The following is a 144,179-nucleotide window of genomic DNA, read 5'->3' as shown; positions in this document are numbered from 1 at the left end:
CTCAACATCAAATTAAAACTTATGTTAGAAAGCAATTTAAAAATACAAAAATACACATAATAGAATTTGTTCTTTTAACTCACTTCACAGAGATAACAGCTTTGGAATCACAATATAGTGTTTATACCACAAAAGAAGTGTAAAATTATAATCAATAGATTTTAAATAATGGAATATCATTTATTCCACACAAATACTTATTAAATTGAGATGATATTATGAATACAGATTTATATATTTTCTGGACTTATCATTATCTTGAAACCCATTTATGATTAAAATAAAATGAAAATTGAATTGCTCAATAAAAATGGTGGGAATAGGTTGAAAACACATAGGAGCCAAGCTGAAAGATCTTCCAACAGCAAAATCTGGAACAATTTGAAAACAAAATAATATGTGTGTTGGACTGTAATCCATGAAATAGTGTAAATATCCATGAGTTCATAAATAGTTGGATAAATAAAGGGAGAGAAAAGAGACAACTCATCCTTAGAGAATAAATCCAGTAATAAATGCAGAAGCATTGAAGGACCTAGAAAATGTCATTAGAATATGACATGAATAATTAAGTCTGAATTTAAAACACTGAATAGAAAAATCACCACTATAGAACTGAAGTTGTTATATTGCATATAAACAAGTGACTCAGATTGCAAATTAGAATGGCAAATGTTTAAACCATTTTGATACAACAGCTTTTCAAATATAATACTTTAATCATTTATCTGCCTATATTTTAGACCTCTATATTTTTGTGTATATTTGTGAAATCATCTTAAATCCTGTATATGTATATTTAATATTTTGTTGTTACAAAACCGTTCATGTTTTTGTTTTTGCTTCTCAAAAGAAATTAATGAATTTAGAAGACTCTGGGTCACAAACAGAAATACAAAATTTTCTATATATTTTTTTCAATTTGGTCTTGTAAGAGTGTTTTGAAAGGTCAGTGACAATTTGATCAAACTAAACTCATGGGAGAGAGGTCTTAAACCAAACTTGCCATTAGGCCAGAGGTTCAGGGCTGATGGAGCTCCAGCATATATGTGTGTGGGTGTGGGTGTATGTCTGTGTGCCTGTATGCATATGTGTGTGTGAGTGTACGTGCATGTATGTACACACATAGTTCTCCAAAGAGCTTGCAGGAATAGGGTAAGAGGGGTAGGGATGAGAAAAATCAGAGTCAGCTCTTGGATCAGAAAAAGTCTAGAGCAACTTGGCCCTGGGCAGGAATTCTTGGTGGGCCAACTCCTTAACTTGATATACAAGTTATAGATTAATTTATATGGCATGTGGGCTTACAACTGTATTCTTGTCGTAGCCCCAGCAGATGTTAGAGGAGAGTATAATCTGAATCACAATTTTTGCAACTTTAGTCAGATCTTTTTTCACACTAACTTTTGTTATTATGTAGTCTTTTTCTTATCTATCGCATTATGTCATGCCTTGATCTACTATGAACCTATAAACTATGTGCAGTAGCAGAGTAAGAGAATAATAATGTCCAACAGTAATTATATCAATGTAGATAAAGGTATCAACTTGGCATAGATCACCAGAGTTCACAGAAAAGAGTTAAAAAATTAAGAATATAAATAGAATATCTGTAAAGACACATGAAAACTATGTTTGCATTATACATGTATATAAAGGATCTTAACATTTAGTGTGAAAGGATTAGACGTAAACAACTCTATGTATTGATACTGTTGTGCATAGATGTTTTCAGTTAATATCCATCACATATTCCCATGTGTAATTCATTAGCAACTATTCATATCTCTTTAGTCATTAGACATTTGAAATTATTTTTCTCCTGCCCACTGTAGACAAATCAGGTAAACAGTTTCTCTTATTTAATGATACTTCATAAATTTATAACAACCCGCATTCTTCAATTTACAGTGAGGGAATTAGAAAGAAAAAGAGATGATTTTGCAAATGCTATTTAAACCACTTTTTCAGAGCTATGCTCACCAGTGTCATATCCTGGGATCTCATGGTTCCTGCATATATATCAACTAATCAACACTAGAAAGTTTCTTTAAGATAAAAAAGGTCTCTTGGTACCAGGGACAATGCCCAGGACTTCAGTTTTCCTCTTAAACTCCAAACTCCCAGATAAACTCAAATATTCAATGTAGATTCTAGCAACATATATGTAAATATATCTAATAAAGGTGATTATAAAACTGCAAAAGACATAAAAGGCAGACTACAGAATAGGAAAAGATATTTGCAAATGAAATATCTGATGAAGGGTTAGTATCCAAAATATATAAAGAACTTATGAAACAACACCCCAAAAACAAATAATCCAATTTAAAAAATGGGCAGGAGACATGAATAGACATTTTTCCAAAGAAGATGTAGAGATAGCCAACAGATGTATGAAACGTTGCTCAATATCACTCATCATCAGGGAAATACAAATGAAAACTACAATGAGATATCACCTTACACCAGTCAGAATGGCTAAAATCAACACAAGAAACAATAGGTGTTGGTGAGTATGTAGTAAAAGGGGAGCCACACTGTTGGTGGGAATGCAAACTGGTGCAGTCATTCTGTGAAACAGGATGGAGGTTCCTCAAAAAAGTTAAAAATACAACTACCCAGCAATTGCACTAGGTATTTACCCAAAGGATACAAAAACACTAATTCAGAGGGATACATGCACCCTGATGTTTATAGCAGCGTTATCTACGATAGCCAAATTGTGGAAACAGCCCAAGTGTCCATCGACTGATGAATGAGTAAAGAAGAAGTAGTATATATGCAAAATGGAATATTAGTGATGACAAATAATGAAATCTTGCAATTTGCAATGACATGGATGGAACTAGAAAGTATTAAGCTGAGTGAGTCAGAGGAGAAATACCATATGATTTGTCTCATTTGGAATTTAAGAAACAAATGAACGAAAGGGAAAAAAGGAAGAATGAGAAAGGCAAACCAGGAAACAGGCTTTTAACTCTAGAGAACAAACTAATGGTTACCAACAGGGAGATGGGTGGGAGAATGAGTGAAATAGGTGATGGGGATTAAAGTGCCCTTGTTGTGATGAGCACCAGGTGTGGTACGAAAGTGTTGAATGACTATATTGTACACCTGAAACTAATATTACACTATGTTAACCAACTGAAATTTAAAAACTTAAAACTGAAAAGACAAATGTAATGAGAATACTACAAAAAATGCAGAATTTACCTAGGGATAAAATTACTTCCCAGAGAAAGTGAAGATGCATTACAGATTAAAGTAAGATTGAATTATCTACTGATTAATGATGTCTCTTAACATAAACCAAAATTGTGAGTGAAAAAAAATTAGATCTGTCTAATACTATTATTGGTTTACAAAATATCTTATCCAAATAGATCTATATGGTGGCTGTTATTTTCCTTATTTTTTTCCCTTGAGTTTAGGCCTTCTTTTTCAAATTACTAGAATCTTGACGCACATCTGTCTAGGTCCTGTGAGACAAAACTCCCAATAATTTCTTATAAAGCTATCTAGGCTTCTATTGGAAATCTGTATATTTCTATTTATAAAGCTTTCTTTTGGTAAAAATATCTATTTCTGGGTTATAAAAAGTTTCTTTGGTGTCAAGCACAACTATGTGTTCATTTAAATATATTTAATATATCTATGTATTGAGAAGTTATTAGAGATTTTTTTGTCATGTGCTCAGTTTACTGCCTGCCATGGTTTGTGCATTTCTGAAGGTGTCTGTGGATTTGAAGGCAGACCTTTACTTAACTATTGAAGTAACGTCTGAATTTCCACATCAAATATGAACATGTAAATATGGGGGGATTATCAGTGAGTTGAAACTGAAGTATTCTTCTGTTTCATATAATGACTGATGCAAAACAAGCTTCACAGCTTTTTATAGATTTGTGAATCATCAGTAGCTCTATCTTTAAAATATGAAGATACCTCAGATCCATTTAGAAACTACCTGACATTGGTCTACAGGGACTATGGTAATTTAACAAGTGGCCTCTCTGTGACCCTCAAGAATTTCCTTTCTTTAAGCTGATGTCACCCATTCAGGAAGCATCAGGAGTGGTCTGCCTCTTACCTGCTGCCTGGAAGAAAATAAATGATTAAAAATATTTTTTGAATAAATTAATAATTAGAAATCAAATAAACTATTGAATAAGAGATCAAGTAAATAAGTGCCACAGTCTTTACCATTGTCTTTCTTGGAAACACAACTTAGAATTTGAAAGAGGCAGTTGGTTTGGGCTTATCACCCCCTTGTCCAAATGTCTGCAAAGTTAAGTGTCAAAGTAGTCTCATAAAACATATGTGTATTAATAAAGTTAGATCGAGTGTTTTCAGGCCTGATGAATTTTGACATATTGAAGAAATCAAGTTATTGCCATAGAAAAAGTGATTTCCAAAATACTGATTAACTTGTTATCGGTATATAAAAGATCTAACCATTCTTATTCTCAAAATTTTATCAGTAAATGTAGACAAAATTATTGATAAACTTTAAGAACTTTTCTTGTTGAAGTATAGTTGAAATACGATGATGCATAGTGATCCAACAATTTCATACTATCTCTAAGAACCTTAGATGTTTAAACCAGTGATTTAGTGTGCTCCATTAAACTCGACAATTAACATACATCTACTCTCCTCCATTTAATGCTGGTTATCAGTATGCATCTTTCTATGTGGGAATATTTCTTTAGCACATGTTGGAATCAACTTGAGAACCTATTAAATACTAATTGTTAGGACCCAACTCCAGAGTTTCTGATTTAATGATTCTCTAATAGGCTTGTGAATTTGCATTTCTGACAAGTTCCCAGGTGGATATAATGCTTCTTTCTGGTCAGGGGACCATGTTGAAAACTCTTGTTTTATGCTATGACTTGATCAATTTGTAAATGATTATTTAATTTTGTTATAGGGGATTGTTAGAGTGAGTCATTATTACCATATGTAAACATCTATTAGTAATGACATCACATTGTCTTTTTTGGGGAAAAATGAAAATATCTTTCTTTTCCTGTATTAAAATAAAAATCTACATATAAAATGTATTCATCATTTGGGGATACTTTTCATAAGGAATAATCTAGGAAAAAAATATAGATAAGAATTCTTAGTTCATCTTTTAATACATTTTATACTATATTTCATGTTTCTGTTAAAACCAAGAGAATGCAAATGCTATTGGATAAATAGTTTGTCATCAATGACATTTATCCATAAATCATTTTTGGCTTGGAAAATTACCTAAACTACATAGTTAGAAGATTGCTTTCCTTCCTTTGTGCTTAGCTGCAAATTTATTAGCTTAAGAATCTTCTTCCTCTGACAAGTGTATTTTTTGGGGGGGTTACCTAAGTGACAGTAATTAAATGGTTAGTGAAAGGGATGTTTAAACATGCAAGATATAACGTGCAAATTTTGGTTTTGCTGCTATGCCAAGTACAGAAAAACTTATACAAGTGACAACCATAGAACAAAATACATTGCCTTGAAAACAACTGATTTTGATCACAAAATCTTCTTTTTAAACTATTCCATTTCACTTTGATGTTAAAGTACATCTATTTTATTTGCTTGGGGATATTCTCCAAATGCAGGCATCTGTCAAACCCAAGCATCTTTTGTATTGTGAATGTCAAAACACAGTATTTCTTAACATGGGATTCTAGAGAAACCGCTTTGGCTAAATCAGTTGTTACAGGATTACAGATATGCAGCTTTTCAGTCATACAACAGGTATTTATTAATTTTCTATGGCATATCAGGAGTTGTATTATTTATGATATGCAAATGCATGATTTTGTTTCCCTAAATATATTAAAATAGAGAAATATGGGAGCAAATAATTTCAAACAAATTTAAGAAGTGTTATAAAAGTAAAAGTGAACAATTATCAAAGATTTACTTTACATTTTGTTATAATTCAATTAACAGAACAGGTTCCATTGTTATTATTATCCTGATTCCTAAGGGTAACATTTGATTAAATTGCAGATTGAGGGGTTGTACCTAGGTAATATGGCTCTGGAATCAGTTCTTTTAACCACTATGCATATAAATCATAATTTTTCTATTTGCAGAAGCAAGTCTGAGAGATTATGTAATCACAGAGAACCATTCCTGCCCAGAGAATTCAGAGAGTAATGTGTTATAGAAAGTTAATATTTAATCTGCTTGTCAAGGGAGAAGAAGTATATGAGCGTCTATAAAGCCATAGAGGTCTAAACAAAGCAAGGAGCAAAAGAAAGCAGTTGTATGTGGAACAACTGGAAGAAAAGGTGTTGAATGATTAAGTTGGGATTTAGATAGGGGTAAATTTGGCATAATGTCTGTGCAAAGAAAAATTAAGGTGATGGTAGAGGAGGGAGCAAATGCACAGTTTAGAAACATAAAACAAAATAGTGATCTTTGTGAAAAATGTGAATAATATGTTGCCATGGAATTCAAGGAGTTATATACAGTTTCCCACCTATTTAGTGTCTCTGTCACCCTGCATGAGAAATAGACAAAGCACTAATCTTGGTTTCAGTGTTCCCATGTGTAAAAGAAAAGTAAGGAACTTGATGTTCTTTTCAGTTCCATTTCTACTGAATCAACACTATTCTTAAAGCAAAAATTCATGGATGGAAGTGCTTTTCCTTTTAGATCATTAAGTGTGTGAATAAGTAAATAACTGTAACTTGAGCAGTGAATGGGTTAAATCCCTTATAATCTATCAATGTTATTAATAACTTTAAATGACATTTTCTGCTTCAATTGATATTGTTAGTGATGAATAAATTATGGAAACCAATGTAACATAAAGATAGCAGGAGAAATTTCTTTTTTTTTTTAATATTTTTTAATGTTTACTTTTGAGAGGGAGAGAGAGAGACAAAGACAGAGAGTGAGGAAAGGAGAGAGAAAGAGGGAGACACAGAATCTGAAGCAGGCTCCAGGCTCTGTGCTGTCAACACAGAGCCCGACACGGGGCTCAAACTCACAAACTGTGAGATCATGACCTGAGCTGAAGTCAGATGCTTAACTGACTGAGCCACCCAGGCACCCCAGCAGGAGAGATTTCGTATGGAATCCTCCAATAACTGAGAGTCATGGGAAGATTTAAAAAAAAATTAATGCTTATTTATTTTTGAGAGAGAAAGAGTGTGAGCAGGGGAGGGTCAGAGAGAGAGGGAGACACAGAATCTGAAGCAGTCTCCAGGCTTCGAATTGTCAGCAACAGAGCCCGATGTGGGGCTCAAACTCATGAACCATGAGATCATGACCTGTACTGAAGTCAGATGCTTAACTGACTGAGCCACCCAGGCACCCTGTGTCATGGGGAAATTTTAAGCGGTGTGATCATTTGATTTATAAAAGTTCATTCTTGCTAGAGTCCAGTGTAGGGCTTTCAAAACTACTCTGCCTTGAGGATATTCTGTGAGGAGAATAGAGGGAGTGACCATTTAAAAGCTTTCTACTCATCTGAGTGTATTTAGGTTCAGTATTAGACTTCTTTAATATTTGGCACTGTAAAGTTAATATTTTTGTAATTTGGAAACGTGATTTACAGGGTTATGGTATGGATTAAACTGAGGTTATGCAGGACAAGACACAAACTACAAACAATAGCATAATAGTATATAAGGATAATAGTTTCCCTTCCCACTTCTTGTCTAATGTTCTTCAAAATGCCCAAGACACAATAATAGGGAGTGGTAGCTTCATGCGAGTAAAGGCTGAGTAAAGTAAAATAAAAGAAGCCCATTAATTTGAGCATAAATTTTGGCATAATATTACCTTACAAACAATGTAAGTATCTTTTTAAGTCTTCATCTATCCAATAAGCACTGAGAACTACTTCTTGGGGATTAACCTTGAATAAGAAGCTGACTATAGAATGCTGGTCAAGTAAATGAACATTCATGTTGAATAGGAATTTTCCTGTAGTCATTTTTAAAAAGTTACCTATAAAAATATAATATGGTATTAAAATTAGTATATTAAAGCTGTAATAAAAAGGAATGGTGTTATTCTTATAAAAGGTAAACATGCTCATTTGGAATAGTCAAAATAAAAAAAATAGTCAAAATAGTCTAAAACTGGAATAGTCAAAATAAAAAAAACTACATTTTTCAAGAGTTAAATTTTAAGAGTTGTCTTCTGCCCATTTCTTCACTGGATTATTTGTTTTTTGGGTGTTGATTTTGGTAAGTTCTTTATAGATCTTGGATACTAACCTTGTATCAACTCCAGAGACAACAGATGTTGGCTAGGATGCAAAGAAAGGGGAACCCTTTCACTGCGTTGGTAGGAATGCAAACTGGTGCAGCCACTTGGGAAAACAGTGTGGAGGTTCCTTGAAAAGTTAAAAGTAGAATTACCCTACCACCCAGCAATTGCACTCCTAGTATTTATCCAAAGGATACAAAAATGCTGATTCGAAGGGGTACATGCACCCCAGTGTTCATAGCAGAGCTATCAACAATAGCCAAATTATGGAAAGAGCCCAAGTGTCCATCGACTGATGAATGGATTAAGAAGATGTGGTGTATATATACAATGGAATACTACTTGGCGATGAATTAAATCTTGCCATTGGCAACAATGTGGATGGAACTAGATGGTATTAGGCTAAGTGAAATACTTCAGTCAGAGAAAGACAAATATATGATTTCACTCTTATGTGGAATTTGAGAAACTCAACAGATGAACATAAGGGAAGGGAAGGAAACATAAGATGAAAACAGAGAAGGAGGCAAACCAGAAGAGACTCTTAAAAACAGAGAACAAACTAAGAATTGCTGGAGGGGAGTTGTTGGGGGCATGGGTTAAATGGGTGATGGGCATTAAGAAAGGCACTTTGCAGAATGAGCACTGGGTGTCATATGTAAGAGATGAATCACTGAGTTCTACTCCTGAAGCCAAGACTAAACTGCATGTTAACTAACTTGAATTTAAATTTAAAAAAAAAATTAAAAATAAAAATGTGTATTATACTTTGCAAAAAAATAAAATAAAACTAAAAAATTGATCCTTTGTAACAACAACAAAATTTAAGTTTCCCTGCACTCAAAGAATACCTGAGGTTTTCTCAAACATTTTGCTCATTTTCAAAGATGCCAAAACAAATTTACAGCAATTATGAAAGAAGAACAATAAAAGTTCAACCAATTAAAAATGACCTAAAAGATATGTTTTTTGCCTTCTGGAAGATGATAGTCTATACACGAAAATAAACATATAAATATATTTGTAATTAAAGTGTAAGACATAGTCAGGTGCCTAGGTAACTCAGTCGGTTAAGCATCAGACTCTTGATCTCGGCTCAGGTTGTGATCTCATCGTTCTTGGGACTGAGTCCCACATTGGGCTCTGCGCACAGAGCTTTCTGGGGATTGCCTCCTCCTTCCCCACTCATGCTCACTCTCAATAAATAAATAAACTTAGAAAGTGTAAGAAATAGTATTACACAGAAGAGAAGGGTTGATATGGATAAAGTGTTGGTATGCATATGTGTTTAGCATATCTTTATTCAAAGATGAAAAAGTAGTTTGAATATAGGTAAATGATAGTTGTTTATTTTTATAAAATATCAGTGATTCACTTACATTGTTCTCAAGTGGAAACGTTAGCATCCGTTATGCTAAAACTGTAATAGAATTCAGTAAAATGCTAAAATAATTACACATGATGAATTATGTTATATCCAATATGTAAAATTTTGCAGTTAACTTTTTAAAAGGAATGTAATGAGAAAACAGATAGTGCAACAGATGTTTTATTGTTCTAAAGTTGTTTTTTCTAGTTCATATTTGTAAAATTAATTTATTTTTGCAGAAATACTAGATTTTTCATTCTGTACATAAAATATTAAAATACTGTGTGAAGAGAATAGACATGACAAATTTATGTAGCATGAGAATATTTTCTGGAAGTTGAGAACTAATTTTTAATTTTTTCCTTACTGACTAGAGCATATATAAATTATTTTAATCCTCCATAAGACTTCTCAAACATTCTGTTAATATACAGACCTGCAGACAAAAAACATACTCATTACAATTAGGATTATTTAAATTTTTCAATAATACCATCAAAATGCTCTTACACCCTGAGGGAAGATTCGAATGTTATGTGTAAAATAAAAATGGTAGTTTTAGTGTATCAAACATTTTTCATCATTTTCTTACCTTTGTGTTAGGTGTTTGCAAACAGGCTCCAAGCTATGTTTTCCTGTATTTCTTATTAACATTACCAAACTAATTTAAAATTCTCTGGTTCATAGTACTGTTTCCATAATTCCATAAATCCATACTAATGTTTCCATTTTACTATAATCTGTATGCCTGCCTTGTCAGCATTCAACTACAATATCATCTTACACACAACTTTTCTCCATAGGTCCCACTAGAACACAAGATCCAGAGGGGAATTTTCATTTCTTTTTTTCATTGTTGTATCACTAGTTACTAATTCTTATGTTATTACTGTATACTGTATGCCTAATATATAGGTATTTAAATAATAACGGTTATTAGTCTCTCAACATTGGCCCCGAATTTATAACCTTCTCAGTACACATCTCCTGATCTATTATTTCTTCAACTCAGCTACATTTTTATCACCACTCAAATTAAGTCATCTTAAGCCCATTTCAGCTGAAATTCATGGTTTTTCCTTATTTTCATTATAATTAATAGATTTTATCTGACACCTGTCTCCTACTTAGGCCATTTAATAACTTCAAAAATACCATTAGTAGAATATTTAAAGCTAGAAAAGCAATTAGGACACATATATTCTGTTGTGATTTGACCTACATTTCTGTGTTCAACAAGGGATTAATCCATGGAGGACCTCTGGCAAATCATAATTAATTGGTATGGAAATATATATGCATAAATTTCATCTGATTCTGAAAGGAATCTTTGTCTTCACAAAACCAGTGATTTGGAAAATTTTGGCCATGACCCACAACAATATACTTTTTGTTTATTTTGACCAGTGTACTCAAATATATACGAATACAAAAATAACTGTGTATTATAAAAAATTATCCTCATTATACATGAACCATACTTTCATTTTCTTTTCTATTATTTTAGTACATTCTAAGCTTATCACTTAAAATACTGGTCAGAGATTATTAAACAAACTCTGTAACCTAGAGGCAAGTCATATATTGCAGTCTTAAAAACACTGACCCTCTGGGGTCCCTGGGTGGCTCAGTTGGTAAGTGTCTGACTCTTGATTTCAGCTCCGGTCATAATCTCACAGTCATGAATTGAGCCCCACATCAGGTTCCACGCTGACCATGGAGCCTGCTTGGGATTCTCTCTCTCTCTCTCTCTCTCTCTCTCTCTCCCTCTCCCTCTCTCTCTCTCTCTGCTCCTCCCTCGCTCATGCTCACTTTTTCTCTCTCTCAAAAAAAAAAAAAAATATATATATAATATATATATAATATATATATATATATATATATATATTATATATATATTTGTTAAAAAAAACACTGATCCACCATAACATCTTCATCTTAAATATAAGGAAATACACACAATTGAATTTGATTCATTAATAGTGATGGCTCTCAAATTCCTAAGCTAAAACTGATCTTAAATTTCGTTGTAAGGGAAAGATACTCAGCCTCACAAAATGGTTATTATAACACAGGTAACTGGATATAGATTTACTCTGTAATGGCTTTATGAAAAATCATTATATCTTAATTCCCATAACAATGTCAAGTACCATTCACACCTTCTTGCAAGATTTTGAATGATAGAAATAAGCTGTTCAATTTCTAAATATATATGTAAATAAGTATTTGCATACTTTTATTTCTTCCAAAAACATGGTCATAAAGCCTTTGTCATTAATTTGTCATGTAATTGCCTACAAAATGGATGGATGTGCTTCTTTTATAAAACTTCAGCAATACAAAATGAGTAATTTATAAATGAAATGCAGGCTTTTATAGAGATAGAGTACATATGGATATAGATTTCTATAGCTGCTATTCTGAGTGTTTCTTAATTCTTGAGGGAATAAAATTCATACTTATGATGTACCCAATTGCTGATGTTTACAGTAGATCTACATTTTTTTCTACATATGTGTGAAAGTATATGAAGCCAGAAATATGTTTATAACAAGTTTCATAGTGGGAATGTATCTATATGAGTTATTTTTGCATAGCTATAGAATTTAAAACGTTATTACACCTGTGATCTTAACTTTAAATAGTTGTTAATTATAACTACTGCTTATGGTTGTTGTGAGAATTAAATACAATTTTATATAAAGAGTGTCCCTAGCTAGTGTTTGGTATATAACAAATGCTCAAGGGTTATTTTGTTGGGCAGTTTGGAAGTAAAGTGTTAAACATGGTAAATAAGAATTGTTTTTTCCCCAATGGGTATAAAGGTTCTATTATGCTAAATGAATAAGTTCTAGAGATCTGCTGTACAACACAGTACCTGTAATTGACAATACCTATTGTGAACTTAAAATATGTTAAGAGGGTAGGTCTGATGTTGAATCACAAACAAACAACAACAGCAACAATAAGAAAAAGACACACTCATACAAAAGAACACAAGGGGAAAAAAAATCCAAAGATCACCTTGTCCAAAGAAGATCACCTGAGAAAATACTAAAAATGTTCATCTATATGTTAACTTCTTAGGTTTAAACACAGAGTGAACCATTCCTAGAATGACTGGACAGATTCTTGACAGAAACTTAATTATGATAAGAAAAGGAGAACAGGAAAATAAATTTATCACACCAATATAGATATATTACGCTATTATTTAATGACCACAGTTTGGGTATTAGTGTCTTGCCGATGTCTGCAGATACAAGAGAGGATGAAATGTTATCCCTGTCCTCCATAGCTTAGTCTGGTGGTGTTGGGAGTGATGTATAAGAGAATGGACAATGACAATAGATTTTCAGTCCTTTTTAAAAAAAAGTTTATTGAGGGGCGCCTGGGTGGCTCAGCCGGTTGAGCCATAATATGTTCATCTCTGCTTGCTTTTTGTAAGACTTGAATTTCTCATGGTTCAGTGGATTTGTTGATTAGAACTCCCTCAGTTTGTATATAAGCAAAGTTAGCTTTGTGTAAGAAACATTTCTGAGGTTAGACTTGTTCTAAATGGAATCCATATCTTCAAAACAGATGAGTTCCTATTACTGCATAAACATGAAACAGAAATTGCTGGAAAATCTGAACAAATCTTTGCTGCAAGTCCTGAGTCACCTGCAAAAGGAGATGGGTTTTTTTTTTTAATTTTTTTTTTTTAATGTTTATTTATTTTTGAGACAGAGAGAGACAGAGCATGAACGGGGGAGGGTCAGAGAGACACAGAAGCTGAAACAGGCTCCAGGCTCTGAGCTATCAGCACAGAGCCCGACGCGGGGCTCGAACTCACGGACCGCAAGATCATGACCTGAGCCGAAGTCGGCCGCTTAACCGACTGAGCCACCCAGGCGCCCCAGGAGATGGTTTTAAGAGTCATAGTACACAAGTCCTATGCCATGCAGTTTCCCCAGAGATCATGTATAAGTTACAAAAGAGAAGGATGGAAAGCATGAGGTGTCTGCCTGGTATTCTTTTAATGTATTAACTTTTGTCTTGAGAAATACTGTATTTGTATTACTTTGTTATATACACATATATGTATATAGAGTTTGTATGCACACATTGTAATACACACTCCATCTATCTATGAGAGTTGGAGAGAGAAAAAAGAGAACCTCAACAATTTACTTACTCTAAGAAGAAAGCTGTAATTTTCAATGTCAGTCATTCTACTGTAAGCAAGATAATTGAATCACCTTGGTCCTTAGAAGCAAAGGACAGGTATGTCTTCAGAGCTTCACAATGGATGAGCCTCTCTTTATCAGTCATTCCTAAGTCAGAGGCAAAAAAAGAAAAAGAAAAAAAAAAACACTTCAGTGACTAATGGTTAAGAAAAAGTGATGTGAGTTTCTATTACTTAGATAAATAAAACTTAATAACTTAAAATAACCCCTTTCAATGGATGACAGTCTCTTAAAGATCTAAATGTTATACTCACATAAAGGCTGAAAGAGCTAATAACCATAGGTGTGCAAGGAAATGGTTATCTTTTGATAACTTTGTTTACCAATTCCTAAAATAGAAGCGTGAAGAATAAAATATAATGGTAAATCTAACAGTGCTTTAGAATGAAGCATATCTAAATTTTTTAAAAAAGGAAAATACAAATCTATCGAAAGGAGAACAAATAGAACTAGGATAGTAAGAAAACTAATATTTGGTGTTACATCAGCTGGTTGCAGTGTATTATAATGGGAAAGAAATGTTTCCTTTCCATGTCATAACATAGAGTGATATTAAGAGCCAGAAATATGGGCCTAACAATGATACAGAAGAAAAAATTAACTCAAATTGGATTGAAGACCTAATTATATTATCTGAAAGTATAAAATTCCAAAGAGAAAATATAGGGGAAAAGTTTTGTGACATTGGATTTAGCAATGATTTCTTGAGTATGACACCAAAATCACAGGCAACAAAAGCAAAAATAAACACATGGGCCTATATAAAAATAAAATTTCTGCATAGCAAAGGAAACAATAAACAGTAAAAATGCTACCTATGGAAAGGGAGAAGATATTTGAAAACCATATGTAAGGGGTAAATATCTAAAATTTTAAAATTCCTACAACCCCAAAACAACAACGACAACAACAACAACAAACTAAATGTCTGATTTAAAAGAAAATTGGCCCCAGGATTTGAGTAGACATTTTTCCAACAAATATATAAAAATGACCAAAAAATATATGAAAAGATATTCCACATCATTAATCAGGGAAATACAAATCAAAACCACAGTGAGATTTCTCTTCACAACTTTTACCACAGTCACTATCAAAACAAACAAACAAACAAACAAACAAAAAACTTAAAATAACAAATGTTGGAGAGGATGCTGAGAAATTGGAAGCCTTATACACTGTTGATGGGAATATAAAATGCAGCCTTTATGAAAAATTTTAAAAGAAGTTCCTAAAAAATTAATAATATAATTACCATATAATCCAGCAACCCCACTACTGGGGTTTGTTTCAAAGGAAACAAAATCACTATTCCGAAGAGATTTTTGTTCTCTCATGTTCATTGCAGCATTATTCACAATAGCCAGGAGGTGGAAGTAACCTTAAATGGAAGAATGGGTGAATGGATAAATAAAATGTGGTATATACTTAGAATGGAATATTATTCTGCTTTTTAAAACTTTTTGTAATTAAAAAAAGTTTTGTTTAAAAAATATCTGAAAGTTTATTAACAAATTCTGAAGTACACATACAATAATATCTTTTTGACTTCCCATATTTTTCTAACTTGACCTTACCTATTTCATGTGCCCATTTTTTTTTTTAAATCCAAGGTAGTTAACATAGAGTGTAATATGATTTCAGGAGTAGAATTTAGTGATATATCACTTATATGCAACACCCAATGCTCTTCACAGGTGACCTCCCTAATGCCCATCATCCATTTAGCCTATCCCCCCACCCAACACTCCACCAGCAGCCCTCTATTTGTTCTCTGTATTCTCTGTCTCTTATTGTTTCCCTCCCTCTCTGTTTTTATCTTATTTTTGCTTCCCTTCCCCATGTTCATCTGTTTTGTTTCTTAAATTCCACATGAGTGAAATCATATAATTGTCTTTCTCTGAGTTATTTTGCTTAGCATAATACATTCTAGTTCCATGCATGTTGTTGCAAATGTTAAGATTTCATTATTTTTCATTGTCGAGTAGTATTCCATTGTGTGCGTGTGTGCGTGCATGTGTTTTCCATTTGTTAGTTGATGGACATTTGGGCTCTTTCCATAATTTGGCTATTGTCGATAGTGCTGCTGTAAACATTGGGGTGCATGTGCCTCTTCGAATCAGCATTTTTGTATCCTTTTGATTAATACTAGTTGTGCAATTGCTGGGTGATAGGGTAGTTCTGTTTTTAATTTTTTTAGGAACCTCCATACTGTTTTCCAGAGTGGCTGCACCAGTTTGCATTCCCACCAACAGTGCAGGAGGGTTCCCCTTTCTCCACATCTGCAGCAACACCTGTTGTTTCTTGTATTGTTAATTTCAGCTATTCTGACAGGTGTGAGGTGGTATCTCACGGTTTTGATTTGTAGCTCCCTGATGATGAGTGATGAGCATCTTGGTTTTGATTTGTAGCTCCCTGATGATGAGTGATGAGCATCTTTTCATGTGTCTGGTAGCCATCTGGATATCTTCTTTGGAAAAGTATCTATTCATGTCTTCTGCCCATTTCTTCACTGGATTATTTGTGTTTTGGGTGTTGAGTTTGAGACGTTCTTTATAGATTTTAGATACTAACCTTTTATTTGATATGTCATTTGCAAATATCCTCTCCCATTACGTCAGTTGCCTTTTAGTTTTTGTAGGTTGTGTCCTTCTCTGTGCAGAAGCTTTTTATCTTGATGAGGTCCCAAAAGTTCATTTTTGTTTTTGTCTCCCTTGCCTCCAGAGACATGTCAAGTAAGAAGTTGCTGCAGCTGAGGTCAAAGAGGCTATTGTCTGTTTTCTCCTCTAGGATTTTGATGGTTTCATGTTTTACATTTAGGTCTTTCATCCATTTTGAGTTTATTTTTGTGTATGGTGGAAGAAAGTGGTCTAGGTTTACTCTTCTGGATGTTGCTGTGCAGCTTTCCCAACACCATTTCCTGAATAGACTATATTTTTTTATTGGATATTCTCTCCTACTTTGACAAAGATTGGTTGGCCATATGGCTTTGGGTCTATTTCTGGATTTTTCTATTCTGTTCCATTGATCTGTGTGTCTGTTTTGTGCCAGAACCATTCTGTCTTGATGATTACAACTTTGTAATACATCTTGAAGTCCAGAATTGTGATGCTTCAAGCTTTGGTTTTCTTCTTCAACATTACTTTGTCTATTCAGATACTTTTATGGTTCCATACATATTTTAGAATTGTTCGTTCTAGGTCTGTAAAGAATGCTGATGTTATTTTGCATTCTTTTTTTTTAACATGTTTTATTTTTTATTTTTTAAAAAATTTATATCCAAATTAGTTAGCATATAGTGCAACAATGATTTCAGGAGTAGATTCCTTAGTGCCCCTTACCCATTTAGCCCACTCCCCCTCCCACAACCTCTCCAGTAACCCTCAGTTTGTTCTTCATATTTATGAGTCTCTTCTGTTTTGTCTCCCTCCCTGTTTTTATATTATTTTTGTTTCCCTTCCCTTATGTTCATCTGTTTTGTCTCTTAAAGTCCTTATATGAGTGAAGTCATATGATATTTGTCTTTCTCTGACTGAGCGATTTCACTTAGCATAATACCCTCCAGTTCCATCCACGTAGTTGCAAATGGCAAGATTTCATTCTTTTTGATGGCCAAATAATGCTCCATTGTGTGTGTGTGTGTGTGTGTGTGTGTGTGTGTGTGTGTATACACATACATATACATATACATATACATATACATATACATATACATACATACCACATCTTCTTTATCCATTCATCAATTGATGGATATTTTGGCTCTTTCCATACTTTGCATTCTGATAGGGATTGCATTGAATGTGTAGATTGCTTTGGGTAGTATCAGCATTTTAACAGTGTTCTGCCAATCTATGAGCATGAGATGTTTTCCCATTTCTTTGTGTCCTCTCATAAACTTTCTATACTTTTCAGAATATAGATATTTTACCTCTTTGGTTAGATTTACTCCTAGGTATTTTATGGTTTCCGGGGCAGTTGTAAATGGGATCCTTCCTTGATTTCTCTTTCTGTTGCTTAATTATTGATGCATAGAAATGCAACCAATTTCCATATGTTGATTTTATAACCTGTGACTTTGCTGAATTCATGTATCAATTCTAGCAGTTTTTTGGTGGAGTCTTTTGTTTTTTACATGTGGACTATCCTCTACGAACAGTGAAAGTTTGACTTCCTGCTTGCCAATCTGTATGCCTTTTTTTCTTTTTGTTGTCACATTTCTGAGGGCAGGACTTCCAACACTGTGTTGAACAACAGTGTTGAGAGTAGACATTCCTGTCATGTTCCTGACCTTAGGGGGAATGCTCTCAGTTTTTCCCCATTGGGGAGGATATTAGTTATATTTCTTTTGTATATGGCCTCTATGCTGTTGAGATGTGTTCCTTCTATCCCTACTTTCTTGAGGGTTTTTTATCAAGAAATGATGCTGTATTTTGTCAAATGCTTTTTCTGCCTCTATTTAGAAGATCATATGGTTCTTTTCCTTTGTTTTATTAATATCATATTGATTTATTTGCAGATATTGAACCAGCCCTGCATCCCAGGTATAAATACCACTTGATAGTGGTGAATAATTCTTTATGTATTGTTGGATCCTGTTTGCTAGTATCTTGTTGAGAATTTTTGTATCCATGTTCATCAGGGAAATTGATCTCTTGTTCTTTTTAGTAGGGTCTTGTCTGGTTTTGGAATCCAGGTAATGCTGCCCTCATAAAAGGAGTTTGGAAGTTTTCCTTCTGTTTCTCTTTTTTAGAAGAGTTTGAGAAGAATTGGTATTAGTCTTCCTTAAATGTTAGCCTCTGGATAACCATCAACTCTGGACGCTTTTTGTGGGGAGATTTTTTATTACTGCTTCAGTTTTGTCACTGGTTATGGGTCTGTTCAAATTTTCTATTCCTGTTTAAGTTTTGATAGTTTATATGTTTCTAGGAATTTGTCCATTTCTTCCAGATTGTTCAATTTGTTGGCATATAATTGCTCATAATATTCTCTTATTGGTTATATTTCTGCAGTGTTCGTTGTGATTGTTCTACTTTAACTCATGATTTTATTTATTTGGGTCCTTTTTCTTTTTGATTAGTCAGGCTAGAGACTTATTAATTTTGTTAATTCTTTCAAAGAACCAAGTCCTGGTTGTGTTGATTTATTCTAGTTTTTTTTTAATTTCAATATCATTGATTTCTGCTCTCATCTTTATCATCTCCCTTCTTCTGTTGGCTTTGAGCTTTATTTGTTGTTCTTTCTCCAGCTTCTCTAGGTGTAAGGTTAACTTGTGTATTTGAGACCTTTCTTCCTTCATTAGGAAGGCCTGGATTGGTATAAATTCCCTCTTGTAACCATCTTTTCTGTGCCCTAGAAGTGTTGAACTGTCGTGTTTTCATTTTCTTTAGCTTCTATGTATTTTTTAATTTACTCTTTAATTTTGTGATTAACTCATTCGTGTGTTAGTAGGATTTGTTTAAATTTTTAAGTGCTTATTTGGGGGGGGGAGAGGGAGAGAGAGACAGAGGATGAGTGGGGGAGGGGCAGAGAGAGAAGGAGACACAGAATCCGAAGCAGGCTCCAGGCTCTGAGCTGTCAGCACAGAGCCTGATGCGGGGTCTGAGCCCAAGAATCATGAGATCATGACCTGAGCCAAAGTCCAGTGCTTAACTGACTAAGCCACCCAGGTGCCTGGATGTTTTTAAATCTCCAATTATTTATGATCTTCCAAATTTTTTTCTTTCTTGTGGTTGATTTCAAGTTTCATATCATTGTGATCTGAAAGTATGCATGGTATGATATCAGTCTTTTTGTACTTGTTGAGGGCTGATTTGTGACCCAGTATGTGATCTTTTCTGGAGAATGCTCCATGTACACTTGACAAGAATGTGTATTCTGCTGCCTCCAGATGAAATGTTCTGAATACATATGTTAAGTCCATCTGGTCCAGTGTGTCATTCAGAGCCATTGTTTCCTTATTGATTTTCTGCTTATGTGATCTGTCCATTGTAGTAAGTGGGGTGTTGAAGTCCCCTACCAGTATGGTATTATCATCAGTGAGTTTCTTTTGTTTGTGATTAATTGATTTATACATTTGGACTCTTTCAAGTTGGGGGCATTAATATTTACAATTGTAGATCTTCTTGATGTTTAGCACCCTTTAATTATCATATAACACCCTTCTTTATCTCTTGTTATAGTCTTTGGTTTAAAATCTAGTTTGTCTAAGTATGGCTACTCTGGCTTTCTTTTGATGTCCATTAGCATGATAGGTGGTTTTACATATCCCTGCTTTCAATCTGTAGGTGCATTTAGGTCTAAAATGAGTCTCTTGTAGGTAGAATATAGATGGGTCTTGTTTTCTTTAAAATTTTTTTAAAATTTATTTATTTTTGAGACAGAGACAGAGCATAAACAGGGGAGGGTCAGAGAGAGAGGGAGACACAGAATCTGAAGCAGGCTCCAGGCTCTGAGCTGTCAGCACAGAGCCCGACGCGGGGCTCAAACTCACGGACCACAAGATCATGACTTGAGCCGATGTTGGATGCTTAACTGACTGAGCCACCCAGGCACCCCAGATGGGGCTTGTTCTTATCCATTCTGATACCATGTCTTTTGACTGGGGTGCTTAGTCCATTTACATTTAGAGTGATTATTGAAAGAGATTAATTTCGTGCCATTGTGTTGTCTGTAGAGTTGGTGTTTCTGATGACATTCACTATTCCTTTCTAGTCTTTCTTGCTTTGGTCTTTGTTTTGTTTTGTTTTGTCTTTTTTCCACTCAGAGATCCCCTTTAAAATTTCTTACAGGGCTGGTTTAGTGGTCATGAACTCCTTTAGTTTTGGGGTTTTTTTTTGGGGGGGGTGGATTCTTTAAATCTCCTTCTATTCTGAGTGATAGCCTTGTTGGATAAAGAATTCTTGGCTGCATATTTTTCCCATTCTGTACGTTGAATATACCCTATCACTCCTTTCTGGCCTGCTAAGTTTCTGTGGACTGATCTGCTGTGAACCTGATCTGTCTTCCTTTGTTGGTTAAGGGCTTTTTTCCCTTGTTGCTTTCATAATTCTTTCCTTGTCTGGGCATTTTGTGAATTTGATTGATATGCCATGGTGATGGTCAGTTTTTGTTTATTCTAATAGGACTTCTCTCCGCTTCTTGGATTTTGATGTCTGTGTCCTTCCCCAGATAGGAAAGGAAAGTTTTCTGCTAAAATTTGCTCACATAAATCTTCTACCCCCTTTTCTTTTTCTTCATCTTCTGGGACTCTTATTGTACAAATGTTATTCTTCCTTAGTAAGTCACTGAGTTTTCTAAGTCCTGTATTGTGATTTTTTGCCTTTCTTTCCCTTTTTTTCTGCTTCATTATTCTCCATAATTTTATCTTCTATATCACCAATTTGCTGTTTTCCCTCTCCATCCTTGCTGTTATGACATCCATTCAAGATGCATCTCGGTTATAGCATTTTTAATTTTGGCCTGACTAGATTTTAGTCTTTTTTATATATGGAGAAAGGGATTCTCTGATGTCTTCTATGCATTTTTCAATCCCAGCAAATATGATTATCATAGCATTAAATTCTAGTTCTGACATCTTACTATGTTGATTAAATCCCTGGACATCATGTCTTCCTGTTCTTTCTTTTGGGGGTGAATTTCTTAGTCTTGTCCTTTTGGAGGAAGAAAACAATTAATAAAATAAAAATTTAAAACAAAACAAAAAAAATCAAAAGAAGCTTGATCCTAGGTGTGTTTTGATCTGCTTATTGAAAGAAGCTTTGTACAATAGAGAAAAAAGGAAAGGAAGGGATAAAAATAAAATAAAAGTTTAAAAATACAAAAAATACAAATAAATAAAATAAAATTAAGAATAGAATAAAAATTTAAAAAAAATTAAAAAAGTATTTTCTCTTTCTGTAGACAAGAAAGAAAAATAAAAAAAAAAAAAGAAAAAAGAAAACAATTTAAGCAAAAACAGAAGCAAAGAAAATGAATAAAGAACCAGCAAACAGAATGAAACTTGAATGAGGTTACATCCACTTCCCCTAGAGCTGAAACCTTGAAGCACTCTTCAGTCCACTTACTAAACAGGTGGAGGGATTTGTGCTGTTCTTCTAGGGAATGTGCCTGGAGGGCACAACTGGGCAGGGCCTGGTGTAAGGACTCTGTTCTCCACTAGGTGGCATTGCTGAGCATACTGTGGTGGATACGTATGTGAGTGCGTGTGCCTGTGAATGATAGATGTGAAAATGCCTTCAACCATCTCCCTAGTCTCTGCTACAGGAACTTCCATGATCACCTACCTGTGATCAAGCATCCCTCCTTTATCTCAGGGCTCTGTCGACTTCTATCCTTGTCCAAGCTGTTTGCCTTCCAGGTAGCACTTCCCTCTAAAGTTTTACCTCAGATGGGGTTGTTTTTCAAAACCCCACACTTCAGGGGCACCTGAGTGGCTCAGTGAGCATCCAACTTTGGCTCAAGGCATGATCTCACAGTTCATAAGTTCAAGCCCCACATCAGGCTCTGATGACAACTCAGAGCTTGGAGCCTGCATCCCTCTCTCTCTGCCCCTCCCCCACTCGTACTCTGTCTCTCTCTCTCTCAAAATAAATAAAAACATGCAAAAAATTAATAAAAAAATAAAACCTCACACTTCAGAGACCAGCCCCCTCAGGTTGGACCCACCCTGACTCTCTAGGGGAGTGGCTTACTGCATAATGGCTGGGTGCCAGTTTGCCCCAGAAAACATTTGCACCATCATGCAATAGCAGAGGTTCAGAGATTATGGCAAATTACAACACACAGCTGGCTCCAGGTTACACCACACTCTGGCATCTTTGTCCCAATACCAGCAAACCTGGCTTCTCTCTGGGGTCCACTGGGACCTTTGCCCACAGGGAGGCCATATGGCCTCTAGCAAATGCAGTTCAATCAGAGGAACAGCTTTACCCTGTGTGGTACTTGGACCTCTCAGACTGCGCTGCCTGCTCTTGGGGATTCACCATACTTCCTCACCATTGCACCACCAGGCACTGAGCTCTGAAACCTTCGGACTCTGCGCTCCCCCATTCATAGAAACTGGCAGTATTGGAACCCTCTCCTTTCTCCCCATCAGTGGTTGTGGGGAACAGATTTCTTGTTCAGTCCCCTGTGAGCATTCTGTCTCTCTCTCTCTCTCTCTCTCTCTCTCTCTCTCTCTCTTTCTCTCTCTCTCTCTTTCTCTCTCTCTCTCTTTCTCTCTCTCTCTCTCTCTCTCTCTCTCTCTCTCTTTCCAGCTACTTTCGGGGGGAGTCCTTTTCTTGTGCAGTCCTGATGTGCTGTGCTCTCCCCCTTTCTTTTTCTATTTCCTCTCCACAAAAATTGCTCCCTACCCTCTGTAGCTCTGCAGTTTATTTCTACCCCAATTCACCTCTCCGCACCACATACCTGGGAAGTTCTGTGGCTCAAGTTATGTAGATTGTTGTGTTAATCCTCAGATCAATTTCCTAGGTGTTCAAAATGGTTTGGTGCTAGTCTAGCTGTGTTTCAGGGACGGGACAAGCTCAGGGTCCCCATACTCGTCTGCCATCTTAACTCCTTCCTCAAGTTCTTTCAAATTTTTATTATTTTTTGAGAGATTATTCAGCTTTAAAAAAGGAGGTCATCCTATTGTATGCTACAACATGAATGAATCTGGAGGCCATTATGATAAGTGAAATAAGACAGTAAAAAATAAAATAAAAAACACAAATACTGCATGATTTCATTTCTGTGAGATATTGCAAGTTGTCAAACTCTTAGAAACAGAAAGTAGAATGATGGTTGCCAAGGGCTGGAGGCAGGGGTAAAAGGCATGTTACTGTTCAATGGGTAGAGAATTTCCATTTTGCAAGATGAAAAACGTTACAGATCTCTTGCACAGTAATATGCATATAGTTAATACTAGTGTACTGTGCTTTTAAAAAGGATTAAAGTGGTAAATTTTGTTATGTTTTTTAGCACAATAAAAAAGAATGCATAGTGCCCTTCCCTTTTATATAATATCTGTAAGAATTATAAATCAAAATGTGAAAATTCAAAAGATTTTAAAGTGTATAGAATATATCTATAGAATATGCCATAATGACTTGAAAGAAATAATTACATTGTGAGAGTATAAAAACTATACTATAATTGTAAATTGGAGATTGTCCTTTTGATATATAGCTAGCTGGGTACTTGCTGAGTTCTCCACTTCAAATCTAATGTATTTTTGTCCTCAAGCCTTGACTCCTAGGATGCTTCATATGTCACTGGTCTCTCTCCTTTACCATATACAAGTCCAATTATTCAATAATACAAACTACATTATCAAGAAGGGTTTCTTAAATTTATTATCCCTTCAACTGCATTTACCAAGTAGCTACATATAAAGTTGTCAAAGTCATTGCAAGGTAGAATAGAATAATGTATTCTACTTTTGTTGAATTGTATTTAGAGAGGATGGCAAAATGAACTCATATCATGCAGAGTTTTATGGTTTGTACTCATAGCTCCTCTCCCATTTCTTTTTTATTTTTTTATTTTTTTGCTCCTCTCCCATTTCTAAGGCTAATATGTGAGTTGCAAGAATTAAGCCAGAAGAAAATTATACTAATCATTTATCTCTTATCAGTCTTTCAGATTATGATTAATTTAGCTTACTATCAAGCTCTAAATACCTATTTGACAACATCAACTCTAAATAAATGAAATACAGTAAAATTCGACAAATATTCACTGATTATATTAACCTGGTATATTGTGCTATGGAGTTAAAAACATGGAGTAAATTTGGCCTCAAGGAAATTGGTGTAAATGGGAGATAATTCATCTATGTGGATATAAGAAGAGGAAGAGGGAGAAGGAGAGAGAGGGAGAGAAAATGTATTAGCACTGAGGAAAGATTCAAACAAAAAATTATTAGTTTACCCAGGACAACATGATATATGAAATATTACATAAATATTATACCAGAGAATTATGTAGTATGTTGTATAAGGACAGTATCAGACTCACATTGTGAGGTCATTCACTTACATAAATTTAAAATAAATAAAGTCAAATTGCTATTAGATATTTTTGACTGATTTATTTAATTAATAACATGTGTGCTCTTCTGTCATTTCACTTTTATTAAAATATGTCCATCATGGTATTGAAATTGCTACATCTCAAAAGATCTTTTTCAATACACTGTAAGTAAAAAATATCTATAATTGCAGGAAATGGTGGAGTTAAGTCACAATTTTAAAAGAGGACCTTTTAAAATATTACTGTTATAACTTCATAAAGTGTTTCAGTTCACAAGATGTCATATGGTCACTCATATAAGGAACTGGCATAAAACTATAGGCTGAGTCAAAAAGTAAGGCAGAAGTTGCATTAGTAAAAAGAATGCTGGGGCGCCTGGGTGGCTCAGTCGGTTGAGCAACCGACTCAGCTCAGGTCATGATCTCACAGTTTGTGAGTTCAAGCCCTGTGTTGGGCTCTGTGCTGACAGCTCAGAGCCTGGAGCCGGCTTCGGATTCTGTGTTCCCTCTCTGTCTGCCCCTCCCCGACTCATGCTCTGCCTCTGTCTCAGAAATAAATAAACATTAAACAACAACAAAAAAAAAAATTAAAAAAGAAAAAAGAATGAAAAACATAGCAAAAAAAAAAATGGTTTCTCAGAGTCTCTGGCTGCCACTGAATTGCTAAGTGATGTTTGGGCTTTCTGCAAACTGATCCTAAATGAATCTATAAGCAACTGTGTGTTTATATATATATACAATATATTGTATAGCATGCCATACATATAATCATTTTAAAATATGTTCTTTGCCTTGAGAAAGTGTTTACTCAAAACAGGAAAGGAGAGATTTTCTGGAGTAAGTTGTTTAGAATCATTGGAAAATACGTGATACAAGCTTGATACTTTGTCAAGTAGCCATGTGTTTTGGACATTTTTATGGGTTAGTGATGAATTTAATTCACCATTGTACTTTTAAGCATTCATATATTTTGAATGTTAAAAGTTTGGGAAAGAGTGTAAAACACAATTTTTAAATTGCCCAAAATTATCTTCAAGGAGTCTACACCACTTAATGGTTTAATAAAGAGTTTGAGTTATTTGCACATGCGCACACACATACACACAATTTAAGTACAGAAATTAAAAAAAAATCAAAACTGGAGGAAAGCTTTGTGCTTTCTCCATTTATTCAAAGTTCTTTTAGGTACTTTGTTAAAAATTTGAAGTTTCATCCTAAATGCGCAGTAGGTTTGTTACATTTATTTTGAATTATTTAAAAATTTTTGTCTTGTCTGTGAACTTTTTTCCTTCATATTTCTTTTAAGTTTTTATTTAAATTCTAGTTAGTTAACATATAGTGTAACATTGGTTTACATGTAACACCCAGTTCTTATCACAAGGGTCCTCCTTTTCCCCCTCCCCCAAAGGTTTTATTTATATTCAAGTTAGTTACCATATAATGTAGTAGTGGTTTCAGGAGTAGAATTTAGTGATTCATCACTTACATATAACACCCAGTGCTCATCACAACAAGTGCCCTCCTTAATGTCCCTCAGCCCATCCCCCAACCCACCTCCCCTCCGGCAACCCTCAGTTTGTTCTCCATAGTTAAGAGTTTCTTATGGTTTGCCTCCCTCTGCCCCCCAACTTCCCCTACATTTATCTGTTTTGTTTCTTAATTTCCACATAAGAATGAAATCATGTAGTATCTGTCTTTCTCTGATCGACTTACTTCTGTCATGTCCCCGATTTCGAATCCAAGAGACCACCAAGGAGCCGATACCAATGCAAACGCATGAGGGTTTGTTTGCAAGCTCCAGCTTGGACCCAAGTATACCCGACACAGCGGAGCAGGGACTTGGACCCCTAGGTTAAAAGGGGTAGCAGTTTTATAGGGGCCAGTGGCCAATGAGATTATAACACACACAGAAAGTTGCATAGTCATGTCAGTCCACACGCAGGTGGCCAGTTGAATTACTGTTACCCTATAGTAACTGTTTGAACTAGCCTATCACTCTGGTCAGAATTGGTGCACAAGTTTGGCGGGCAAAAGGAGGGTTTTAAGAATTGGTGTGCAAGTTTGGCGGGCAAAAGGCGGGGTTTACATTCTTTGGCAGTTAGGGGTTCCGCATTCCTATATGAGCCGGTTTCCAGTAAGGGTGTGCTCAGCGGCTTGACTAGGGTGGGGGAGTGTCTTAAGCAATAAGTAGGTCATGTGAGGGTTATACATGAGATGGTGGGTGTAGCTCAAAATGGAGTTAGTCTTGCTCTGCTCTTCCAGGGGTAGGGGATTTTTGTTAAATTCCTTGGGTCCCACACTTCACTTCGCATAACTGTAGCTCCATCTACATCATTGCAAATGGCAAGATTTCATTCTTTTTGATGGCTCATATTCCATTGTATGTATATGTGTATGTGTGTACGTGTGTGCGTGTGTATACACATGCGCATGCACACACACACACTACATCTTTATTTAGTCATCAGTCAATGGACATTTGGGCTCTTTCCATAATTTGGCTATTGTTGATAATGCTGTTGTAAACATCAGTGTGATGTGCCCCTTCAAATCAGCAGTTTTGTATCCTTTGGGTAAATACCTAGTAGTGCAATTGTTGGATTGGAGGGTAGTTCTATTTTTAACTTTTTGATGATCTTCCGTATTTTTTTTTCACAGTGGCTGTACCAGTTTGCATTCCCACCAGCAGTGTAAGAGGATTTCCCTTTCTCTGCACCCTCGCCAACATTTGTTGTTTCCTGTAACAATTTTAGCCATTCTGATAGGTGTGAGGGAGTGTCCCATCATGGTTTTGATTTGTATTTCCCTGATGATGAGTGACGTTGAACATCTTTTCATGAGTCTGTCAGTCATATACATGTCTTCTTTTTTTCCTTTACACTTCTATGATTTGCTTAGAGAACAGTCTAAGTTTCTCAATATGTAATTTTTAACGAATCACATTACTAAACTATTTCATTAGTTTTACTACAGATGGCTCCTTTTTTTAATGTGAAAATCATATGGCAAGTATTACTGGTCTTCATCTGTAGAATACATTTTATTTATTTTCTTGATTTCTTTTAACTGTTTTTTAACATAACTTTCAGAACAATTACAATATGATTTTTATTAGCAACCATCCTCATGTTGATCTTTTCACTATTAGTATTAGGGCTAGTAAACATCCCATTATTTTAAAGTCATTGATTTAAAAAAAAATTAGGATTGAAGATGATTTATCCAGCACATTTAAAGCATTTATAAATGTGTTAGTCTGCTCAGGCTACCATAAGTAGTCTTCATGGTTCTGGGAGGCAAGAATTCATGATGCAGAAGCCACCAAATTTGAATTCTGGTGGGAGCTATCTTTCCAGCTTGTAGATGGATGCCTTCTATCTCTGTACTCATATGGCCCTTTTTCTACTTAGTTTTTAAAAACACAAGAACTATTAAAGGAATTAATATTTCATTTATCCTGTAGTATGAAACTGTTTCTCATATTTTTATTAATTTTAATGATTTTTTGGCATAAAGAGTTCTTAAATTCATTTCTATTCCTTTAAATATAAAAGGCTGCAAGTGGAATTACAAAGACATAATTATTACTGAATTCAATAACCATTTACTCTTTTTTGGTTTAAAATAGAGATCCCTCGATAGATAGATGATAGATAGATGATAAATAGATAGATAGTATATATACAAAAACCACCATACAAGTATACTTATTTAAATTAATGATAAACCATATGAGTGTACTTATTTAAGTTAACTGAAATGACTGCTTTATATAAAACAAGTGTTCATGTGTTTTATAGTCCCATGTTTCCTCATTTTTCTAATTTGTGAGACATATCTATTTAGTTATATCTATCCTTTGAAAATGAAATTTTTGTATCATAAATTAGTTTTAAGAGACATCATTAATTCAGGTATATGAAATGTGAAAAAATGAGTAGAATTAAGGAAAATGCATTTTGAAATACATTTGAAATAGATATGCATGTAGGAATCTAAATGCAGGAGTATCATGAAAAAAAAAAATGAGCAGAACAGGTTAGAGTGGAGTAGGATTGATGCTGAAATGAGTATTATTTGGTACTTTAAGGTAGGTAGTGTTTTAAGCCTAATTAAAAACTTGGCATATAGGAATTGAAAGAGTGGAACTCATTTCTAATGAGCAAAATGCAAATTAGCTCTTCAATAGGATATCATTTTATCATTTACCACTCATGATACAACTTTTTCAATCAGGGTTCAGGAGAGTGTTAAGATAGAATCCCTTAAGGCCTTGAACATTTGTAATGAATTAACTTCTCTCCAGTTCATTTAAAACGGCACTAGTTATATTCCATCCTTGGGAGAATTGAGAAGATTGTCACTCACTGCATTTTGTGTTCTGTGATTCAGATAAGAAACCCCAACTGAGAAAGGCTGTGAGAAGAATAATTTTAATAAATTGCTAATATACATTGAGGAAGATGTTATATGAGGTAAATTGGTAAAATGTTTTTATGAGAATTTGGCAATATTCAGTATAAATGAAGATGCACACATTCTTTGGGGTAGCAATTTACTCCCTAGGCATACACTTTTGGTAACATTTTCATGTATGTAGATGAAGTTAGGGACAACAGTGTTTGTACTGGAAGAGGGGAGGGAAAGGGAGAATAAATGAACTACAGTTGCATATTTTTACTTATTAAATTGTTATTTTTTAAATTTAAATCCAAGTTAACATATTGTGTAATAATGTTTTCAGGAATAGAAGTTAGTGATTCATCACTTAACATATAACAGCCAGTGCTCATCCCAACCAGTGTCCTCCTTGATCTCCTCACCCATTTAGCCCATCCCCCCCCAACACCCTGCCAACAAACCTCAGTTTGTTCTCTGTACTTAAGAGTCTCTTATGGTTTGCCTCCCTCTCTGTTTTTATCTTATTTTTGCTTCCCTTCCCCTATGTTCATCTGTTTTGTTTCTTAAATTCCACATATGAGTGAAATAATGTTTTTCTCTTATTGACTTATTTTGCTTAGTGTAATACACTCTAGTTCCATCCATGTTGTTGCAAATGGCAAGATTTGATTCTTTTTGATCACCAAGTAATATTCCAGTGTGTGTGTGTGTGTGTGTGTGTGTGTGTGTACACGCACGTGTGTGTATGCATGCCACATTGTCTTTATCCATTCATCAGTTGATGGACATTTGGTCTCTTCCCATACTTTGGCTGTTGTCAATAGTGTTACAAACATTGGGGTGCATGTGCCCCTTGGAATCAGCACTCTTGTATCCTTTGGATAAATATCTAGTAGTGTTCTTTTATTTACGTTTCCCCTTTCAGAAAGTGTGAATAGGATTATGGCTTATATATCTTTTTTTTCTCATGCTTAATAATTGAACAATACTACCCATTCTTTCATTTCAAAAAAATAAGGAAACACCCTAAATATTTTGCACAACAAAGATGGAAAATGCTACAGTAAATTCTATATTTACTCTGATATATTTACTGTTTTATATATTACATCATTTGATACTTAACACATTTGATCCTGTATCTGCTTGTCTCCTTAATTCATGCTCTCTCCACTTCTGAATTCACCAGTTTTTTTGAAAAAAAAAATAAGAGGAATTAGATTTATTTCAATGTAACTTTCATATTTATTCCAATGAATTATGACTTGGTTTACTATTATTATTAAAAATATATTGAAATTTAATTTTTCCTTTTCCATGATACAATTATACATATTTTCACAAATTTATGAATTACATCTTACCTTCTGTTTACGTAGAACAGACTTAGGATAATAGATAAAATTACATTCTAAAACATTGAGTACAGTTAACAAAAACAATGTTTATAATATTTATTAACTTTCTCTGATTTTAGTACCATTTTATTAATTTATTAAATAAGAGCCGTAGTTTTCTCAGGACCTACTATATGAGAACTTTATTTTTAATATTCCTCAACATACACTTTCCCTGCTGCTTGCTTAAGATGACTCCAACATAGCATATATCAATATTAAATCTGTTGTATATTTTAAGGGCAACCTCTTTCTTTAGAATTCCAAGGAAATTATTCTAGTTGAATGAAGTCTGCTCTTCATTATGTGCAATTAAAAACCAATTTTAACTTACATATGGAACATTGATATTTTCTTTGATTTCTCCATTGTTACTGGGACCTCTCACTCAACCCATCCTACTAAAAATCATCCTCGTGCAAGTATCTTTATCACTAATTCATATTTCACTGGTTTCTAATCATGATGCAAATTCTCTGGGTTAGAAAAATGCTCTGTCTGGTGTTGCGGTCTTGGAAGTTCTCTACCATTAACCTGTGCATCTTTCCTCAAGTTGCATTTACTTTTTTAGCTGAACGATCTTGTATCAGTTTTCATTGCAACTGTAACTGTAAGAAAATCAGCTTTTATTCATTTTTTTCCTGTCCACTGGCAGGTCTCCTCATGAGGTTTTATTGAATTTCAAGAAAGTATTTTCCACTTTCATTTTTTTCCTTTTCTGTCCGGGATGGCCTTTTCCTTTTGTCTTTCATGTGCTGTAACTTTTTTAAAAGTTCATTTGTTCCAATGTTGATGCCATCTGAAGTAAGGAAGGTACATGCTGCAAAATGTAAATTAAATCATGCACAGTATCAAAGGTAAGCCCTCTTTCTGTTCTAGTTCTTTTACTTTAGTCATGATCACGGTTTCAAAAATAATATGTATAAAAGCGTTCATGCACTCTATATTACAGGTATCTCTTTGGAGGAAGCAGTGATGACGAATGGAACTGTGTCCATGTTGCACCAGTGCCCTTCGGCATTTATTTTAACATGAAGTATTAAATTGTTCAGACCCAGCTTCAACTATGAGCTTTGCAAAAAGAGAAATGCACAGCCCTTGGGTTTTAAGCCTTCAAAGGAGGTTCTACCATAGAATCCTTGGTAGGTAGAATCTAGGTAGAATGCCTCTAGAGAGAGGCATTGTTATCCATATTTTACAGAAGAGGCTTGTCTGCACTACCCTCCAGTAAGAGTTAGAGGTAGAAATCATACCAAATTTAACTCTAAATCCTGCACAACTAAATACAATGCCATGTTACTTTCCATGTGACTGTCAATAAGGTCTCCCCTCTAGATGCCTTCACTCCTCATTAACCCCAAATTAAGCTAATAAAGCTTGAAAGACAGGTCAGGCATAGTGGTGTCACTGCTATCTGATCTCACCCTCAAGTCACCTGGCACAATGCACTAAGGCCCTTGTATTTTACTACACTTGTAATAACAACGATCTTTACTGCCTTGATGTGAGTTTAGCATGTATGAGTTTCTTTTACCATGAGGCACTGGAATTTCAGTTGCAGGTTGCAATTTGTTTATGCATTACACATATTCATGCCAGGTAACTACTTTTTCCTCAGTCTCTAAGAAAATAATGATTAAAAGTTGACCATGGAATTTAAATGTCAGTGGCTGCTAGATACTGATGAATCCACTACTCATATAGTTTTCTTTATGGCCACCAGAAATTTTACTTTAGGACTTTTCTAGACGAGAGAGATCATGATGGATGAATGTCCCATAAGCTTCTACATGTTCAGTACCATCTTTTAGTTATCTCGTCCTTTGCAATAGGAAACAAATTTTGCCAGTTTTGAGAGTGCCTCCAGCTACCATCACTGTATCATAATGTTGCATTTATACAATTTTTAATATAATTTCTCTTGGAAAGCTTTCTAAGTACTCAAAATCCATCTCTTGTGAAAAAAAAACATCAAAACTAGTAGAGTTTAATCTATCGTAAAAATTGTCATAATAGCAGAATCACCTTCTAGGAGATTAAATTAGTGACAACTGCTTCAGACACATTTTATAATTCTCTTTTGCTATGAGTATCTGCCTTCAGTCCTTCCTTGTAAAACTTCAGTTAACACCAGAACCATGTAAAAAGACCCTATTTTCTATAGTACTTTTATAAGGCCTCTTTACACTTTCTAGTTACATGGAACCCCTTTTGTGATGGTTAATTTAATGTGTCAACTTGACTAGGCTCAGGGATACTCACATAGCTGATAAAACATTATTTATGGATGTTTCTGTTAGGGTGTTTCTAGAAGAGACTGGTATTTAAATTCACAAAGATTGCCTCACCAATATGATAGTCATCATTCAGTCCATGAAGGCCCTGAATAGAACATAAGAAGGGCAAATTTTCTTTCTGCTTGAACTGGAACATCTATCTATGCCTGCCTTCAAACATTAGCATTTCTGGTGCTCAGGCCACCAGACTGGGACTGGGACTTACACCATGGGCTCCCCTGGTTCTCAGGCTTTGGGTCTGGATTGGAACTACACCTCTGGTTTTCCTGGGCCTCCTGGTCACAGAAAGCAGATTGTGGGACTGCTCTACCTCCATAATTGCCTGAGACAATTCCTCATAAGAAATCCTTTCTAAATCTCTATATATATCCAATTAGCTCTGTTTCTTTAGAGAACCCTAATATACCTATCATCTATTAAATAAAGCAGTATTCTTGCAAATCAGGAATAGAAGACTCTTATCCACCTGCCTCCTGTCCAGTTGAGCACAGCCCTTCTGTGAAGAGACTCTATAGAAATGTTTAAGGATGTGGGGTTTGTTTCAAGAATATCTGGGTTCAGAGTCTGGCTCTATTACTAGTCATAAAACCTTGGTTAAGTTATGCAACTACTCTCAGTTTCTTCATCTATAAGGTAGGAGTATGTGATAATAGTACCTACATTTTAGGATTGGTGTGAGACTTAAGTGTTTTAATTTGTATAGAACTCTTAGAACAGTGTTAAACCTATAAAAAGCTCTTATTTATTGGTTATTATTTTATGATTGCACACTTGGTTTCATAGGAATGTATTAATGGAAATTTGCATTCTATTTTCAAGTATTCACTACAAAAAATATTTTAAACAGTTTATATAAACTATCTTTCAATTCCAGAAACATTGTATACACCTTTCTATTTCTCATTCAGTACTTGTATCAAAGTTTTCCAGAAAAACAGAATAGGATGTGTATATTTATGAGTAACATATATGTGTTATATATATTTATATATGTGTGTGTGTGTGTGTGTGTATATATATATATATATATATATAGTAATCTTTAAATACATGTATATACTCTCTAAATATATCTGTTATATATAATCTCTAAAACATAATTATTATATAATAGATTGAAACCTATTTATGGATTCTCTTCTTCTATGGAGTCTTCTAATAGAACACTATCATACTTATCCTCATACTTTAGGTAAGACCAGCATCTTTAAAGAATTGTCTTACTACTAGACCTCATTTCTTGTTCCATTTTATATCCTCAATGTATGTCAGTCGATATGTTTCACACTCTGCAAATTGCTCTTGCTGGAGGCATCAGAAAGTTCTTTGTTACCTTATCATTCATCTTAATTTATACTTTAAGTATTTTGAGGGTGTTTGTTTGTTTGTTTTACATTTTGATACTTTAGTCTTCTTTCTTAGAAATGAGTCATGAGGGGTGCCTGGGTGGCTCAGTTGCTTGCATGTCCGACTTCTGCTCAGGTCATGATCTCATGGTTCGTGAGTTCGAGCCCCACGTCGGACTCAGTGCTGCTGGCTCAGAGCCTGGAGCCTGCTTTAGATTCTGTGTCTCCCTCTCTCTCTGCCCCTCGCACTCTGACTCTCTCTCTCTCTCTCAAAAATAAACATTAAAAAAAATGAGTCATGCAAAAATTCCTACAAGTTAGAAATGCCTTATGCAAAATAACTCAGTGTGAAATTTATAGTAGATAGAACAGTAAGTAGTCTTTAAAAACTCATGCCCATCCAGAAACTCAGAATGTGACCTTACTTGAAAATAGTGTCTTTGCAGATGTGATTAAGGTAAAGTTCAACATGACATCATAATAGATTAGAATGGGCCCTAAATCCAATGAGAGTGTTCTGATATGAGATGGAATAGGACATACAGAGACACAGGGAAATAAATGGTATAAAGATGTCAGCAGAGACCACATGTATCTACCACTGAAGTGATGTTTCTACATGGAAAGCCAGCAAATGCTGGGAAGCCAATAGAGCCAGGTGAAAAGCATAGAGTTGATTCTCCCTCAGAGCCTCCATAAGGAACCAACCCTGTGACATCTTGATTTCAGACTTCTGGTTGTCAGAATTGGTATAGAATACATTTTTGTCATTGCAAGCCACCAAATTTATGGTAATTTATTTTGGAAGCCCTAGAAACTAATACAGAATTCATTACATAAACATTTACAAAGTAATTGTTACCTGCCAGGGATTGATGTGTACACCAGGCATGTGACATTCTGTAAAACACAGCCCTAGCCATCAATTCGCAAGTTTAATTAGAGTAAACTTGGGGAATGACAGTAATATAGATAGATACAATTTGCTAACTAAGCAACTGAGTTTAAGCAATGGAGTAGAAAAAAAAAACCTTTTTTTTTTTTCCTTTTTACACTTCACTACATTTTGCTACGTTACGTTTACATTTGTTGGCCTTTTGATGACACTTCAGAGCTTGAAAATATGATCAGCTTCGTCTACATATCATTAACACCCTTCTCTTTTTATTGAAGAATGAAGGTAATATCTGGTGGGAATATATCTGTAGCTTTAAATGACATAAATTGATATTCTCTCTTTCATCAGAGAAGATAATGATATTCAAAGTTATAACTAAAATAAAGCAAATAAAGTAATCTGAGTTGGAAGGCAAATATATTTTTCCCCTTATTTCAGTATCAGCCAAGAAGAGGAAATATTATATAAACAGACAAGTTACTGGAACTCAAAGGTTTAATAATGCTTCACAGCCTTGTGAGCTCAAGTGACATGAAAAATCAAACAAGATATTAAGGTCTGGGGATGCTGGAATCAGATCTGAAATTCCTCAACCACACACACACACACACACACACACACACACACACACACATAAATATAAATAATATGTATGGTTCAACGTTTTCAAGAATTAAAAGAAAAACTTGTGTGAAGAATCAGTGCACAATTTCTTTGCTTTCATACTTTCAGGCTAAAATCCAAATTTATTTAACACAATCTATTTGGATGTTCGATATTTGGAATTCAAGTTTAGATTTATTTTTATCCCGTTGTGCTCTGAGCAAGAAATCAATAAATCAGTATATTTCTCAACAGTGTCCTCTCACTATTTCTTTTTTTCTCCATTATCTATAAAACATACAATAAACTTTGAATATAAGCAGACTAGAGTAGTTCCTTATTATTGGAATACAAAAAGTGGGATTGAGAAGAAATGTGCTTAACTGATAAAGTTAAGGGTTTAGATTTTAGAGTTACTGCTAAAGCAATAAGACAAATTTTGAAGTATATTGCTTTCTCTAAAGAGAGATAGTGGACATTTTAAAAAGAGGTTTGCATTTACAAGAATTTCTTACAGTTTGCATGTTCAGTGGCAAGAGAGACTGGACTCAGAGTGAATAGGACATGGAAGCAAAAAACATAGGAGAGAGGTACTATGCACAGTGGGGACGGATCAGATAGAACCCTTTCAAAAGGAAAGACACATGGAAAAACCTAACTGGGTGCAAAATCAGCAACAAATAATAAAATGGGAAAAGCCTCCTTTGTTATTCTTTTCTTACTTAGAATTGGGCCCTTATGGAAGAGCATTTGTTTTGATAAAAGTGACCTCAGGAGAGTCATAGGAGTAACATCAGTGAGTTTTGCTAAATGTTTAGGCAATGAGAAAAGGAAATTCAGTCATCACTGAATTATTTAGGGGCTGATTATCGAGGTGATAGACTCTTTCAGAATTTTTTTTCCTGTTTTCCATCTGTTGCTCACAATTGGTCATTTCACTGCTCATTAGCCTCCTTACCAGAGGGATGGAAATTATTTTGAAACTCCTGCATCTTTAAATGCTGTATCTCGTTTGCATCTCAATCAAGATTTTGGTGTTTTTGTTTTTAACTCTGTGGATTTCAGTAATCCATTTCCTAGCATCCAGGAGTATTTTAGAGCAGGAATAACTCTTGAAAAATCATTTACTCCAATGCTACCAGAAATGTTAAATGATTTGTCCCAAGTCACATAGTTGGAAGGAAGGAAAAAGAATTGGCTCAAACTGCAGATGTCCTTAAAATTAATGTGCCATTTCTTCAGCTGAGGTCACTACCTGTCTTTACTACCTTATGATGAAATTGAAAATTAGCTTTAAAAAAATAAGCGCATTGGGAATTCTGTAGGTTTATCTACTTACTGCTCAGGTCCATATCACCTTCTCACACAAGCTGTTCCTATCTTTATTTTATAATACCAGCTTAGGCTGCCTCCCATCAGACTTCATGCCTTAAGGTTCTTTTCCTTTTAAGCCTGGCTGTAGCATGGGAAGCAAACTTCTAAGCCTCTTTGGTCCCATCAAAACAAGCATACATGTTCACTTTTTATGTTAGTTTGTAATGCTTTTTAGATCATTACTGCAAGAAAATAAGAATCGAGAAAAAGAGCAGCTTGTTTAGAGATAAATCATTTCTTGAATGGTAGGTAACTGGAGATTTCCAAACTGGAAATTTCATTGAACTTGTACTCTCTTGTTTTGTCTGAATTTGGGACTCTCATATGCTCCCCTGCTTTCTAACCACAATCCTCTTAATTACTCCAGGAATCAGTTGGGGAAAATAATAGGTGTCCTTCGCTTCTAGCATGACTGTCACACTTGAAGGCATATACTTATTTGGGCTAAAGATTTAAATTTTAAAAAGTGGCAGAAAAGGACAAGAAGATAATAGTAGCAGTGTGATAAGTATTTTTTTTCTTTAAAGGACATTGCTACATGGTGTGTGCCTGTGTGTACATGTGTGTGTGTGTATTAGTGTGTGTTTTTATTACCCAGTTTCTGTTTTGCATTTGAAATTAAATCAACCACTCGGGGAAATAGAGTGACCTATGTAGCATTTTATAGACTTTTTTTAATGGCATGTAACTGATTTTCAATAATTCACCTACCTTATTACAATAACTTTAAAGTATTTTACAAGTAATAGCAACCTGCTGCATTCTCATTAATAATAGACACAAAACTAGGATGAAAATATGTATGTCAGAAGTCATTCAACATCAGTTTAAGCAAACATTTATTTCAATGCTACTATGCTCCATTAATTATTATATTGCAATAATTTGATATTTTATCATACTTTTCCATTAACCCTTTCCACATCCCTTTTCACAAAACTAGACGCCTTTATTTATTACTTCAGCATTCCACAAACATGTTCAGATTGAGAAGACTGGCCTGTATTTTGAAAACCCTTGCCTCTGCATTCATTCGCCTATTTCTATAAAACTATATTATCTTAAAATTTTGTTTCTGCATTTGTATTAACATCTCCTTCCTTAGAATCATTGTTCCATGCTTCTAGGTAGGTTCAAAGGAGAGAAGGGAACCAAGATTAGTCAAAGGCCAACCAAGTGCCAGACATTTGCCATCTAATTTAATCCTAACTGAAAAAATAAGTACGATAACCTTCGTTTTTACAGACAAGAAAGCAAAGCCTCAGAAAAGGCTTATCCAGTATCATGGCACAAGCAATTGTAAAAGCTGTTACTTTACCTATGATAAACTGACCTCAGATTAGGTCTTTCCCACACTGAAGCTCTTCGCTACACTTTACTATCTATATCTATATCTACATCTATATCTATATCTATATCTATATATCTATATAGATATCAACAACATTGCATTTTTAGCTATCTGAGGGGAGGAACAATAATATAAAACTTTACCTCCAAGTAATAGAATATTTTGCCATATGTGGAAAAAAAAGTGTTTACTGAATCAAATAAATAGCTACTCAATATTACAAATAAAAGAAGTGAATTATACAAAAAGATACACTTAAAATCCTATTATAATTAGGCAATAATAATTTTGAATCATTAAGAGAGGTGAATGTGATTAAGCATATAATAGGCACCTCCAAATGAGGATGGGGAAGAGGTTCATTAAAAAGCTAATTCTCAACTTAAGTGTTTAAATAGTTTACTGAGAAATGCTGTACTGCCTGGCAGTATTTCTTGGGGAACAAAGGCTGACTTTGGTTTAAAAGTACTTCTGTAATGGCTAGTAGACTCACTTTAGTTAATCAACCTGGAAAGTTTTGCAATCAGAGCTGGAGCAAGATACATGGAAAACACTAGGGTAGTTTCTAATAAGGGTAAATAGGATCCCTTCAAATCAAACACTGTGTTAGCCACATAAGAAGGAGCTGGATCTTTTAACACTTGCACATGTTATTGTTGCAGGTGACTTATTTTGTTTGAATCATTGATTTGTAGCACCTAAGGTAGATTGGTTCAATTGGGTTCAAATTGATTGATTATGCTTGGCAGTTTTCTAATATGTGAAGGTTAGTGGATTGCATCCCATAAGGAGAAGAATCTTACATTGCTTGGTAAAGAGTGTATATGTAGGCTGGGTGTTTAACCCATAATAGAAATTAATGGATCATGAGTTTCATCTGGTATTACCCTATCATTCTCTGCTCCGAGGCTACAGACTAAAGCTATAATCCACATTAGCCCTCAGTAGATGTACGCCACAGGCCTCAAAGGGATTGAGTCAATAAACACTGCTGCATTAGTAAAATCTCATACTCATTACTCAAAAACCATCCCTAAACATATGCATAATTAAGGATTTATTGGTGCTGTGATCACTTCACAAGCAAGACAACACCTTCCTACAAGGATTTCATAGAAAATACACAAATGGCCAGTTTCTATGTTCTCAATTAGGTGTCTGCCAACTTTCTGTAAAGGATTAAATAATAAATATTTTAGATTCTCTAGGCCATAAGGTGTCTGTGGCAACTATGCAACTTTGTCATTCTAGCATGAAAGTAGCTAAAGACAATACATAAACAAATGGCATGAAAGTGTTCCAATAAAAATTTACTTACAGAATTTATTTATAGAAATAGAGGGAAAGATATGACCTACAGGCCAGATATGAGCTTAGTAAATTGAAAAAATTATTTGAGTGAGAGCTTGCGCATGCGTGCACAAGTGGGGGGGAGGGCAGAGAGAAGGAGAGACAGAATCCCAAGTAGGCTCCACACCATTAGTGCAGATTACAATTGCGGGGCTCAGACTTACAGACCATGAGATCATGACCTGAGCCGACATCAAGAGTTGGGCACTTACCCGACTGTACCACCCAGGCACCCCTGAGCTTAAAAGCCTAGGCTTTAATTTACTGACTCCAACTCTAGATATCATATGGGAATTATTTCATTTAATTATTACAACATATATGAATTTTATTATTATTTCTCCTTTAAAAATGAGTATATTGAGAAACATAATGCTTAAGCCTATTGTCATTTATTCAAAAGTTGAGCTATGATTTGAAACCATATTTTTTGACCTGTTTACCATCACACTTATTCTTATATGTATTCTTTTGGTCAAGTGTTTGTATTAGTTAAGACCAATTTCAGCTCTGAATGACAAAAAAAATACAAAATAGTAACAGCTTAAGATAAAAGTTGATCTTTAATTTAAAGTCAGACCAGTGGTCCAGGATTGATATGAAACAAGTAATATCCAGAAATCCCATTTTTTTTCATCTTGTTATCCTGTGATTTTCAACAAGAACCTTATAACTTATGATTTGACATACCTGCTCTAGCTCCAGCTAACATACCCAAACTTAAAACAGCATATAAAAGTAAAGAGTGATACAGAAGAGCAGTGCCATTTGCTTGAATGAAACTGCCCATCTGTTACATAGAACACTTCTATTTTTTTCTCAAGACATTCAGGAAAGCTTGGAAATAGCCTACTATAGGCAACTACATGCTCAGATAAAATCACAGTTTCTATTTACTCTAGAAGAAAGAGGAATTGAAATGGGGAAATTGGTAGATTCTCACAAGAGTTATACTTTCTCTGCTTAATGCAAGGCAAGTAGAAGTGTGAGGTAGTAGCTAAAATTGACTGATCTACAAATACTGTGTGTGGGCTTTACATGGGCTCTGTCACCTAGTCATCATAGTCCATTGAGAAAGAGCCGTAGGTAGATTAAATAACTCCCCCAAGTCCACACAGATAGTAAATAGCAGGTCAGGAAACACATCAAACTACATATAATCTCTTAAGTCCATACATTTTCACTAGAGGAGTAATTTTGAACAAGTTAGGGGTTTTAAAACCAACTTGAGAATGTGACAAAGCCGAAGTCCATGGAAAAACATTTATATTACTAAAATTTGTCTTAAAAATCTGCTTACATATGAAGAACTTGGACCCCTTGTGCACTATTGGGAATGAAAAATGGTGCAGCCACTGTGGAAAACAGTATGGTGGTTCCTCAAAAAATTAGAAATTAAAAACAAAATTAACATATGGTCTAATAGTTTCATGTCTGGGTGTAAACCGTAAAGAATTGAAAGCAGGGTCTGGAAGAGATATTTGTACACCTGTGTTCATAGCAGCATTATTATAAAATTTTTTTAACGTTTATTTTTGAGACAGAGAGAGACAGAGCATGAACAGGGGAGGGTCAGAGAGAGGGAGACACAGAATCTGAAACAGGCTCCAGGCTCTGAGCTGTCAGCCCAGAGCCCGACGTGGGGCTTGAACTCACTGACCGCGAGATCATGACCTGAGTCGAAGTCAGCCGCTTAACCGACTGAGCCACCAAGGTGCCCCGATAGCAGCATTATTATAATAGCCCAAAATGGAAGCAACCTGAGTGTCCGTCACCATTGAGGGGTGAATTGGATGAAGAAACTGTAGTGTGTAAATGTAACATAACATAATTGTATCACTATATTATTATATGTAATGCAAACATATACATATATAATATACACACATATACATCAATGTATATATGGATCCGTCAATGGATCAGTGAGTGTTGGCACCATTGTATGTTGTACAGTGAAGTGTATCTCTCACAGTGCAAGATAAAAAGAACTTAGCACAATGAGAGGAATGGTGTGGAAACAGAAAAACCTCTTAAAAATGCCTAATATTTGTAAGATGCTTTCTGAAACAGTTATAGATATGGGAATTAGCTTTATTTGCACTGATATTCTGGTATCAGACTTTTACTTCAGTCATCTTTCCTATTGGAAGTTCTATAATTAACAGGACAAGGAATTCCAAAGTTTTATATATAAGTTTATTGGAATCTAGTGTATTAATTATGTAGTCTATTTCATATCAGTAACACACTGGAAATAATAGCAGTCTTCCTCCCAGGAAAGTGACACTTTTGCAAATATGTAGTTTATAAATAAAAACCGTTTTCATTCACATCCTGACATTACATATCTTGCTGATGTCCCAGAGTCATCACTGAATCATATGATATTTGATTTTATTACAGTTCCCGTGTTGGAAGATTATATGGAATAGAATAGCTTTAAATAAATGAACGTTTGGGGCACTTTAAATATCACCTCTTTGTATCTCTAAAATTCATAGCTGAATGTCTAATTCTTTATATTGCAACCAGCAAACATGTGACACCTAGAGACTTACTCTAATGGGCCAGGATGTGGACTTGAGTTCAAGAGCAGAACTCCCATATTTTTCAGATAAATTAAAATAATGCTGAACTGAGTCTAGTTGATGGATTTGCTTCATAAGGCACTATTACCAAAAATTTAGAATGAAGACCTAGACAAAAGAATGAGGTAAGAAACCTCATTTCCAGAACAACAATAACATGATGGGAGAATGGGAAGACAGAAGAAAGAGATGCTCCAAATCAGATTACATCACAGGAGCACAGCACTTGGGCATTGAACTGATTCAATTTAACTGTGAAGATAAAACAGCTATCCATTTTGGAAGGGAAATGAGATGGTTGGATCTGTTTAAGTATGGCTCATTTCATACTTAGTTTGAATTCTAGAAATGGAAGAACTAGTGAATGAGGAGTTTAGCTGAGGGTTAAGTTTGCTGTGAAAGAAAAACACAGGAAAATGAGGCAGGATTGACAAATATCTGACTGCTGACTCCTGCTTGCATTCTCTTGAATTATGCAATCATACAAGCTCTGCTTTATGAATGTCTTAATTTTTCCACTGGGTAAAAACATATTAAGTCATCAGGAATAGTAAATGATATGGTGGTATCTATTTAGCAGGAAATAGAGATGCACCGTCTTAGTGCAGAAAATTATACAATCCTGTTATTTAATTACATTTATTAACATGACATTTGTATATGGTAAGGAAAGCATACCCAGAGTTGGCACAGTGTGTCCTAGAAGATTCCCAGATATTAGATGCCAATAGGGAGGCCAGAGGAAAGAGCGTGTGACAGCAAGAGCAGGCCAAGATTTGGCTGCAAAAAAAGAGCCAGAAAAAGATGGTAGTCCAAATGGCTGAGAGGGGGGGTATGTGTGCCCCAAAGTAGGTCAGTGGGCAGAAAATATGGTGGGATGCCAGAATCAAAGGAAAAGATACCTGCCCAGACCAATGAATACCTAAGACCCTTAAGACAGGACTCTGCCAGTCTTGCCATGGAACGCACGGATTCTTTCAAAAAGGAAAATGGGAAACACACACACACACACACACACACACACACACACACACACACACACCACGGAGCTGCTTTCAGTGTCTTCAGCCCCCATAAAAAAGCAAGGAGCAGGAAGGCCCATTATACATAGCCATTTCAGTAACAGACACTGTCCTAATCCCAAACCCTGAAGAAAGTAGAGCTGCCATAATGGGCTCCAAAAGCTCAGGGGCACATGCACCACTGGGGCCTGATCCTGGAAATACTCCTTCACCTTTTATAGTGGGTAAAATTCAAATAGTTCATATTTTGCAAAATTTGAAAATGAATTTTGGGGGGTGATTAGATCCTGCATTCATAGTGAAGGAAAAGCTGCCAGTGGTCCCTGTGATCTCTTTGTCCTTGCTGGAGGCTACAGAGATCTGAACTGTTTCCCATCTCTCAGCACAGCCTAAATAAAATTCTGTAGGGTTCCTGTAGATTCCCCTTCCTCTACATCCATATGTGGAGAACAAAATACATCCCAGTTCATTGTGTGTAGTCATAGAATAGGGAGGCTACTGTGGCTACTTCTCACCCACCTGGATTAACAGAAGCATGTGAAATATAAAATAGTACAATGAACAAGTGAAAAATTTGAAGGTCATCTGTAAGATGTGATACAGACAGTATCAGAACAACAGATTCCATGGCTAGTGTGTTCCTTCCTTTAGTATTTTTTTAGTTCCCATTTCATGTTTAAAGCAACATTACACAAGGCAGAAGCCTTCAGATCATATTCTCATTTCACAGCAGGGCTAGGACCTCTTGTAAATGTGAAGCACAAGAGTTGCGGCTATTAGAAAGTTAAGACCCACTTATGAAAATAGCTTTCTGCCACTATTCTTCTCAGCATAAACTTGGAAACCTCCTTGTGTTCTCTAAGGCAGGGGCACATGTGAAGCAAGCTGCTAAAGGAGGTCGTACTGCTAAGAGAAGATAATACGAAAGATTTGATTCCCTGTAGCAGACAAAATAAGTCTACTGGAGAATCTAGCCAGGCATATATATGCCTGAGAAATGTGATCATCTTTTCCCTTCATCATCATTGATTACACTAATATCCTCTCCTAAAAGAGAACACTATGACTTAAGGACAGATTTAGGCTGTATTCAATACTTATTTATATGATCTCTCTATTCCTGACATTCAGACACTCAGTCAAGTATTTTGATTAGTTCGGACAAGGCAGGGGGCAAAGCATTTGAAAATAATGGTAACTGAAACATGCTCTTTTTCTACCCTGGATTCAAAGTCTGTTAAATATATGTAACTGAGATAACTCCTGTGTACAAAGATAAATCACACTATTATCATTACAGAAAGCAAATGTATAGATTACATATTAAGAATGTTCTATCAGGGGAATCTGGGTGGCTCAGTCAATTAAGCATCCAACTTTGGCTCTGGTCATGATCTCATGGTTTGGGTTCGTGGGTTCAAGCCCAGCGTCGGTCTCTGTACTGACAGCTTAGAGCCTGGAGCCTGCTTCAGATTCCGTGTCTCCCTCTCTCTCTGCCCCTCCCCCACTTGTGCGTGCATGTGTGCTCTCTCTCTTTCTCTCTTTCTCAAAAATAAACATTAAAAACAAAAAAAAATCTATCAGATGTGTTAATTAACTAGATGGGAGGCATCCTTTCACAATGTACACGTATATCACATCACCATCATGTACGTTTTAAATATCTGTGTTGTATACAGTTTGTTAATCATGCCTTAATAAAACAAAATTTTTAAAGAGCATGTTCAGGGCCCCTGGATGGTTTAGTCGGTTAAGTGTCTGACTCTTGATTTCAGCTCAGGTCATGACCTCAGAGTTCATGAGTTTGAGCCCCACAGAAGATTCTGTGCTGATCCTCAGGAGTCTGCTTGGGATGCTCTGTCTCCTCTCTCTGCCCCTCCTCTGCTCATGTACATTCTCCCTCTCTCAAAAATAAATTTTTTAAAAAAAGAGAACGTTTTACCAGGAAAAAAAAGACACATTTGTTTTTTGCTGAATGCCTACAACTACTGTATGTAATAATTATTATTAATAATCCTATTGAAAACATGAAATAACTGAGCTAAGTGTGTTTAACTTTGTATTCTAATAAATCTTTGCAGTAATATTTATTATATACCATTACTGAGCTGACCCTAAAATACAAGACATAGCTATAGAATTAGGCAGTTGCTGGAAAATGTAGGAATTCCTGAGATTTCTGTTTATTGTCTAATGGGGAATAGTAGACCATTAAAAAGTTCTAACCATAGAAGATGCAGATTTCTATTAACATTTCAAAAGGAGCCCATAGAATCTTTTGAGAAGCTTTGAAGATAATGGATTATAAATTGGTAAGAATGGATTCATGGAGACAGGTTAGAGGGCAATTTTCAGGAAAATTGAATGTGATTTGAAAATTGAATTCATGGGCTTGGTAGTAAGAAAGAGGTATTAAAATGACACCAGGTCTCTAAGTGAGCAAAGGAATGGATATCTTTAATGGATTACAAAAGCCTGGCAAAGAAGGCTCAGTGTGTGTGTGTGTGTGTGTGTGTGTGTGTGTGTGTTGCTTTGTATTTATTTTTCAAGAGGAGTGGATCCCCTTTTTGAGGCATATGACCTGTGTGTAATAGGGATTAATGAGGGTTTACCATGTTTATAATTTTATTTCCAAAATCTATGTATTAGGAAGGATTCTAAGGTTCCAAATAGTGGTCTTCTCAAACTAGAAGTCTACTATCTTCTTTCCAGCAAAGTTTTGTTCACTATGGGCATTTAAGAAATGTTTTTTTGTTTTTTCTTGACTAGCCAGGGTAGTAATGTGACTCTTGTTGGGATATATCAATGGCTTTGATATTAGAGCTATGCTCTTGAATTTTTCTTTTTCTTCAGTGGTAGCATCATTTTCTGATCCACTGAACAAAATAATTTGAGAAAGGAAATTCAAGTTATGTTGAGTAAGGTTATTTTCATGGACTTACCTCTTTAACTAAGCCTTTACCATCTGTTGTCTTTACATGTTTAAGATGTACATAATTAACTGAGCAATCATGTCATGAAAGAAAGGGTATGTGTGATTTCAGCACACCCTGATATTCTTTTATATAGCACATCTGTTAGGAAAAGATTTTCTTCTAAACACATGACTCAGGTACAAATCATAGGAAATAATTTTCTTCTTTGATCAGCTTTTTCTAAAATGAACAGAAAACAGAAACAAATTTATGAATTCTGTTTCCATTGAAAATACTTGGTAAGTTATGGGCAAGTTATATTCAGTGCTTATATTATCCCCAGCACAAACCATACAAAAGAATATATTGTATCTCCATTTTTATTTGTCTGTCATAACTCAGTAAACTCTACTAAACTTATTCTTTAACTTAACATGCTTTTTCTATCACTAGCACTTGTAATATGCTGTTTATTCTTCTTGAAACATCCTCATAGATTTGGAAATTGTTTCTCTGTATAGCACATCTCTCCAATCATGTTATGCTCACCTTATATTTACCAGAGCATAACATATACACCCTTTCATTGCAGTTACTTACTCATCTATTCCCAGCCATAGAACATAAATTCTGTTAAACTGCAGATGTTACCTTTCTGGTGTAACTAAGTATCCTAAGAATGTAACTAATAGTGTAAGCTCAAAAATATTTGGTAAACTAATTTAGTTAATAAATGGTATCATTTTTACTACCAATTTTAAGCAAAGGTATAAGTGACTAAAAATGCAAAGAATCCACTGACCTATAATATCTGAAGATGAGTCCAAGAAGGTATATATTTGTAGAGAAGCTATGTCTGTGAATAAAATAAGAGGTATCATTTCAAATGTAAATTTCAGTTTCACAATGGAAATAGAAATATATGAGAGATATTTCTAGTTAAGAACTTTCTTAAAAAATGTATAACATGTGTGTGTGTATCAAAAAAAATAAAATCTGCAGTTACATGATAGAAAAATTTACAGAAAATTGTACTTTGTCAGTTTTGAAAGTATCAGCATCGTGGGAGAGGAACACTGAACTTAATAATAGAAAAATAATAAATCGGAGTGTAGAGCCATTGCTTCTTTATAAATTTTAGAGGAAAATAAGGCCTAGATATTTAAAAACAAAATCATTAAGTTTGCCCTAAAATTCAGTCCGTTGTAAGCATAAATTTAGCACTTCCATGAAAAAGAAAACAAAAAGGATGCAAGAAAAATAGACCACCAAATCCTATTCTTTCATATCCCTTTAGACACAGTCATTTCCAATTAACTTCTGTTTACACTATATGTATTCCTTTCTTCTACTTCTTTGGTAACCACCCAAGGGCCTACATATCCCCAAATCATGTTATTGTGGATTAATTTCCCATGAATCTAAAAGGTCCTCAAATGAATTACTTTGTTCTCCTATCTCTCACCATAATTCTCAGAACTCAGAATCACCACTGAGTTCAAACAGTGAAATATCTTGACTTCTTTTCCCAGTGCTCTAGTGAAATGACTATTGCAAATATATATGTCTTGGTTCAAATGTGTTTTACATTCAGTCTACTGAAATTTGCCATAGTATTCAGCCCTGTTATAGATTGTTTGACTAATTTATTTCTGTTTAATTTATTTTGGCATCTTATGTTATCTCCAGTGAAAATTACAGTGATGATCCTATTTTCACTAGTAGGGTGGACTAAATAATTAAAACCAAAATACAAATAGAACTATAAACAAAGAATATTCTGAATAGGTATCTTTAAAAATATCTGGCACAAAGCTAAGTCATCGTCAAAACCTAAAAGTGTGGTGAAAGTATAATCTTTGGGAAATAAGAGAACTCCAAAGCTTGATTACAATCTCAGACTTTCTATCAAATTCTGGAGACCTGAAGGTTCTGTTTTAAAGTTTTAAGAGATATGAAAAATAGAATTTGAACACTAGAACTCACCAAAAATGATAATCTGAGGATATACCTCTACATAAGACACCTAAAACTGTTTACTTTTAAGAGTGAATGGAGGAAAAATTCAATATACTAAAGAGAATAGGAAGAAAATCCCTGCTGAATTTTGATCATCTCTTCAGTGGAAATAAAGTCACAAGTGATAATTGATAACCACATGTCAAATCTTGCATGGTTTTTCAGTCATTTACCAAAATTCAAACTATGTGTGTAAACTGAAAAAAACCTGAAAATTTAATTTAGTGTGATTTTTGCTTGAATGCACTAAGAGGCAGAAGTAAATAAATACAAAAATGTTACAAGGGACACAAAGAATATGAGTTTTTACTCCACATTCATAGCAAAAATAAGAAAATAAACACCATGAACAATATCCAGCAGGCAAAAAGAAATTTTAGGTGCTTAGTATTTTTTTAATTAAGAGCTTTTTAAACATTTTTTTAATTTTTTTAACGTTTATTTATTATTGAGAGACAGAGCATGAGCATGGGAGAGGCAGAGAGGGAGACACAGAATCCGAAGCAGGCTCCAGGCTCTGAGCTGTCAGCACAGAGCCCGACGTGGGGCTTGAACTCACAAATGGCAAGATCATGACCTGAGCCGAAGTCAGACACTTAACCAACTGAGCCACCCAGGGGTCCTTTAAACATTTCTTAATAACAGTATATATTTGGGAATGTGAGATTGTATATAGTCTAACCCATACAGGGCATACTGTTTATGCTACATAATAACTCCCAACAAGCAATTTTACTGTGGTATGACAAATTCTGGAGGGTCATAACATTTGAAATACTATATCTGATTCAATGTATACAATATGTTTGACTCTCAGCAAGTTGTTCCTCCAATCCAGACTCAATTCATCCGTCAAAGGAAGGAGTTTGCACTAGAGGATGCATAAAAGCCTTTCCAAGTCTTTCTGTTCTTTGTGATTCTTTAAAAGTCAATATTTTGCTTATTCATTTCAGTCTGTTCACACATGTGAAAGCTTGGTGTTGGCAAAGCAGAGACAAGCAGCAGGAAGATATGACTTACAGAAAAATAAAATCAATAACTCCAAACTGGATGCTTCAAAGATTATGTGTGTCCTTTGTCTCTCCTCTGGGAGAAAATGTTTGCAAGGATAGAAAAGATGTCAGAAGAACAAATGAGAGCTCCTAGGGAGCAGCCAGAAAAAAAGATGGAGGAGCTGGTTGGTAAGGTAGTAGAGAGAATATCACAGTTTTGTTGAAGGGGTTTGAAAAATTGTGAGTTTTGTCGAGCTTTTAAATATGAAATTTCACGAATGCTGCAAGATGTTTCTTATGTGCCGTTGGTATTTATGTAGTTAATAGGTAAAGTTACCCTTTTTGCCCATCTCCTAAGTCCCCCTGCATATTCCCAGAAACACAATCATGACCTTCCTATTTCTATATAAGGAAAAGTTTCTGTTTAAATAAGTAAATGCTTAGAGATAATACAAACATAGCTCAAGGTCACATATTTCTGTTTCTATCCTTTGTCCCTGTTGTCTATTATTTTTGTTACTAAGTTACTTATATTTTGTTATTTAATTATTTTGTACAATTTTGTCTACATGTCCATTTCTGTCTAGTTCCAGAAAAAGTCTTATTTTTTTTCTTGTCCACTCCTCTCCATTTATGATTACCCCTCTCTAATAATACTCAAGGCAGAAAAATAGAGCCAAAGCATTAACATTGAGTAGAACTCAGAGAATACTCAAGGCAGAAAAATAGAGCCAAAGCATTAGCAATGAGTAGAACTCGAGATCTTGCTCCAAGTAATAACATTTTACAGATGAAGAATAAGACAGAGGTAGAAGGTAACTCACTGAACCTCATTTAACCAGTAACAGTGTAACTTGAACAAGTGATTCAGTCTGGGATACAATAAGGCCGTATATTATTAGATAAAATGGCAAAGAAACAATTGTGTACTGTGGTTTTAACCTCATTGAATATTTTGTTAAATTGAATTATTTGAGTTAAAAGAACTTACTTGTTTTTACTTAAAACATTTTTATGTTTGGTGGATTTCAAGTAAGGTAATAAAGGTAAAATTATCTTTCCGCTAGTGCTTTTAGCTAGAAGTCCATTGAATGGTAGGTCAGTAATATGATCAATTTTGTACTTCAGGAAAAGACATCCTATAATTCCAAGGAGGATAAACTCAAAGGTAGGGCCAAGAAAAATGGAATAAACCCATCACAGAAGGACAAACACCTCATGATCCTGCCCGCTTACATGAGAAATTTAAAATAGGCAAACCCATAAAAACAGATAGCAACATGGTGGTTTCCAGGGGTTGGGAGGAAAGGAGAGTGGGGAGTTGTTGCTCAGTAGGTACAGACTTTCAGTTTGCAAGATGAACAAGTTCTGGAGATCTGCTATACAACATAGTGCCTTTGGTTAGCAATTCGTATTGTACACTTAAAACTTTGTTGAGAGAAGAGCTCACGTTAAGTGTTCTTACTTCAAACAAGGAGAGTAGAAGGAAATTTTGGAGGTGATGTATTTATTACCTTGATTGTGGTATAGATTTCACAGATACATGCATATCTTCAAACTCATCACATTTTATACATCAGATACATTGGAGAAAGCTGAGGCCATCAGGCTGCTGGCAGGTCCTGAAAAGTACCACTTGAGATTCACCCAAAAAGAGTAGACTGAGAAACCCACCAGAGGCCCATCAAGCACACTGCTATATGCATCATCCATGGGTGCTGCCAGATTAGGGATCAGGTACAATGACAAAGCCAATATCTACCTGAAGTTTATAGAGTGGGTTTTCTTTTCATACATAAAGGACTTTTCTTCTTCAGTCATTAACTTTGCAAGCAAAGAGAATTAGCTCAACTGTTATCAGGGTTTAAAGTTAAAACCATAAGGATAAAAAACTAGGTTCAACTGTGGAGAAGAAGCCAACTGGAAGAGAATGAAGTGGAGTAACTTGGAATATGGGTTTGACTGTGTCAGACCAACAGGATTAGATACAAATTGATAGTTACCTATTCTCTTTATAGTTAGTTGATACCTCAAATTTTCTAGCTGTGTTATAAACCTCATTTTGTTCATTCAAAAAAGAAATGCCAGTCTATTATTGGTTTATTATACTCCAATAAAGAGGTTTCTTAAGAAAAGGTATAAATGAGAGATTACTTAAAACTACTTAATTACTTAAAACTACTTACAATAATTTGAGTGAAACAGAGACCAAACTATTGTTGCAGGTGAAGGGAAAGATGATTACTTCCAATCCTTTTGTATTAGATGTAAAATGCTTTTGCAACATTCAGGATCTAGCTTAGGTAAGGATAAGCATGGATTCCACTTGATGGTTAAGATTTATAATGTTGCCACAGACTGTGGACTGTTAAAGTATGGCAAAGGTAAAGGTCAGAATGAATTATTTTTCTGAGTGTATTTTCCACATGGACATTAAATTCATACTAGGTAATATAAGGAAATAAAGGTGAAATAATAAAGAAGCAGAATATGTGATTTAAAAAAAAAAAGCAAAGTGAAAGAGCAGATGCAACCAGATACCTGCATGGCTCACTTGGCTAAGGGTCCAACTCCTGGTTTCGGCTTGGGTCACAATCTCACAGTTGGTGAGTTCGAGCCCCACAGTGGGCTGTGCGCTGACAGTGCGGAGCCTGCTTGGGATTCTCTCTCTCTCTCTCTCTCTCTCTCTCTCTCTCTCTCTCTCTCCCCCCTCTCTCTCCCTCTCTCTCCCTCTCTCTCCCTCTCTCTCCCTCTCTCTCCCTCTCTCTCTCCCTCTCCCCCTCTCCCTCTCCCTCTCCCTCTCCCTCTCCCTCTCCCTCTCTCCCCCTCTCCCCTTCAGAATAAATAAGCTTAAAAAAAACAGATTCTTGGGGCACCTGGGTGGCTCAGTCGGTTAAGCAGTCAACTTCGGCTCAGGTCATGATCTCGCAGTTCGTGAGTTTGAGCCCCGCATCGGGCTCTGTGCTGACAGCTCAGAGCCTGGAGCCTGTTTTGGATCCTGTGTCCCCCCCCCCCTCTCTGCCCCTCCCCTGCTTGTGCTTTGTCTCTCTCTGTCTTTCAAAAATGAATAAACATTAAATTTTTTTTTAAAAAAAAGCAGATTCAAGAAACTACTAAGGAAACAGTACCCTCAGAGTCAAGTTATGTATTGAAAGGAGGGAGAGAGAATTGGGTCATATTTCACGTACACAATGGATGATGTATAAAGTATTTTTCATGAAGGAAGTATTCCCAAATTGCAATAAAAGTGAGGGTTAGTAATAGAAAATTTTAGGAGTAGTTAGTTTAAAAACAAACAAACAAAAAAGGTAGAGATGAAAGTATAAAACAAAAAATAAGTTTAGAAATGTCATTATCATAAATGGAAACACTAAAATGCATTTTCTGATTTTGATCATTATTTAGCCTAAATTCAATATGATAACTCTTCTGCCTTGCAAATCTAATTTTGCAGACATTGATTTTCACTCTCAGCAGACATTCTGCAATAGCCTAACATTACAACAGTTTGATGTCTTATCAGAAGGGTATCTCTGAGTTTCTGTTCTTATGCTTTTTGTGATAAGTTTTGCTGAGCTTTTTAAAATTTTTATTAAAAATTTTTTAATGTTTATTTATTATTGAGAGAGAAAGACAGAGCATGAGCATGGGAGGGGCAGAGAGAGGAGGAGACACAGAATCTGAAGCAGGCTCCAGGTTCTCAGCTGTCAGCACAGAGCCCAATGTGGGGCTCGAACTCTTGAACAACACAATCATGACCTGAGCGGAAGGTGGATGCCTAAAGGACTAAGCCACCCAGATGCTCCTGCTGAGCTTTTAAATGACAGATATTTCATGGTTTTATTTTATATGCATACCTAGCTTTCTGCATAGCACACAGATTTGCATAAAAATGAGCTCGGGGCACAGGGTGGCTCAGTTGGTTGAGCTTGTGACTCTTGATTTTGGCTCAGGCCATAATCTCAAGGATCCTGTGAGAGATTGAGCTCTGCCTGGAACTCTGCTCTCTCCTTGGAATTCTTTCTCTCCCTTTCTCTGAACCCATCCCCCACTCTTGCTCTCTCATTCTTGCTCTCTCAAAATTAACATTTTTAAAAATTTTCTTAAGAAATGAGCATTAGCACAGTCCTTGAAAAGGATTAAGTTCTTAATAAGTGTCTCCTGAGTTAAATTGTTTTGCACATATATTTGAATCGATATGGAACAGGTGTGAATATTGCAGAAATTTTGTGATATATATGTATCACAGATACACAAATGATATAAAATACAAATTCCATTTCATTAAGGAAAGGATATTCTCTATTTTATTCACTTCTGATTCCTCATCTACAATGTGCCAGGCACAAAGTAAAACTTTATTAGTACTTACTAAATGAATAAATCAGTGAAAAAAATGAAAGAAAATGTCATGTTTGGAAACACAAAAAAATGTTCCAAAATATTCAGAATATCAGAAAATACAGAAAATAATGAATCAATAATTCAGTGGTTTTATTTAACAAATGTTAAATGTTATTTAAACAGATATTAGATGTTAAACCAGCCCCAACAAGAAAAGTATCAGGAAACTTTCAAGGTAATTAACTTTTAGGATAGTTAAATGGAAGGATTCAATTTAAAACTCATTTATAAATTTTGATTTAGCTATTTTAGACATGTGCTCATATAAAATGCATGTGGAACATGTATTGTTGTTTTCTGATTTATATTTGATTCTTTAAAAATCAGTATGTGCCTGGCACTGAACTAATGAATTTACAGATATTCACTTATTTTATCCTTATAGGAACATTATGGGTAAAATCAGACCCAAAATTTACAAAAAGTAGACTCTTATGAAGTACAGCGTATCATATATATGCTGTACTAAAAATGAATGGTAAAAATATATTTAGACCGTTTAAATAAAATATATCAAAAAGGCCATTGGATTAATACTGTATAAAGTTAAACTGGAGTACCGTAACATTTCAAATAGAATCCGAATTCTGACTAAAAACACATCACTTTTTTATGAAGAAATTAACATTTGGCTCCTAACCCTTCCTTTTCATCTTCCACCAGCATGTGTCAATTCGGCTTTCTCAATACTTCACAATTCATTCCCTCCCCTCCATCCCACTCCTTGAACTTAATTTTGTCCCATATCATCATGCATTTTGATTACTGTAAGGGCCACCTGGCAGATCCTAGTACTTTCTTCTCAGTAAAATGTATTCCATAGTTATCTCTTCAAAATGCAAACCTGATTAGAACATGTTCTAACATCTTTTTTCCAGTGGATTCTAATTGCCTTCAACATTAAATCAAAAGTCTTTAGCATGACACACAAATTTATTATTAGTTGGCCCTCTGTTTAACTTTACAATCTGTACTCTCCTTTTTTTTTTTTTTTCTCATTCTTTCTCCATACTCAGTTAACCTGAACTATATTCAGTGTACAAAATGCACGCAGTTCCTTCATTTTCTAGGCATTTTCACAGGACACTCTCTCTACATAGAATGGCCTCTCTCTCCAGTTCCCCATCTTTATCAAATGCCTTCTCATCTCAGTAGCTTCTTTGACTCATCACTCCTAAGCCCCCAAACCCAGCCCCCCCCAAATAGCCATGATATATACCTCTGTAGTAAGAAATATCAAACACTGATCTTACTGCCTGTTGCTGTTTTTAGCATGAAAACATGGGCTCCTTTGGGCATGGAATGTTTAAATCTTTATTCCCAGTTACTCGTATGTGCCAGGCACAGGGTAAGTACTTGATAATTGAGGGAAGAATAAATGAAGACAGGATAGCATGGGCACAAATGGCTTTCCAGTCATCTTAAATTATCTTTTTTATCAGTACATTTCCTGTGGTCCTTCGTAGTATTATGCAAATTAGTTTCTGAGTGTGCAATTACAAGCACAATAGCTATCCCAAAAAGAGTTACTTTTTATTGGAACATTAAAGATTACTGCTTTGCAGAATAGAATTTTGGGTAATTTGGCAGTCTATAGAGATTGCCGGTTGTGGATGATTCTAGTTCCTGCTGAAATAGGCACTCCTTTGATAACCTCACTTTCTGAAGTTATTACTAGGCTCATCAGGTTTCATATACAGCACCTAAACTGATATAATAGTACCATGAAAATCTGCCATGTGTGGGTTCTTAAGCTGATTGTCATTTGTATTATCTTACAGAAGAGGCAAATAAACCACTCAAATACATAAAGCATTGTTCATATATAGCATTCTTTTATAATAGTGCAGAATTGCAAGATGTCCAATTAGGTTTTATGGCACTAAGATTGTGATTTATATCATCTGTAGGAAAGAAAAGAAAAAAAATTTAAATGGGGCAATGAAAATGGGACAGTACCCTATCAAATAAATCTTAGCAATACACATTCAAAGTGTCATATGCAGAAACAGATATAAATACATGAAAGACGGTATCACTGCTGAAGTAATGGCTCATTGAGATGCATGTTTGCTGAGAAAAGAAACTATCATGTTTTGCTTACAGGGTCAAACTAGCTATGGAATAATGCTAACACCTTTTAATACAAACTGGATATTTCTTTTTTAAATGAAGAACAAACTAATCAGAAAGGTTTTCAGATTCACTGTGGTGCTGCACAGTTCTTCAGATGCTTCTTATTGTTTTGAAAGGGCAAGTTCATTGAGATTGACAGTTCAGCAGCAATGGTCTGTCTAGTATCTTCTCTGTGGCTTGAACGGTACACATTCTACATGTTGCAGTACTTTAAGAGTCATGCTAAAAATTCACATTTGCTCTGGGTTTGCTTGTTGGTAACTGCCTTAGAGTAAAAACACTTCTTTTGAGGGATGGTTATGGGTACAATAAACTATGCAGTACACCTCTTCATCTGATTTTGGAAACTCTTACAATCAAAATGTCAAGTCATAGAGCTATTTTTGTATCATTTTAGGGTGGCAGAACTCTGCATGTGCCAGGGTCTGAGAAAATACAAAGACCAGTTAGGAAGGACCTAGGCTCTTTCAGCCTTGTGCCATATGTATATTCATAAACTATATCTCTTCTGCAGCTGGAGTATAAACATCTTTTCTCACACTTACGCTTATCCTCCTTCTGAACCTATTCATCTGTTTACCTGTCTGGCTATCTATCTATCTATCTATTTATCTATCATCAGTAGACTTCATGCCCAACAAAAAGCCCAACACAGGGCTTGAATTCATGACCCTGATATCAATACCTGCACTGAGATCAAAAGCCAAACACTTAACCAACTGAGCCACCCAGGTGCTCTGTTTATTTCTTATATGGGACATACCACCCTCTGTATTGTGTAGTAATGACTGTCTATATATTTACAGAAAATACAGTTAGCAGTAGAGCACAAGACCTGTCAGTCTCTCTCTCTTCTCCATATTTCTGTTTTTATTTCTTTCCCACCCCAGAATGATAACACATTTTTCTCCATGTTTTCTCTCCTCTCATCACACTCGTTTGTTGGCTCTTTACGTCCCTAATATGATATTCTAGAATCCACGTGAATTTAAATTCCGTTAAAGTTAATAATTTGACAATACTTTTCACTGCTGTATCACTGATAGGGAAATAATTTGATGTTGTAATAGTTGAATTGTTAAATAATAAATTAATAATCAAGGTAGATCCTAGACTTTTTCTTCTGTGGAGCTCTCCCTGCCTATCGTATCCAGTAACTTTAGGTACCATCTGTATGCTAGTGACTCTTTTCCACTCTTATGGACTTATTTTCTTACATATCTTAGCTATTGCAATATAACTTAAAAAAAACGAAGAATAACCTAGTTTCATACTATGGATATCTTTTCCATAGCCTGTATATTCCCAAATTGTTTGCTCTTGTTTAATTTTTGGAATATGGACTTCTCGTTTTGTATCCCAAATTTGTTGCAAATTTTTGCTCCTCTTCCTCATTTTTAGCAAAAATTCAGACTTCACTTCAGGTTCTGAAACTAAGCATCTCTTCAAAAGTTTCTCTTATTCTTTGGGTTTCAGTATCACATATTAACTTGGATAAGAATCTCAAATTATGTTCCATGGAACATTATCTATTGTCAATTCAGCCTCTCATTTTCCTTGCCCCAATGACTTACCCAACCCCATATTTAAAAAGAAAATTATATATATATATATATATATATATATATATATATATATATATATATATAAAATACAGTGGCCTACAATAAAATTCAATTTCTCTGTAACAGACCTTATTATTTTCCCCTCATACCTGCTCCTCTGTCATCTGCTTTCTTAAATGTTTCCACTATAATGCTGCAGAACTGTATAATGTACAGTACAATTTTTATTTTATCATCTTGAATAAAAACACAGAATAAGGTAGGACACCAGACATGAGCCAACATCTCGTGAACATCAGCAATGCAATTCAGTCACCCATATTCTGAAATATATGTCCAAATCATATACCTTTGAATCATATTTGAGGTCTGATTTTTATTCCCTACTTATCAGACAACTGCCAAGCCGAAAAAAATTTTCCTGTGGATCAGGCAAGAGTATAGGACGTTATATGTATTAAAAAATAATGATAAAAAAATTACCAATAATGATAAAGGAAAAATATTTTTAAATATATGAAGGACTAAAAATCATTGACCCTACACACACACACACACACACACACACACACACACGCACACACACACACACACACATAAATATCATATATGCTATTCCTAAATAAAAGCCTTGTTTTGGGGCGCCTGGGTGGCGCAGTCGGTTAAGCGTCCGACTTCAGCCAGGTCACGATCTCGCGGTCCGTGAGTTCGATCCCCGCGTCAGGCTCTGGGCTGATGGCTCGGAGCCTGGAGCCTGTTTCCGATTCTGTGTCTCCCTCTCTCTCTGCCCCTCCCCCGTTCATGCTCTGTCTCTCTCTGTCCCAAAAATAAAAAATGTTGAAAAAAAAAAATAAATAAAAATAAAAGCCTTGTTTTAAGATACATTCTTGTTTTTTTTTAATTAACAAATTGATCATCTATCTGTATTTTTTCATAGGATTGCATATTATGGGTATAGCAAAATTAACTCATCTTGGTTAGTCATATTTATGGGTTTCTTTCATAGTTTTGGATGTGTAGCAACACAATTACCTTATTTTAGTTTCTGAAAGCATACCTTTGCACATGTAGTTTCCTTTGTCTGGAAAATTCTCTTCCCTGCTTTCTTTTTCCCTTTTCATATCTCAGATGAAATGTCATTTCCTTAGGGAATATTTCTTTGATCTCATGGGTGAGGTTCCATTTTTAGGAGCCCCTCTCAGTCTTAACTCTTGCCATGCTCCTATTATCTTTGAAATGTTAGGCTAAATATAACTAACTCTTAATACTAATACTCTTAATACCAATTAGTGATTGATACTAAATCACTTCAGTATACTTTAGTGTAAATACTCTGCCACCATGTTCTTATAGCATCCTGTGTTTATTTTCATAATACTTTCACAGTTTATATCTAACCATCTGTATGAATAGTTGATTTTTTCTTACTAATCTGTAATCTTTATGAAGGCATATATTGGATCTATTTTGTTTATCATTTTATTCCCAGTGTGTAGTATAGGTCCTGATATAGATGCTCAATAATAGAATGAATGAGTGAATAAATTATTCAAAGAATATCATTGAAAATCTACTTCTGATTCCATTTGAAAGATTACTGAAAAAATATATTCCTAGACAAAACTGTTTCCTCAAGGGGTCTGTGTATTTACATTTTGATAGAACCTGCCAAACTTCCTGAAGAGTTATGTGTTTTACACGGTTGCTATGCCTGTTGCTAGTTAGCAGGGAATGATATTCTATCCAGGAGACATTAAGCTCAGAGCAAACATTATTCGAGATAATTGATTCAAAAGAGTTAAGAGATCATTGAAGCCTAGGTAGGGAGGCATAAGGCATAAAGGCCAAGTAAGACAGTAAATTGGAATGCTATCTGGGTGAACTCTCCTGGCCTAGTGAGGATGGCCCTTCCCAATCAGTGCATTCTAGGTTGTCTTCACTATGAACTGACACGAACTGACTGCTAATATATATTAATATATATAAATATATAATGTATATTATGTATGTAATATTATATATGTATATTATACATATTATGTATATGTATATAATATGTATACATATTATGTATATGTATATTATAATATACATATTATATATATATATGCCTCTATCTCATTAGCATCATAAAATACCCCAAACTTCTCCCCCTACATACCTTTATTTAACCATTTTTCCATTCCAGAAACTTGGAAGTTATCTTAGACAATTTATGCATCATTTTTCTCCTCATTCAGTCTGTTGAAATTCTGTTTTAAACTTCAGAATACATCTTAAATCCAACAAGTGCTTTGATATGCATTTACATTACCATCAATGTTGCTGTTTTATTTTCCTCCAGTAGCCTAGATGTTCAACATTATATACAAATATGTAATATGTGAGAGAGGCCCCACAAAGGAAAGTAAAAGCACACCAAGTGTTAGGCTTGAATTGTGTTGTAATGACAACCCTCAAAATGAATTTGAAACGGAGTTTAACTCTTCCATAATAACTGAAAAAAAATAGTTGTTTTAAAATACCGAATACTGACATAATCAATAATCAAAATTGGATAACTTTAGTTAACTGTTAGCTGTTACTCATTCAACAAATATATACTAATAATCTATGAATCATTTAGTTTTGAAAAAAAAATTTAATGTTTATTTTTGAGAGAGACAGAGACAGAGCGTGAGTGGGGGAGGGGCAGAGAGAAAGGGAGACACAGAATCCGAAGCAGGCTCCAGGCTCTGAGCTTGAGCTTGTCAGCCCTACGTGGGGCTGGAACTCACGAACTGTGAGATCATGACCTGAGCCAAAGTCGAACACTCAACCGGCTGAGCCCCTCATGAAGTTACTTTTTTAATGGGAAGCGACAGATTATAAAATCATGAACAAGATAATTATTATATATAATATATAATATGGCAATAATAAAGCAAAGTATGTGAGTATGTGATCATGGAGTATATAATAAATAGGCAATATTCTTTTTTAATACATAGTCAATTTGTGGTTGTATGTACTACATACATAAAACATTAAATCTTGGCATTACACTAGCCAAATTTCATGTGCTCAATATCACATGAGGTTAGTGGATATTGGACATCCTGTATTGGATAGTACAGCTCTATATTATACTCAGATGGTTATGCAAGAATGTACATGATAGAAAAAGAGGATAACATTCCTTTAATATCATGGTTTTCAGCCTTGGGTGCACAGTGGAATCACATTTGGGAGCTTTTAAAAAATCTCAATGTCCAGACTGCAATTCAGATCGATTAAATCTCTATCTCTCAGAAAGGGATATAAGCATTAATATTTCTCCCTGAGTTATTCTACTCTACGGCCAGCCAAGGGTAAGGACCCGTATTATAATACATGACAATTTCAGAGGAAAACTATTAGAACAGGATATGCCATAGGTTCAAAAGCAAGCAGGTCTCCTTTTAGAAAAAAAAAAAAGTATGATACCATTATCTTTTCAAAATAAACTAATGTTAATCAGTGTCTCATTCTTAGTGTACATTCTAAGCCCATTCACATCTTTGTTCACATATAACTTTCCAAAATCCAATGTAGTGCCCCCTATACTTTAGCTGGAGATTAACCAAACTCAGTTTAAGAAGTTGACATGATTAGATCTATGTTTCAGACAAAGTATTAGACATCAGTATGTACGATGAATTGCCAATGACGAGAGAAAAGTTGTAGGAAGATCAACTATAAGAGTGAGGGGATAAAATCAAGGGATTTAGGCTTATAAATGTTGCAGCAGAAAAAAAGAAGTATGAATTTACAAATGTTAGTCTTTTTTTTTTTTTAACAATTCATGCACTTTTTTTAAAAAAAGCGACAACTCTTAACATGAAAGTTATTACCTACTGTTTCATTGTATATGTTTATGAAGGCTGGGGATTGATTCATTTGTGTCCCCTGTGTTATGTTGAAGAGGGAGAGAATATGAGGAAATTGGACAAGTCAGAGATGTTTTGAAGATTATTTTGTTTTGTTTTTGTTTTGGGTTTTTTTTTTTTGAGTATAGATGACACAAAACATTATATTGGTTTCAGGTGTACAACTTAGTGATTTGACAAGTTTATACATTATGTTATGTTCACCACAAGGATGGCTATCAGCTGGCCCATTACATCGCTATTATATCACTGACCATATTCCTTATACTGTGCTTAAAAATTATCATTATTATTATTTTCATTTATTTTAGAGAGAGATAGCATGAACAGGGGAGATGGGCAGAGACAGAGAGTAAGAGAGAGTCCTAAGCAGGCCTGATGCAGGGCTAGATACCATGACCCTGGGATAATGACCTGAGCCAAAATCAAGAGTTGGACGCTTAATCCACTGAGCCGCCCAGGTGCCCCAATACTGTGTTTTTTATTCCCGTAACTTACTCATTACATAAATGGAGGCCTATACCTCCCTCTCCCCTTCACCCATTTTTGCTCAATCCCCCTTGCCCCTTCTGGCAACCATGAGTTTGTTCTCTGTGTTTATAGTTCTGATTCTGCTTTTTGTTTGTTTATTCATTTTTTAGATTCCATTTGTGAATGGAACCATATGGCATTTGTCTTTCTCAGTCTGACTTGTTTCATTTAGTGTAATACTCTCTAGGTCTGTCCCTTTTGTCTCAGATGACACAATCTCATCCTTTTTATGGCCATGTAGTATTCCATTGTGTATATATACCACAGTTTCTTTAACCATTCATCTATTGATGGAACTAAATTGTTTCTATGTCTTTGACTATTGTAAATAACACTGCAATAAACATAGGAGTGCATATATCTTTTAAGTTAAGATTTTTTAAGTTTGTTTGTTTGTTTGTTTGTTTGAGAGGAAGAGCATGTGAGTAGGGAAGGGGCAGAGAGAGAGGAAAGAGAGAGAGGAAAGAGAGAGAACTCCAAGCAGGCTCTGCACTGTCAGTGCAGAGCTGGATGCAGGGCTCAAACTCACAAACCCCAAGATCATAACCTGGACCAAAACCAGAGTCCCATGCTCAACTGACTGATCCACCCAGGCACCCCTGAATTAAGATTCTTAATTTCATTGGTAGAGAGGAGCATAATACCATGAACAAGAAATGAAATTCAAGAGGTTGTCGAGGGAAACATAATTGATCTTATTTTTTTTTTTAGTTTATTAGTTTACCTGCAAGGCATCCAGAATAAAATGTATGAGGTTGATTTGAGCTAGAAATATAGATTAGTCTATACTATATTGTTTGCCAAAGATATCTTCTCATTTTTAAGGCTTTGTAATTTTTGCTTATGAGCTTGATATCTAGCATGAAGCTTGGCATGCAGACTATTGTGGAACTTAACCAGCATGAATTACAAGGGAATTGTACATATTAACATGACTTGGAAAGGGAGTCAATGAAGAGCCCTTGATTCTCATCATTTGTACTAAGGTTTAAGGCAACTCAATAACTGTATCCATTAAAACATTTTGTATGGTAATTGATAATTTTGAGATATAATATTCATAAGAAAACCACATCATGAGCAAAGAGTGATGCTAAAGAAGGGAGAGAACATGAAAACAAACAAACTATTGTATAAATTCTACTTCAGAGTCAGGATTGGTCAGTGTATTGGTTTGCTAGAGCTACCATAACAAAGTACATAGGCTGGGAAGCTTAGACAGTAGAAATTGATTTTATCACAGTTGTGGAGGCTGGAAGTCTAAGATCAAGGTTTGGACAGATTGGTTCCTGGTGATACCTCTCTTCTTTGCTTGCAGATGGCCTCTTTCTGCCATCCTCATTACCTTATTTTAACTGAATTACCTTTTTAAAAGATCATCCATAAAAATAGCCATATTCTGAAGTTACCAAGTGTTGGAGTTCCAATATATGAATTGTGGACAATGGGCATAATTTGGACTGTAAGAGTCCAGGAATTGGTTTATAACTTACATTGTTAATATGGGTCAAGAGTGGCAAATGACAGAGATAAGATAAATGAGATGGGGTAGCCTTGTTGCAGAAAGTGGCTTAGTTCATGGAAGTGGAAAAAATTTCTCCTTGGATGCCTGGGAATATTCGTAAGATATAAATAGAGAAATCAATCAGCTATATAAAGCCTAAAACTGCACTAAGACTTTTAGAAATGTATATACTTTTTGGCATTCCTAGAAACTTAAATTAAAAATAACCAGAGTACAAGACAATTTAGTAAAAAAAAAATAAAATAAAATAAATTGACTCTGTAAACTCATTATCTTCATAATAGTAGCATAATAAAATAATAAAGGTTTTTTTTTCAACATGAACACCTAGAAAACAATCTAAGCTATAACTTTGTAGAGAAGAAGTTCCAATTTTAATTAATTCCAAAAGTACACATAAATGTGAAAGGTGACAAATTTGGTTATATAAAACCCAAACACCTCATGTTTTTCTCTTATTTACACAATTAAAGGCTGAAATATTTTCTGTATATTTAAAATAAAGATTCTTGACAATGGATTTTCCCCAGTTCTCTTCCAAGCAGAGACAGAGTTTGACATGTGAAACTCATTTGTCTACGTTATCTGTAAGCTGGAAGAATAGAGACTGAATTCAAACAAATAATATGTTGAACTTGCCAAAAGATATATTTTGAGAGATAGTGTATGCTTTATGGATTTAGAATTAAAGTAAGTGTCTTTATAATAAAGTAAGGCCTTCCTGAGGAACTCTGAGAGAACAAAACCAGTTCTCTGATTATTCTTTCACTTCCCTCTTACCTGGAGTTTGGTAATTCATCCCTTCATTAGGTGTATGAAAAAATTTGTTTTTTGTTTGTGTGTGTGTGTGTGTCTGTGTGATCTGCTTATGTGACACTAATAGGCATATCGTTTTATGTAGGTATACATATATACTTATTAATGCACTTTTATAACTAATTTAGTTGTAATTTAGTTATATTTTGTAAAATATTTTATTGGGCCAAATATTGTAAGTTTATAAAAATGAAAATAACTCAGCAAATATAAGAGCAGAAGGCAAGCTAACTGAAAATAAATATGGAGAATTTGTGTTCAAAATTATCATAAGTTTTACTTTATGGACCTAAAGTAGTGTTGGACTTTGTTAGGGAAGTATAGAAAATTTTGTGTAGTTTAGTATGAACCTGTGCATAATGCATAAAGCCCCCAGTTAGACTTATGGTGCCTGAAATTGCAGTATGGTGGGTCTAGGTGTTCTGGAAGCAGTAAGAATTTATTTCTGTCTTTACATTTTCTATGCCATGACAATTCCAAAGAAGTGGAAAACAAAAAGGACTAGTAATGGATCAGGATGTATAGAAATAGGACAAGGGGACAAAGAAAGGAGAATAAAAGGAAGGACTAGGGGAGGACACATAGAATACATGAGAGGAAGTAAAAAAAAATGGACAAGGGAAAATAGAAGGAACAAGGAAGAAAGATGATAAAAGAAGATCATCATTTTATTGGGAGGGAGAGGAGGTATTATTGGGAGAAGAACAGATGAAAAGAAAGAAAACAGTAGGAAAAGGAGAGAAAAGAAAAAGAAAAGGAGAAATACATAGAAAAGAAACAGAAGTCTGAAGATGGAAAACAGTCATGATGATTTACAAATATTTTCTATTTTTATTCAAATAATATTCAAAATATTATATATTTTTAGTTTAATGAAACCTTACAAGGTATCTATAAAATATAATTTAATAACCAAATTGTATAAATAAAGTAAAAAAAATTAAGAAAGACATTAATATATGCCAAGGCCAGTTTTCTGATATAATGTAACATAGTCCTTGATTTATTTAGGATGGCAGTTTTGTTTTGTTTTTTGTACACTACAACCTAATAATTAATAGCCGAAAATACTTCTGTATAGCTTCTTAGGTTTATAAACTTGTAACAATGCCTATTTTGCAAAAACTCTAATAATTGTTAAAGGAGAAACTAAAAATAATACTCTATTAAAATTTTACTGAGAGATTACAAAATTTTCTCAATAGAAATAAAAATAGTTTAGGATGAACAAAAACAGTGTCTTTAAAAAATTGGGCATATAAAAAGTATGGAATTTCTTTGGTATAAGAACTTATAAAGGACACTAGGGAATTTGAGGTCTTTGGAAACTCTCAGGTGAGTCACACAAAGGAGGAATATATATGTTTTATGTCGTTAGTAAGTAAGAAATACACATTTTTCAGTTGTGGAAAGTATCTATGGTTCCCATACAATTTGAACTCTCTGAGAATAAAATAAAGAAGGATTTGTTATGTTTTATTTGTTCTCCTTGTTGACTGTGTTTGTGACTGCTTCTAAAATGATCGAATGGTCACCTAGCAAGTGTCTCTTCAGGCAGCACTTAGACAACCCACCTGGATGCCAACATACAGCCCAGATATTTTAAAAATAAAAATAAAAATAAACACATTAAATAATACCATGTGTCAGATAGAAGGAAGAAGAGCATTTTGGCTAGTTTATGATTAGAAATTCAACTAGCAGCTGGATATTTGGGTCATATTGTTGTGATCAAATAATTAACTGCAGAATGTACACATTTTCTTTCCAAAAGATTTTGTGTTTCTATGAAGGAGATGAACTGATAACAGTTAACAAATTTTTTGGCTACTTGTACCTGATAAATAAGTTATTTACTTCAATATTTTATAAACATGAATGATTCAAATTTAAATGGCTGCACTTTTAGTGTTTTCAAAAAATTTCACCTGATTTAAAGTTTCCCAACACTCCATTGAATCATAGACCTGCATTCTATATCTGATTTATCAGTGGCAATCTAAAGGACCAGAAATGTGCAATTATACTCAAGTTTACCCTATCTTTTTTTGAGTATAGTTTACACACGATGTTATATTAGCTTCAGGTGTACAACATACTGATTCAACACATCTCTGTATACTACTCTATACTCACAACAAGTGCAGCTACCATCTGTCACCATACAATGATATTACAGTATCATTGACTATATTTCCCATGCTGTACCTTTTATTCCCATGACTTATTCATTCCATGACTGAGAGCCTCTATCTCCCACTCCCCTCTACCCATTTTGTCCATCCCTCCACCTCACTTCCCTCTGGCAACCATCAGTTTGTTCCCTGTATTTGTAAGTATGATTCTGCCTTTTGTTTGTTTATTCATTTATTTTATATTTTAGATTTCACAGTTGAGTGAAATCTTTACTTTTGAGTTATTGTGTGACTTGACTTTGTCTTTAATTATCATCAAAAATTTTGTTCATTTGCTTTCATAAGAACATACTTTCTTCTGTGGTACAGATATAAATCTTGAAAAATACATCAGCATTTTACATAATTATCTTGGAAAGATATTAAATGCTTATTAGTATTGCATTAGTACTGGCATTATTTTCTTTAGTTCAGCTTTTTATTGAACAGGTTCCAGAAGAGGTTTAGTCAAAAAGATCAAAGTACGTGTCATCAACAGACTCCTCTGATTCTTCTTTCTTTGCTTCCACTTCCTTCTTCTCAGCTGGGGCAGCAGTGGTGGAGGGAGCGGAATCTCCTGCTGGTGCAGCACCAGCTTCTGGGGCAGGTCCACCAGCGCCTACATTGCAGATGAGGCTCCGATGTTGACATTGGCTAGGGTCTTTGCCAACAAGCCTGGCCAGAAAGGTTCAACATTTACCCACGCTGCTTTAATGAGAACGTTGATCTTACCCTCCATAACTGTCACCTCATCTGACATGGAGGATGAAGGCCGAATAGATGCATTGAGCTCCAAGATGGAGACCATGACACCAGCAAGTGCTGAGTGGGCACTGCCAGGCACAGTGCTAACCACAGTGGGATGAAGTGTGGGTCTCAACCCAATGCGGCCTTATATTCCTTGGAAGGACCAAGCACCTTAGCAGCAGCTGAAGAAAGCTGCCATTAGCATTATTTTAAGAGCTAAACTGTAAAGAAAAATAATTTTTACATAAAATAAAAGAGCAATATTTTACGTGAAAAGCTTTTAAAGACTGTATGTCATCTAGGATAGTATAGACATTAAATTGATGACTGTTGCACTCGGTAACATAGTAGTAAATGTTAACTGGCTCTCAAAAATTAAAAAAAAAAAAAAGTAGACTTGACTTTAAACCAGTGTCCATAAATGTTCTTACCCTAGCAGATTTCCTGAAAATGGAGTTGGGGAAGAGAGGTGCATAATTGTTTCCAGTGAGCTGATACGAGCTAGCTTCAGTGGATCATTGCTTATATTGAAGTAATGTTTGGAAGACACAACATAAACTGTATATAATAGAGGATAATATTCATTAAATCAAGCAAAATATACTGGTTTCAAAATTACACTATTTTATTACAACTATAGATTTCAAAACTGATCATCAGTTAAGTAAATAGTAATACTTCCTTCAATATATTCACTTTATATTTTATCGATAGACTCAATACTTGCCACTCTCCCTGGGTGTATCTGAGTGAACTATCAGTTCTGTAATTTATTTACCTGTCTCAACTGTATGTCAATCTTCCTATATAGTCTGAACAGATTTTTCTTGGCTGTTTTCCTTTAATTGTCCATGTTTATATATATTTCTAAGGTATAAACAATGTGTTTCTAATGTGTACTTAATACACATATAGCTAATTTATATCCACTGTACACATATCTCTATTTATCCATACTCATACTAATATCTATGCTTATTCCATCTCCTCTGGTTTATCGATATCTAACCATTTGTTATAATAATGTAAATCTTTGTTTATAATTCACAATTTGAGCTAAATGAGTTAAAAAATAATTGGACACATTTAATGTATAAATATGAATTGATTTCTACCAAAATACAAATATTAGCATTAGATTTATTTTTCTTGTTTTCATAAAGGGAAAAAGTTAAATACCATGAAGACTCTAGGCCCTTAACGTGGTTGGTCAGAGAATGCTAATGAAGTTAAAAGGAAAGTCAAGTTTCTGATGCAGAAGATTAATTGCCAAATCCACAGTTTAGTTTTTTGATGGTTACTTACATGGAGTTAAAGGTCTAGCTGAAGATAAAAATCCAAATATTTCTATCTTCTACCAATTGTATTCTTCGTAATTCCTTAATAATTTTAGATAAGTTTTAATAAAATATGAAAATAAAACAGGACAATATATATGAGGGCAAAAATAGAAGTCTACATTTCAGGCCAAGTAAAAAAGAAGAGGTAAAATAAAGGTTAAGACAGAAGAGTAACTATGATTAACCACTTTTGTTAAGACAAAAAAAAGGTTATATGTGTTTCTTTTAAAGGAAATTACCATTACATTTCCCAATTCAAAAATATAACTTCATGGTCTTAATTAGGGTAGATTTCCTTAGAAAACTTGTATTCAAGTATTTCCTTCGAATTAAATATTACCACATAATTATTTGTTTATATAAGTTTGTACTTAATAGTTTCAATTATATGTCATGGCAATGTTTTTCATACAATATTTATTATCTTAGTCCTAAAACTTGATAAACACCAACAAAACCATACTACTTTTCCTCGGTAAGAAAGTGAGAAATGACATTTGCAGAGATGAAAATAATTTCCTATATCTCTAAAAAAGTTACTTTTCATTGTGATCAGAAATATTTCTAGTAAGCACCTTTGAGAAATATAAAAATGTTTTTTCCAGGTTATTCTCTTGCCCTTTGATGCCATGTATTTGGTATATAGCAATGAGAAGCTTATGGGACCTGTGAAAAATGCTAAGTTCAGTAATGTGTGCCTAATAATAAAATTGGAAGGCCTTTAGAAACACGTGAGGTTAAGACAGAATTGACTCCAAAGAACACTATGAAATACAGTGATAAATTTTCATCTTCCACTTTTATTTCTTCATGCTCCTTTGATTCTCTCTTCTCCATATAACTCTCTCTTTCTCTTATAGACTGCTGAAACATTACATGGGAATTCTGTTCTTCAATCAGATAATTCTTTCTGATTTTAGTATTGGCCATGGAGGGATTAGAACATGGTAGAAAGAGCCCTGAGCCTAGAAGTCATCCTGTACATCATGTGCACATTTAGAGGGACATTAAAAGTGATACAATACATAGGACAAATTTAGGACTGAAAGAAAAAATGGACACAAAATTGAGCAAACTCTGCAATTCTGGGTATGAGAGAAGAAAGCATACCCATTTTGTGGGGCAGTTGCTTAGTGCATAGCAACGTCATAAACCATTAACTACAACACCATACCATGAAGGATGGCCTCATGTAACAAGTGAAGCTCAACTGGCAGTAAACATCAGAGGATTCAATGAAATAATTTTGTGTCTTAAAAGGCCTTAGAATATGGTCACACAGAATCCAGGAACAGATGGTACTGTGTAGTGCAGGTTGGCAGAAAGTCCTTTCAAGGAATTGTATCAGTATATATCATGCCTCAAGTCAACTCAGTGGGTTTAAAGAAAAAATTTTGATTACTTGGAAGGATAGTAAGAAAATTGGCAAGGCTGTAGTTCAAAAACAACCAAAAATGCCTGGGAGGTTCTCTAGGTATGGATGAAGATCACTAAGTAATTTAAAAATAAACTCTAGGGAAGAATAACCAGTTGGAATCAGCAAGAACAACTATTTAGTTCTGATCTTAGAGAATGGAATAAAAACTATTTAACCTACAGTTGTAAGACAAAATATATGACCCTAGGTAAAATTTGAGTATCTGTTAATATTGAATAATTGCAATATTTGGGTAATATTTTTACTTAAAATTTTATTGTTTGATTCAAAATTAACTGTGTCTTTTTGTGCCTATGTGTGGAAAATCTAGTGATCTTAATTTAATGACAGCTGCATGTGAGAGCTAGCCTTGTGCATCGCACCAGGCCTGAATCTGCAAGAGAAGACAACTTTAGAGAGAAGAATGTAGGTAGAGGTTGGGAGACAAACAGTCCCAGGTATCTGTATGGCATAAGTCTATATCTGAAACCAATTTCCTTAAACTGTTAATTTTTAATAATGACATGAGACAGACTAATCCCTTGATTTGTGTAGAGCATTGCCATATATGTAGCCCACCACGAATTATAATTTCTAGTCTGTGGCATTCAGTGAAGGGTAACCTGCCATAATATTTGAAGTTTATACATCTGAAAGACAAGCAGACATTTTTATTTTTATGTCTATTTTTTATTATCTTTTTAAGTTTTTATTTATTTTGAGAGAGTGCAAGCAGGGGTAGGGGCAAAGATAGAGGGGGACAGAGGATCTGAAGCAGGCTCCACACTGACAGCAGAGAGCCCAATGCGGGGCTCAAATTCACGAACCGTGAGATCAGGACCTGAGCCAAAGTCAGGCTCTTAATTGACTGAGCCACCCAGGTCCCCCAAGGAGACTTTTTTTTTTTTTTTTAAATAAATTCCAGTTTGAACTGTAATTTGACTTTACGATAGCACTCATTTCATTTTCATTATTAACTTTTAAGTTCTGGAAGAGTTAAGCCTTCTTTATTTGTCTAAGAAATGAATTATGTCACTCCAAATGATTGTGTCCCATGATGGATGAATGGATAAAGAAAATGTAACACACACACACACACACACACACACACACACACTGGAATAGTATTCAGCCATATAAAAGAAGGAAATCCTGTCATTTGTGACAACATGTATGATCCTTAGGATATTATGCTAAGTGAAATGTCAGGCAGAGAAAGACAAATGCTATATGATCTCATTTATATGTAGATTCCCAAAAAGCCAAACTCATAGAAATAGAGAGTAGGGACACCTCAATGGGTGATCTCAATGATCATGACATGGAGCCCCATGTCAGGCTCCACACTGAGCATGAAGCCTGCTTAAGATTCTCTCTCTCCCTCTCTCCCTCTCCCTCTGCCCTTCCCCAACTCGTGCTCTCTTGCTCTCTCTCAAAAAATAGATAAAATATAATTAATCACATACCATACCATACCATACCATAAATATGGAGAGTAGAATGGTGGTTGCCAGAGCTGGAAGGTAGGAAAAACGGGGAAATGTTGCTCAAATTGTATGAACTTCCATTTATAAGGCAAAAAAAGTTCTGGAGTACCTAAATACACAGAATCATGACTGTCATTAACATGCTGTGTTATGTATTCTGTACTTGCTAAGACTGTATCCTAAATGTTCTTACTGCAAAAAAATAAAGTAGTTATATTAGGTAATAGATGTGTTAACTTTTTGTGGTAATCATTTCACAATGTATGTGTGTATCAAATTATCATGTACATCTCAAATTTATACAGTGTTGTATGTAAATTATATCTCAGTAACACTAGAGTGAAGAAAAGAATGAATACTAAAAACAAATATCTGAACTGTAACCTAGATCTTGGTAGCACATTCTGAATTCTTCATGTCCCCATTCAGGAAGCATAGTGTATAATTCCTTTTTCAGAAGGGTTGGCTAGAAGAGGGGAATTGGGACATAAACTTATATTTATTGCCTGAGATTTTTACTTTATCAGTCTCTAATAGTAGCCATTACTCTGCTAATAACATAGTTGTACAGTTGAGGCTGAAATTTTATTTCCTGGGAATTTATGGTTTGTAGTGTTAATATCCAAGCTTATGAAACCTATATACTATGCCCTGAAGCTCATGAGTTTGGGGTATAAGGCAGTGCTTTGTCCTGGTCATATCTTAAATGGGGATGGAGTTGACAGTGGCTATACCTAGTAATGTGCAGTTTTCTGGTGAAATTACTTTTTATTTAATTACTCGTCCCTGCCTCTTTACTACATTTTAATACCAAGAACAAAATGAGGTCCCAAGGCCAATTCCCAAAGGGTAATATTTTTATTAATATAGAAAACAATCCTGGTAATTGTCAGAGTTATGGGGTCTAGGAGAGAAGTTTTGACTGCTTGCTTTTCCTTGTATGTATTTCAGGAGGTGTTAAATCAGAAGATTCTATATTTCCTTTTAAAAATCATATGTAATTGGTAGGAAAACATTAAGTGACAGCTTAAGAGAAAAGTCCGTTCTCTTTAGAGCATGGGTGAATGAGAGCTCATTGAGATAGAAGGTGTCTTAAATGTCACTTCAGGGAGTGACCTGCTTCAGGTCATAGAGGACATATGACCCTTGCTGGCCGCTAGTACCAGAACACTAAGAAAGAAGACATAAATTATAGAATGAGACCATGAAGGCAGATTCTTTGTTCACATCTCCTTGGAAGCATTTCTAGTTCTTTTTAATAGAATATAGATTCTTATGATAATATAAAGATTTATTGTTTCTAAACAAGAAAGATCTATAGCAAAGTCTGCGTTGAACAAGAGCTTTCATTATGAAACTTTTATAAAACTATACCCTGGCACAAGGGTTTAGGGGTCTCACTTTGTCTGATCCTGATCATTGTTTGTTATAAGAGGAAAAAGCATGTTTTTTTAGAGTCTTTAAGCCAGATTCAGTGGGCTATAATTCTCTGATAAACCACGATGAAGATAGGGATAGAGAGGAAGGGAAAAGTCTAATAATATAGTTTAAAATCTTGAAACATATACCCAAATAACAATAGCCTGAAATTTTTATAATTCATGGTAAGAAATGTAAAGCATGATGGTTAAAAGTATTGAAGCCAGAAGGCAACTACACCTTCCTAGCTCTTTGAACTTTACCTGGTTACTTATCTCCCTTTTCCTCAATAAGTGCATTTGTGCAATGAGAATAAGAATGATAATAAATACTAATTCTAATGATAACATTTATTTTATTGCATTACAAAAATAATCAAATTAATACATAATGTCATAGACTCTGGGTCTAAAGTTCTCTCTTGTTTCGAAAGAGAGTGGACGCAGGATGAAAAGTGAGAGAAGGCTAATGTCTGGGAAAAGACAAGAGCCCCGAATAAGGGTTCTGGTCCCATTTTTATTAGGATCAGAAGGCTTACAAACATGGTGATGGATGTGCACAAAGAGACAATGAATCTGTGATCATTAACTTGTGGATGTGAAGGAAAGGGGATCTTGAAGATATTCGGGGTTAGGGGGTTGGGTTAATACAAAACAAAATCCTGAAGGTGTTTTCAGTGGACATGAGGCACCACCTCTGTTTATCTTAGCTAGCCTAGGGGATGAGACAGGTAGGACATGTGACTTCAGGGTTGACAAGACACCTTTCTTTTGTTAATCATCTCCCCTCTGGGCAACTTCGCTCTATAGCACACAGCTGCAGTCTGTAGCCCAATTTACCTGTTTACCTAACTTGGTCCTTCCTTCCTGTGAAAGCAGCTTTCTGCTATAGTACTAAATTGGGGGACACTTCCACCCTGAATACCTAATCTTGTTTATTTCCTATACCTATGTTCTATATTGGGGCCTTTGCCCCTCCATCTCTATACTGGGGCTTCTGCCCTGCCTTCCTATACTTATTTACCTAATCTTGTTTACCCAAACTTGGGTGTGAGCATCCTATGGCTTTGTACTTCTTTATACCTTGTTAACTCATTGGTGTAAGCCCAGGGGATTCCTAAGCTTATTTCCCCCATGTGTATAGAACAGTACACATAATAAACACTCATTAAACATTAGCTGATATTCAATGTATCCTCTGTTCCGGGCATTGTGATAGGTATGTTTCTATTTATTGTAGCTGATTTAGTTTTAAAGTAACCCTGAAAATGACACTTAGTATCCATACATTTTTCACATATGGAAAACTGTTGTTTACAAATTGCAAGTTAATGTATACTCATTATACCAGGTCAGGGTTTGTATGCAAAATATCTAAACAAGTAGTAAAACTCAAAAGATCTGAGTGGGCCTCCTGGATGGCTCCCTTGGTTAAGCGCCGACCTCGGCTCAGGTCATGAATGATCTCACAGTTTGTGAGTTTGAGCCCCGCATTGGGCTCTGTGCTGACAGCTCAGAGCCTGTAGTCAGCTTCGCATTCTGTATCTCCCTCTCTCTCTGCTTGTCCCCTGCTCATGCTCTGTCTCTCTCTGTTTCTCAAAAATAAATAAACATTAAAAAATTTAAAAAAATAACTCAAAAGATCTGAGCAAACATCTCACTAAAGATAATATATAAGTGGAAAATAAACATATGAAAAAATACTAAACATCATTTTTAGGTAAATGCAAAGTAACACAGCAGTTATCTATTAGGATGGCTAAAATTCAAAACTCTTAGGGGCGCCTGGGTGGCTCAGTCAGTTGAGCATCTGACTTTGGCTCAGGTCATGATCTCGCAGTCTGTGAGTTCAAACCCCATGTCGGGCTCTGTGCTGACAACTCAGAGCCTGGAGCCTGCTCCCGATTCTGTCTCCCCCTCTCTCTCTGCCCCTCCCCTGTGCGCGCTCTCTCTCTCTCTGTCAAAAATAAATATTAAAAATTTTTTTTAAATAAAAAAAATTCAAAACTCTTAAAATACCAGCTGATGTCACAAATATGGAGCAGCAGGAACCCACCTTAATATCTGGTGGGAATGTGAATGGTACAGCCACTTTGGAAGATCTCTGACAGTATTTTATAAAGCTAGCCATATTCTTACTATATGATCCAAAAATCAAGCTCCTAGATATATACTTAACTGATTTGAAAACATATCCAGGGGCACCTGGGTGACTCAGTTGATTAAGCATCTCACTTTGGCTCAGGTCATGATCTCACGGTTCATGTGTTGGTACCCCATGTTGGGATCTGTGCTGACAGCTCAGAGCTGTTATGCCCAGAATTCGTGATCCCCAAAGACCACCAGGGAGCCGAGTGTGATACAAAAGCAAAAGAGCCTTTATTCGAGCTAGCTTGAGCTCAATCCTCTACCTGCACTGACGCAGCAGTGAGATACCGGGGAGAGAGAGCGAGTTTCAAAAGGACAAAGGTTTTATTGGGGCCTAGGGGCAGTTGGTGAGGTAATGGCTGTGGGCTCAGCCGATTGGCTGGGGAAGGGTCGGAGTCCTGTCAGGCAGGTGAGCGGGAGGTTACTCAAGGAGAGGAGGCGTGGTCAAGGTGAAGGACACAGAACAAAATGGAGTCGGTCGGCGTAGGCCCACCCTTTCAAGAGCCTCGAGCCTGATTCAGATTCTGTGTCTTCATCTCTCTCTGCTCTTTCTGCCTCTCCCTCTCTCTCACAATTTCAAAAATAAATAAAGATTAATTTTTAATTGTAAAAAAGAAAATTTATGTCCATACAAATACCTGTACATGAATGTTTGTAGCATTTCCATTCATGATCTCCAAAAGCTGGAAGGTATCACTATATTCTTTAATCTGTAAATGAAAGAAAATATCTGTGGTGCATCTATAAAATTAAATACAGCATACCTCATTTTATTTTTTTTTTCCTTTATTGTGCCTCACAGGTTTTGTTTTGTTTTGTTTTGTTTTTTTCAAGTTGAAGGCAACCCTGTGTCAAGCAAGTCTGCTGGCATCATTTTCCAACAGCATTTGCTCACTTTATGTCTCTATGTCATATTTTGGTAATTCTCAAATATTTCAGACTTTTTCATTATATTTGTTAGGGTGATCTATGATCAATTATTACAACTCCCTGAAAGCTCAGATGATCGGTAGCATTTTAAAGCAATCTTTTTTAAATTAAGGTTTATACATTGATTTTTAGACATAATGTGACTGCACACTTACTAGACTACGGGATAGTATAAACATAACTTTTATATCCATTGGGAAATCAAAAATTTCATTTGATTCAGTTTATTATGGTATTTGCTTTATTGTGGTGGTGTGGAGTGAACTTGGAGTACCTGCAAGGTATGCCTGTACTGTTCAGTGATAAATAGGAATGAGCCATGAAAAGATATGAACAAATCATAAATCATAAATTCATATTGCTAAATTAAGCTCATCTGAAAGGGCTAATACTGTATGTTTACATTAATATGACATTCTGGAAGTGGCGCAAGTATGAAGAATGTTTGCTATAGACTTGAGGGGGTAGTTAAATAAGTGAAGCACAGGGTCTTTTGGTTTTTGGTTTTTTTTAGGCCAGTGAAACTTTTTGAGTATAACACTACAATGGTAGATATATAACACTATGCATTTGTCAAAACCAATAGAACTTTATGATGTAAAGAATAGTGTGTGCACACTTTAGGTAAATAATAAAATTCTTTGATAGGCTGTTGGATCCTAAGGGGGAATGGTGCCCGTGACAAAAGAATCTAACAGTATTTCATATGTATAAAATAACTTCGTGAATGTGAATGTGATGGGGGAAGATGTGCTTATGTAGGTGACTTTGGAAATGAGTGGACACTAATGATAAAGGAAAACTGGGGGGAACCTGGGTAGCTCAGTCAGTCAAGCATCCAACTTCGGCTCAGCTCATGATCTCACAGTCTGTGAGTTCTAGCCCCCCATCAGGCTCTGTGCTGACAGCTCAGAGCCTGGAGCCTGCTTCCAATTCTGTGTCTCCCTCTCTCTCTGCCCCTCCCCAACTCGTGCTATCTGTCTCTCTAAAATTAAATAAATAAACTTAAAAATTTAAAAAAAAACTTTTTTAAGGAACCATACATACATAGCACATTACTCTTGTTGGTAAAATATGGGGAACTGGTTAATAATTTTGAAGCCATTTTATGTAAATATTGAAATAACCAATTAAATAGAAGGATGGCAGGTGATAGGATCCATGTTTTTCATGATTGGAGTGATGGATTAGATAGAAACAAGAGTAGGAGATTAAAATTACCCATGTGTTAATAGAGTTAGATACATCCATATGAATTCATGAGGATTTAAATACAGAAACAGATGGTTAAATATAGAAATATTTAAAGATGAGTATAGATGCAGGTTCATATACACACATATATTACCTTGTGCTGTCAGTTTAAAGAAGCTAGAAGCAACAAAATCTCAGTAGCAACAAACATACCTAGCTCCCGCAGTTCCTACTACCACCTCTTTGAAGAAATGGTTGATTCTAGAAACAGAACAGAAATAATAGAATGAGTCTGGAGCATCTTATGGTACCAAATAATTGATCCAGAGAAAAGGGGGGAAAAAAGGAAAAAAAACCATGACAGGGTCTGTCAAAAGACCCTCAAAAGACGCCTGTTGAAAGAGCTCCCAGTGGCCAAAGCTGGCATAATTCGAAACGAAAGCAAGGAAGGAAGGAAGGAAGGGTGAGGGAGGGAAGGAAGGACAGATGAAGGAGAGAGGGAAAAGAAGGGAAGGAGGGAGGCAGGCAAAGAAAGTTTGATTATTATAATAACCCAGGTTGTAAATATCCATGACTCAATACTACTATAAATATGTTATTGAATAAATAAATAAGGGAGAATAGGTAGATCTCCAGTGCAAGAGAATTCCAAATTATTTTTGTAGATGTCTTGCCCTCAAGGAGGTGGAGCAGAACTCTTCACTTTTTAAGTATGGGCTGTGCATTGTAACTTCCTTCCAAAGAGTACAGCAGGAATGATTGAGATATAGAGTAACTTTGCACTGGAGCAGCTTACCTAACTACCTCAACTGGGTGATCAAGGTCGAGATCAACAGTGATAAGTCATGTTGATAAGTACCCTTGATCTGACATGATGAAACTGCCACTTCACCTCTGCAAAACCAACAATCATTCTAATCATGAGAAAAGCATAAAATAAATATCAACTGGGGCATACAGAACACCTGTTCTGCACTCCTCAAAACTTTAAAGGTCATCAAAAACAGGAAAATCTGAGAAACTTTAACAGTCAAGAGGAACCTAAGGACACATGATGACTCAGTGTAATGTGGATGTGATTGTGCAACAGAAAAAATAACTCTATGTAAAATTAAGGCAATCTGAATAAAGTATGGATTTTAGTTAATAATGATATATACTATCTCACTGAATGTGCCAAACAAATGTAAGATTTAAATAATAAATGAAGCCAAGGGTGGGATTTATGTAAACTTTCTGTGCTATCCACAATTTATATGTAAATCTAAAATTTCCTAAAATAAATCACATATTAATAACCATCTATATGTAAGTACACAGACACACACACACACACACAGAACCAATATAGAATATAGATTTGAATACTTTAGAGCATAACATAAATGACATTATTCAGCACATGTGCTCATTCTTCATTTTTTGACAAATAATTTCGGCAAAAAAGAATTGTTTTGATTCCACATGGATATGTGCAGCTCTCTTTCATTCATTTTAAAGGAATGTGATTGTAATGATCACATTTTAGTTTATTTTTCCATTCTTCTTTTGATGCATGCTGGGATTGATTTTAATGTTTTGGCTATAGCTAATGGTGGTACTGTGAACAGTATGCTTACTTATTGAATGTAGGAAATTGTGTCTAAAGTGCATAACTACAAATGGCATTACTGGGTAATGGAGAATTCACATCTGCAACCAAAATAGGAATGACTCAATTGCATTTTTAATTTTTTTTTCAAGTTTACTTATTTATTTTGAGAGAGACAGAGTCAGCGTAAGAAAGGGAGGGGCAGAGAGAGAGGGAGACAGAATCCCAAGCAGGCTCTTCACCTTCAGTGCACAGCCCAATGTGGGGCTTGAACTCACGAAATCATGAGATCATGACCTGAGCTGAAACTGAGAGACGCTTAACCGACTGAACCACCCAGGTGCCCCATCAATTGCATTTTCTATGTACACTCCCACTGGAAGTGTATGAGTGTTCTTATATCTTTAAATAAGAACAAATATTTAAATTTAGAATAAATAATTGTCATCTTTTTAAAATGTCATTTTAATGCATGTGACATGGTATCTCACTTTGATTTTAAATCATGGTCCTTTATTATTAGTGAGATGGATTTCTTGTCCATATGTATTATGTATTTCTTTTTTGTCATATTTATATTAACAGCTGTACATTCTGTATTATAATATCTGTCAGTCATATATATGTATACATATACATCATGTATACATATATGTATACATATATATGACTGACAGATATTATAATATATATTATATAATATTATATATATATATACAGTAAATATGCACCTTTTGCTTATTTTTTTTCATGTTGTTTATGCTGTCTCTGTGGTTTTGCTTTTGTATTAAGAAAATTTTTGCTAGAATGATATCCTGAAGTTTGAGGAATTCAACCCACCTGAATTTTATCTGGTATGAGTTAGCAAATAATCCCTCTCCCAATTAATATAAGCCAGTGTTTGAGTACCTTTACATTTTTGTATGTACCATTGTATCTCTTCCTCACTGACTTGCAATTCAACTATGTCATAAATGAATCTGTTATATGTGTTTCTCTCTCTGGATTTTCTACGATGTTTTATTGTGAACATACTTGTTTATTTCTGAAGCCATTAGAGATATTATACTTGGAATACTGGCTCTGTCACTGGACATTTTATATAATCATGGAAACTTTCATTATTTGTCAAATGATCAAAATAGTAACGTTTATATTATGTTTATATAATATAATATTTATATTCTACTTGTTAACAATTTAATATATAGAAAAATCTAACGACGCCTATACAACAATAGCTATTCAGTAAGTGACATTTCCTCTTAATTTATTGGTCTGTGTACTCATGTTATATTTGGCTGTCTTTTATTTCCTTCTCTTTGATGTACATATTTGGATCTGTAGATCATGGATGTGCAAAGACCATGAATAACCAAAACTTGTATAACACAAAGATGAACAAATTTCTGTATTTATTTGGATTCAGGAATTTATATTTTCTCATACTTCTCAGATAACTATTTTTTTTACAAGAGAAAAAATCTACACTTTACATTTCAGTAAGTTTAAATCCCTGAGGGGTATAGCGATTTTATGGCTAATAGCTTTAGCAGGAAGGTTGCTTCAGAATTTGTCATAAACCGTGCCCCTGTTTCCATGAGCACGAGTTATCTTTCCCCAGATTACTCTGCTTTTGTTCAGTTTGCCATCAGGAGTCACTGTGTTGTTCTTTGCTTTGTACACATAAGCACATCTCTTGCCTGTTTAGAATTCAGTTTCATCTAAAGCATAAGCACCTTAAATTTTAAGAAGAGCTGTGTGTTCCCTCTGGTTCCAGACACCCCACTTATACCCAGCAAAAAAGGCCTTGGACCACATCTTCCAGACATTGTTGTCATTTTAGGAGTCCTGTTCCCAGTAGGCCTCCAGAGGCTCCAAGATGGTGGAAAGGAAAGGCTTCAGTTAATTCTAATATGCAGAAGTCCGAAAACAGTTGCTATAGGAACTATAAGAGATAGGAAGACTAAACAAGAAGACTATTAGCTGACAACTGACCCACAGATATAAAGGTTAAATTAATAAACATGCTAAATGTTGTTCAAAAAGGCAGCATGGCACTGGGGCATGGATAAAGGGAAAACATATAAGAACTTGGAACTTTTAATTTTTCTTTGTAATGTTCTTTTTTTCTTATATAACATGAAACCGTATTTTAATAGGAAATTAGCTGTAGTAATTTTATCTTTCTCATAAGTTAAATATTTTAATGGTATATATGACCTTCTTTAACCCTACATTTAATCCTAAAGTCTTGGGGGTTTTTCCTTTAAAACCTGTATTATCTGATATTTGTATACTAACGCCAGCTTAAACAATTCCAATGATGCTGATGGTACTAGAGAAGAACAATGCCCCCCTCCCAGCCCCATCACCCCACACATATCATGAGTCATTAGCAGTTTTCCGATATATTAGAAATGTTCCTATATTCTTTATGTCTGCATTTGTAGAGAATTACTGTTTTTTGATAATTACTCATTATAACTTCAGAAGCCAAGATGCCCCTGACAACTAGGAAATAGTTTTTGTCAGTTCAGCTACCCATTTACACAGGCAGCTATTAATTTTCCCTGGTGGCTTGCACTCTAGTGCAGCAGTACCCTTGTTTTATGTTTGAAATTGTTACATAATAATGTTGAAATGGCTGAAGGGAATCATTTGTAGCAGTTTTATTCCCTCACATGGGAGAAAATAGCAAAATAAATCAACAAAGCAAATGTGTACTAAAGCAAGTGCAAACAGCACTGATGAATGATGAAAATAATGACATTGGATTTAAAGCTACTTATCTTTATAATGACTTTTCTTATAGGAATTCTAACACCTGCCCCATTAAGTTTGAATAAAACAAAGTCATCTTTGAACAAACTTTTTTACATTAGCATTTGTACCTATGATTTAGTAAAAATCCTAGGTTATGGTGTGTATTTTTACATGTTAAATTTTATATAAGTTTTATATAAATATAAATACAAATAATATAAATATAAATACAAATAATATATTTATTATATATATAACATCCTCAAATATCTTCATGGCTCTCTTCCTCACTTATATATCACCTTAGGATTCACTACCTAAAGCTTCATGGACATTCCCGTCCTTGCTTCAGTTAATATACCATTTGTTCAACATTTCTTATTTTACTAACAAGGACATCGTTTTGTTATACATTAACTGTATGTTCTATAATATGTAAGATGGAATGAATTTGGGGAAGTTAAGATGATATTTTCATCTCTCAGTCCTGTTCTGTGAAAAATAGTATTAATATATTTTACAATGCTTAGTAATTCCCCATATTTGAACTAATTTTTGTACCTTTTCATTTGTTTTTTTAAAATTTTTAAATGTTTATTATTTTTGAGAGAGAGTCAGGGAGAACGTAAGGGAAGGGAAGAGAGAGAGGGTGACACAGAATCTGAAGAAGGCTCCAGGCTGTAAGCTATCTTCACAGAAGCTAGACACAGGGCTCGAACTCATGAACTGTGAGATCATGACTTGAGCTGAAGTCGTACACTTAACCAACTGAGCCACCCAGGCACCTCTTGTACCTTCTCATTTAACTGTTCATGTTCTTCTCCAGGACATTAGTCCAGGGTAATTGGGGATAGTGAGAGGAGGCAGTGAAAATCATACTGTATTCCAAGTAAGTTTAATTTAGTACAGATTCCCTAAGTATCTGCCATGCAACCGATAGCTGTTAACTAGCAACCTGTCCATATATGCTATAGAAATAATTGTTTTGGAAATTTCTAATGTTAAGAAAGTAAGTCTCCACATAGGATGTTCTATCTTCCTCACAGATATAGAAGCTAGCTGTGATACATTTGGTATTTCCTATATTTATGCATATGTTGAATAAAATTTATGTCCCTAGAACTCAGATTTCTCTTTAAAATAGTCTTTGTCAACAAAATGATGTTTTACTTCATTATTTCATTTGTCAGTCCATGACATCAATCCATTCTTTTTCTTAGCAATTCTTTCAATAAACCCATATCTAGTGTAAAATGTGTGCATAAAACTTTAATGTATATGTTACAGAAAAATATTAGTATTTCTGTTTAATATTTATATGACTAAAGGAATGAAAATTATACAACTAATGACAATATGAAAGTAAAATTTTTAAAAAGTGCCCTCATTCTTTATGTAAGAACATTGATGTTTTGGAGGTAATTATTATATAAAATAAGGAGGTTTATGAAACATAGTTGAAATATATAGAAATAATATATAAATGCATATTATAAACCCATGAAAATAAGTATAAATATTAAATTATATATCCATACATATTTATGCATGAGAACTGCTTATGTGCACTGAATAATTATGTCCTGACTCAAGAGTCTCATGACTTAGGCCATCTTCAAAGAAACTGTGGTCCAGCAACTTACTAGCTTGTAAGTAGGATAAAATCTAAAACCCTTCGGAGTTCTTGATAGATTATTTGACTTTATTCTTTGTGAATGACCAAACAAATGTAAGCTCAGATTAGAGGTTTACTAACTACACCTATAAGTGCCACGTATTAGGTTCTAGCAAACTTTCCATATTCATATGTCCTTTTCATTGTATAGCATGATTATGGTAACTGTTTACATGTTTTAATGTCTAATACACTTTATAAGTCTATTCTATTTATTGGCACATTTAAACTGCAGAGTAGCTAACTCTATGGATTGAGCATTATTCCTTGCTGAAGGGGTGGTGGGTGGGGGTTGGGTTAAAGAGGTGATAGTTATTAAGGTTATTAAGGCAGGAACTTGTGATAAGCCCTGGGCATTGTATGTAAGTGATGAATCGCTAAACTCTCCTGAAACCAATATTACACTATATATTAACTAACTGGAATTTAATTAAAATTTGAAACTACCAAAACAAATAAATACAATAAAAAGAATTATTCCTGTTTTACAGATGGAAAACAAACAAACAAACAAACAAACAAAAACCTGAGAAATCAAATGAGTGCTCCAGGGTCACGTAGCTAGTCATGTCAGATCAAGGATTTGAATCCAGGTATTTGAATAGTACTTCATCTGCAAAATCGACAATGACCTACTTCTTTGGTATTTTTTTCTCAGAGTGGTTTCCTTTAATAGGTCGATCTTTCAGGACTTGCCCTTGTCTCTACGCCATAGTAATGAATTGAATTGGGAAATTTGAATACCCAGAAAAGTAGTCAACTAGGACATAATATTAGGTAATTCATATCTAACTTGTAAAATCTTGGAAGAGAGAGACAAAGTTTTATTCCTTAAATTAGTAACCACAGTAACAGCAACAACCTGACATATATTTGCTTTTTAAATTAAGGACTAAGTATGAAAGGAAGAATAATAAAGAAAGAATGGAAGGAAAGAAAGTAGAGACAGGGAACAAGGAAAGTCAGTATTACTCACAGGTAACAGTTGTGAGAAAGGTGCAGAATAAAGCCTAAGTGTAAAATAATACTGTTCTTTTTGGAAGTGTTCATAGCTTTTCAAAAGAATTGGAAATAGTTGTTTATCTGCTTTGCTGTAGAAGTTTATACATTTAATACTTAGGAATGCAAGTAAAAATAATAAAAACCCAACTGCTGAATAATGCATACTTATGAAGGATAGCAACTTTCCTCTTTCAAAATGATTTTTATAGAACTGATACATAACCATTAATATTATCAAACACTGTGCAGTGAAGTTTAAAAGAGGTAACAAATTAAAGGACTGCCCATAACAATTTTGCCAGTCTTCCATTGTCATACCTGGCAGACCTTCGTGCTTCAATGATATATTTGGGAAAAGGGATTGTCAGTCAAAATAGATATAGTATATAATTTTACTATAACTGAACAGAACTTTAATATTAGACATTCTTTTTCTGAGTAGTGGCATATAATGTTAAAACTTCATTTTAGAAGTCAGTAAATTTAGGGAACTTATCAATAATTTACCACTTAGAAACAATGAATTTCCAAACTATGCTGAGTTAAAAGAGAATGGTGATAGTGAATATTTAGGTCATCTAGAACAAGATCTCAGGATAGAAAGACTGTACTAAGTCACCTGAATGTACCCACCTCACATCCACACTTTCTAACTTATTTTTTTTTCCTAAATCAAACAGATGCTAGAAGTTCTAGGAGAATTTTCTCCTTTTGTTAAGCAACTATTTCTTACCAATATAGCATTGGGATAAAAACCAATTATTGTCATAGTAATGTGTAAATGTTGTAATTTTATTTTTTGTTAACATGTAATTACATGTAAACTCTGTAGTGTGAAGAAATGCAGATTCCCTTGCGATTATGAAGTTTTAGAACATAGTTGATCAATATGTGAGGGCCTCCAGCTTCAGCTGTTGACAGAGGTATAGTGAAGAGTATGTGATTCACAATATCACAGTGAATTGTGGAAACTCAAATTGGAGGCAGACCTGAACTGAAAAGAGTATTTGAGGCCAAAGGATACTAATAGAAATGTAGGTTGAAAAATGGTGTTGAAGAATAAGTGACCTCTGAATCCTGTCAAATTTTCTGAGGAGTTGACAGGAAGAGATTCTGAGAAAATAAGGGCCTATGTTTCACTAACAGAATGGGGATTTTATTCTTAAAAATATTAGCAAACCAGCCTAATATGGAACACATTATAAATATTGGACATCCTACTTAAGAATGGTCTCTATTAGGTATTGTAACTTAATGTTATTTATTTGGGAATATTTTTGTAAATACATTTTAAAAATTTTATTAGTGGACGAAATTTGTTCTTTATGACAATTACTCTGTGATAAAACAAATACCACAAAATATAAGCTACACAAACATATGACTTATTTAAAAAAATAAACTATTTGAGGATTGAAATGAAAGGATTCTAAAATTAGAAATTTGTATAAAAAGCTGCAGAGAGAATGCCATTTACCAAAGCATTGCATATGCAAATAACGAAGCATAAGTTTGGAAGTGTAAAATCAGTAAAATAAAGGCACAATATGTAAAACTGGGTTTTAGTGATGATAGGTTAAAAATATTGAAATAATTTTTGCAAGGGGCATCTGGGTGGTTCAGTTAAGTGTCTGACTTTGGCTCGGGTCATGATCTCACAGTTCAGGAGTTCAAGCCCCATATGGGGCTCTCTGCTGTCAGCACAGAACCCACTTCAGATCTTCTGTCCCCGCCCCCCCCCCTTGCCCCTCCCCAGCTTGTGCTCTTGCCCTCTCAAAAATAAATTTAAAAAGAAAAGAAAAGGAAGGAAGAAGTTGCATTTAAGTAATGTTTGGGGTGCCTGAGTGGCTAAGTCAGTTAAGCAGCCAACTCTTTATTTTGGCTCAGGTCATGATCTCATGGTTTTAAGTTGGAGACCCACATTAATATCTGTGCTAACAGTGTGGAGCCTACTTGGGATTCATATTCTCTCTCTCTCTCTCTCTCCCCCTCTCTCTCTCCCCCTCTCTCTCTCTCCCCCTCTCTCTCCCTCCCCCTCTCTCTCCCTCCCTCCCTCCCTCCTTCTCCATCCCTTCCCCCCCCCATTCCTTCCCACTTCTGCTCTCTCTCTGTCTCTCAAAATAAATAAATAAACTTTAAAAAAAGAAATAATTGGGGCGCCTGGGTGGCTCAGTCGGTTGAGCGATCAACTTTGGCTCAGGTCATGATCTCGCGGTCTGTGAGTTCGAGCCCCACGTCGGGCTCTTTGCTGACAGCTCGGGGCCTGGAGCCTGTTTCAGGTTCTGTGTCTCCCTCTCTCTCTGACCCTCCCCCGTTCATGCTCTGTTTCTCTCTGTCTCAAAAATAAATAAACGTTTAAAAAAAAGAATTTTTGCGAAATACCTACTTTTATTCCTAGTTACTCAGAAATGCAAACTTTCCCAAAGCATTTTAATGCATGTTGTGCATATATGTCTGTTTGTATATATAATATATGCAATTAACTTCTAAAAATATATCCTATTCCATTTTCTACTACTAGAATGTAGAAAGATGAAAATAGAGTTCACTTTCTCCAAAGATAAGGGGAAGAAAAGACAGATAATTGGCTAATGAAACACAATTTTCTTAAACCGTTCAGAAAGCTGAAGTTGGAAGGTAACAGGTAGTGAAATCTAAGAAAGGATAGCACCTTCTCTAATGGGTTAATTAGACTGTCTTGTTGCAGAACATGGGAAGGAATTGGGACCACAATACAAGCAGAAGAAAAGAAATCAGCTAAAATTTCAACAAATTGCTAATGACAGTTTGGGCTGGAGTGATAGTATATACAGCCCCTAGACACAGAGAGTAGAGGGTTTGTTTATTTGTAGACTACCATGGCTTTCCACTAGGCGCTTTTACAAAAGCTTGTGGGAGTTGCAAGAGACCAGAGAGCCACTCTTCCTGGTATAGGTACTGGGAGGACAGGAGGTACTCTGCAAAAAAGGCACAAACCCTGCAGTCTTTCTCAGAGGCTTTTCTCAAAGCCTCAACCCTCTGTGGGAGGCACAGAATTTATCTTTCCTTGAAACAAAGAAAGGCACATTGTTGCTAAAAGAAGATAAAGAAAGTTTAGGTTCCTATGCTAATATTATTACAGATCTCCTATCACTGGGGGAAGGTGGAAAACTTTCTCCATTCCATGACTCACCACAGATAAAAGACAGAACTTCACTACCATGAGAAGGAGGGATAGGAATGCTGAAAAAACCCCACCTCTGAGATGCAATTATGCAGACCTCACTTATCTATAAGAACATACCCCACTGTTAGCCTAGCAAGCAACAAGTAACAAGAAGAAATATTTACCACTAGGGGATAAGAGCATGAGGTACATACTTAAAGAAGCAGCTGAAACCTGAGGGGAGAACACTAATTCCAAGGAAAATCCACCTTTGGAATATTGAAAGTAACCATAGCAATTAAAACCTCTGTGCTAACTGCCTGAAAAGAGATTACCTTTTTCCAGGCATAAGACTCACCTCACTATTTATTGTTATTAGACACCTGGGTAGCTCAGTTCCAACTCTTGATTTCAGCTCAGGTCATGATCTCATTATTGATGAGGTTTAGCCCTGCATCCAGATCCACACTGAGCATGGAGCCTGCTTGGGATTCTCTTTCCTTCTCTCTCTCTGCTCATACCTTGCTTGCACTCACTCTTTCTCTCTCAAAATAAGTAAACATTTAAAAACATATGTATCTATTGTTTAATACAAGATGTCTGGCATTAGTTAAAACCTCTGAGGTATTATAAAAGTTATATATGTATATATGTACATGTATATAGCTTTTATATATGTATACATACATATATGTATATATTACACTTTAATATATGATATGATACATATATACATATACATGTATATATATGTGTGTGTGCATATATATATGCACACACACATATATATAGATACACATATATATGTATCTATATATATATCCATATACATATATATGTGTATCTATATATATATCCATATACATATATGTGTGTGTGTGTATCTATATATATATCCATATACATATATGTGTGTGTGTATGTGTATATATATATATATATATGTATGTATATGTATGTATGTGTGTGTGTATGTATGTATATCTATATCTATATCTATATATCTATATCTATATATCTATATATATATATATCTATCTATATATATATATATAGAGATAGATATATATATATATATCTCAAGTGATCTAGAGAGCCAGGCTAAAATGACACAGGCATTGGACAGAGACTTTAAATAACTATAATTAAAATGTTGAATAATCTAGGGGAAATAGCTAATAAATGCATGAACATATAGGGAATTTTAGAAAAGAGCTGGAAACTAGAAGAAAGGGTTTAAATGAAAGCTACCCCCAAAAAGCAGTAATAGTGTTGATATCCTTTGATAGACTCATTCTGTAGACTTAACAGAGCTGAAGAAAAAACTTAGAGAAATTGAAAATAGGTCAATATGGATTACCAATCTGAAACATAAAGAGAAGAAAAGGGTGAGAGGCAGGAAGGACAGATGATGAAGTGGTCATATAGTTTAACATACATGAAATTGGAAATCCAGAAAGAGAAGAGAAAACAAGAAATGTTTAATTGATAATTGCCAAGAAATTTTAAAATCTAATAAAAGAATCCATGAATCCAAAAAGTGAAGACAAGTCAAAGTAAGATCAATATCAAAGGCAGACACACACACACACACACGCACGCACTTGTATACACCCATAAACACAAACACACCAAGACAAATAATATTCAGATAGCTCAAAATCAAGATAAAAGGAAAGATACATCAAATGCAAAAAATAAAAAATAAAAATAATAATGATAGATTTTTCATCAGAAGACTTACAGACCTGTTGGCAATGGAGTGATTTTCAAATACTGAGGAAAGTTACGCAAAATTGTAATCTTGTATTGAATTTAAATATCTTTAACAATAGGAAACTATAAAGACTTTCAGACAAAAATTGAAAGATGAATTGCCTGCCAACATGCACTACAAGAAATGGTAAAGAATGTTTATACAGAAACTTTTATCAGAGGTCAACTTGGATCTACACAAAGAAACGTATAGTTCTGGAAATGGTAAAAAGGAAAGGAAATATAAAGGCATTTATCTTTATTTTTAATTCATAGAGATAATTGACTGCCTAAAACAAGAATAGTAGCAATAATTGTGGATTTTATATGATGTAAATTTAAATGTATGGTAACAACTCAAAGGATGGGAAAATAAATTGGAACCACACTGCTCTAAAGTTCATATAATGTAGACAAAATGTATGGTACTTAAGGATCCCCTGTGATAAATTGAAGATATATATTATAAAACTGAGAGTAACGAATAATAGAGTTATTGAATCATTATGTTGTATACCTGAAACGAATGTAACATTATATGTCAACTACACTAAAAGAAAAAAAAAAGATAAAAAACATACATTTAATGCAATTCAGGCAGAAAAAAGATAAAGAACAGATAGAAAAAATGAAAAGCAACTGGGAAGATGATATATTTATATCCAAACATATCAATAACTGTATTAATTGTAAATGATATGAACACCTTAATAAAAAGACAGTGATTGGAAGGTTGGTAATAAAAGCAAGATCCAGCAAGATTCAGATCAAGGATTATTATAAGAGACGAGGGGGGATATCGCATAAAGATAAAAGACTGTATTTAGCAGGGAAACACAATATGCTTAAATGTTTAATGTACTTAAGAATAGAACTTCAAATTTAATGAAGTAAAACCTGATGGAACCAAAAAAAGAACTAAACAAATTGACAGAGTTTAAGACATCAACCTTCATCTTTCAGTAACTGATACAGCAAATAGAAAATCTGTCAAGTTACAGAGCTCTGAACACTATCAACTAACTCAACCTAATTTACAATTTTAAGAACACTCCACCCAATATAGTAAATACATATTCTTTAAAGAGTTTATTTCTCTATAGTTAGTATCTTACATTAACATGGTATATTTGTCATACCTAAGAAACCAAATATGATACCTCATTATTAACTAAACCGCATGTTTGATTCAGATTTCACTAGATTTTCCATTCTTTCGAACCTTCTATTCCAGGATCCCATCCAAGATATTACATTGCATTTAGTTGTCATGTCTCCTTAGTCTCTCTAGTCTGTAACAATTTTCCCATCTTTTCTTGTTTTTCACTATCTTAGCAGCTTTGAGGAATACTTTTCAGATATTCCATAGAATATGTCTTACTTGGGTTTTTCTCTTATATTCCTCTTAATTATATTGAGATTATGGGTTTTTTAGGGGACAAAGATGAAGTACCCTTTTATCACATCAGGCTGGGGATACATGATATCAATATGACTTATTGTTAATGTTAATCTGATTCATCTTGCCAGTTTTTGCTGCAGTAAAGTTACATCTTTACCGTACTCTATTCTTTGGAAGCAAGTCATTAAGTGTCGCCTGCACTCAAGGGAGAGGGGAGATAATTAAGATTCACCTCCTGAAGTGGAATGTATTTATATGAATCAACTTGGATTCTTTTTTTAAGTAAAATAGGCCTCTCTCTTTTCCTCTATGTATTTAATCATTTGTTTACATCAGTATGGACTCATGGATATCTTTTTTTTTTTTTTAGTTTTGGATTATAATCCAGTACTGTGTATGGATTGTATGCTAATATTAATAATTATTATTAGTAAAATATTAACAGTCACCACTTACTGAACGATCATTAATTTTGACTGAAGGGCATATCAGGTTTGCATCAAACCATGTCATTTGTCATTGCTTTCTAGTTAATTAAATAACTTGTTAGAGTGACTATTTTTAAACAGGAAGTCCTCATATAAACAATTTAATTTATCATCGGTCATTCTCCCACCCTTCTATTTCTGAAACCTTTCATCTGTTCTCATTTTTATTAGCCAGATGAATCTTTGGAGATGGGAATATTACCAAATATTATTGTGAATCTTGTTATTACTACAAATCATGGCAGGTATTTTTTTTTTTTTGGTCACAAATAAAAAAGGGAACCAGTTTTCACTTATATGCTATATTTTTGTTTTCATTTTAACTGGGTTGTGAAAACATTATAAGATAAATGAGACATGAAGATTATAACTTATTGATACATCTTGTTTCAGTTTCTGGGCAAAATAACGTATGCTTTTATTATGAAATAGCTTGTGTATATGCAGTCATTCTCTCTTATCTACAGCAGAGATTACTCATTAAATGTGTTTCAGCAAATATACTTATTTTAAACTCTTTTAATATTTATATGTTCCGTATATTTGATGCTAGATTGCATTATACCTGAGGGACATGATTGTTAGTATTACCAGCAAGTAGAAAATGTCCCTACCTGAATCCTGGAGAGGTGTAGTGGAAAGTGTTCCTTACAACATCGTAGTACAACATTCATCTGTCCTATTAAATTATGCTAGAGTCTATGGAAGAGAAGAATAAAAAAAGTAACAACAAAACCCTGATGAAATAACTCAAACACTAAAAAGAATCATCTTAACTTCAAGTCTAAAGTGATTCAAATCATCTACAAATATTGATAAAGATGCAATACCCCTACTTTTAAAATTTTATTTTTAAGAAAACCTGCATATATTTATGGTATACAACCTTAATTTGTTTTGATATACATATACAACCTTGATTTAATATGTATATTCATGTTGAAATGATTATTTCAGTCATGGTAATTAACATATAATCTCACATACTTACCATTACTTTTTGTGTGATGAGAGCACCTGAAATCTCTCTTGGTAAATTTCCAGTATTTAATACAGTGTTATTAACTACAATCATATCTGTACATTAAATCTCTAGTTTTATTTATCCAATATAACTGCAACTTTGCAATCTTTGATCAACATTTTCCCATTTCTCCTACCTCCTCACTCCTGGTAACCATGTTTCTACTCACTGTTTCTATGTCTTCAGCTTTTTAAGATTTCATGTGTAAGTGAGATCATTCTTTTTTTTTTTTTTTCTTTCTGCCTATTTCACTTAGGACAATGTCCTCCAAGTCAGTCCATGTTGTTGCAAACGGCAAGACTGTTTTTAAAATCTGATTTTATATCTAGATATCTATGTCTGTCTATCTATCTACCTAGCTCTATGACTATTTCTTTATCAATTCTTCCATTGAACATTTAGGTTGTTTTCATATCTTGGCTGTTGTGAATAATGCTGCAATGAACACAGAGTGCCAGTATCTGTTTGAGATACAGTCCACTTCCTTTGGGTGTGCATCCAGAAAGGGGATTGCTGGATCATATGGTAGTTCTATTTTTCGAGTTTTGAAGATTCTCCATGATGTCTTCTGTAATGGCTGTACCAATTTATATTTACACTAAAGGTGTACAAGAATTACTTTTCTCCAAATCCTTGCCAATATTTATCTTTTATTATTTTTTTTTAAATAGTAGCTTACCTAGTAGGTGTAAGATAATGTTTCATTGTCTTTGTTTGACTTGCATTTCCCTGATGATTAATGATGTTGGAGCACCCTTTTGTATACCTATTGACCATTTTTATATCTTTGGAAAATGCCTATTTTAGGTCTTTTGCCTGTTTTTTTTTCTTTGCCTGTTTTTAATTAGTTCTTTTTTTATTATTTGTGAGTTCCTTATCTTTTTTATATATTAATCTCTTACAGATGTATAGTTTGCAAATATTTTCTCACATTCTGTAAGTTGTCTTTTCATTGTGTTGATTATTGTCTTTCATTATGTTGACTGTTGTGCAGAATTTTTTTTTTCGTTTGACATAGTCTCGGCTGTTTACTTTTTCTTTTGCTGCCTGCACTTTTGATGTTAAATCCAAAAAATCTTTGCTATGACCAGTGTCAAAGAGACTTTTCCTCTATGTTTTCTCATAGAATTTTATGGTTTCAGGTCTTATGTCTAAGCCTCTAATCCATTTTGAGTTTACTTTTGTGTATGGTAAAAGATAAGGGTCCAATTTCATTCTTTTGCATGTGGGTGTTCAGCCTTCCCATCACTATTTAAAAGAGATGATCTTGTCTCCATTGTGATTCTTAGCATCTTTATCAAAAATTAGTTGATTGTGTATGCTTGGACTTGTTTCTGGATTTTTTTTTTTTTTTTTTTTTTTTTTTTTGGTCTGTGTGTCTGTTCTTATGCCAGTACCATCTTCTTGTGATTATTATAACTTGGTAATATATTTTGAAATCAAGTAATATGATATTTCCAACTCTAAAGTTCTTTCTCAGGATTGTTTTGGCTATTTTTGGAGTACTCTGAATTTTATTGTGAGTGAATAAAATAGCAACTTTATCATAAAATGGAAAACAAATGCAAATATTTAGAATTTCATTCACTGATGAGAACTATCAGAACTACTGCCAAGTAATTTGTCACTACTCCTTCATGATCATTTTATTTGTACTAGACATCAGGTATATAAAAATATGGTATTGTCTTACCCTAGAAAAATACATTTCAGATATGTATACATTAATATGAATTACGAATTTATTCTTAAATTTGTTTTTCATTAAATTCTCATGGGATAAAATTCTAATGTGTAAAATTATTTAGGGACTTAATATTTCTTGTATTTCTACCCAGTATAGAACTTTTGCTACAGATCATTATTAACTTCTTATTGCCTCATAAACCCGCATACTTTCCCTGATCGATTTTACTACATTATGATCGAGACTACCGCAGTGATCTGCACTAAATTACCTGTATCCGAAGTCTGTCTGATCCAGATGCAGAAATTTAGTCTGGCGTATGGATAATTTTTAAAGCATATAGGACCTCATTGTATGTATTTGATGCACCAACTTTGTCTCACTTTTCCACAATGATTTTATTTTTGTTGGTTTTTTGTATTAAATTTTATGCCTGGAATATGTTAAATATAATATAACAGCACCTTAATTTTTCTCTTTTTTGCATCTAGATGAATTACAAATCATAAAGTAAAATTAACATCACCTGAAATTTTAGAAATTTTAGAAATTTTAGAAAGCTCTAAAGTGACTATAATTTTTGGTTGTATCCATTTCAGTAATAGATCTGTTGTTAACACTCTATGACATTGGAGCAAATGGAAGAGCCTGAAGCAGACTAGTTAGAGGAAGATAGTGAAATTCACTTCTAAATATAAAGTGTTTATTAGCATCAGATTAAATAGAATTGTTACATACCAGTGAAAAGGTACTAAACAGACATATATGTGTTTACCTGTGTATCATCATAGTCATAAACCAAGCCTAAAAAAGGTCTAGAGATGGCACAAGAAGGGAGTTGTGAATTTTATATAAAAAGTCCAAGTAAATATCTTCCTGTTTTGTATTTGGCAACAACGAAAGAAGGAAAAAAATCAGCATCAAAAACAAAGCTTGCCAGGCAGGCAAAGGAACAGATCCTTTTGCCAGCAAAAGGAACAGATCCACAGTTATAAAAATTCCTCATGTCAGGGGCTAGGGTTTTACCCAATATACTAGAATGTGCCTAAACAGAATTGACCTAATAGTGCTATACTTTCTTCATGTAATATGGGATTGTCCATTTTATTTTAAAATTTTGATTAAAATATTAAATCAGTTGTTAGTTACTTTGTGTGGAAATTCTGAACACCTTTTGTAAAAAAAAAGATAATAACTGTTTTTGGGGCACCTGCATAGCTCAGGTTGTTGTGTCTGACTCTTGATTTCAGCTCAGGTCATGATCTCAGATCTTAAGATCTCAGATCTCAGGTCCTGAGATCAAGCCCTGTGCCTGGCTCTGCACTGGGGGTGCAGCCTGCTTAAGACTCTATTTTCCCCTCTGCCCCTCCCAAGCTCATATGTGGGCATTCTCTCTCTCTCAATAAATAAATAAATAAATAAATAAATAAATAAATAAATAAAAATAAGAATAATAATAACTGTTTGGAAAACTTCTGTTGATATTTGTCTAGTTGCCCTATTGCTAAATGTTTATCCCTAGAATATCCAAGATCTTGTCTTTATGATTGTGTTTACATTGGTAAAAGGTAGATGGACAAAAAAGTATAATTTTCATTTTAATTTGTGAGGTTATTATCATCACTTATAATATCACTATAATCAGGTTCTTTATAATCAGGTTCCTCAAAACAGGCTGGTTTAAGTTTTCAACAAAGTTTGTAGTCGTGTCTGATGAGATTATATACAGGATATCTTAAAAGTATCACTGCAGTTTCTTTGCTTTAAAAATTTCAAAAATACAAATGTACAAGTATATTTTTAAGGTTATTAAATTTATTTTATACTTATTTACTTCCAGTGTTGAGTAATGATTTTTAAATGAACAGACTTTATTATTTTGAGCAGTTTTAAGTTTACAGGAAAATTGAACAGAAAGTACAGGGTTCCATTTACCATTTACCACTTTCCCCTAGTTTTCCCTGTTGTTAACATTATTATATTAATGTTATACTCTTGTTACAATTGGTGAGATAATCTTTTGAATTACTGGTTTATAGTTACATTAGGGTTATTCTTTTGTGTTGTGTATTCAGTGGGTTTTGACAAATGTTTGATGACATGTATCCACTATTACCAACATACAGAAAATTTTTACTGCACTAAAAATACCCTGTGAATTCCACCTATTCATTTCTCCTTCCCTCCCCACACATCCTGACAACCAATGATATTTTCATTGTCTCCAGAGTTTTCCTTTTCCAAATATCATATAGTTGAAATCCTAAAGTATAGTGCCTTTTCAGATTTTTTTTTCCATTCAATAATATGCGATTAAGATTCTTCAATGTCTTTTCTGGTCCTGATACTTCATTTCTTTTTATTGCTGAATAATATTCCATTATGTAGAATACCACAGTTTGCTAATCCATTTACTTATTTAAGTTTTTATTTAAATTCCAGTTAGTTAATATACAGTGTAATATTAATTTCAGGTGTGCACCTGACATTTCCATACAGTACCCAGAGCTCATCACAAGTGCACTCCTTAATCCCCATCACCTATTTAACCCACATCCCTACCCAGATAAGCATCAGTATATTCTCTATAGTTGTGTCTGGTTTTGTTGTTGTTCTTGTTTTGCTTCCTTCTCTCTTGTTTTTCCTTTGCTAACTTATTTTGTTTCTTAAAGTCCACATATGAGTGAAATCATATGATATTAATCTTTCTCTGACTTACTCCACTTAGCATACTACTCTCTGGCTCCATCCATGTCATCGCAAATGGCAAGATTTCATTCTTTTTTGTGACTGTAATATTCTAGTATGTATGTTTGTATGTGTGTGTACACACACACACACACATAACTTTTACTTATTGAAGAACATTTTGGTCACTTCCAAGTCTGGGAAATTATATATAAAACCACAATAAACATTTGTGTGCAGGGTTTTGTGCAAACATAAGCTTTCAGCTCATTTGGGTAAATACCAAGGAGCATGATTATTGGCTCCTATGGTAAGAGAATGTTTCGTTTTGTAACAAACGACCGAACTTCCTTCCCAAGTGACTCTACCATTCTCAATTCAATGAATGAGAATTCTGGTTTCTCCATATCTTTTCTGGCATTTAGTGTTGCCAGTGTTTTGGATCCTTGCTATTTCACTTGATGTTACCGGTGTCTCATTGTTTTAGTCTGTGTTTCCTTAATGGCATATAGTATTGGCCATCTTTTCTCATGCTACTTTGGAGAATTGTGTTTTTAGATCTGTTGCCCATTTGTTGATTGCATTGTTTACTTTTTATTGATGACTTTAAGAGTTTGTATATTTTGGATAATAGTTGTTTGTTACACATAGCTTTTGAAAATATATTCCCTTAGTCTGTGACTTATCTGTTCATTCTATTAACAGTATTTTTGTCAGATCAGAAGTTTTTAATTATAATGAAGTCCAGTTTATCATTTTTTCATATAACTTACTTTTGCCATTTTACTTAAGAAGTCATAGACAAACCCAAGGTCACCAAGATTTTTTTCTTGAGTTATCTTTGAGTTTTCTTAGAAAAATGAATTTTAATTGTAATACACAGGAATGTATTGCAGATTGAAAAAATGAATCAGGATGAGAAAAGAGAAGTGTATGTCAAATTTTAAGATCCAGGTCAATCTCATAAGTGGATTTTGACAAGAGGAATCCACTCCATACTTGTATCACTAACCTCACAATTCTAATCTCTTAGGGTGAAAATATCTGTCTGGACAAACTTAGATGACATTTCTATTGTTCCACTAATAAATAACATTTTATCTTGATGGATAATTTCAAAATTGGAGTAAAAAATGGGTAAGAGTCAATTCCCTAACAGCTAAGTCAGAAAAAAGATATGGGAAACCAGAGTATTTAACACAAAGGAAAAATCACAACCCCCCCCCCCCCCCCCCAAATAGTAGTGTTTTAGCTTGTAATAACATAACAGATAGTTCTTCAGAGACATTTTTGTTCTTACTTTCCATTCACTACCTTGGAAGATCTAAGATATATATTCCCTTTTTATTTTTTTTCTTCATGTATGTCATTTGTGGAATTTGGACAAGCAATCCAAAAATTTATGTTCAGTGATTTTTACAAAATATAATCAAGGACATTTTTGTGGAGTGCCAATTATATTTATTTATTTGATAAGTTCTTAGGGTAAATAAATCCAGGAATAGAACATAATTATTAAAGGTAGTGCCGTTTTCCTAATTAAGTATTCTATTCGAAGGCAAGTCCCTAATGACTAGCTATTAAAATGGACTTTCTATCTGTTAGATAGATAATGGTTAAAACTGAATTTGATTCATTGATTTGATGCTGTATGTATGCTCAGTGGGGTTTATGGATTGCTATCATTCATCCATCAAGAATTCTAAAACTAAGTGCTGTCTTCATATCAGTCATGGGTGAATATGGTGCTGGCCTGTTTAATTGACTGGAAAACACTTAATGCACCAAGATTAATAGAAATGGAACTTAGACTCTAAATCCTATTTCTCAGTGGTAATTCAGTTACTATTACTCTGGGAAAAATTTCTAGGTAAAAATTTAGAAACCATAAGAATATCAATTAAAAATAGATGCTTCCCTCAGAAACAAATAAAAAAAGAAGCATCCTTTAAGTATAGCCAAACCATGCTAGAAAATTAATTTCCCCTTAATGCTACATGTTATGTTCAGTTACCGTGTCTTTTTATATAATGAAAGTCCCTTGAACTACTATATTCCATTGTCAAATATTGTATACCTCTGGGAATTTTTTCCACTACTTCATCATTTGATGAACAAATGGATGACATTCATTCCTTTAATGCATTTTTATTTACACTTAAAATGTTCCAAGTACCCTTTTAGGTATGAAAGTTACAAAGATAAATAAACATAATTCCTTCTATCAATAAGCATTCTTCTGGAAAAGAGAAGACATATAAGATTATGGAAATGTGAAATTTCCGCATAACTGTCTAGACATATGATCAAATCAAACAAAAATGGTGTGAATCTTCGTCTTTACTGAAACTGGGGAATGGCTTCAAACCAACATAAACATTAAGGTAATTCTAGTAGTAAACCAGAAGATAGAAAAAGCTTGAAATAAATAATGGAGGGATGACTCACAATTCTGATTCCCAAGAAATTGGCAGGTAAATCTTCCTCCTATCCTATAAATTACATAGGCCAAAAAATGTATCTCATTTATTATTAGGATCTTTCCTCTGGCAGTTCATTTAAACCTGTAGGGGCAAGTCTTTCCTTGCCTTTTCCTAGTTTCTAGTGGTTTGCCTGCAACCTTCAGCATTTATTCCTCAGTTGCAACATCTCAGTCTTTGCCTCCATTATCTCCTGGCATTATCCCTGCCTGTGTCTGTTTCACATAGTGTTTCCCTCTAAGAATGCCAATCATAATGAATTAGGGACCACCCTAATGACTTCATCTTAACTTGATTACATCTGCAAAGAGTATGTCCAGGAGGTCACTTTCACAGATACAAGAGTTAAGACATCAACATATATTTCTGAAAAACACAATTCAACCCAAAACAGTGAGTTCTCATCTTTATTACAGACTTTTTCTGGAAGTGGCCTTTCCCTAATGATAGATAAGAGTGAATCTGTCATTTGAAGTTGAGACTACTGTGTATACCATTACATTCCCTCCTCAACAGGAAAGAATCATAACACTTATTTTAAGAAAATCCGCAACAAATTTTTTTAGAACATAAAAGAAGGTACAAATTAATAATGGTGATGGCAGACAGAGAAATATAATAAAAGAAAAGAAAAATATTGGAAAGGATAAATTAATGAAAATCTGGTTTGTGTGCTTAATTTAAAAAATAGAGGAAAGCATTAAGGTTAGTATTGAAAATGGATTTATCCACAGACATAACAAAATAATAGATTTTTAAGAGAATATTATCTGTAAACTTTAAGATTTTTTTTAAGTTTTTTTTTTTTTAATGTTTATTTTTGAGAGAGAGAGTGAGAGACAGAGCGTGAGTTGGTGAGGAGCAGGGAATCCGAAGTGGGTTCCAGGCTCCGAGCTGTCAGCATAGGGCCTGACACGGGGCTTGAACTCATGAGCTGTGAGATCATGACCTGAGCTGAAGTCAGATACTTAACCAGCTTAACCACCCAGGTGCCCCAAGATATTTTTTAATCTGAAGGAAATAGATTTCTTCATGTTAAGTAAACTACCAATATTGATAAAAGAAGGACAAAGGACTTGATAAATTAATTATCATAGAAGAAATTGTGAAAATCATTGGAAGTTTATTCTCTCTTTTTTTAAGGTTTATTTATTTATTTTTGAGAGAGAGAGAGAGAGAAAGAGAGAAGAGAAGAGAACAAGCAGGAGGGACCAGAGAGAGAGGAAGAGAGACAATCCCAAAGCAGGCTCCCCTCCTCACTGTCAGCATGGAGCCTGATCTGGGACTGAAACTCACAAACCATGAGATCATGACCTAAGCTGAAACCAAAAGTCAAATGCTTAACCGATTAAGCCACCCAGGCACCCCTGGAAATTTATTCTTAAAAAGCACCCTGACTACATGATTTTAAATAGGTTCCACCTAACTGTTAAATAGTAGTTAAATCCAGTATAATTGAAAATACTCGAGACTAAAAAAAACATGAAATCTCTTTAATTTATTAACCAGGATATGTTTAAAATAATGTAATAATGTAAATCAGTAAAATAAAACCACTACTTATGATTATGGATACAAAATAAAATAAAAGGAAATGGAATTATTCAATTTATCAATAGATTGTCAGGATTTATTCCAAGGCCTAAAGGGCAAATTAACATTAAGAAATTTAATGTGTTAATAAATTATACAAAGAAAAAAGCATTGTCTTTTTTTTTCTTTCCAAGTTTTTGTTTAAATTCCAGCTAGTTAACATGCTGTTTTATATTCTTTTTAAGTATAAAATTTAGTGATTCATCACTTGCATGCAACACCCAGTGTTCATCCCAAGTGTACTCCTTAAGCCCCATCACCTATTTAACCCTTCCCCCCACCAACTTCCCCTCCTGTAACCAGCAGTTTGTTCTCTCTAGTTAGGAGACTGTTTCTTGGTTTTCTTCTTTCTCCCCTCTATGTTCATTTGTTTTGTTTCTTAAAGTCCACATATGAGTGAAATCATATGGTATTTATCTTTCTCGGACTGACTTATTTCACTTAGCATAATGCTCTCTAGCTCCATCTAAGTCATTGCAAATGGCAAGATTTCCTTCTTTTTATGGTTGAGTAATATTCCATTATATATATGTATGTGTGTATATACACATACATGCACACACACTACTTCTTCGTTATCCATTCATCAATCAATGGACATTTGGGCTCTTTCCATAATTTGGCTGTTTTTTGATAATGCTGCTATAAACATCAAGTTGCATATATCCCTTTGAATTAGTATTTTTGTATTCTTTGGATAAATATCTAGTAGTGCAATTGCTGGATCATAGGGTAGTTCTATTTTTAACTTTTTGAGGAACTTCCATACTGCTTTCGACAGTGTCTGTACCAGGTTGCATTTCCACCAACAGTGTAAGAATGTTCTTCTTTGTCCACAACCTCACCAATACCTGTAATTTCCTGTAAAAACGTGGTCTTATCAAAGATGCTATAGAAAAGTTGATAATATTCAGCCAAGGTCACTCATTAAAAATCCAAACAAATTTTGACATTTGAATGCTTCACAATAATTTCTCCACAGTGACAGCTGCTTCGAATACTCCTGCAGGCACTCAGCTTTGCATTTTGTTGTGCTAGATATATGCTCACTTTTCACTGAGGCATGAGTAGAATCAAGATCTATTCTTCACTGTGATTGTTAGTATAGACTTAGATTGATGGGAATGACACTAGATTAGTAAGATTTACTTAATCTCTGATGTAAACTGACTAGTGTAAAAACATTTATCAGGTTCACCTCTAGAATTTGATAGATTTGGTAATAATGATAATGGAATTTTCGTGGATATATTCTATGAATATATTATTATATATTCCATAGATATATTTTTTCCATAGTTTTATAAAATTGGTGGGGCAAGATTAGCCCTTAGACTTGGAGTTTGAGATGAAACAGTGGAGCAATTGGCCTTTTTTTTTTTTTAGAGAGAGAGACAAAGAATACATGAGCAGGGGAAAGGGGAAAAAGGGGAGAGCTAGAGAGAGAGAGCAAGAGATGAAGAGAGAGATGATCATCATGGAGCCCAGTGCAGGGCCTAATCCCATTACCCCAGGATCATGACCTGAGCCAAAATCAAGAGTCAGATGCTCAACTGACTAAGCCACCCAGGCACCACAGCAATTGGCTCTTTGGTGGCAAAATTATCTCAGAATTTTTATCTGCATCTTAATTTTATTGTGCGCACCAAAATTATTCTTTGGCATGGATTAAAGAATAATTGATATTCAGGGATATCAAGAAAAAATGCTGATTTAGATATTCCCCCATTTGAGTGAGGTACCAAGTGTTGCAGCCAAGACAAAGGCAGATTTTTGCTGAATTCTGATGTCAAAACCAACGTTTGGGCATTCCTATACTGAAAACTCAGGCTTATGTTCATGTTTCATTTTATTGTGTCTGTGTAAATGTGGTGGAAAACACATCCTCAGTCATGTGATAAACACTTGTACTGATTTTCAACTTAAAGCTCATCTCTATTGAAAGGTAAGCTTTGCTTCTCATGAAGACTTCTTTCATCTTCAGAGAGTTAATCACCCACAACTAATTATTTAATACTAACATTGTTCTTAGGTCTGTTTTTACATATAGTACTCTGCGTGGTAATACTTCATGTATATATTTATCTTTCTTTTCAGACTGTGAGTTCATTAAGATAAAAACAAATGGACTGCATGAGTTCAATACATTATGAGGAAAACCACACGTTAATAAGATTTGAATCAAAGTGGGCTGGTCAATTCATGTTATACAGAGACATTTCAAATAATGGACAGACTCCTGTAGCAGAAATAAAACAAAATATGCCACGAGATCATGAGATTTGTAAATAAAATATGAAAATTATCTAACATGACAGAACAATGGAAAAGGACAGAAAATTCTATTTTGTAACTTTAAGGAAACAAAATACTTAATCATTTGTCATAGGTGAAATGAATTCTTAACTCAATCTACCTTGCAATTTTCTGACAGAAAGGAGTGCTGGCCATCATATCATCTAGGAATTCCCCCATGTGCTTTAGTCTGTCAGCTGAAAAAGATTCAATTGATTATGACAGATGGGCATGAAGTCTGTCACAGTTCTGGTGGATCAAGGAGGGAGAAGCTTGATAAATGCTGAGAGACAGATTATGTCTTGATTATTTTCGCAGAGTCAATCATCTGTGTACTGTGTACTTATTATAATCTAAGAAAATTATTGCCCACTAATTGGCATACATTGTACTTCATTTTTTGACTTAAAATGTCAATGATAATTTTATGCCTGAAATGATTACATGTAGCAACAGAGAAACACACCTAACAAAATCATCAACTTTATAGTCTTCACTTTTAAGACCTATTGATATTCCAAGATTTATCTCTACCATATGAAATAAATAATTAGGTATATCTTAAATATGGAAATATGAAAAATATATGACTAGGTTATGACCATGTCCAGTCAACATTCTCTTAATATTTTATGCTAACCTAATAGCACAATTATTAATTATTTCCATAAAACTCTCATTTAAAAAAAAAAAAAAACACTTGGAAATCTTATATAATCTTTCTGATTTGTAAGTTAACTTTTTGAGCTCCAATGCTTAAATTATACATGAATAAGTCAGATAAGAGAAAATGCAATTTTTTATTTATATTTTTTTCCAATGTATACAATATATCAGGCTGGTATTCTTCAGGCAAGCAAAACAGGAAGGAGCTTTACATGAGAGGGAGCCTTATTTTTATACACTTCAGTTTTAATTATTATTACAACTTGAGAAATGTATTCCTTTCTATAGAATCCCTGTTTTTCAAATGATGTTCTTTTTAGGTTCCTCATCATATCCAATAGTTAAAAGGGGGAATCCTTTTTAAATGTTTTCTTAACTTTGCATGCTATGCCTATCCAGAGTCAATTGCTCTCACATCCCTCCCTTGCCCGTCCCTGTTCTGTTTGGCACAGTGGAGGCCCTGATATTAGGTTTCTTTGGCTGCAGTTTCAGCCGGCTTTCAGCTTGTTTTGAGTTAATGAGAGGCACTAGTGGGAGATAACAGAGTGATGTTCTTCCGAAAATTAAAAATAGAACTACCATATGATCCAGATATTCTACTCTGGATTTTGGATGAATATCCAAAGGAAACAAAACACTAATTCAAAAAGGTATCTACAACCCCATTTATTGCAGCATTATTTACAATAGCCAAGACATGGAGACAATTTAAGTGTTCACTGATGGATAAGTGGATAAAGAAAATATAGATTAAAAAAATAAAAATGCAAACACACACACTCACACACACATATATGTCCATCTCCCTCATCAACTTTTCCAGCATTGGTTCCAGCTCCCAAGTGACAGGCCATGGTTACAACTTTTGAAGGTTGATCCCAATCTTCCCTTTTTTCTTAGCAGCTTAGGGGTTGTAGTATTCTGCTACTGCTAATCTCTGGGTATCCTTAGTTTCTTCTCTTGTCTTTTTAGCTTTTCCGTCACCTACGTAGCTAGTTCTCTATTAAGCTACCCAAATGGATTCTGAATGACATATACTCCAACTTAAAAAAATTAGTAGCTTCCTTTTGTGTCATGTTGAATATACTTTAAGGGTATACAGTGGCTATGACCCAGTACTGGAATCAATTATGAATGCATGTCATGGATGAGGACATGATATGTTAACTATCCACATGCCATATAACTGCTTTACTAGCCACTTCTGAATTATACCTTGCTAAGTTTGCCATCACAATATTTCTTATCATTTATAATCTTAGAATTAGTCTTTTTCCCCAAGGACCGCATATGTTTTGAAAATAATCTTTATTATAAAACTGTTTAAAACTTAAGGCCTTCATTGCCTTAAGACCACCTATTCTTAAGCTCATAAAATCTGGTTTCCATTTTTTGGCAAGTGTTGGAAATGAGATGAGAACCTAAGTGTCCTGTTGCTACGATAACACAAAACAACAAACTTAGTACATTAAAACAGCTCAAATTTATTATCTTATAGCTCTGGAGATCATAAATTTCACTGGACTAAAAATCAAGGTGTCTGAGAAGCTTTATTCTTCCTGGAGGCTCTGAAGAACCATGTATAAATCATATTTTTGAGCTCCTGGAAGTTGCCCCCCTCCTTGTTACTTGTGAGTCACTTCCATTTTCCAAGTCAGCCATTGCATCACTCTCACCTCTGCTCTGTCCTCACTTACCCTTCTCTGATTCTGATCCTCTTGTCTACTTACAGGGGACCTTTTGATTGCATTTAACCAACCTCGACAAATAGAATAATCTCTCAATTTCAAGATCTTTAACTTAATCACAACTGCAAACACTCTTTTACCAGATATAGTGACAAATTCACAGGTTTGAGGGATTAGTATTACATGGACTTTTTTGAGGGGCCATTATTCTATCCATCACAAATCCACATCTATTTAAATGTGTGTCACATGTGTTCAGCGTCTATGGAATACAGCCTTCCTATTATAATGTGTTACAGGACTCTGTTAACTCCTATTTGATTGAATGAGGGACATTCCATTTAAGGTGTTTGTTTTGTTTTTTTTAGTGTTATGAAAATTCAATTTTATTTTGAAGTAGATCAGCACATATTTATACATCATGGATGTACTTTAAGGTAAAAAAAAATGCATTGTTAATTTATTTTGAATTGAAATGCCAGGAAATAGTCTTTGATAAAATTGTAACCACTGAAAGGTCAAAAAAGAAAAAATGTTAAGAGCTTTGTAGTTTGGATTAACATTAGAATCTCTGTTTTTCCCATTAATAATACAGAAAAAACATGTCTTTTAACTTCTTATCTAAAATACAACAGATTTTTACTGAAACTATTTTATAATTCATTTTCTTCTAAACTTACAAGGTCAGTTATAAGGGAAGGGATATTATAGTGATCATTAGAACCTTCTTTCTCTGGGAAAAGAACACTTTAGAAAAGCAATCTTATCATTCAAAGTTTTTATTTTAGAAAGAAAATCTAAGGTACATTACTTCAAACCAAATTGTAGATGTAGTGTCAGGTCACATTCATTCCCACTGGTGCAGGTACCTAGTCAAATCTACCAAAAACTGAGTACAAGAAGATAAATCTAGACATTAAATTCGACAATGTGAGCCTTTTATATCTTATTTACACTCTGTCTGATGCCTAATACAAAGAATATTAATAGAGTCAATGTATTTCTAGATGTTTTAATAAGCATCAATGGCTAAAAACGTCAAATGGAGATTTTTCTGTTGTTGTAGTACAATCTGGGCTTTAATTGTTCATTTAAATGCTCCTTGCAGGTTATTTGATAATACAGTTATGTGTTTCCTTTACCTGATATATTTGAATTAAGCCCAGGTTGCTAATAAGCCTAGCTCTTTTTAAAAGGCAGAATACAATGTTTATTTGTTATTCACCTTACATTATACCTTAACAATAATTTTTAACTTACTGAAGTTATCAGCATGCTCACTGCATATGTTGTTGCCATGAAAGCTGCTTTCTGAAGCACATGAGGTCTTTGTACTGTATCACCAATATTGAAAATGTGTGTATTGACAGTAGGCTGGGGAAGTAAAAGGGCCACACTTACAGTGTTAGAAGCTATCAACATGTACTTTTATAGTGGGTAAACGTTTTTGAGAACGATCTTCTTTTCTAGAATACTTCAAAAATAAGAGTGGTAAGTGTTTTAAATAATTAAAGGCTACTTCAAAATGGGCGAGTGGATACTTGGGAATATTGAGAAAGAAGATTTATTTGGTTCATGCTAACAATTACACGGAAAAAAAGATATCAGTAACAAAGATTTCTCATGAGAACATGAAGCCTGGGGCTGCTCGATATTCACACTAATTTGGGCAAATAAATTATGGCTGATAAAATTTATTCCCTGAGAATATATTTGCAACCACCTCTGGCAACCACTAGTTTGTTCTCTGTATTTAAGAGTCTGTTTTCTTGTCCGTCTCTTTTTTTTCTTTTTTCATTTATTTTGTTTCTTAAATTCCACATATGAGTAAAATCATGTGATACTTGTCTTTCTCTGACTGACTTATTTCACTTAGCTTATGCCTTTTAGACCCATCATGTTGTTAAAAATGGCAAGATTTCATTGTTTTTATGGCTGAGTAATATTCCATGGTATGTATTTATGTATGTATATGTATATATGTATGTATATGTATATATATGTGTATTATGTATGTATGTGTACTCACTAGTGTGAATGGTATATATACACATACATACATAAATACATACTATGTGTATATATACACATATATAGATCACATCTTCTTTATCCATTCATCTATTGATAAACATGGGCTGCTTCCATAATTTGACTGTTGTAAGTAATGCTGCAGTAAACATAGCGGTGCATATATCTTTTCAAATTAGTGTTTTCATTTTTTTTTGGTTAAATACCCAGGAATGAAATTACTGCATCATATGGTAATTCTATTTTTTTTTTTTTGAGCAACCTCCATACTGTTTTCCACAGGGACAGTACCAATTTACATTCCCACCAACAATGCACAAGGGTTCCTTTTTCTCTACATCTTCACTAACATTTAGTATCTTGTTGTGGTTTTGATTTTAGCCATTTTTACAGGTGTAATGTGATACCCTATTGTGGTTTTAATTTGCATTTCACTTAAGATGAGTGATGTTGAGAATCTTTTCATGTGTCTGATGGCCATTTGTATCTTTCCTTTATACAAATGTCTGTTTGGGCCTTCTGCCCATATTTATTGAATTATGATGATGATGATGATGATGATGATATTAGTGTTGAGTTGTGTAGGGATCTTTATATATTTTAGATACTAAACTGTTACCAGAGTTATATCATTGGATATATCATTTGGAAATATCTTCTCCATTACAGTAGATTGTATTTTCCTTTGTTGATTATTTTCTTCACTATGCAAAGCTTTTTATTTTGGTGTAGTCCCAATAGGTTATTTTTGCTTTTGTTTCCCTTGCCATAGGAGACATATATAGAAAAAAGTTTTTGTGGCCTATGTCAAAGAAATTATTGTATATGTTTTCTTCCAAGAATTTTATGGTTTCAGGTCTCACATTTAGGTTTTGAATCCATTTTGAGTTTATTTTTGTGTATGGCATAAGAAAATGGTCCAGTTTTATTCTTTTTTTACTTTTACATGTAGCTGTCCAATTTTCCCAGTACTATTTATTAAATAGACTTTTTCCTATTGTATATTCTTGCTTCCTTTGTTGAAATTAATTGACCATTTGACCATAAAAACATGGGTTTATTTCTGGATTTTCTATTCTGTTCCATTGATCTATGTGTCTATTTTTGTTCCAGTAACATTCTATTTGGTTATTACAGCTTTGTAGTAGTATATCTAGAAGGTTGGGACTCTGATACCTCCACTTTTGTTCTTTGCGTTCAAGATTGTTTTGGCTATTCAGAGTCTTTTATGGTTCCATACAAATTTTGGGATTATTTGTTCTAGTTCTGTGAAAAATGTTTTTGGTATTTTGATAGGAATTGCATTAAGCCTGTAGATTGCTTTGGGTAGTATGAAATTTTAACAATATTTGTTCTTCACGTCCATGAGCATGGAATATCTTTACATTTATATGTGTCAATTCATCAATGTTTTATATTTATTTGTATTTATATTTATATTTATATATATTTAATGTTTCAATTCATCAATGTTTTATAGTTTGTGGAGTGCAGATCTTTCACCTCCTTGGTTGAGTTTATTCCTAAATGTTTTATTATTTTTTATGTAATTGTAAATAGGGTTGCCTTCTTAATTTCTGTTTCTGCTACTTCATTTTTAGTGGATAGAAATGCAACAGATTTCTGTATATTAATTTTGTATTCTGGTGCTTTACTGAATTAATCATTAGTTTTAGTAGTATCAGTTTTGGTGGAATTCCTTAGTGGTGTTGTTGTTGTTGTTGTTGTTGTTGTTGTTGTTACTGCTCCTGTTTTGTATTATTTGCTTGATGTAGTTGAGAGATGGGGAAATTTCAAGGCAACAGGGTGCTTAAAATTGTTACTAAAGTGAAAAGAGCATTAACAGAGAAAGAGAATTAAATAAATGAAAGTAATAGAGCACAGGTGGCCGTCTGATCATTTGTAAAAACCTTGGAGAAGACATTTTTTCTTTTTAAAGAACTTGAAATGGGTGTTCAAGCTAATCTAGATGATAAGGACAGGGTGATTTTAATTAAGAGCTAAGTTACAAGTTTTGTGCCTTTTACATTTTTTTCTGCCAGTACTAAATTTATATTCAAGGGTAGGTATTTCATTTTTTATTACGAGTGATTTTACAATAACTGGTGTTAGGTATTTTTAATCAGATTATTTGTGGTTATTCTTCCTTTCACTAATCCATTGTTTTCCCTCTGTTATGTTCAGGGTATATAGTGATGAACCAAAAACATATGTGCCCTTATGTCATGGAGCTTATAGTCTAATGGGCAATACAAAAAATAATCAAGTAAATAACTATTGTGTACATCTATAAAGGAACATTAAATGTGACTTTATAGAGGGATATGGGAGAGGAATTACTTAAGAAAGGTTGCAAGTTCACATTTAAAAATGTCCTTCACATATTTGAAGGTGCAGATATGACTCCTGGGTATATGTGTTGTCATACAAAGAAACATTTCTGAAAGAATAAAGGGCATAATTTATTTTACTTCATTACCAAAATACTCCTTGGCTGGATCTATTTTTAATTTTGTTTTATAAGACACCTCTTACTTAATAATAACATGATTATGCAGTCAACACAGGTACGAATATTCTCATTTAATACTATAGACAAATGAGGCACAGAGCTTAATTATAGTTTGTTCAGGTCAAATTCCAGCCATATTTAAAACCTTGGCCTTTACCCTATGCAGTACAGGACCTTTCAGATCATGTGGTGATCTCTTTTTACTGGGTAGTTTTTGATTATCACTTGACAGTCTATCGGTATCAGATACCTGAAAATTTAATTTACTTGACATAAAATACAGAAATATATTGTAAAATAAAGATTGTTATATTTTTAAAAAACCCACCTGGATTGCTATTGTTAACTGCATCTTTAAAGCCAGCATAATACATTTTCAAAGTAAAAACAAATCTCTTCTTTGAGATTTTTCTCTCAATCTGACAGGGAAAGAATTTTCTTCTACCAGATCACTTTGATCATTTCAAGGGAGAGAAGCAGAAAAGAGAAGAGTAGGAAAATTGAAGAAAGAGAATGAGAAAGAATAAAGAAAGATGCAGAACTACTAGAATAGAAATGTAGAATAAAAGATAATGAACAGTACTCCTTCAAAGATGAAGGAACAGGGAAAATGGTTTTATTTTTATCTTTTTTATTTTTATTTTTTAAGTTTTTATTTTAATTCCAATTAGTTAACATACAATGATGTATTAATTTCAGGTGTATAGTATAGTAATATAACACTTCCATGCAATGCCCTGTGCTCATCACAGCAAGGGCACTCCCTAATCCCCATCACCTATTTTACCCATTCCCCAAACCACCTCCCCTCTGTTAACCATCAGTTTGTTCTCTAGAGTTAAGAGTAGGCTTCTTGGTTTGCCTCTCTCCCTCTCTCTTTAGGGAAAATGTCTTCCTTATTTAAAGGACAGTTAGGGGCACCTGGGTGGCTCAGTCGGCTAAGTGTCCAACTCTTGATTTTGGCTTGGATCATGATCTCACGGCTCATGGGAATTCTGGAATTCTTAGAATTCTATCTCTGCCCTTCCCCCTGCTCTCTCTCTTTCTCACTCTCTCTCAAAAAAATAAACATTTAAAATAGATAGCATATTACTTATAAATAAGGCAAAAATGAGTGAGAACGTAAGAGTCATCTTATTTTTTTTTTGAGAGAGAGAGCTCATACACACACACACACACACACACACACACACACACACACGTGCACAAGCAGGGGAGGGATAGAGAGAGGGAGAGAGAGAGAATCTTAAGCAGGTTCATGCCCAGCCCAGAGCCCAATGCAGGACTCCATCTCACAATTGTGAGATCATGACCTGAGCCACAGTCGAGAGTAAGACACTTAACCAACTGAGTCAGCCAGGTGCCCCAAGAGTCATCTTTCTTTAACTATAAACTACTCAATACTCAACTGTAGTAATATGTGGCAAAGTAGGGTAGTGTCAAAATATTTAATCTCTATCTTGACCTCTTTTTTCCTTATACTGCATGTCACATTCACAGATTTATTTCATCAGATTGATTTCATCAGATTGATTATCACATATTCTATCCTTCCCTATCCTCTCAATGGCCAGTGTTTATCAGTAAATATTCAGTAATAGACATAATCACTAAACTGTATTCAGCAATTAAAATAGGTACATATTCTGTGATTCCCTCATTTCAAAGTATTCATTTTATAATTTAGAGATTTCTGAAGATAAGATTTAAAAGATAATGCTTTTTATTAGGGGAGCATAGCAAAATAAAACATGTCTAATGGAAGTAAAGATTATATTTTCTAAGTGTGTATTTTCATTTTCCTATTTTATTTTACATATTTTATATGAATAAGTATGTATGTGTGTGTATATATATATATATATATATATATATATATATGAATTATGTTTATTTAGACTCCAGAGTACAAGAGCTCACACATTTTATAATAAAACCTACCATATTTTTTTCTTCTTATAATTGGTCCCAAGACTATATTTAGTATCAAGTGTGAAAGGATTAATATGGTAATTTATATTTTATTTCTTTTGCCACACAAGAGAAAACTAAATTGATTTTAATGTATTACTTATTATTTTGGTTAAATATCTGCAAGACTACATATTCACATGAATCTTAAATTAGGAGTATATTTAAAAGCATGAATTTTTGCTTTGAAATAAGTAAAATCATAAGAATTCTTCATATAGGAATTCAGGTGAAAAAAATTTTTAAAAGATTACATTTGTAGGGTGTTCAGAGAATGTATCTTTCAGAGAAAGCTTTCACTGGTACTATAATAGCTGGGTCAAGACATTTTGTATGGCAAAGAGTAGTTCTTGTTGCATCTGGGAGACTGACAACAGACTCTAGCTGATGTCAGATGAAAACAGAGCACATACAAGAAAAATTGAACAGTGTTACATCTTTGGGCTACTGATGCAGTTGGAAAAGAGATATTCCCTAGGAATAAAATGTTCAAACGAGATCTAAGTGGGAGAGACTCTGTGATGATAAATGAAATTGTATGGTTTCTTCATGGCCCATAAAATTGGATTTTATTTCATTCTAATTGGTTTTTGATTTAAAACTCCTAACACAAAGAAAAATCTTAAAAGGAGAAGAATCTTAAAAGAACAGTTTGAGTATCTTTATTATATGAGGTTTGACCTTAGTAGTTCCCTATTGAACTATGTAACCATTTTATCATTATTGGAGAACAGTATGTTGAATCTATAAGATGAACACATCATAGGAAGACATACAAATTACTTGCTCACCTGAGTCAGCTTCAGAATGTTTACATAACCTCATCTATGGCTGATATAACTGCCAGAGAGCAAGTGTTTATTAACTGTCCCATGTCTCCTGTATTTTCAGTTTCTTATAGTTAACTACAAATGAGACACAATTAATAATGTTTGAAAATGTGTAATCTTCCAGTTAAAAGATAAAAAGAAATACTATATACACTTTACTAGGTTCTGTAGATACTAGAAAATGGCAAGACTCTCAAAAGATTTATGATTGTGTATGACAAATGACATGATTTATCAGCTGAGGGAATTAAAGGTATGACATTTCCTCAGATGTTTTGTTCAATGCCAGGTATATAAAAAGGGAATTAATTCAGATAAAAAAATGAAGAAGAAAAGAAGAATTTAAAGGACTCTAAATTATTTCACAAGACACATGATGGAAGGCAGCATGGCATTTTAAAATAGCAAAGAGTGGGCTCACAGGGGAGTTAGGTATATCACTTCAGTATTTGAAAGCCTGTCATGAGCAAAGGGATTAATGTCTCTTTTAGATAAGTATTTCAAATATAGATTTGTGTGTAAGTGAAGGTAAGGTTTTGTGCCAGAAGGATCTAAGTATGTCTGCTACCTGAGATAATGAGTGCCCAGTCCCTATAGGTTTTAAAGCATTGGTTCAATGTACATTAAAGATGAATGCTTTGAAAGAAATTTAGCAGTCGTGTAGGGAGTATTTATCTGGTGTTATTGGAATTAATTTGGCTTTTTTAATGAATTTGAGCAACTAAATGGTTCAAAAATATAATCCTGGCATGGCTGTGTGTGGGTATGTATTTAGAAGTCAGTTACTGCATTTACTGTATTGGTTAGATCAATGGCAGTGTGTTCACAATGGCGATGTGAAGATCCAAACTTAACATGTATGTTGTCATTTCTAAAGGAAATAGGCTGAACAGAGTTTGAATCATGTTAAAAATCCAGGTATTTCTGACAAAAATCTTTCATATCCTTAATACTCAACTCTGAGTTAAAATCAAGAATGTTAAATATAATTTATTAGAAAAAAATAGTGGCTTTTTAAAGTCAGCCATCCCTAGGTTGAAGCTGCTTGCCTGTACCACTTAGATGGATTGTAAACAGGATTTAAGTGTGAAGATAAAGTTAAATGATTTTTCTAAAGGTCCTATTCAATATCCGACACATATTACAGGCTCATAAATGTTAGTTTCATTTTTTAAAATGAACATGTTTTCAGGTTCAGGAGAGAAAAGTAACAATTTTTATTAATAATCCCCAACAAGTAAGAATACAGTTTGAATATGACTCATAAAATAATGAACTTACTTTCATCGTTACTTACTCCACTAAATTAACGGCAATAAATAGGCACCCCCACTCCCATCCTGCCCCAAATCCATTCCCACATTTGGAGGCCAGTTTAAGCTTATGGAAGCAGAAGTCTTGTATAACTATCTTATCTCTACCCACTGAGTTATAACTAATGAATATGACTACATGGTTTCCGGCTAAGTCCCAGGTACATCCAACTGGAGACCATGTAAACCCTAACTTCAGGGTTATTCAATACTGAACTCTACCTGAAATAATGGTCTCTGTAGTTACTGTTGAAACCACCACTTCTTAAGCTGACGGCAAATTTGCCATCCTCCTGTCAAAACTCCCTTTAATTTCTAGAAGTCAGAAAAAATGGACAGAAACAAAGGAAGTCTTCAATACAGAGTGCTGAACTCTTGTAACTGGTTCTGAGGGAAGGAAGCATAGAGATGTCCAAATAACATTGGTCGTTAGGACAACATTAACAATAGTCTCTCTTGCCATGAGTAAACATTTTCCTTCTATACATATGGTTTATATACATTATCTCCACTGCAAAATTATAAATAAAATTGCATTTATCTTAATACTAAGCATGATATTTTGATTTGTGCCATAAAATAGCTTTTATTTTCACAGGTATGGATTCACAAATTCTAAATGTTTCTTTTTATTAGTTTCTGTTGTTAGAACAAAGAAACTTCAATTGACTTTTCATCTATTTCTGACATAGCAAGTTTGAATTAATAGATTCACCCAAGTATGGACAGTCTCATAGATTTTAATTTAATAAATGGATTTTTTATTATAAATTTTCTATAGTACAGGCACAGATAGACATATGATTGCCTAATTTATTTTTTTTGTTTTTTTGTTTTTTTTTTTGTTTTTTTGTTATTTATTTATTTATTTATTTATTTATTTATTTATTTATTTTAATATATGAAATTTATTGTCAAATTGGTTTCCATACAACACCCAGTGCTCATCCCAAAAGGTGCCCTCCTCAATACCCATCACCCACCCTCCCCTCCCTCCCACCCCCCCCATCAACCCTCAGTTTGTTCTCAGTTTTTAACAGTCTCTTATGCTTTGGCTCTCTCCCACTCTAACCTCTTTTTTTTTTTTTTCTTCCCCTCCCCCATGGGTTTCTGTTACGTTTCTCAGGATCCACATAAGAGTGAAACCATATGGTATCTGTCTTTCTCTGTATGGCTTATTTCACTTAGCATCACACTCTCCAGTTCCATCCACGTTGCTACAAAAGGCCATATTTCATTCTTTCTCATTGCCATGTAGTATTCCATTGTGTATATAAACCACAATTTCTTTATCCATTCATCAGTTGATGGACATTTAGGCTCTTCCCATAATTTGGCTATTGTTGAGAGTGCTGCTATAAACATTGGGGTACAAGTGCCCCTATAATGATTGCCTAATTTAAATAACTATGGATTTTCTTAACCTACTGGAATTATTAAGCATCTGTATTTGTCAGCAAATATAAATAAGTCTTAGTTAAGATAAACAATAAAAATAATCTCTTTAAAATCATACACCCTTCCTTTCCTGAAAAATATAACTTACTATCATAAAAATGCACTTTATGATTTGATTTTTTAAAATTATTTGGAAGTAGTGTAGTACACAGTAACCCATAATATGACTACTCGATGATTCATCACTCTCTACATACTCTCTACATACTAGATTGTGTTATATAATTTTATGCCTTCAAATATAATTATGAGTTTTCCTCTCCTATTCCTTCTCTCCTCTTTATCTTCCTCTACCTTTACCTTTCCTTCATTAATTATTCAACCCTAAAGCCATTAGTTGGGAGAAGAGCAAAGTAGACTTCATTTGAAAGGATACCCTGGCTTAGGGTGTAAGAGCTCAAACAGAGTGACAAAGACATCCATATTGAGAGGCTATTTATTAGCATAAGGAGTCAAAGATAAGTGAGGGCAGAGGGCATCCACATGGAGAATAAGCCTGGCCTGCCCTTTTGAAATGCTAGTGAAAAGGGTGACCACACAGATTACAGCCTGCCATGAGGAATCAAAGTCCAAGTGAAGTCAGAAAAGCAATCCCTCAAAGAAAGGTTTTTGAAACCTAGTAGACTAACAATGTTGTCCAAGTGTGTGGATATCCTGGTGCAGGTTGGCAGTGCCATGTGAGGGAAATAAGGTGATTCATGCCTCGAGAAGTCCCAGAATGGGTTGGCAGAGCCAAAGTAAAGTGAAGGATGCATACATGCAGGGGGATAACCTATTGTGGAGAGGCAGATCCAAATGGAACAAGTATTATCATTTGCCAAGTGTGAGTTATCAGAGCCCAAGAGAATTACAGAGGGCATTCTTACTGGTAGAAGAACTGGCATGATGTGTTAGATTATGCATTAGCTGAGGAAGACCTCCATGCAAATGCATAGAGTAGAATAGGATGTGAAAGTTCCAGCTAGAGAGATACAGAAGAACAGAGGATACTCACAATTCATGGAAGTATTCTGAAATGGGATGACAGATGAGAGTCAAAGTCAGGGAGATGAGCATCCTTCTGAAAATGTGGCCTGACAAGCCATATGACAGCCCCAGCATGGTGAAGATCTTTGCATAGAGAGGTGCTGAGGCACCGGAGTCTAACTGGTGTGAAGTGCTTCCACAAGGAGAGAGAGCCCAGTATGGCCATTCAGAGCTTGAGAAGAATCAGGAAACTGTCTATGTGGGAAAAAAGCACAATTAAAGGGTGACAGAACCTAAAAATGAGAGCAGCCTAGCAGTTATTGAGTCTGAATGAGTAAGGAAGATATCCCAAAGTGGAGGCAGTCCTGTGTAAGGTGTCGGAGTACAAATGGGACAAAGAGGAGCAAAGAGTAGGGAGGTCCAATGTGATGTGTCAGTCCCATCAGGTAAAGGAAGGTGACCATGCAATGGGTTGGTCTGGAATGGAATACTGAAGCCCTAAGGGGGCATTGAGGATGTTTACATGGGACAGGGAACATATGGATGGGTATTAGAGCCTCAGTGGGTCACCATGGTACTGGCAAAGGAAAAGAAGTTGTTAGATTTAAGAGGATGGACCAAAGAAATGAACATATTAAACATAATAGAAGCTGGTTTTCTCACTGTTTGGGAAGAGAATTATCAAAAGGAAGAAAATTATTAGATTGGCACTGGTGTTGTCAGTATGAATGCATGGTTTTAAATATATAAAAACAAACAGGAAAAATAAAAAGGATATCTGCTTCAGTCCATGAAGGAATAATTTCTAAAGGATGTGCCTTATATCATAAAAAACTAGTAAACTGGAGAAAAAGTGGTGAAAAAAAACTGTTCATAAACATCAGACAAGAGTAAGTGCAGAAATTTGGCTTTTGACCATAACACCCTTTGTTTTAGGAATATATTAGTTAATATTTTTAAATTTAAAAATATTTTTTTTTGGCGGGGGGGGGGGGGGGTGGTGGGACAGGGTAGCAGGGGAAGGGCAGAGAGAGAGAGAAAGAATCCCAAGTAGGCTGCGCACTGTGGGCACCAAACAGGGCTCAATCCCACGAGCCATAAGATCATGACCTGAGCCAAAAATCAAGAGTCAGGCGCTTAACTGACTGAACCACCCAGCCAGCCTATTTTGTTTAATGATTAAAGAAAACACTTCTGTACTTTATTTTATAAACTTAATTGCATAATTAACTACATACATTAGATTCTTACAATCTATTGAACAAACATATTTATGAAAACGTCACTTACACTACAATCATTTGTTTCTCATGTTGCGAATGTTTGCTTAATCACAAATTATTTAATATATTGAGAATATTTTTTTTAAATGTGTAAATTTAGAGTGGTTGATAAACTGATTTATGCAGATTTTCTATATGAGATAAACTAATAGACTTTATAGTTCATAACTATATAACTCTTTTGTGTCCATATTTGAGTGATTTATTTTTTTAAGTTTTTATTTAAATTCCAGTTAGCATACAATGTAATGCTAGTTTTAGGTGTAAAATAGTGATTCAGCACTTCTATACATTACCCTGTGCTCATCACAACTGCAGTCCTTAATCCCCATCACCAGTTTCACCCATTCCCCCCACCCACCTCCCCTCTGGTAACCATCAGTTTGTTCTCCACAGTTAAAAGTCTGTTTCTTGGTTTGTGCACCCCCCCCCCCCAACACCTCTCTCTCTTTTGACAAGGGAGAGGGCAGAAGGAGAGGGAAAGAGAAAATCTTAATCAGGCTCCATGCCCACACAAAGCCTGTTATGGTGCTCAGTCTCATGACTAAGCTCATGACCTGGGCCAAAATCAAGAGTAAGATGTTTAACCAACTGAGCCACCTAGGTGCCCCAGTGATCTCTCTGTCTCTGTCTCTGTCTCTGTCTCTGTCTCTTTTTTTCCCCCTTTGCTCCTTTGTTTTGTTTCTTAAATTCCACATATGAGTAAAATCATGTGGTATTTCTCTTTCTCTGGCTGACTTGTTTTGTTTAGTATAATACTTGGTAGCTCCATTCACATCCTTGCAAAGGGCAAGATTTCATTCTTCCATTCTTTTATACTTACTACTTCTTTATCCATTCATGAGTCAATGGACACTTGGTTTGTTAACATAATTTGGCTATTGTACTTAATGATGCTATAAACATCAGGGTGAGTGTATCCCTTTGAATTAGCATTTTTGTATTCTTTGAGTAAATACCTAGTAGTGCAATTGCTTGATCATAGAATGGTTCTATTTTAAACATTTTGAGGAACCTCCGTACTGTTTTCCAGAGTGGCTGTACCAGTTTGCATTCCCACCAACAGTGCAAGAGGGTTTCCCTTTCTCCACATCATCACCAACACCTGTTCTTTCTAGTGTTGTTGATTTTGGCCATTCTGACAGTTGTGAGGTGATATCTCATGATAGTTTTGGTTTGAATTTCCCCAATGATGAATGATGTTGAGCGTCTTTTCATGTGGCTGTTGGCCATCTATAGGTCTTCTTTGTGAAAGTGTCTATTCATATCTTCTGCCCATTTTTAATTGGATTATTTGGTTTTTATATGTTGAATTATATAGGTTCTTTACATATTTTGGATACTAAACCTTTTTCGGATATGTCACTTGCAAATATCTTTTCCCATTCCATAGGTTGCCTTTTTGTTTGTTTTGTTGATTATTTTCTTCACTGTGCAAAAGCTTTGTTTTTGATGAAGTCTCCATAGTTTGTTTTTGCTTTTCTTTCCCTTGCCTCAGGAGACATATCTACAAAGAAGTTGCTACATACAGCCAGTGTCAAAGAGGTTACTGTCTAACAGGATTTTTATGGTTTTAGGTCTTATATTTAGGTCTTTAATCCATTTTGAATTTATTTTTGTATATTGTGTAAGCAAATGGTCCAGTTTCATTTTTTTTTGCATGTTGGTGTCCAGTTTTCCCAACATAATTTGTTCAAGAGACTTTTTCCCATTGGATATTCCGTCCTGCTTTGTTGAAGATTGACCATATTGTTGTGGGTTTATTTGGGATTTCTATTCAGTGTTACTGACTTATATGTCTGTTTCTGTGCCAGTACCATATTTGTTTGATTACTATAGCTTTGTAATATAATTGAAGTTTAGAATTGTGATGCCTGCCACATTTCTTTTCTTTTCAACTTTGCTTTGGTTACTCGGGGTCTTATGTGGTTCCATACCAATTTTAGGATTGTTTGTTCTAGCTCTGTGAAAAATAATGTTGGTATTTTGATATATATTTCATTAAATGTATAGATTGCTTTGGGTAGTATAGACATTATAATAACAATGAGCATATTTCTTCATTATAGACATTATAATAACAAAGAACAATAGTTCTAACCCATGAACATGGGGTGTCTTTCAATTTCCTTGTGTCATCTTTCTTTCATCGGTGTTTTATAGTTTTTAGAGAATAAGTCTTTAAGCAACTTGTTAGTTTTTTTCATAGGTATCTTATTGCTTCTGGCATGGTTGTAATGAGATTGACTCCTTGATTTCTTTTTCTCCTATTTCGTTATTGGTTTATAGAAATGCAACAGATTTCTGCACATTGATTTAATATACTGTGACTTTACTGAATTTGTGTATCAGTTCTAGCAAGATTTTGGGTGGAGTCTTCCAGGTTCTACAGGTCTTCCATGTAGAGCATTATATCATCTGCAAAGTATGAAAGATTTACTTATTCCTTACTCGGATGCCTTTTATTTCTTATTGTTTTCTGATAGTTGTGTCTAGGACTTCCATTACAATGTAAAATAATAGTGGTGAGAGTGGACATCCCTGTCTTTTTCCTGACCTAGAAGAAAACCTCTCAGTTTTTCCCCATTGAAGATGATATTAGGTGTGAGTTCTTTGTTTATGGCCTTTATTATGTTGAACTACGGTCCCTCTAACCCTATTTTGTTGAGGGTTTTTTTTTTATCATGAATGGATGTTGTACTTTGTCAAATGTTGTTTCTGCATCTATTTAAATGCTTATATGATTCTTACCCTTTTCTTTGTTAATGTGATAGGTCACATTGATTTGTAAATATGAAACTACCTTGCAGCCCAGGAGTAAATCCCACTTGACTATAGGGAATGATCCTTTTAATGTACTGTTGGATTTGGTTTGCTGGCATTTTATTGAGAATTTTTGCATCCATATTTATCAGGCATACTGACCCGTAGTTCTCTTTTTTAGTGGAGTCTTTATCTGGCTTTAGTATCACGGTAATGCTGGCCTCATCAAATGAATTTGGAAGTTTTCCTTCCTTTTTTAATATTTTCGAATAGTTTGAGAAGAATAGATATTCACTCTCGGTCTGTTCAAGTTTTCTATTTCTTCCTGTTTCACTTTTGGTAGTTTCTATATTTATAGGGATTTATCCACTTATTCTGGGTTGTCCAATATCTTGGCATGTAGTTTTTCATAATATTTTCTTACAATTGTTTGTATTTTTGTGTTGTTGGTTATTTCTCCTCTCTCATTTGTGATTTTATTTACTTGGGTCCTTTCTCATTTCTTTTTGATACATCTTGCTAGAAGTTATCAATTTCATGATTTTTTTCTTCAAAGAACTCACCCCTGGATTCATTGATCTGTTCTATTTATTTTTTAGTTTCTATATCATTTATTTCTGCTCTGATCTTTATTATTTCTGTCCTTCTTCTGGCTTTAGGCTAATTTCTTGTTCTTTTTCTGGCTCCATTAGGTTAGGTTGTTTATTTGAGATTTTTCTTGGCTTCGTAAGGTAGCCTGTATTGCTATATACTTCCCTCTTAGGACCACTGTGCTGCATCTCAAAGGTTTTCAACTGTTGTCTTTTCATTTTCATTTGTTTCCATTTTTTTTCTTTGATTTCCTGTTTGAACTACTCATTGTATAGTAGCATGTTCTTTAACTTCCATGTATATGTGGTCTTTCCAGAAATTTTCTTGTGATTGTCTTCTAGTTTCATAGATATCAGTTAATATTTTTAATCCAGCAGACTGTAGGTAGTAGGTACACAGTTATTTAAAAGAAATTATTTTATTTAATCCTTACAATAGCCCTATGAGAGACATTATATTCCTCTTATATTAACAAGGGAAATGGGGCTGAGGATAAAATGACTTTATAAATCCAGTCTGTATTAGAACATGGGAAGTCTGAAGCTAAGACTGTTCTCTAAACTGGGAAGTACAATGTAGAATTGACACATAAGTAATTAACAAAATTATTATGGCTATTCCAGTAAAGAAGCTGTCAAGTAAAATTACAAAGGCAAAACTGTTCAATGTGGCAAAATTGTCTTTAATTTTTTTTTAAATATTTTGAGATCCTGTGAATTCAGAAAGAAATTACAAATAGAAATGTGCATTTTTGAGAAGGAGCTTTATTTAGTCATTAGTTTATAATGACTGAGAAAAAAATTCACGAGCCAGTTATTATGTGCTAAGGCTTCCACATTTTCCCATGTATTAGAATCAGCTTGTGTTTTGAGTTATATGAAAATACACGCATGGTAGGTGTTTATTTCTCTCACACATAGAAATTTATCAACTATTAAATACTAGTTAAGAGGGAGGCTTTAAGGGTGCTTGGGTGACTCTGTCAGTTGAGATTCAGACTTCGGCTCATGGTGTCAGTCTGGCTCAGGTCATGATCTCAGGGTTCGTGAGCTGGAGCCCCATGTGGGGCTCTCTGCTCTCAGTGCAGAGCCCACTTCAGATCCTGTTTCCGTCTCTCTCTGTCCCTCCCCTGCTTGTGCTTTCTCTCTCTCTCTCTCTCTCTCTTTCTCTCTTTTTCTCTCTCTCAATAAATAAATAAGTAATAAATAAATAAATAAACTTTTTTTAAAAGGAAGAGCTTTAGAAAAAAGTGTCTTTGCATAAATAAATTAAATTTTACAATCCAAAATTCTAAAGTCTGTATGACTCAAGTTACATAACATTTCTGCTAAAATCACAGAAGTCCATTAATAACATATACTAAAAAATACTCGCATGCTAACGGAAGTTAGTAAAATTTGACTTTACTAAAAAAAAAATTTAAAGTAGATCTGACCTATCCATAAATAAGTAGAAATTGATTATATATACTTTTATTATGACATTACTTATATTCATTCTATCTCTTCAGTTAGTAGGAAAGGCCATTTATTTTTAAGCATTAAAAATAAAGGACACAAAAGAGACTCATCTTTACCAATTACCCTGTATAGGAGAGCAGAAAATGAAATGGGAAATATCATTAGCATAGATAAATAGGTGCATGACCCCATTAATTAAGCTGTAGGGGGCATTCTACACATAAAGAATTATATCTCATCTTTTATCTAATCATTATCTTTTTACAAACAGTTTCTCTGTCACTTTGTTCTGTTAAGAAGTCCTCTATCCATGATGTCACAGATGCCATTATCCTCATGGGGTGAAAACTTCAACCTGGCTAATGGGGACACATAGGACATAAATCTGAGCTCAAATCAGTTAAGAGAATAGATATGTGGCTTGCCAGTGTGGCACTTTGGCACAGTTCAAAAAAGAGTATCAAACAACTTTTTCAATAACCACCTCAGTGTTTTAATCTACAAAATGAGAAGGCCCATCTTTCTAGAAAAGCATGTTAGGAATTTTTGTTTTCAATGTCTCTTTTGTTTCTTTTATAAAAAAGTTTTATGGAGGTTCAGTTGGCATACAATAAACTGCATGCAGTCAAGTATACATTTTGATAAATTCTGGCATATATATTCACCCATAAAACCATCACCACAACCAAGATAATAAACCTATCAACATTCTCTAGAAGTTCTGTTGTGAACGTTAGTAATTACTCTTGCTCATCTCTCTTTGACAGAAACCACTGATCAACTTTTTGTTCCTGGAGATCAGTTTGTATTTTCTATAATTTTACATTAATAGAATCGTATAGTGTGTACTCTTTTTGTCTTCTTTCACTAAACATACTTATTATGAGGTTCAATGAACCACGGGAATCTACCCCAAAAACCAAGAGCATACTTTACACACAGTATGGTAGCCAATTTGACAATAAATCATTTAAAAAGAATTATCATGAGGGGCGCCTGGGTGGCTCAGTCAGTTGAGCATCTGGCTTAAGCTCAGGTCATGATCTCACAGTTTGTGGGTTTGAGCCCCTCATCGGGCTCTGTCCTGACAGCTTAGAGCCTGGAACCTGCTTCAAATTCTGTGTCTCCCTCTCTCTCTGCTCCTCCCCCACTCATGCTCTGTCTCTCTCTCTCTCCTTCAAAAATAAATAAAAACATTAAAAATTTTTTTTTGAAAAAAAAGTTATGAGGTTTATTTATGTTGTACCATTTATCAATAGTTCGTTTGTGTCCATTGTATGGATATACCACAGTTTGTTTATTCATTTGCCTGTTGGCAGATATTTAAGTTTTTCCGGGTTGCTTTTTATTTTTATTTTTATTTTTTGCTATATTAAGTCATTTTATGAATTTTTAAATATGATTATTTTCCCTAAATATGATTATTTCCTATGGTCTACATAACAAATTGACATAGGCGTGGTTGTTACTTTACGTTTTAGTAATCTTATGTATTAACTGTGTGGTCATTCATAATTTTAACAGAATATGACCAAACTGAGTCAATGGTGTGGATCAATCAATTTCCTATTTTGAAATATTTCAGAGTAATTGAAATTTTAAAAAGTGAAGAGTAATAAGTTACTGGGTATTTCCTCTTTTATTTTTTAAGTTAACCTCAATGATATCCAAATGCTGAGAGCCCATTACATCACTTGCATCTGGTTTTACATTAAAGTACATGTTATTTTCTATAAATGACTGGAAAACAAGGGATGATATTGGCACTGGAACAGTTTTTCTATCTATTTTGTGTCACTAAACCACACAGAATAAGGTTTTGTGTGGTTTTTTTTTCTGGTATTTGCAGGGTATACAAATTTAGAGTAAATGATGGCCACAAAATGTGATTTAATGACTTCATTTTTATTTATTACTACAGTGATCACTGTAATAATGATTTGGATATGTTGAGATAAGTAGGTCTATAAATTGTCAACCTAATTTAGCAATGTTGACAGTAACCTTGACAGTAACCTTGACAAAAACATTTTGATGGATAAATGGAGAGACAGCTAAAAGCCCAACTGGAGTGAAGGAGAGAATCCTTATATGCTACTTTATAAAAACTATAAGAAATTTGTGGACACATAAAATATAGACTATAATATTATGTATATTATTACAGTATGTAGACTCTGTATTTATAAACATATATGTGTTTGCCTTTCCCAAATGCATACCTCCATTCATTCTATGACTTCAAGTCACATTGGATTACTCACCATTTCGCAGAGTTCTTACCATTCACTTCTTACTGCCTCAACCTTCGCATTCCCCTGGATTACTCAGCTCTGAGTCATTGCTTTTTCTCATTACAGGGAAATAATTTATTACAACTTATAGGAGTCTGCTATTTTAATAATTGTAACTTTGAAATTCTGTATACATGCAAAGTTTCTACCATTTTCGATATGATTAGTAAATATAAGTTACAATCTTTACTTATTTTTTTATCAAAAATTTATGGTGTTGAGCCTGCATAGCTGTTTTACTAAAGTGATTTTCTGTTACTTCTGTGCTCATAACTAGACTACAGTTGCCATCCTTTTCTATGGTTAGGTATGTGTATGGCAGAGTTCTAGTCAATGAAATGCATTTATGCCTGTTACAGCCCTGGTCCATAAGTAACCTCCATAAGCTCCTTCACCATTTCTTTTCCTTCTTCCCCCTTTTTCTGGTTGTATATTAATATTCAGAGTGACCTTGGAAGCTATGTATTGACAATGGCAGAGCTCTGTCAGCCTGGATTATTGAATAACTACAAAGAATTTACCCTCTCCACACCAATGATCAGGATCACCAACTTTCATCGTAAGCATCTGGGATTTTTTGTGCAATTTCACATATTTACCTCTGGCAATATGAAGAATTATCAGCATTTGAAATGAATTGTTATTGTGGTTGTTTTATCTTCTGAAAGTTTCAAAGATCTCAGATAAAAGTTTTACCTATGGCTAAAATCCCTCCCAGAACTCTAGAAGTGAAAAGCTATTCCTTGTAGTGGTTGCACTATTTTTAATTTTAGAGTAAACCCTAGTAGTGATAGCTTTTTAAAATGTTACATAATATGAATGTTGAGTAAATGCTGGGAATATTTGTAATTTGATAGGATTAATGCCCCATTTCTGATTAGACATGAAACATCATAGAAATTCATAAGTACTTGAGCTGTTACTCCAAATCAGCAGGTAACATGCATTCATCACATTGTGTAACTGTATGTGTAATCTTCCCAAACATTTATAGTTTTTAGCACCTATGCTAAATATGAGCATGGAAGAAAGGTATATTTTTCACCAGTTTCAACAACCCAGTTGAAAAGACTGATCATGATTGTGTTCATATTATCCTGCACAAGGACTGCGATTGTAGTCCCTTGATCAAACTCCTTTGGAATTATCTGTCGTATAGCCTGTCAGGTCTGTACCCATGGATGCTGCCGTGTCACACACTATCCATATCATAGTGATTGGATACGATATTCCTCATTGGAAGGTACAAGTGAAAATTAGGGAACAAAATCAATATGCTCCTGCTGTATTTATTGACCTTGTCAAAACAGGATATAATCAGGAAGCCTGCACTCAGAGTGCTGATTTTTCACTGCCATCTTCATTTACTGGTAGCAGCACTCTTACTTTCTAAAAGGAACTCTGAGGATCAATATAACCACTAATAATTTTGACTCACCGATAACTGATCTACACTGTGATTTGGATCTGCTTTATTGTATTCACTGACAGATGAGAAAACTTGGAATTGAATCCATACTATGCCAAAGCAACGAGAGAATGTTTAAAAAAATTCTAGAAAACTGTTTTGCCGTGACCCATACAAAAGAGCCTGATTGTTTTCAATAAATAAGGATTTTTTTAAAAATCTTTTAGTATGTAATTCTAGGAAAAAATAATTTTCTTCAAAAAGAACTGTCTTCAAGAGACATAGATAATAACATTTATAGAGCATCTTCAGTATTGCACTAAAAGATGTGTATTTTAAGTTTCATAATTTAAAGAGAAAGATTGCCTTTTCTAATGAAGGTAGTTTAATTTTATCCAATGATCCTACATTTGGGAAGGTTGTACTACAACTGGTGATAATTCCAGAATACTGAGAAACTTCTTCAAGTGTCTTTTTTCATACACAGTGGCATCAGAAAAGAAATGTATTTTATTCAACTACAAGAATATTTAATGAAAGTACATTGGAATTTTGGTGGAAATACAAATTGGTGCAGCCACTGTGGAAAATATTATGGACATTCCTCAAAAGATTAAAATAGAATTGCCATATGATTCAACAATTCCACTACTGAGTGTTTACCCAAAGAATGAAAGCACTAATTTGAAAAGATATATGCACCCTTATGTTTATTGCAGTACTACTTACTATAGCCAACAAATGGAAGCAGCCCAAGTATCCATGGATACATGAGTGGATAAAGAAGATTTGGTGTGTATACACACACACACACGCACGCACACACACACAATGGAATATTACTCAGCCATAAAAAGAATTAAATGTTGCCATTCACAACAACATGGAAGGACCTACAGGGTATAATGCTAAGCGAAATAAGTCAGACAGAAAAGGACCATATGATTTTACTCATATGTGGAATTTAAGAAACAAAACAAAGACATAAAAAGACGAAAAGACAGACTCTTAAATACAGAAAACAAACTGGTAGTTGCCAGAGGGATGTGGTTGGGGGTTAGGTGAGATAGATAAAAGATACTAAGAGTACATGTATCTTGATGAGCAGTGAGAAATGTATATAATTATTGAATCATTGTATTGTACACCTAAAACTAATATAATACTATATATGAATAAAAATTTAAAAATTAAAAGGTATATATATATATACATATATGTATATATACAAAAGGTATATACATATATGTATATATATATATGTACATATATAGGTATATATAGACACACACACATATGCATATATCCCTTTATACCTATATACACATATGTGTGTGTGTGTGTGTGTATGTGTGTGTGTATATATATATATATATATATAGAGAGAGAGAGAGAGAGAGAGATTGATTGATTGATTGGAGTATTGGAGTCCTGGGTACAGATGAATTCCAATATAACAGCCTATGTTCCTCTTGCTCTACCTATTGTACAAAATCATTTGGCATATTTTGGGGGTGACACATTTTATTTTCAGAAATTCACCTGCAGTACATTGCAGTGATATCAATATACATTTAGAATTGTTTCCTCCTTTTAAAATGAAAATTTTTAAATTAAAATTCCATCCTTTCCTAGGCTGCTACTGCTTTCCACATAGTAGTTTCATTTCAACTAGTTTATTCCACTAGAGTAATTGTTGAGACCAGATGATCACTTGAAATAGGATATTAACTAACATTTCAAGAGAAAACAGAAGGGAAGTCCAACTTCTACCATCTGTGGCTATCCTTGCAGTGAGCAGGCCCTGACTCATCCTCAGGGAGCCCTGGCAGGTGTGGTCCTACCTAGTCAGAGCGAGGCTCCAGGAAACAGGATAGTTCTCCCCAAATGTGTGGTATCAACAAGCCTGTCCCTGTCAAAGGATTCAGTCGTCACTCCCTGAGGCCCACAGATGACAAGAGTTTTCCCCCAACTTTGGATCATAGATTTTTTTTTTAACCTTAGTCCTCATATTCCTGTCAAAATATTGAACTCCAATCAAGGCAGTTGACATTATTTGTGTCCCAGATCTTCAAAGGAAACCTCCCTCTATCTCCACAGAAAAAGACATCAGAAGACAATAGGTACACCGTGCTGTGAGGAGGAAGGATGCACACTAGATTCATGTGTGCTCTTGAAAAGAGCTTAAGAATTAAAAAAACAGAGTGGGGTTGTCCAGGTACCCACAACTTTAATCCAAAATGTTCTCCCTCTTAATTAGTGCACAAATCACTGAAAAATGCCACATCCTCAACATTTTCCTGACATGTTGGTTCTTTATAATTGATTTTTAGAAGTTCCCTGAAGAGTAGGCACAATGCTATGGAATGAAGAAAGTAATTAAATTCAACATAGTAATAAGAGATTTTGAAATTATTTTTCTTGCCTGGAGCACCTTTAATCCATCAATGTGGTTTTCTCTGAGATGAAATTCACTGTGAATATTAAGTGCATGGCCTGTATTAATTTATGATGGTTAAGGTATTTGTTTAACCAAATTAAGCATCACGTATTCATTGAGGAGAAATTAATAGGGATTATTCAGGATATATGAGAGGAATTCATTGACTATGCAATTAATTTAAATATATATAAACAGATTGTTATGTGAGCTGTTTAGGCATATAATTATGTCATTAAATTACCATACCAATTCATTTAGAAAACTATAAATGGTAATGATGTTGTCTAATGTTTACGTTTGCTTAAAAAGTAATTCAAAATGGTATATTTAACTCTATTTTGTTTGTTTTCTTATTATATCATAATGCTGAATCAAGTTCCCATTTGTATTTATTTAAATATTACTTTGTTATTTTTTTAATGTAGAGCAGTCAGAAGCCTATAGAAGAGTTAGCAGTACAACATAAGAATAATTTTTTTTCTTGAAATATTTAGGAGTTAACTGCTGACCCAATACTCCATAAATCCATGTTTCCTGGAAACATGGACATTCTTCTAGACAAAACAGAAAGAAGGAAGTACCACAATTCAATAATCAAAAAATGGTATTGATGCATTACTAACATCTAACTCTTAGACCCACTTCAAATTTTACCATGTCCCCATAATATCCTTTATAACAAGATAATTCAGTTCCGAATCATTCATTGCATTTACTTGTTTCAGCTTTATTGGAGTTTAACTGACAAATACAAGTGTAAGACATTTAAAATGCTAATCATGGTGATGTGATAAACTTCTACGTGGTGAAAAGATTCCCACCATCATCTAGTTAATTAATACATCTATCACATCACATATTTATCTCTCTTTTTTCTTTGTTTGTTGGTAAGTACATTTAAATTTTACTCTGTTAGCAAATTGTTATAAACTATAGTCACCATGTTTTGCATTAGATCATCATACCTGATTGATCTTATTGCTGAAAGTTCGTACCCTTTTACTCACCTCCCATTTCCCCCACCTCCAGGCAATAACTTTTCTACTCTATTTCTAAGGGTTTGACCCCCCTTTTTCTTACTTCCACATCTAAGTGACATCATGTCATACTTACCTTTCTCTTTCTGGCTTATTACACTTAGCATAATGACCTGAGGGTCCATCTGTGTTGTCATAAATGGAGGGATTTCCTTCATTCTCAGGGCTGAATAATATTCCACTGTGTGTGTGTGTTTGTGTGCACGAACGTGCACATGCCATATCTTTATTCATCCATTGATTGACACTTATGTTATTTCCATATTTTGGCTCTTATGAATAACCATTCATTGCATTTAGACACCATATCTTTTTAGTCTCCAGTCTAGACTGTTTGTAACTTCTTTGGCTTTGAAGATTACAGGCCAGTTTTCTGGATTGTCCCTGAATTTATGTTTATCTGGTTTTTCTTCATGGTTATATTCACGTCATGTATCTTCATCAAGAATATCAGAAGAGTGATTATATGTTGTTTTCACTGTATCTTATCAGGTGGTAATACAGTTTCAATTTGCCTCATTATTGATCTTCATTTTGAACACTTGATAAAGTTGATATATTCCATGTTTCTCTATCAGATAGATTCTCTTTTCCTTATAATTATTAAGATTTTCAAAAGATATAATTTGAAACAATATAATTATATTGAAACAATTTTGAAATTGTTGAAATTATGTTGAAACAATATTTGAAACAATATAATTTATATTTCAATATAAATTGAAACAATATAAAAATCCTATTCTTCATAAAATGATACACATATACATTCTTATGTAATTTTTTCAGTTTTTTTTTAATATTTAATGGGTTATAATCATCATTTACTTGGATATGCAAAATATTCTCACTTTGGCCAGTTTGGGGCCCATTCAATCTGGCTTTGGTTTCTTTAACTATGTTCCCATCATTCTTTTAGCACTTTCTTGCTTTGGGGCACAGTAAGAAGCTCCAGGCTGTCTTATACTTTTCCTACCACAAATCTAGAAGTAACCATTTGCCCGAGGATTTCTAATTTGTTTTAGTAGAAAATTTAGAAGCCGAAATCTGGTTGCTAGGTGTACTCATTGACATTGAAACCTTGCTACTCCCAGTCTACACACACACACATGCATATTTTACTTTCAGTTTATCTGCCATTCATCATATATCTGTTTAAGAACTATGAACTCAAACCAAGATTCCAAACTCCTATTTAACATTATGAACTTTTATATTTATAATTTCATTGTTTAACACTGAGAACACTGTTCTCTACTACATTTAATAAAATTACTTATTTGATCATTTTTCTAATTTATAACCAATCTTCCATTTCTGCTGCCACTCCTTCTTCTGTGTAGATGCTGGCCTTGCCCTTGCAACCACACTCCAGCAGCTCCTTATAGGAATGCCCTCCCCACCACATGCAGACTCTTAGTCCACAAGATAAGTCATCCATCCAGGGTAGCTTTCCTCCTTACCCTACTCAGCAGTGATTCACCACACGGGGAGAAATGCCCACATTCCTACATGGATGTCCTTCTCACCCTGCTTGGAATCCAAAACCTTTTACATGGCTTTCCCCCCTTGAGTCCTTCCTCACCCAATTTAGGCTTATATACTCTACTCTGAGCTGCTGCTGCAGAAGGAGGCAGGAGTGCTCTGCTCCCACTGATGGATTCAGAATTGAACTGTTCAGGAAGAGAATTTAAGGAGAAGGAAGGGAAAAAAGAAGGGGGTTAGGAAGAGGAAGTGAAAGTAAAAAAGGAAAAGAAAAATTTTAAATTGTTTAGTGTAGAAAAATAATACAGACTTCATGTAACACATTAAAAAACTGAAAAAATGTGAAACATTAAGTTTCTATTTTTGAAGTAATCTGTCATTTATATGTATCAGCCATTTTTGTCACATATCCTACAAATATATCTTTCAATCTATGTTTTGCTTTTTGATTTGATTCTGGTATTTGTTAAATGTTTTATGTGGAATCATCTAAGCCTATATTACCTTTGTTTTGTTACTAAAATATCTAAAGCAGGCAAACAAAAACAACAAATTTTTAGGCTTTAATTTGCTTTATTTTTCTTGCATAAAACTCTGTGGTGGCCACAGCTGGAGCCTGGGTCCTCTGCATGGAGACTCTGGTGTGGGTCTTTACAAGATGGTCAGTGAGTCCCTGATAGGGAGACTTTGTGAACACACTCTATTCCCAGAGGTCAGAGGTGAGATAGATGTAGGTCTTGGAAATGGCATCAAACTTGGCCTTGGTGAAGTTGCTCAGGATGACAGTGCAGCTGTTGGCCAAGGTGTGGCAGTCATCAATACCAGTCACCATCAGTAGCTTCTTGAGCACAGGGGCTGAGACAGTGCCAGTTAGGCTTTTTAATTATTGGCTTGGGAAGACAATTACTTTTATATTATTGTTTTTATTTTGTGTGCACTGTAAATCATTTAAAGTGATTCAAGAAAGATCTACATACTAAAGCTTGAGCTTATATATGCGAAACAAGTGGTTCCTTGTGAAATTAAAAATAAAAACATAGTCTGTAAATCCATTTTGAGTTCCTGCTTATTCTTTTGACAATTCCAACTAGGCAGTTAGGCTTGCAGTGAGACTCAAAGCTCTGTGCTAAAGAGACAGCGTTCAGTTATCTTATTTTCCAAAGTCTTGCATGACAAGAATCATTCAAAATGAATTAAGACAGGGAGCAGCCTAAGTGTGCATCAATAGGTGAATGGATAAACAAATTTTTATATATTCATACACTGGAGCTCAACAATAAAAATAAATAAATAACTGGTACATGTAACAACATGGATGACTTCCAAAGTAACTATGTTGAGTGAAATAAGCCAGACAAAAAGTATACATGCTATATCATTCCATTTATGTACAAGTCTAGAAAATGCAAACTAATATTTAGTGACACAAAGATCTTGAGGTCACAAATGATCTTGAGATCATGACCTGAGCTGAAATCAAGTCAGACACTTGACTGACTTAGCCACGCAGGTGCCCCTAGATTTTATTTTTAATGTTATAAAATAATAGATTAGCTTTTTTTTCTTCCAGATGCATGTAGATAAAAATATAAATAACAATAATTAAAGTTCTCTTATGAATGAAATAAAATAATATTTGTAATAGAATAATCCCCTGTACAAATTTTAAACTATTCCTATAGTTTTATAATAATGACTTTTTTATCCTATGTCAGTATTAATGCATTTTGTGTGGAGTGGATTTATAGCACATTTTATGATGTGTTAAGATATAGCCGACTTAAAATTTTCAAAATTGATTTGGCTTTTATTTAACTATTTTCTTCCTTTGGAACTTTGAAATCGTTCCTTCCAGGTTTTTGTTTTTTAACTCCTTTAGACTCTGATTAGACTTGCATTAATTACAGTAAAATTTTTAGGATGGTAAGTTTGGTATTCTAAGAAATTTCCTCTATCTCTTTTTGATATCTTTCAATGAAACGTCATAGTTTGAACTACGTAAGTACTGTCTTTCCTGTGAATTTTTTTGTACCCTATACTCCTTTTTTTTTTTTTTTTTACTAATTTAACAAGGTATCTTCTATTTCTAACATATAATTTCTGTTATATAAATCTATTTTTATGTAATATAGTTTTTAAATTTGTAAATAGGAATTCTTTTTGCTTTCTGATTAATACAAGTTATTTTCTTATTGTATTAGCAATTAACCTAAAATACCATGTTGTAGTAATGTAGAATGATGTGTAGAGTGCACATTTCATTTTAAAACTAGTATATATATGTAAAGAAGATTAAATATACATCATAAAAATTTTTAAATACAAAATAGCATATTATGTAAGACATTCTGGAATTAGACACTACCAGACATCAGTTACTAGCTTTTTGAGCTTTGAAACTTATGTAACCTCCCTAAGCCTCAAAGTCTTTACCTGTCAAACTAAATAATCATGACTACTTTCTGGTTGAAATGAAATTAAGTAAAACAACCTACTAACATATTTATAATGTTAAATGAGTAAGCATGTAAGGAAAATAAGCTAAAAGAAAAACATATTTAAAGAATAGTAACCTTGGGGCTCCTGGGTGGCTCCATCAGTTAAGTGTCTGACTTAGGCTTCAGTCATGATCTCATGGTTTGTAAGTTCAAGCCCTGCATTGGGCTCTGAACTGACAGTTCAGAGCCTGCCTGGGATTCTGTCTGTCTGTCTCTCTCTCTCTCTGTCCCTCCCTCCTACCTCTCAAAATAAATAAATAAATTTTAAAAACTAATAGTAACCTAGCAATTAGTAACCATTAAATAAAAATAGCCATTTTTATTGCTTATGAGAATTATAGAATTCAGTATATAAGGCAATATGCTTTTGAGGAAAGAAGTAATGGCTATTTAAATAACAAAAGTCATGGTATACATACTAAACCATTCTTGTTAGCTTGATAAACATAGAAGAGTAATTTAGCCATTTGGGCCTGTTCCCTGATATATAAATTAGTGATAATAAATGATTTTTCTGTTTGAATTGTTGAATCCAAAAAAAGGTGAATGAGTTTCATGTCCCTTTGTAAAATTATAATGGAAAAGTCACTGACATCTGGAACTTAGGCATTTTATGGGTATTTGATAATGTAATACGTAATATGTCTTATAATCTAGAATATGGTAAACTGAATATAAATGAACTAAATTTCTGTTTGTAATTCAGAATAAGTGGCGAATATGCTGGAGCAACAACATACCTTGTTTCTGTATTTGTTTGGATCATTCAGGGAAGTCCTTTTCCTATACTTGATTTTAGATTGAGTCCTGAATCCATGAGCATAACTTCTTATTCACTGATGTGTTTGGTGAAGTTGCTAATTGCTTGCAAGACCTTTTTATACTACAAGGAAAAATTCAGTGTTTAAATTGTCTGTAAATTTCCATGGACTCTGAAAGAATGTGAGAGAACTCCTGGAACAAAACAGGCTTTCAATAGGAATTCTCTGTTCTATTAGGTAGTAAATTGGATCTTAGGCAGATTTATGGTTAAGTGCAATATATAGCATAGTGAATGGAGGAAGCAAATGTAGAAGGAGGAAAGAAAGGGAACTCAAGAAAAATATAGCACAACTAATATAAGGAAAAGGACTGAAGAAAAGTTGCAAAGATAAAGAAATGGAGCAATCAGAATTAGACATATGGAAAAAATAGAAAGATATTAAAACATTGATGTTTCCAGTTCATTATAGTCCTTTTTTAAGCAAGTTATTTTTGTCTTTCTGTACATTTGCTAAAGGTCTTGGAGTATGACATTCTCAAGTATATTTTAAGGGTTACTCGCATTGACCGACAAATTAGCAAGAATTTAAAAATATGTGATTCCATTAAAAAAATCTGTTTATCTTTGTAGGTCCTCCATAGAGCTAATACTTTTAGAACAATCATTTCAAATATATGAGTATTATGCAAACACTAAGAGTTTGGAGTCATCAAAAATCATTTACTACATATGCCGGGAAATAATTATTGATAGCTTTGTATGTTACTAGTATTCTGTTATACTCTTTTACCTTTTAGTCTCGTTTAATTGTGACCAAATTTTTAGAAAGTAAGAACTCAGCTTCAGAGCAGATCTGTTCATCCTGCAAGATCACAACTGCATAAGTCGGGGAAAAAATGAGTAAAAATCAAATTTTCATGGTCAACTCCAAGATGAGATTTTTAAAAATGTGGTAGCCACAATTGTTGTAAATATAATTTGTTTACCACCAGCTAAGTTTATTAGTTAATAGTAAGGTAATTTCTAAGAATAGAGATTTCATTCTTTTTAAGTCACCAAACCTTTGACTGCATTAATAAAATATCCCTTTACCAAGTCACTTAAAGGACTTCAGCTAAATACTGCATAAAGTTCAGGTCAAATGAAAACTAAGAATTGTCACAGTCCTTGAGAAAGCAGAATAATATTCTGGAAAATAAGGAAAGAAACAGGCAGAATTTCTCAAGTATTCACAAGGTTGACCTATTTCTATGTGTAAAGTAAATGTTTGGTTGGAAGGAAAGCTTGGACAATCCTTCGATTGACTGCAGGGAGACATGAATGAGTAGCCGGGAAGTATTGTGTTCTGGAGACTTAGCCAAGAATTTATTTCTTCATTCTGTCTAATGGATCTTTAAGTAATTTTAGACTCTGTGATAAACCTCAAGCCAGAGGAGATTCTGTATTTTCCAGTTGAACCCCAACTAATCATCAAAATTATTGCTGTTAAATGTGTCTGGGATATGAGGAGTCAGTGAATCCTGTCAATTGTAAAACTGTGAAAAAGATTGAAAATATAGTGTAGGTAACAAAAGAAACCTCAGGTTTTTCTGTAATACATTTTTACTAAGGTTTCTTTAAAAATGTCAAAATCTTATACTTGTTAATTATTGGTTGTGTGAACACAGGTTTTTTTTATTATTGTCTTTCTTTTTCCTGCATTCTAAAACATTGAAAGCAATAAAAAAAGATCTGTTACTATAGTATGAGCTTATATATGGAGAAAAAATCAAATGCTTCCCTGTGAAATTATAAACAAGCTAAGAGTCTATAAATTCACTCTGAGTTCATAATGACTTTTAGAATTTTCCAACATAGCATTATGTTTGCAAGCAAGACCAAAGCTAGTGCTATAAAGACCATTTAGGTACCTTATATACCAAGTTCTTGGGTGAAAACATTCATGAAAAACTCTCTCTACTTTTGGAAATATTTTTAAACTATTTTCTAAACTATCGAATCTATTTTATTTTTTTAACTCTTAAAACAAATACTCCTTACACTGGTTGTTGGGTTTTAAATATGTTTAGCCTAAAGCGCACTAAGTAGAAGCCAGTATGCCTGAATCTATAGCTTATTCTGTCGCTCTGTAGTCCTATTACCTTCCCTACTCCTTACTTTGCTTATTTGAAAAAAGAAGGGTATGGAGTGTTAAACTATACAGAATGAGAGTTGTTTCCCTGTTCTTTTCTTTTCTCTTAGATATGAAAGCTTTTGCTCTCATTTAGAACAGCAAGAAGATAAAATGTGTTCACCTTTTTTTATGGTAAAATATGCTAATCTGTGGACACTTTGAAAACAATAACTCATCCAAAATTTCTACATCACAAGAAATAGAGTTTGGATATTATAAATAATTAATTTAAATTGTGGACTGCACTGTGCCTTACTTGATGTATGGGCTGTGTTCTTTAATGCTGTTTTTGAAAATAAAGTTTATTCTCTAAAACTGTGTTGCCCATATAGTAGGCACGTGTAGCTGTTTACATTTACATTCAAATTAGTTAAAATTTTGAAAAACTCAGTCACCTCCCACTGAGATATTTTGTCTTCAATAGCCGCATGTAGCTAATGGCCACCACTGGACATTTCTGTCATTGCAGAAAGTTCTATTGTCAATGCTTCTCTAAAAATCTAGACAGACCACAATGGTATGCTGGAGATGCATATGTAGATGATTATCGGCATGTTAGCCATACAGAGGAAACCATTGCCATGTGGCAAAAAGAAGATAATAAAAATTTGTTCCTGGCAAGATTAGTATGAGAACTGAAAACAATGTAAGAGAGATGAGTGAACCTAGAAAGAATTCAGTAAACCACAGAAATACTGAAAACTGTAAATGTTCTCTCACCTATGTTAAATATATACCTGTCTATAGGTATGGATACAAATTTCTCTGTTTTTTAAAAAGAAATCTCTGATTTTGTAAATAAAGTAGGTAAAGGGAACCAGAAGTAATTATGAGGGTTAGTGTATACATAGGAGCTGGGAAAGGAACAGGAGAGACTAAAGAGTGTTTGTTGCTTGTTATACTCAACAAGTGTCAAAGTTGATGCATTTACCATGAAGAGAGTAGACTGTTTAGGTTCTTCTATCACTCTTCTCAGAAATGAACCCTCTGGATACCCTACCAAGTGTTAGGTAGTGTTAGAATTTAATGAAACACTTGTACTAGGTCTTGGTTGATATGCAGACCAAGAGAAGTATCTAGGAACTTTGGTGGTAGAGAGGAGGGAAGGATTGTTGCTCTACATTGCATAAACTGTGTCATTGGAATATTGAATATTGTTGCCCTCAAAAGGCATTTGTTCTCAAATAGAGATAAAGTGACAATAATTTCTGCTATTTTGTGTTTTGCTTTTGTTTTTATCTTTTCCTTGCTGTTAGTTTCCTTTCCCCCACCTTTATTGAGGTGTAATTGACAAGTAAAATTGTATATAAATATGTACAACTTGATTTTTTAGTATATGTACACATTGCAAAATAACTTCAATTTGCATAGTTACCATTGTCTCTCTTCCTCCCTTCCTCTCTCTCTCTTTTTCTTCCTTCTTTCCTTCCTTCTCTCCCTTCTTCCCTCCCTTCTCTCCTCCCTTCCTGCCCTCCCTCCTTTCCCTTCCCTTCTCCTCTTCCCCTTCCTCTTTCTTTCTTTCTCTCTTCCTTTCTCTTTCTTTCTTAGAAACACTTAAGATTTACCCTCTTATCAAATTTCAAGTATATAATAAAGTATTGTTAACGGTTGTCATATTGCTGTACATTAGATCTCTAGAATTTATTCATCTTACATAACTTAAACTTTGTACCCTTCGAGCAACATTTTCCTATTCCCCCTGCCCTGCTCTTGGCTTATCACAATTCTGTTCTCTGCTTCTGTGAATTTGACTGCTGTTTTGACTCTGTCTTGCTATTGAAGAAATCTACTAACCCTATGCAGTGACTAAGAAACAGTCTTTATTTTTAAATTTTTATGATTGAAGTATAGTTGACGTACAATGTTATGTTTGTTTCAGTGATACACCATAGTAATTTGAAAATTCCATACAGTACACAATGTTCATCACAGTAAGTATAGTTCCATCTACCATCATGTAATGTTATTACAATATTACTGACTATATTCCCTATGCTGTAATTTTCATCCCCATGACTTATTTACTTTATAACTGGAAGTTTACACGTTTTTATCTTCTTCACCTATTTCTTCCATTCCCCATCTCTTTCCCCACTGGCAACATCAGTTTGTTCTCTGCATTTATGAGTCTAAAATTTCTATTTTGTTTTGTTTTGTTTTAGATTCTACATATGAGTGAAATCATAAGGCATTTGTCATTGTCTGACTTATTTCACTTAATGTAATAGCACCTAGGCCTATCCATGCTATCACAAATGGCAAGATCTCATTCTATTTTATGGCTGAGTATTATTCCATTGTATGTATGTATGTGTCTGTGTGTGTGTGTGTGTGTGTGTGTGTGTGTGTGTATATATATACACACATATATATATATGTGTATATATATATTCATCTATTGATGGACACGGGTTGTTTCCATATCTTGGCTATGTAAACAACGCTACAGTAAACATAGGGATGTATATATCTTTTCAAATTAGTATTTTAATTTTCTTTGGAAAAATAGTAGTTTAACTACTAGATCAAATGGTATTACTAATTTTAATTTTTTGAGTAACTTTTATACTGTTTTCCACAATGCTTGATCCGATTTATATTCCCACCAAAAGTGCACAAGAGTTTCCTTTTCTACACATCCTCATCAAAACTTGTTATTTCTTGTCTTTTTGATGGTAGTGATTCTGCCTGCTGTGAGGTGATATCTCTTTGTAGTTTTGATTTGCATTTCCCTGATGAATAATAATGTAGAGTATCTTTTCATGTGTCTGTTGGTCATCTGCATATCTTCTTGGAAAAAATGTCTATTTGTGTCCTTTCCCCATTTTTTAATTAACTTGTTTGTTTTGGGGATGTTGAGTTGTGTAAGTTCTTTGTACATTTTGGGATTAACCCCTTATCCAATATATTATCTGCAAATATCTTGCCTTTTTGTTTTGTTGATGGTTTCCTTCGCTGTGCAGGAGCTTTTTATTTTGATGTAGTCCCAATAGTTTATTTTTGCTTTTGTTTCCCTTGCCTAAGGAGACATATCCATAAATATGCTCTAAGGGCAGTATCCAGGAGATTACTGCCTATGTTTTCTTCTAGGAGTTTTATGGTTTCAGATCCACATTTAGGTCTTTAATCCATTTTGAGTTTGTTTTTGTGTGTATTGTAAGTTAGTGGTCCAGTTTCATTCTTTTGCATGTAGCTGTCCAGTTTTCCTAACACCATTTATTGAAGAGACTGTCTTTTCCCTATTGTATATTCTTGCCTCCTTTGTAATAGATTAATTGACCACGTAAGTATGAGTTTAGGGCGCCTCAGTGGCTCATTCAGTTAAGCATCCACCTCTTGATTTCGGCTCAGGTCATGATCATGAGATCGAACCCCTCGTTGGGCTCTGTGCTGGGCGTGGAGCCTGCTTGACATTCTGTCTCCCTCTGCCCCTTCCTTGTTCGTTCTTTCTTTCTTTCTTTCTTTCTCTCTCTCTCTCTCTCTCTCAGAAATAGATGATAGATCGATAAATAGATAGTGTGAGTTTATTTCCAGACTCTCTATCCTGTTTTATTGACCTATGTGTCTATGTTTGTGCCAGTATCATACATTTTGATTCATTCCAGGAGACTTTTAAATGACTTCAGCAGATGAAAAAAGTAACAATTCATATATATCTGTAATTTAAGTGATAGAAGAAGTTTCAAGTGAATCTTTACTTGTAAAACAGCCCTTTAGAGCATTCCTTGTCCTTTATTTTTCAAATTCATGTAAGGAAATTAAAAACAACAACAACATAAAAAAACAACAGAGTGTATCAGAAACCCCTACTGGGCTGTCTCAGGTCTCTCAGCTTCATTTGATTCTGCCCAGTCACCTCTGTAGAGACTGGCTCTTATTAATGTCCATGGTTATATCACCATCAAGAGTGGTGACTGACTGTCTTTCACTTTCAGAGATACATGAAACATCAGATCACAGGTCATGGTATCTGGCCTCCCCAGGGAGAGCTTAAAGAACCAGGTGATGTAACCTAGAGTTGCAGAAGAGTGAAGTATTAAGCAGTGAAGGAAAGATGATGGGTGGGAAATACAGATAAATCACCCTTTTATCTCTTCTCTCATGCCCCAGCATAATGGACAGTGATATTGCACATGGATAAATGACTGGTTATATGTATGCTGAAGCAATAAGCAACTTGGTTATATTCTGTCTTCTCTCCCTTTAATGCACACACTGTCCTGATATTACAACTACTAATAAAGAATCAGCACTTAAATCTGCTTTAGAAAGGGTACCTCTGGTTGAAGATTGCTTTCCTTTGCCAAGGGACTTAATCCACAAAATCATCAGTTACAGAGATTGTAACCTAAGAAGGGTTGTTAGACTTGTGGGCTGTAAATGTAGAAAGTGTGCCATAGCTTGATTGCCAGCTTCCAGAATATTTTGTTGGTTTGGATTCCAGAGAATTCAGATTAGTGGATTAACCGGTATAAATGACCAAACTGAAAGCTCAGGTAAGGTGCACACTGTCTCTCATACACAGAAACCATAAGATGTTGAGTGTCCCTCTTGATGCTGGAAATAAACACACAGTGATCTTCCTTTGCTGAGGAGATTGAGAATTATGAATACATTCACATAATCCCAAGAAATTTTACTTACTAGCAGTTTTTTTTTCAGCTTTGCTGCGGTTTATCAACCATCCTTGCTGCTGTAGGTTTGACAACACTATAGCCAACTTTATTGGTACTGAGACTTTTGATTTGCCAAGCAATAGGATGGTATTCATATAGTCAACACTGCATATCAGAGAGTAGAGATACTTAGACTAAATCCTGGCACCTCTCTGATGGCAAATGACAGGGATTTTAGTTATCTCTGTCCCGTTAGCACTTCTCTCTATGTACTCTTTCCAACTGGACAAATTCTTTCTGGCATTTATGGAACAGTGAGGTCTAAGTATAAAACACATTGATTCCTATTCTCTTTAATATATGAGAATGGAAAAAGTAATTGAATTGGTCCAAAGGGTCCCACCATAAGGTCATTTTAGCTTCTGTGGATATTAGTCAAACCTTATTAGCTCAACCCAGTTATCTCATTCCCTGACATAACATAGAAGAAAGGTGGTTTGGGTGTTTATATCCATCAGAACAATAAAAGTTTGACTGTCTCTACTCTCTGAAATTTTCTAGACTATTTGGATGGGTACTTATGATCCTAAATTCCTCTTGGAGACAGAGCCCCACCCCTAATAGTCTTTTTCCTTAAAGCGTCTGAGTTTAGAGTAAGGAAGGAGTGAACAATTAAGGTGAACAAAGGGAGATACCAGTTTTATGTGATTATGTAAGGCTCATTTACTTTCCTCTTCAAGCAGTTCAGTAGCTGCTTACAGGTCAACAAAAGGATTTTCTAGTGTTTTTAGTCTTCCCAAAGCTATATATCCAGTGTCAAGATCATCACGACTGACACAATCTGTTTTCTCTTTGGGGAACCCCTGAGTCTGCAGTCACAGCCATATTGTTTCTGGATGGGGCCATAGGTTTTGCACCCTTTGGCTGACTCAGGCTTACTCATGCAGTAGTAACATTTCTTAAGGAATTTACTTTAACAGAAAGCATTTGTTGTCCAATTGTACCGATAACATCTCTTAGGCTTTCACCAAATTTTAACATAAATGCTATATGAATTTTCTAGGAAAGTTCAGATGATTGCATATTTACCAAGATTTATTTGGGTCAGTTTCTCGTTCCCCACTGAGTAACATTCAGCAGCATTGTATATCCAATATGAATATTAAGCAATGGCTCGCCTATGGTTTAACATGGTCATTGTCTGTTTTAGAAAATTCTGAGAGGCCAGATCTCTCTTACACAAACCAGGACCCATCACAAACAAGCAAACAAACAAAAGAGAACAACACACACAAGCGTACACACACACACACACACACACACACACGCACACAGACAAATCTCTGAGATGTTTTCTTTTGTCTCTGAATGGATCTAATGTTGACATAATAAACAGCAGAATGAGAGTAAACCATAAGCTCTAGACTTTCATCCTTGACAACCATTGTGCTACTCCATCCTTTATTTTTCAATTGATCAAAAGTTCTAATGATTCACCTTGTTTCTGTACATAGTGGTCACAAACATCCCTTATTTCATGCTCAGTAAAGGTATACAGTTCTTTAAGTACCTTTGAAGTGGTGCTGAATCTTCTGAACATTCAGATGAATCTTTATGGGAAGATCTAAAGATGAATGGCAGACTGGTGAGGAAGACCCCTTCTCCCTACTCAGTGGAGAGTTGGCAAGAAGACAGCACCATTTAACAAAGAAGTTCTGGCATTTGGCTTGTATCTGCCAACCTGTACCTCCTCATTGATAGTCACTATGGGGGAAGGCCATTTATTATCTGTTGACTATGCAATTTGATCAATATATCTGTTCCTTATTCCTTTGGACTTACCTCAGATCTTGTGAGTCATTCCACAGGACCCTCAACCTTCCACTTCCACAAAGCCATTTCTCTGTCAACATCCCATCCTCCTTGCCAAAACTGTCAAGAACTGTGAATAGATTTTATCCTACTTGTATGCTAACAAGTTAGTTTCATACTTGTAGAAAACATGCAATACCTGGTTAAGAGACAAAGACTTTCTTACAGCACAACAAGCTGTGAGTATAGCATCGTATCACATCAGTTCTTCTTGCCCCCAAGTCCCTTGAGGGTGATGTGGATGAACCCAGATAGATGCTCACCCAAGCAGCTACAGGTAAGGTACCTTAACCTAGGGAACCCAAATTTGTTATTATGGACAACAAAGATCCCTGTCCTTACTTTTCCAAAAGTCACTATCTCTGTCTTGTGTTCACTATGTAAACATCCTTGAAAAGATCATCCAGAACATAGGACTGTTACTATTGCTGCTTAAAAGAGAGCAAACAGAGAACTGATAACAATTGAAATTTGTCTTACAATACAATATATGGTATATCCTCTTGAATATACCATATTGTCCAAAAGGAATATTTATGTTGAAATTGTTTGCTATAGTTGTTCACTACATATAAACCAGGACAAATTGCTTGATAATGATATTCAGATATTCAGTTACAATGATTTTTGTTTTGCCTGTTCTATCATTTGCTGAGTAAGGGGTACAAAGTGTTCAATCACAACTGTGGAATGGTCTATTTTTCCCCTTTATTCTAACAATTTTTGCTACACTTAATTTGGAGCTTCAATCTTGGACACAAAAGCAGTTGTTATTCTGTCTTCCTAATGAAGTGATTATTATAATAAAATATCACTCTTTATTTCTGGTAATACTCATTATATTAAAATATAATTTTAATAGCCATTCTAGCCTTCTAATGCTTACTATTTGCATGGTGATTCTTTTTCAGTCTATTTACTTTTACCTATTGCTAATTTTAATATTTAAAATGTATCTCATAGATAACATCAAATTGATTTTTACACTTTTGTCTATTCTGACAACCTGTGTTTTTCAGTTACAATATTTAGTACATTAACTTATAATGTAATTACATTGTAATGTAATTCTTGATTCACATCACAATTTTGATTCTGTAACATCACGGAAGATTTTTTTGTAGTGATCAATTATGTGATTCTGAAATCTTTATGAAAATCAATGGACCTAGTATAGCCAAAACAATTTGGTGAAAGAAGATAAAAGTTGTACTGTGTACACAACCTGATACCAGGACTTACTGTAAACCTACAGTGATCAAGATAGTAGTATACTATTGGTGAAAATATAGACACAAATAACAACGTTGTTTATTTGAGAGTCCAGAA

At 34.3% G+C, this 144,179-nt stretch overlaps 1 pseudogene; it reads right to left on the bottom strand.

Moving 5' to 3' along the window:
• Nucleotides 1-66,921: 66,921 nt before the first annotated feature.
• Nucleotides 66,922-113,714, bottom strand: LOC122204570 (annotated as a pseudogene).
• Between the last annotated feature and the right edge of the window lie 30,465 nt (nucleotides 113,715-144,179).

Source organism: Panthera leo, chromosome D4, assembly GCF_018350215.1.
Source record: "Panthera leo isolate Ple1 chromosome D4, P.leo_Ple1_pat1.1, whole genome shotgun sequence".
Lineage (NCBI taxonomy): Eukaryota > Metazoa > Chordata > Mammalia > Carnivora > Felidae > Panthera > Panthera leo.
The sequence above is the reverse complement of the archived record's forward strand: the minus strand, read 5'-3'. Positions and strand labels throughout refer to the sequence as shown.